The sequence below is a fragment of the Salmo salar genome, chromosome ssa04 (genome assembly GCF_905237065.1).
Source record: "Salmo salar chromosome ssa04, Ssal_v3.1, whole genome shotgun sequence".
NCBI lineage: Eukaryota > Metazoa > Chordata > Actinopteri > Salmoniformes > Salmonidae > Salmo > Salmo salar.
This window is the reverse complement of record NC_059445.1, coordinates 85138664-85282842: the sequence shown is the minus strand read 5'-3', so window position 1 is coordinate 85282842 and position 144179 is coordinate 85138664. Positions and strand designations below refer to the sequence as shown.

At 44.0% G+C, this 144179-nt stretch overlaps 7 protein-coding genes and 4 pseudogenes across 10 annotated transcripts in view; 8 read left to right on the top strand and 3 right to left on the bottom strand.

Annotated features, from left to right (window-relative positions):
- Window positions 1-25346, top strand: part of LOC106604009 (ubiquitin-like protein 3) — a 41927-nt gene extending 16581 nt beyond the window's left edge. The window contains exons 2-5 of the mRNA XM_014198338.2: window positions 14661-14769; window positions 18649-18735; window positions 22328-22405; window positions 23547-25346. Coding sequence (XP_014053813.1) covers window positions 14661-14769; window positions 18649-18735; window positions 22328-22405; window positions 23547-23599 — 327 coding nt within the window. The 3' untranslated portion in view covers window positions 23600-25346. The remainder of the gene's footprint in view (window positions 1-14660; window positions 14770-18648; window positions 18736-22327; window positions 22406-23546) is intronic.
- A 13686-nt stretch (window positions 25347-39032) lies between these two features.
- Window positions 39033-50097, bottom strand: LOC106604014 (olfactory receptor 1500). Its single transcript, XM_014198344.2, has 6 exons — window positions 49875-50097; window positions 47531-47708; window positions 46242-46344; window positions 40410-40613; window positions 39988-40136; window positions 39033-39762 (listed from the first exon to the last, which is right to left on the bottom strand). The coding sequence occupies exons 1-6, from the start codon at window positions 50095-50097 to the stop codon at window positions 39618-39620; spliced, it is 1002 nt and encodes a 333-aa protein (XP_014053819.1). The 3' UTR covers window positions 39033-39617.
- Window positions 50098-56852: 6755 nt separating this feature from the next.
- LOC123742369 (olfactory receptor 6N1-like) lies at window positions 56853-58117 on the bottom strand (annotated as a pseudogene).
- Window positions 58118-73031: 14914 nt separating this feature from the next.
- Window positions 73032-81470, top strand: LOC106604013 (olfactory receptor 1361-like). The gene is made up of 6 exons (XM_014198342.2): window positions 73032-73191; window positions 73685-73737; window positions 73913-74134; window positions 74606-74722; window positions 80562-80759; window positions 81120-81470. Exons 1-6 carry the CDS (start codon window positions 73048-73050, stop codon window positions 81373-81375), a joined length of 990 nt encoding a protein of 329 aa, XP_014053817.1. The 5' UTR covers window positions 73032-73047; the 3' UTR covers window positions 81376-81470.
- LOC123742621 (uncharacterized) lies at window positions 74340-74470 on the top strand (annotated as a pseudogene).
- A 14642-nt stretch (window positions 81471-96112) lies between the features above and the next one.
- LOC123742587 (olfactory receptor 1F1-like) lies at window positions 96113-103511 on the top strand. Its single transcript, XM_045717661.1, has 6 exons — window positions 96113-96282; window positions 96855-96907; window positions 97083-97304; window positions 97776-97892; window positions 102270-102467; window positions 102810-103511. The coding sequence occupies exons 1-6, from the start codon at window positions 96139-96141 to the stop codon at window positions 103063-103065; spliced, it is 990 nt and encodes a 329-aa protein (XP_045573617.1). The 5' UTR covers window positions 96113-96138; the 3' UTR covers window positions 103066-103511.
- Window positions 97510-97640, top strand: LOC123742620 (uncharacterized; annotated as a pseudogene).
- Window positions 103512-109283: 5772 nt separating the features above from the next.
- LOC106604006 (olfactory receptor 145) lies at window positions 109284-112769 on the top strand. Its single transcript, XM_014198332.2, has 6 exons — window positions 109284-109441; window positions 110107-110159; window positions 110335-110556; window positions 111027-111143; window positions 111554-111751; window positions 112064-112769. The coding sequence occupies exons 1-6, from the start codon at window positions 109298-109300 to the stop codon at window positions 112317-112319; spliced, it is 990 nt and encodes a 329-aa protein (XP_014053807.2). The 5' UTR covers window positions 109284-109297; the 3' UTR covers window positions 112320-112769.
- Window positions 110761-110891, top strand: LOC123742619 (uncharacterized; annotated as a pseudogene).
- Window positions 112770-117259: 4490 nt separating the features above from the next.
- Window positions 117260-118741, top strand: or42a4 (odorant receptor, family 42, subfamily A, member 4). Its single transcript, XM_014198331.2, has 3 exons — window positions 117260-117500; window positions 117713-117928; window positions 118135-118741. The coding sequence occupies exons 1-3, from the start codon at window positions 117301-117303 to the stop codon at window positions 118739-118741; spliced, it is 1023 nt and encodes a 340-aa protein (XP_014053806.1). The 5' UTR covers window positions 117260-117300.
- A 294-nt stretch (window positions 118742-119035) lies between these two features.
- Window positions 119036-120867, bottom strand: coa4 (cytochrome c oxidase assembly factor 4 homolog). Of its 4 annotated transcripts, none has more exons than XM_014198324.2 (2): window positions 120310-120867; window positions 119036-119950 (listed from the first exon to the last, which is right to left on the bottom strand). In XM_014198324.2, exon 2 carries the CDS (start codon window positions 119930-119932, stop codon window positions 119678-119680), a length of 255 nt encoding a protein of 84 aa, XP_014053799.1. In that variant the 5' UTR covers window positions 119933-119950; window positions 120310-120867; the 3' UTR covers window positions 119036-119677.
- Between the last annotated feature and the right edge of the window lie 23312 nt (window positions 120868-144179).

Sequence of the window (144179 nt, the reverse complement as noted above, 5' to 3'; positions counted from 1 at the left end):
CACAGCTGTAATAACTCTTAGAGACTTACCCAGAAAGACTCACAGCTGTAATCGCTACCTAAGGCGCTACCTAATTAACTTTTAACAAGGCACACCTGTTAAAATTGAAATGCATTCCATGTGACTACCTCATGAAGCTGGTTGAGAGAATGCCAAGACTGTGCAAAGCTGTCATTAAGGCAAAGGGTGGCTACTTTGAAGCATCTAAAATATAAAATATATTTTGATTTGTTTAACACTTTTTGGGTTACTACATGATTCCATATGTGTTTTTTCATAGTTTTGATGTCTTCACGATGACTGTACAATGTAGAAAATAGTAAAAAGAAAATATAAACCATTGAATGAGTAGGTGTGTCCAAACGTTTGACTGGCACTGTATGTAAATGAGAGATTTCTGTATTTCATTGTCAATGAATTTGCTAAAATTTCAAAAAACGTTTCCACTTTGTCATTTTCCGGGTATTGTGTGTAGATTGGTGAGAAAAAAATAATATAGAATCCATTTTGAATTCAGGCTGTAACACAACAAAATGAGGAACAAGTCAAGGGGTATGAAGACTTTCTGACAGCACTGTATGTAAGGAAGGAAGGAAGGAAGGAAGGAAGGAAGGAAGGAAGGAAGGAAGGAAGGAAGGAAGGAAGGAAGGAAGGAAGGAAGGAAGGAACAGAAAGAAAGGAAAGGGAAACAAGGGAGAACATCTCATCTGTCATCTTCCTTTCTTTAATACACTCCTCCATCCATCTGTCCATTCTCTATCACCTCACACAGGAAAGTCATCCCCTCTCTCCTCTCATCTGCCCATCCCCTCTCTCCTCTCATCTGTCCATCCCCTCTCTCCTCTCATCTGCCCGTCCCCTCTCTCGTCTCATCTGCCCTTCCCCTCTCTCCTCTCCTCTGCCCTTCCCCTCTCTCCTCTCTGACAGAAAGCAGTCATCCATTCTTACACTATTCCTCATCCCCTCTTTAATATGCTCATCTGTCCTATTACTCTTGTCAGCCATCCCTCGTTCCTCTCTCACCAGTCTTCATCTCCATCTGATAGATTCCATCTCTCCTCATCGCTCTTCTCTCACACACGCGGACAGGCACAGAGTGCCATACAGCTAAGCCTCAACCTTGACTGTACCTCACACAGGCTAATAATAACAGGTTAACTAGTCAGGACACAGTGTGCTTTCAGACCAGCCTGCTCTACACAGAAATAATTAGGGGAGGTGAGAAAAGAGAGGGATGAAGAGAGAGGGATGAAGAGAGAGGGGAGAGAGAAGAGAGGGTGATGGAGAGAGAAGAGAGGGTGATGGAGAGAGAAGAGAGAGAGGGATGGAGAGAAGAGAGAGAGGGATGGAGAGAGAAGAGAGAGAGGGATGGAGAGAAGAGAGAGAGGGATGGAGAGAGAAGAGAGAGAGGGATGGAGAGAGAAGAGAGGATGGGAGAGTGAAGAGAGGATGGGAGAGTGAAGAGAGGATGGGAGAGAGAAGAGAGAGGATGGGAGAGAGAAGAGAGAGTGATGGAGAGGTAACCCAGCGCTGGTATAGTGGACAGAACACATGTTGGGTTTATTTTGACCCAGCCAGTTGGATTATTTGGATTATCCAAACATGGGTTAATTTAACTACTGTATAAATTGGTATTTTTTACCTTCATTTGGGTTGACCTAGCAGCTGTTTTTTTTATTTTTTTTTAGGAGGTGTGGCCCATTAGGGGTGTGGCTTTTGGATAGTTATTCTTGGCCATCCGTGAGAGTAAATGTCTTTCCTGTTCATCATGTTAAATTTGTACACCACAAATTAAACATTTCCTTGAATATTTTTACACATTACATACTCTAATATAAATTTCACATTACTATTATTTACATATTCCAACATTGAGATAAATGTTAAGATACTTAACAGGCATTTTACACAAATGACTGATGATTGGCTGAACGGAATTGATAAGAATATTCTAGGATAGGGCTGGCTGATATGGCATAAAAACCATATCTCAATTTTTTTTTTTTAAACTTATTCATGATAAATCTAAATAGATTTTTTTTTAATGTTTTCTCTAAATAAACATTGTTGTACAATTAAAGATCCAACACACTACATTTCCAACAGTAATTGAATGAATTCAGGGATTAAATAGTTATAAGAAGACTAAATATAAGTCTTCCACAACGTTAAGACCCACTAATAATTTCATTATTTTATCAAAATAGTTTTAACTGCTATTTTTGTTTCAATAATCACTAATCTGGCTTTCAAGTCTATCTATGAAAAAGGCCTTTTTTTGTGTCACACATTTACCTAGAACCATGCATAATGCACATTCACTAATAATCACTAATTTCTTGTAGCAGGCATTAGTATATAGAAAACGAACACAGGTCTCATCAACAATCTCTCCAGCCCACGAAGCTAGTGAGTAACCAGCTAATGTTTATATTTCATGTTTAGCCAGCTTGGATCTATTTGCTAGCTAACAAGGTACAATAGAACAGCTGAATTGTTAGGAACACACCATTATGTCCGTCTCCAACTGCTTGAACGCCATGGTTAGCCTGTCCACTTTGTTCAGATGTTGAAATCAAGTGGCCTACCTTATTTTCTCAGAATGAGAACGAGTTGCCAATTCCTTATATAATTGTGTTTCATGCCCAATTGCACATTTAATAAAACACGGACTAGACAGCTAGTATAACAGTCTTTGGCTAAAAAATGCTGCCAATGTCGACACGAACTGAGCATTAATTTTCCATTATCAATGTTTATTGATACTCTCGTTTTAGTAGTGTCTGCTCTGCGTGCAATTTGAGTAGTTGAATAAACTCCGTAATAAAAAGGGTTAGACAAGTTAACTTAACAGTACAATAATGTCTCCATGTGTTTTGGTGTCCGTATGACCCATTTTTTTGGGGACCAAACCTCAAAAGCAAATAGCGAGTTGAAACCGTTAGTCAGAGAGAAAGATGTGATCTCTCAACTTTGTTGGCGTGAGAGGCAGGGGGAGGGGCTTGGTGTGTGTAAACCATAGAGGAAGAGGCGAAGCAAGGGGTTTCACTTCAGCAAAAATCAGTCCAAAATAAAATCAATGCGTTTCTATGGGTTTATTTTGGAACCTAAGCTTGCCGCCGGCCTTCCCGCCATTGGGACAACGACTACCATTGTTAGAGCGGGTGGAGATATGCATCTCGTCATTATATACAGATCTCTGGGTCAAGTAGGCCAAGGTTTTTCTGTCTTGAGGTTCTTATTGTCACTGAGTGTACTGAACATGTAACAGGCATGTTTTCCTACGGGATCTTTGAATTCCCCTAATTTCTCTTTAGAGAATAGTCTTTGCACTGGAATATTTGGTGACATATGTATTGCAAGGTATTGCATACCTCATTTTGTTTCTTTATAGTATGCAAGTGTAATTCACCAGGGGAGAATGTAACAGGGTTGGTTATGTTTCCACTTGCCTCTAAAGGAAGGTGTATTTAATGTTCAAGCATTCTTATTGGTTGGTTCAACTCTGATGACAATAAGGCGTGTTGTGATTGGCCCCGCTTGCAGATAGGGGGAGATCGCGAACGTCAGGTCTTCCCAGTATGAAAATGTGATGCAAGGAGTAGGTCACGTTCTGAATACTGTTTTATATTTTATATTTTACAATGTGTACAAGTTTGCTGTGCGTTACTGATTTATACATGTGTGGGTATATGGTACCTGTTAGGGATTGAGTGGCTTTCTGGGATGTGCTTTGGCATATGATTGCTGTAAATAAGTGTGTTCGCTAGCATACACTGATGTAATGTTCACATAAGCCCACTGCTAACACAATTGTCTTCATGCTACAGATTTTGCCATCGACAGCCATCAATATCGTTAAGCCCTGCACAACTAACGTGCTGTTTCCCATTTAACAACAGAAATAAATACAATAGTACGCACAGCACATAGGAGTGAAGGAGACGAGACCAAAGAGACAACATGAGAACAAGCGGACAAAAACACTCATAAAAACGATACAGTCATTTGGAAAATCGCGCATAAACATAAATTAGAATGAATCAAATTAAATTGTATATCTCCCAGCCCTATTCTGGGAACTGTTTATTAGACTTCAGTCTGGCTTTTGACATTATCGATAATAGTCTGCTGTTTAAAAAAACTTACGTGTTATGGCTTTACACCTTCTGCCATATCATGGATTGAGATTTCCCTGTCTAACAGAACACAGAGTGTGTTCTTTAATGGAAGCCTCTCCAACATAATCCAGGTAGAATCAGGAGTTCCCCAGGGCAGCTGTCTAGGCCCCTTACTTTTTAAAATATTTTCACTAATGACCTGCCACTGGCTTTGAGTAAAGCCTGTGTGTCTGTGTATGCGGATCACTCAACATTAAACACGTCAGCTACAACAGCGAGAGAAATCACTGCTGTCAGTTTTAGAATGGGTGGCAAGTAATAAGCTAGCCCTAAATATTATACAAACTAAAAGCATTGTATTTGGGACAAACCTTAACTAAATCCTAAACCTTAACTAAATATTGTAATGAATAATGTGGAAATTGAGCAAGTTGAGGTGACTAAACAGCTTGGTGTAACCCTGGATTGTACACTGTCATGGTCTAAACATATTGATACAACAGTAGCTAAGATGGAGGGAGGTCTGTCCGTGATAAAGCGCTGCTCTGTTTTCTTAATGAGTTGCCTATATACAGAGCAGTGGTATGACTTCCCTATGTGCATTGTTGATGAGTTGCCTATATAGAGAGCAGTGGTATGACTTCCCTATGTGCATTGTTGATGAGTTGCCTATACAGAGCAGTGGTGTGGTTTCTTAATGTGATGAGATTATAGAGATACAATTGAAGTCGGGAAGTTTACATACACTTAGGTTGGAGTCATTAAAACTCGTTTTTCAACCACTCCACACATTTACATACACTACATACACTAAGTTGACTGTGCCTTTAAACAGCTTGGAAAATTCCATAAAATGATGTCATGGCTTTAGAAGCGTCTGATAGGCTAATTGACATCATTTGAGTCAATTGGAGGTGTACCTGTGGATGTATTTCAAGGCCTACTTTCAAACTCAGTGCCTCTTTGCTTGACATCATGGGAAAACGAAAGAAATCAGCCAAGACCTCAGAAAAAAGATTGTAGACCTCCACAAGTCTGGTTCATCCTTGGGAGCAATTCCCAAACGCCTGAAGGTACCACGTTCATCTGTACAAACAATAGTACGCAAGTATAAACACCATGGGACCACGCAGCCGCCATACCGCTCAGGAAGGAGACGCTTTCTGTCTCCTAGAGATGAACATACTTTGATGCAAAAAGTGCAAATCAATCCCAGAACAAAAGCAAAGGACCTTGTGAAGATGCTGGAGGAAACAGGTACAAATGTATCTATATCCACAATAAAACGAGTCCTATATCGACATAACCTGAAAGGCCGCTCAGCAAGGAAGAAGCATATGCCTAGCTAAGATCCATGCCTCAGTCAATTTCTCTGCAACAGAGGTCATTCTGTCCATCAGCTGTTTACTGTCCGTTCAGCAAAGCAGTACATTCCTGAATTGTATTTTTTTTGTAGGTGGGTATTTCTCACTGTATATGTGTTATTGAAATGGCACCTTTTAAAACAAGCACACATCTTCTTCAAATTAAATGTTTATTTGTCACATGTGCCGAATACAACGGGTGTAGACCTTACAGTGAAATGCTTACTTACAAGCCCTTAACCAACAATGCAGTTTTAAGAAAATAGCAACAACAACAAAAAGTAAGAGATAAGAATAACAAATAGTTAAAGAGCAGCACTAAATAACAATGTGGAGGCTATATACAGGGTGTTACGGTACAGAGTCAATGTGGAGGCTATATACAGGGTGTTACGGTACAGAGTCAATGTGGAGGCTATATACAGGGGGTACCGGTACAGAGTCAATGTGGAGGCTATATACAGGGGGTTACGGTACAGAGTCAATGTGGAGGCTATATACAGGGGGTACCGGTACAGAGTCAATGTGGAAGCTATATACAGGGGGTACCGGTACAGAGTCAATGTGGAGGCTATATACAGGGTGTTACGGTACAGAGTCAATGTGGAGGCTATATACAGGGTGTTACGGTACAGAGTCAATGTGGAGGCTATATACAGGGTGTTACGGTACAGAGTCAATGTGGAGGCTATATACAGGGGGTACCGGTACAGAGACTCCCGCCTACACCTCCCGCCTACACCTCCCGCCTTCACCTCCCGCCTTCACCTCGTGCCTCGTCGCTAAAGCCTCACAGAAGCTCAACATCTATCTTATACTGCCACCTATTGGGGGCGAGTGAAGTTGTTCCAGTTTTGTGTTTGTGGAATTTGACTGCTGGGAAACGATGTGAGATTGTGCTGTATTTGGTCATCTATACATGTAGATAATAGGTAGAATCTACCTATCTATCACCCGAAACTGATTTGTGAAGGTGCTGGAGACGAAAAGGCATAACTAGAGAAACAGGAAAGAGTCTCTGCACACTTACAGTACATGTAAAGTATACTGCTCAAAAAAATAAAGGGAACACTTAAACAACACAATGTAACTCCAAGTCAATCACACTTCTGTGAAATCAAACTGTCCACTTAGGAAGCAACACTGATTGACAATAAATTTCACATGCTGTTGTGCAAATGGAATAGACAACAGGTGGAAATTATAGGCAATTAGCAAGACACCCCCAATAAAGGAGTGGTTCTGCAGGTGGTAACCACAGACCACTTCTCAGTTCCTATGCTTCCTGGCTGATGTTTTGGTCACTTTTGAATGCTGGCGGTGCTTTCACTCTAGTGGTAGCATGAGACGGAGTCTACAACCCACACAAGTGGCTCAGGTAGTGCAGCTCATCCAGGATGGCACATCAATGCGAGCTGTGGCAAGAAGGTTTGCTGTGTCTGTCAGCGTAGTGTCCAGAGCATGGAGGCGCTACCAGGAGAAAGGCCAGTACATCAGGAGACGAGGAGGAGGCTCTAGGAGGGCAACAACCCAGCAGCAGGACCGCTACCTCCGCCTTTATGCAAAGAGGAGCAGGAGGAGCACTGCCAGAGCCCTGCAAAATGACCTCCAGCAGGCCACAAATGTGCATGTGTCTGCTCAAACGGTCAGAAACAGACTCCATGAGGGTGGTATGAGGGCCCGACGTCCACAGGTGGGGGTTGTGCTTACAGCCCAACACCGTGCAGGACGTTTGGCATTTGCCAGAGAACACCAAGATTGGCAAATTCGCCACTGGCGCCCTGTGCTCTTCACAGATGAAAGCAGGTTCACACTGAGCACATGTGACAGACGTGACAGTCTGGAGACGCCGTGGAGAATGTTCTGCTGCCTGCAACATCCTCCAGCATGACCGGTTTGGCGGTGGGTCAGTCATGGTGTGGGGTGGCATTTCTTTGGGGGGCCGCACAACCCTCCATGTGCTGGCCAGAGGTAGCCTGACTGCCATTAGGTACCGAGATGAGATCCTCAGACCCCTTGTGAGACCATATGCTGGTGCGGTTGGCCCTGGGCTCCTCCTAATGCAAGACAATGCTAGACCTCATGTGGCTGGAGTGTGTCAGCAGTTCCTGCAAGAGGAAGGCATTGATGCTATGGACTGGCCTGCCCGTTCCCAGACCTGAATCCAATTGAGCACATCTGGGACATCATGTCTCGCTCCATCCACCAACGCCACGTTGCACCACAGACTGTCCAGGAGTTGGCAGATGCTTTAGTCCAGGTCTGGGAGGAGATCCATTTTAATTTACATCATTTAGCAGACGCTCTTATCCAGAGCGACTAACAGTAGTGAATGCATACATTTCATACAATTTCATACATTTCATACATTTTTTATTTTTTTTCTGTGCTGGCCCCCCGTGGAATCGAACCCACAACCCTGGTGTTGCAAACACCATGCTCTACCAACTGAGCCACAGGGAAGGCGACATCAGGAGACCATCCGCCACCTCATCAGGAGCATGCCCAGGCATTGTAGGGAGGTCATACAGGCACGTGGAGGCCACACACACTACTGAGCCTTATTTTGACTTGTTTTAAGGACATTACATCAAAGTTGGATCAGCCTGTAGTGTGGTTTTCCACTTTAATTTTGAGTGTGACTCCAAATCCAGACCTCCATGGGTTGATAAATTGGATTTCCATTGATTATTTTGTGTGATTTTGTTGTCAGCACATTCAACTATGTAAAGAAAAAAGTATTTAATAAGATTATTTCATTCATTCAGATCTAGGATGTGTTGTTTAAGTGTTCCCTTTATTTTTTTGAGCAGTGTATAAATATTACCAAGCCGCCAATCAGCCAAACAATGACAACAATGCCTTATCATTGATGAGCAGTGCACTGGTCTATGTCCCTTGGCGATTGACATTATTATTCTGGTCCTTCCTCAGTAGAGGGTTGAGAGAGACTGTCTGGCTATGTTCCAGTTCTCCACCGTTCCCCACAAAGTGTACAGCAGTAGAACATCTGCAGATGGACTGTCCAGACTATCCAAATAAAGTGTAGCCTCTCTCGTTCTCTCCCTTATTCTCTCTCTCTCTCTCCCTTATTCTCTCCCTCCCATACTCTCACTCTCTGTCCCTCTCCCACCATCTCCCTGTCTCACTCAGTTTTTCAGTTTTTGTAGGTCAATGCAGGTAAACATGAAAGCTGTTTTTACACAGTCACCTTCCTCTTCATTGTGTTTACTGTTCGAGGAGTATTGCACTGTTTCTCTAATGTACACACACACACACACACACACACACACACACACACACACACACACACACACACACACACACACACACACACACACACACACACACACACACACACACACACACACACACACACACACAGGTGCAGTGAAATGCAGGTGTTCTTAGCTCCAGCAGTGCACCCTTTGCTATGAGACTCGAAATTGAGTTCAGGTGCATCCTGTTTCCATTGATCAGCCTTGAGATGTTTCTACAACTTGATTGGAGTCCACCTGTGGTATATTCAATTGATTGGACATGATTTGGAAAGGCACACACCTGTCTATGTAATGTCCCACAGTTGACAGTGCATGTCAGAGCAAAAACCAAGCCATGAGGTCAAAGGAATTGTCCGTTGAGCTCCGAGACAGGATTTTGTAGAGGCACAGATATGGAGAAGGGTACCAGAACATTTCTGCAGCATCGAAGGTCCCCAAGAACACAGTGGCCTCCATCAGTCTTAAATGGAAGAAGTTTGGAACCACCAAGACTCTTCCTAGAGCTGGCCGCCCGGCCAAACTGAGCAATCGGGGGAGAAGAGGCCTGGTCAGGGAGGTGACCAAGAACCTGATGGTTACTCTGACAGTACTCCAGAGTTCATCTGTGGAGATAGGAGAACCTTCCAGAAGGACAACCATCTCTGCAGCACTCCACCAATCAGGCCTTTATGGTAGAGTGGCCAGATGGAAGCCACTCCAAATGGCACCTAAAGACTCTCAGACCATGAGAAACAATACTCAGCCAATTGTACACTCAGGGAAGGAGAGCGAGCAATGAGGGAGAGAGAGAGAAAAGAAGGAGAAGAGACCTGCCTTCAGGGAAGGAGAGAGATCAGTGAGGGAGGGAGAGAGAGAGAAAAGGAGTGGGAGAAGACTCCTTCAGGAAGGAGAGAATCAGTGAGGGAGGGAGAGAGAGAGAAAAGGAGTGGGAGAAGAGGCCTGCCTTCAGGGAAGGAGAGAATCAGTGAGGGAGGGAGAGAAGAAAATGAGAGGCTGCTTCAGGGAAGGAGAGAGATCAGTGAGGGAGGGAGAGAGAGAGAAAAGGAGTGGGAGAAGAGGCCTGCCTTCAGGGAAGGAGAGAGTCAGTGAGAGAGAGAGAGAAAAGAAGGAGAAGAGGCCTGCCTTCAGGGAAGGAGAGAGATCAGTGAGGGAGGGAGAGAGAGAGAAAAGGAGTGGGAGAAGAGGCCTGCCTTCAGGGAAGGAGAGAGATCAGTGAGGGAGGGAGAGAGAAAAAGGAGTGGGAGAAGAGGCCTGCCTTCAGGGAAGGAGGTAGAGCCGTGAGAGAAAAGCAGGTACACCAGAAAAATGTGAGGGACGGAGAGAAAGAATGAAAAGTAAGGGGGGAGCCTGCGAGGGAGAACAGCAGTCGAGTTTAAGACTAGATGGATGGAGAAAGAGCACGGCGAGAGAAGGAAGAACGAGAGTGAGAGAGAAGCCAAGTGTGAGAGAGGAGGAGAAGGAACGAATGGGTATCCATGTTGCTCTGTGTTGAAGGTGTTACCAGGTCAGCAACTCACCATTGCACCGGCTGTTGTCATGGTGACGTGCCATAGTAACACCGTGGAAACACCATGGTTACCGAAAGAGAGAAGCTGCAATGACTTCAAGAATCTGCAATGACTTCTCCCCCCTCTCTTTTTCCCTCTCTCTCTCCGTCTCTCTCTTCGTCTTTCTTTCTGTCTCTTTTGCTCCCCCCCTTCTCTGTGACTCTCTCTTTATCCGTTTCTTGTTCTCTGTCCCTCTCGCTCACACTCTTATCTTCAATAAAGCTTTATTGGCAGGAAATACATTGTCAAAGCAGAAGAGTATCAGATAACATCAGATGAAATAACACAATCACAAGAGGACATACATGAGAGATAGAGGGAGAGAGGGAGGTAGAGGGAGAGAGGGAGGTGGGAGAGAGGGAGGTAGAGAGAGGGAGAGAGGGAGGTAGAGGGAGTAATAGAGGGGGAGAGGGAGGTAGAGGGAGAGAGAGAGGGAGAGAGGGAGGTAGAGGGAGAGATAGAGAGGGAGGTAGAGGGAGAGAGGGAGGGAGGTAGAGGGAGAGAGGGAGGTAGAGGGAGAGAGAGGGGGAGATAGAGGGGGAGAAGGAGAGATAGAGAGGGAGGTAGAGGGGGAGAGAGAGGGAGGTAGAGGGAGAGAGGGAGGTAGAGAGAGGGAGATAAAGGGAGTAATAGAGGGAGGTAGAGGGAGAGAGAGAGGGAGAGATAGAGGGGGAGAGGGAGAGATAGAGGGGGAGAGGTAGGTAGGGAGAGAGAGGGGGAGAGAGAGGGGGAGAGAGAGGGAGGTAGAGGGAGAGAGAGAGGGAGATAGAGGGGGAGAGAGAGGGAGGTAGAGGGAGAGAGAGGGGGAGATAGAGGGGGAGAGAGAGGGAGGTAGAGGGAGAGAGAGGGGGAGATAGAGGGAGGTAGAGGGGGAGAGAGAGGGAGGTAGAGGGGGAGAGAGAGGGAGGTAGAGGGGGAGGTAGAGGGAGAGAGAGGGGAGATAGAGGGGGAGAGAGAGGGAGGTAGAGGGAGAGAGAGGGGGAGATAGAGGGGGAGAGAGAGGGAGGTAGAGGGAGAGAGAGGGGGAGATAGAGGGGGAGAGAGAGGAGATAGAGGGGGAGATAGAGGGGGAGAGAGAGGGAGGTAGAGGGGAGAGAGAGGGAGGTAGAGGGGGAGAGAGAGGGAGGTAGAGGGAGAGAGAGGGGGAGATAGAGGGGGAGAGAGAGGGAGGTAGAGGGAGAGAGAGGGGGAGATAGAGGGGGAGAGAGAGGGAGGTAGAGGGAGGTAGAGGGAGATAGAGGGGGAGAGAGAGGGAGGTAGAGGGGGAGAGAGAGGGAGGTAGAGGGGGAGAGAGAGGGAGGTAGAGGGGGAGAGAGAGGGAGGTAGAGGGAGAGAGAGGGGGAGATAGAGGGGGAGAGAGAGGGAGGTAGAGGGAGAGAGAGGGGGAGATAGAGGGGGAGAGAGAGGGAGGTAGAGGGAGGTAGAGGGAGAGAGAGGGGGAGATAGAGGGGGAGAGAGAGGGGAGAGAGAGGGAGGTAGAGGGAGAGAGAGGGGAGATAGAGGGGGAGAGAGAGGGAGGTAGAGGGAGGGAGAGAGGGAGGTAGAGGGAGGGAGAGAGGGAGGTAGAGGGAGAGAGAGGGGGAGGTAGAGGGAGAGAGAGGGGAGATAGAGGGGGAGAGAGAGGGAGGTAGAGGGAGGTAGAGGGAGGTAGAGAGAGGGAGATAAAGGGAGGTAGAGGGGGAGATAGAGAGGGGGAGAGAGGGAGATAAAGGGGGAGATAAAGGGAGGTAGAGAGCATATCAGTCAGTCTCTAATGTTCTGTTTTCTTGTTCCAAACCATAATCCCCTAGAATACATCACCACACCACATAGCTTCTAGCTGTTTAGCTCTTTCCATGCATGCCTTGGAGCTCCGGTATCGCTGTCTTAGGAAACAATTCCCAGCATTCCCATCCGCCATCAAACCTGCATAATTCTTACTTGAAACAGTTTTTGTGTGTAATAGACTGAATTACATGGTGTCAACACCTGACTCCAGACTGATCTGTTCTTGCTATTTACCATCTGACCCCAGACTGAGCTGTTCTTGCTATTTACCACCTGACTCCAGACTGATCTGTTCTTGCTATTTACCACCTGACTCCAGACTGATCTGTTCTTGCTATTTACCATCTGACCAGACTGATCTGTTCTTGCAATTAACACCTGACTCCAGACTGATCTGTTCTTAGGGGGAGGAAAAAGTATGTTATTTATCTTTGAGTAGCATAAAGGAACCTACCTGGCTGCAGTAGAGCATCTGTGGAAACATGCTAATAATGCCTAATGCTAATGCTAATGATACAAATGGGCCTTTTTAGGGGTACCACCACAGTGACAAAGCCGTTAGTTCCTTTAATAAGTTGGCAAAAATGTATCGTTGTACCTTATGGCGGGTACAAATACTGCATGTACCTTTCTTCAATACATTGCTTTTACATTGATATTTTAGTCATTTTGCAGACACTCTGATCCAGAGACACTTACAGTAGTTATGAGACTGAACAGAAACATCAAAACAACATGTAAAGTGTTTCATGAGTTGAAATTAAAGATCCCAGAAATGTTCCATAAACACATTAAGCTTATTTCTCTCAAATGTTGTGCACAAATGTGTTTACATCCCTGTTAGTGAGCATTTCTCCTTTACCAAGATAATCCATCCACTTGACAAGTGTGGCATATCAAGAATCTGATTAAACAGCATGATCATTACACAGGTGTACCTTGTGCTGGGGGACAATAACAGGCCACTCTAAAATTTGCAGTTTTGTCACACAACGTAATAAGGAGTCTGTAATAAAGCCCTTTTGTAGGGAAAAACTAATTCTGATTGGCTGGGCCTTGCTCCCCGGCGGGTCCGGCTCCCCGGCGGGTCGGCCCGGCTCCCCAGTGGGTTGACCTATGCCCTACCAAGCCCACCCATGTCTGCGCGAATGAATGTATTTAATTGACTCATTTCCTTATATGAACTGTAACTCAGTAAAATCTTTGAAATTGTAGCATCTTTAATATTTTTTGTTTCAGTATATTTTTAGATCGCAAAAAATGAGAGAGTGCAGTTTGTTTAGCCCATTTTACAGCTAACTAGCTACTTCACATACGAATATTATCTTTGGTATTATTGTGTGTAGCTAGATACCCAGCCAGCCCATAGAGAGAGCATTGCATTGTGGGACTTTGTAGTCGACTTGAGCTGCAACAGATTTTTTGTTACCAACCTTATTATAATGACAAAATGAAGCATTTTTTTTTATTGTAGTGTTATTTTATTAACAGCTACCAGGATGTTGGTGTCACCTTAATTGAGGAGGACGGGCTCGTGGTAATGACTGGAGCGGAATCAGTGGAACGGTATTAAAACGTTCACCTCCGCTCTGGTCATTATTTGGAGCCCGTCCTCCTCTCAGCAGCCTCCTGTGATGAATTAACACTGTAAATTATAGTAATGAGTGGTTTTGGGTGGATTTAAGAAACAATCCGTACATGTGCCCTTCAAGTTAGCGAACATGTACCATGTGAGATTAAATGTGTATCTCTGAAGGTACATTTGCGTATTTTTTTGATATTTTTCTCAATATCATACATTTTATTTAACAAGAGTTTATAAACACCGTCACACAGCCTGGTTACATGTTGATTGGGGTTGTGAGGTTCGCAACGATTGTGTGTGTGTGTGTGTGTGATAGAGATTGTATAGTTGTGTGGCGATATTGAAAGTATTAATTTAATCTTTCAAGATCTGCTTGTTGTGATCATATAGCAGTGTGTACTTGTACTGTGTGTGTGTGTGTGTGTGTGTGTGTGTGTGTACTTGTACTGTGTGTGTGTGTGTACTTGTACTGTGTGTGTGTGTGTACTTGTATTGTGTGTGTGTACTTGTACTGTGTGTGTGTGTGTGTGTGTGTGTGTGTGTGTGTGTGTGTGTGTGTGTGTGTGTGTGTGTGTGTGTGTGTGTGTGTGTGTGTGTGTGTTTTGCAGGGCTCTCTCAGGCTATGAGCTATAAACTGATTTGATAACGTGATTTCTTCTCCAATCTGCCTGGTCTGTTGGTGTGGTTAGCTCCTCATCCCCTCTGTGTGTTTCAGATTAACCTGCTCCTCATCCCCTCTGTGTGTTTCAGATTAACCTACGTCTCATCCCCTCTGTGTGTTTCAGATTAACCTGCTCCTCATCCCCTCTGTGTGTTTCAGATTAACCTGCTCCTCATCCCCTCTGTGTGTTTCAGATTAACCTGCTCCTCATCCCCTCTGTGTGTTTCAGATTAACCTACGTCTCATCCCCTCTGTGTGTTTCAGATTAACCTGCTCCTCATCCCCTCTGTGTGTTTCAGATTAACCTGCTCCTCATCCCCTCTGTGTGTTTCAGATTAACCTACGTCTCATCCTGGTCAGTGGGAAGACGAAAGAGTTCCTGTTCACCCTCAACGACTCGGCCGCGGACATCGCCAAACACGTTTACGACAACTGGCCAATGGGTGAGTGACACCTCACAGACACACATTACAACTGGCCAATGGGTGAGTGACACCTCACAGACACACATTACAACTGGCCAATGGGTGAGTAACACCTCACAGACACACATTACAACTGGCCAATGGGTGAGTGACACCACACAGACACACATTACAACTGGCCAATGGGTGGGGGACACCTCACAGACACACATTACAACTGGCCAATGGGTGAGTGACACCACACAGACACACATTACAACTGGCCAATGGGTGAGTGACACCACACAGACACACATTACAACTGGCCAATGGGTGAGTGACACCACACAGACACACATTACAACTGGCCAATGGGTGAGTGACACCACACAGACACACATTACAACTGGCCAATGGGTGGGGGACACCTCACAGCAGGGCCAGCTCTATCTTTTTGGGGGCCCTAAACAAGATTTGGTTTGGGGGGGGGGCGTCCATCTTGCGGGTGAAATATTTTTGCGGTCCCCCTCTTGGCTGCGGAGAAGAAAATAAATGAAGTTCATTTCCTGCAATTCTACACATTTTGCCATGGGGTGGAGAGAAAATGTAGCAATTTTAAAACAAATTTCATCGGATTCTACACATTTTGCCATGTTCATATGATATCAATTACTTTTATTAAATGCGTTTTATGAAGCCCCTTATGTCGCTTATGCCCAGGGCCGGCCCTGCCTCACAGACACACATTACAACTGGCCAATGGGTGACCCTTACAGAAAAAACACAGGAATTTCACGTGATCACATGTGATCTTAAGTGAATTTAAGGAGGCGGTGTGGTTTATTCATTTGGTTTATTCATTTATTTCACGAGATCATGTTTTCACATGTTGCTTTTACATGTTGTCTAATGTAGAGAACAGCCAATGGAGAGTTGTTTTTACAATACAGAAAACATGATCTCGTGCAATAAATGTGACAAAATGAGGATGCAAAATTTCTACACGTGATACCAGGAAACTACACTTGATACCAGGAGACTACATGTGATACCAGGAAACTACATGTGATACCAGGAAACTACACTTGATACCAGGAAACTACACTTGATACCAGGAAACTACACTTGATACCAGCAAACTACACGTGATACCTGGAAACTACACTTGATACCAGGAAACTACACTTGATACCAGGAAACTACACTTGATACCAGCAAACTACACGTGATACCAGGAAACTACACTTGATACCAGGAAACTACACTTGATACCAGGAAACTACACGTGATACCTGGAAACTACACTTGATACCAGGAAACTACACTTGATACCAGGAAACTACACTTGATACCAGGAAACTACACTTGATACCAGGAAACTACACAGATACCTTGGAACTACATGTGATACTGGAAAACTACACAGATACCTTGAAACTACACGTGCTACCAGGAAACTACACAGATACCTTGAAACTACACATGCTACCAGGAAACCACACGTGATACCAGGAAACCACACGTGCTACCAGGAAACTACATGTGATACCAGGAAACCACACGTGCTACCAGGAAACTACATGTGATACCAGGAAACCACACGTGATACCAGGAAACTACATGTGATACCAGGAAACCACACGTGATACCAGGAAACTACATGTGATACCAGGAAACCACACGTGCTACCAGGAAACCACACGTGATACCAGGAAACCACACGTGATACCAGGAAACTACATGTGATACCAGGAAACCACACGTGATACCAGGAAACTACATGTGATACCAGGAAACCACACGTGATACCAGGAAACTACACGTGATACCAGGAAACTACATGTGATACCAGGAAACTACATGTGATACCAGGAAACTACATGTGATACCAGGAAACCACACGTGATACCAGGAAACTACATGTGATACCAGGAAACCACACGTGATACCAGGAAACTACATGTGATACCAGGAAACCACACGTGATACCAGGAAACTACATGTGATACCAGGAAACCACACGTGATACCAGGAAACCACACGTGATACCAGGAAACCACACGTGATACCAGGAAACTACATGTGATACCAGGAAACCACACGTGATACCAGGAAACTACATGTGATACCAGGAAACCACACGTGATACCAGGAAACTACACGTGATACCAGGAAACTACATGTGATACCAGGAAACTACATGTGATACCAGGAAACTACATGTGATACCAGGAAACCACACGTGATACCAGGAAACTACATGTGATACCAGGAAACCACACGTGCTACCAGGAAACTACATGTGATACCAGGAAACTACATGTGATACCAGGAAACTACATGTGATACCAGGAAACCACACGTGATACCAGGAAACTACATGTGATACCAGGAAACTACATGTGATACCAGGAAACTACATGTGATACCAGGAAACCACACGTGATACCAGGAAACTACATGTGATACCAGGAAACCACACGTGATACCAGGAAACTACATGTGATACCAGGAAACCACACGTGATACCAGGAAACTACATGTGATACCAGGAAACCACACGTGATACCAGGAAACTACATGTGATACCAGGAAACTACATGTGATACCAGGAAACCACACGTGATACCAGGAAACTACATGTGATACCAGGAAACCACACGTGATACCAGGAAACTACATGTGATACCAGGAAACCACACGTGATACCAGGAAACTACATGTGATACCAGGAAACCACACGTGATACCAGGAAACTACATGTGATACCAGGAAACTACATGTGATACCAGGAAACTACATGTGATACCAGGAAACCACACGTGCTACCAGGAAACTACATGTGATACCAGGAAACTACACGTGAAAACATTTTGAGCTAGACAAAAACCTCCCGGGAACCATGACACAACGTTCTGAGAATGTCTTCAAATCGTGTTCGGGGACGTCCCTGGAGCAAAACGGTAACTGGACAAAAAAAATGTAATTTGTGATACCTCACAAAGCTGTAGCCTACATGGTGTAGTATTAAAATGACTATCTACTGGACTAGACCACAGTGTGTGTGTCTGGTGCTACAGCTCTCTGAAGAGGGACTGGTGGGAATCTGACATCTTACACCTTAATGAGCTCAAAGATACTGTAGCTATCACTCAAAGGCCCTGGGCCAGAACTCCTCACGGGCCCTGTATCACATCTGTGTGTGTGTGGGTTAGTTTAGGATTCACATATGGTGTCCAGACTCCCTGCCTCTCTCCCTCTATTCCCTCTCCTCCCTCTCCTCTCTTCCCTCTCCTCTCTTCCCTCTCTTCCCTCCCCTCTCTTCCCTCCCCTCTCTTCCCTCTCCTCTCTTCCCTCTCTTCCCTCCCCTCTCTTCCCTCTCTTCCCTCTCTTCCCTCTCCTCTCTTCCCTCTTTTCCCTCCCCTCTCTTCCCTCCCCTCTCTTCCCTCTCCTCTCTTCCCTCTCTTCCCTCCCCTCTCTTCCCTCTCTTCCCTCTCCTCTCTTCCCTCTCTTCCCTCCCCTCTCTTCCCTCTCCTCTCTTCCCTCTCCTCTCTTCCCTCTCTTCCTCCCCTCTCTTCCCTCCCCTCTCTTCCCTCCCCTCTCTTCCCTCCCTTCCCTCTCCTCTCTTCCCTCTCTTCCCTCCCTTCCCTCCCCTCTCTTCCCTCTCCTCTCTTCCCTCTCTTCCCTCCCCTCTCTTCCCTCCCCTCTCTTCCCTCTCCTCTCTCTCCCTCTTCCCTCTCCTCTCCCCTCTCCTCTCTTCCCTCTCCTCTCTCCCTCTTCTCTATTCCTTCTCTTCCTGTCTCTCTATCTTTCTCTCTCCCATGAGACATAATCACACAGAAAAACTGGGAATACTATAGATGATGGTGACAACGGCGATGATGATGATGATGAGGGTGATCTTCATCTCTCTTTCAGACTGGGAGGAGGAACAGGTTAGCAGTCCTAACATCCTGAGGCTCATCTACCAGGGCCGTTTTCTACATGGAAACGTCACGCTAGGAGGTGAGACCACACACACACACACACACACACACACACACACACACACACACACACACACACACACACACACACACACACACACACACACACACACACACACACACACACACTCACACACTCACACACACAGTCACTCAGCTGGAGCAGTGTTGGGAAGCTGGTGTGTTCCCTCCATGTAAGTCTCTGTTCCCCTAGACTCCTGTCCTGAACAGAGAAACAGAGGACCCTCAGTTCTCAGGACAAGAGAGGAGGGAGGGTAAGAGGGAGAGACAAACTTGCTTTGACTGGACAGGGTGGAGAGGAAAGAGACTGGGCAGGAAAGGGAAGCACTGTGTTTGTGTTTGGGTAGACCTCAGACAGTGTTTACGGGAAGGGAGAGAGAGGGAGGGAGAGGGTTGAAGAGAGGGAGAGGGAGAGTGAAGGAGAGAATGGTCAAACGAGGGAGAGAGGGAAGGAGAGAGTGGTCAAACGAGGGAGAGAGGAAAGGAGAGAGTGGTCAAACGAGGGAGAGAGGGAAGGAGAGAGGGAGGGAGGGAGAGAGGGAAGGAGAGAGTGGTCAAACGAGGGAGAGAGGGAAGGAGAGAGTGGTCAAACGAGGGAGAGAGGGAAGGAGAGAGTGGTCAAACGAGGGAGAGAGGGAAGGAGAGAGTGGTCAAACGGGGGAGAGAGGGAAGGAGAGAGTGGTCAAACGAGGGAGAGAGGGAAGGAGAGAGTGGTCAAACGAGGGAGAGAGGGAAGGAGAGAGTGGTCAAACGAGGGAGAGAGGGAAGGAGAGAGTGGTCAAACGAGGGAGAGAGGGAAGGAGAAAGGGAAGGAGAGAGTGGTCAAATGAGGGAGAGAGGGAAGGAGAGAGAGAGGGAAGGAGAGAGTGGTCAAACGAGGGAGAGAGGGAAGGAGAGAGTGGTCAAACGAGGGAGAGAGGGAAGGAGAGAGGGAGGGAGAGAGGGAAGGAGAGAGGGAGGGAGAGAGAGAGGGAAGGAGAGAGGGAGAGAGGGAAGGAGAGAGTGGTCAATCGAGGGAGAGAGGGAAGGAGAGAGGGAAGGAGAGAGTGGTCAATCGAGGGAGAGAGGGAAGGAGAGAGTGGTCAAACGAGGGAGAGAGGGAAGGAGAGAGGGAAGGAGAGAGGGATGGAGGGAGAGAGGGAGGGAGGGAGGGAGAGAGGGAAGGAGAGAGAGAGGGAAGGAGAGAGGGAGGGAGGGAGAGAGGGAAGGAGAGAGAGAGGGAAGGAGAGAGGGAGGGAGGGAGAGAGGGAAGGAGAGAGTGGTCAAACGGGATGTCTTTTGCTGCGCTATGGGAGATACACAGCACGTCTGGATAAATGGGTGGACGGTGTGTGTGTGTGTGTGTGTGTGTGTGTGTGTGTGTGTGTGTGTGTGTGTGTGTGTGTGTGTGTGTGTGTGTGTGTGTGTGTGTGTGTGTGCACGGACTGTTACTGTACTATGCCCTCAGTCACAGTCATTTAGATCTTTCATAAACCAGAACACCTGGTCTAGACTTGAACATACACTTCCAAGAAGAGGAGGAATGGAGGGAGGGAGGAACGGGGGAGAGAGAGAGTTTGATAAAGAAAAGAGGTGGGGGGGTGGAGAGGAAGGGAGAGGAGACTGAGGTGCAGATTATTCTGTTGAGAGTTAACGGACAGACTAGAAGCATATGAAAGTTAACGGACAGACTAGAAGCATATGAAAGTTAATGTACTGACCTCGTTTTGTGGGCAGTGTACACATAGTCTGTCTTCTCTTGAGAGCCAGGTCTGCCTACGGCGGCCTTTCTCAATAGCAAGGCTATGCTCACTGAGTCTGTACATAGTCAAAGCTTTCCTTAAGTTTGGATCAGTCACAATGGTCAGGTATTCTGCTGCTGTGTACTCTCCGTTTAGGGCCAAATATCATTCTAGTTTGCTCTGTATTTTTGTAAATTCTTTACAATGTGTTGTTTTGTTTTCTCATGATTTGGTTGGGTCTAATTGTGTTGCTGTCCTGGGACTCTGTGGGGTCTGTTTGTGTTTGTGAACAGAGCCCCAGGACCAGCTTGCTTGGGGGGACTCTTCTCCAGGTTCATCTCTCTGTAGGTGATGGCTTTGTTATGGAAGGTTTGGGAATCGCTTCCTTTTAGGTGGTTGTAGAATTTAACGGCTCTTTTCTGGATTTTGATCATTAGCGGGTATCGTCCTAATTCTGCTCTGCATGCATTATTTGGTCTTTTAGGTTGTACACGGAGCCTTACAGAATTCTGCATCCAGAGTCTCAATTTGATGTTTGTCTCATTTAGTGAATTCTTGGTCGGACCCCAGACCTCACAACCATAAAGGGCAATGGGTTCTATAACTGATTCAAGTATTTTTAGCCAGATCCTAATTGGTTTTTTCAAATTTTATGTTTGATGGCATAGAATGCCCTTCTTGCCTTGTCTCTCAGATCGATCACAGGCTTGTGGAAGTTACCTGTGGCGCTGATGTTTAGGCCGAGGTATGTATAGTTTTTTGTGTGCTCTAGGGCACCGATGTCTAGATGGAATTTGTATTTTTGGACCTTTTCTGGAACACCGTTATTTTTGTCTTACTAAGATTTACTGTCAGGGCCCAGGTCTGACAGAATCTGTGCAGAAGATCTAGGTGCTGCTGTAGGCCCTCCTTGGTTGGGGACAGAAGCACCAGATCATCAGCAAACAGTAGACTTCAGATTCTAGAAGGGGGAGGCTGGGTGCTGCAGACTGTTCTAGTGCCAGCACCAATTCGTTGATATATATGTTGAAGAGGGTGGGGCTTATGCTGCATCCCTGTCTCACCCCCCGGCCCTGTGGAAAGAAATGTGTGTGATTTTTGCCAATTTTAACCGCTCACTTGTTGTTTCTCTCTTTCTTTCTTTCTCTCTTTCTTTCTCTCTCTCTCCCTCTCTCTCTCTCTTTCTCTCTCTCTCCCTCTCTCTCTCTCTGTCTCTTTCTCTCTCTCTTTTTCTCTCTGTGTCTTTCTCTCTCTCTCTCGCTCTCTCTCTCTCTCTCTCTCTCTCTCTCTCTCTCTCTCTCTCTCTCTCTTTCTTTCTCTCTCTCTCTCCCTCTCTGTCTGTCTATCTCTCTCTTTCTCTCTCTCTTTTTCTATCTGTCTTTCTCTCTCTCTATCTCTCTCTCTCTGTCTGTCTGTCTGTCTGTCTGTCTGTCTGTCTGTCTGTCTGTCTGTCTGTCTGTCTGTCTGTCTGTCTGTCTGTCTGTCTGTCTGTCTGTCTGTCTGTCTGTCTGTCTGTCTGTCTCTCTCTCTTTTTCTCTCTGTCTCTGTCTCTCTCTCTCTCTCTCTCTCTCTCTTTCTCTCGCTCTTTCTCTCTCTCTCTCTCTCTCTCTCTCTCTCTCTCTCTCGCTCTCTCTCTCTCTCTCTCTCTCTCTCTCTCTCTCTCTCTCTCTGTGTATTCTATAATATATTAGCCAGATAACTATGAGGATATATTTGCTTTGTTTTAAGTATTTGTCTGTTAACTAACCTTTCTCTCTTCCTCTCCTCCTCCCTCTCTTTATCTGTCCCTCTCTATCTCCTCCCTCCTATCCCTCTCTCTTTCTCTCCCCTCCTCCTCCTCCTCCCCTCCTCTCCTCCCCCCTCTCTCAGCTCTCAAATTACCCTTGGGAAAATCCACAGTGATGCATTTAGTTGCCAGAGAGACATTGCCTGAGCCAAACTCCCAAGGTAACAGGCTTTTCATTCATCTCTCCTGCCAGACTTTCATTCATCCCTTGTTCCTTCCCCTCACTGGTCCCTTACGGGGACTTTCACACGCTAAAACATACTCAGTAATTGTGTCTTTACTCTGATTAAATGTAGTACAGTTACTTCCTTTATGAATGGCCAGTGAGTCACACAATGGAATACATTTAGCCTGTGCTTTGCATCACCATTAGTATTGCCTACTATATACTGCATACTAGTTCCTGTAAGGATGTACCAGGAAGACATTACATCACCATTAGTATTGTTTACAATACACTGCATACTAGTTCCTGTTCCTGTAAGGATGTACCAGGAAGACATTACATCACCATTAGTATTGTTTACAATACACTGCATACTAGTTCCTGTTCCTGTAAGGATGTACCAGGAAGACATTACATCACCATTAGTATTGTTTACAATACACTGCATACTAGTTCCTGTTCCTGTACGGATGTTCCAGGAAGACGTTACATTAGTTAATTTAGATAGACGTATGCAATGATATACTTTAGCAAGACGATTCTCTGTCAGTAGCACCCAGTGTTGAGAATGTAAAATGACATGTAATGACATTATTTCTTTGAAATGTGTGTTACTGTGTTACTGTGTTACTGTGTTACTGTTACTGTGTTACTTAGTGTTACTGTCACTGTGTTACTGTGTTACTTTTACTTAGTGTTACTGTGTTACTGTTACTGTGTTACTGTGTTACTGTGTTACTGTGTTACTGTGTTTCTGTTACTGTGTTACTGTGTTACTGTGTTACTGTTACTGTGTTACTGTTACTGTGTTACTGTCACTGTGTTACTGTGTTACTGTTACTGTGTTACTGTGTTACTGTGTTACTGTGTTACTGTTACTTAGTGTTACTGTGTTACTGTTACTGTGTTACTGTGTTACTGTGTTACTGTTACTTAGTGTTACTGTGTTACTGTGTTACTGTTACTTAGTGTTACTGTGTTACTGTTACTGTGTTACTGTGTTACTGTGTTACTGTTACTTAGTATTACTGTGTTACTGTTACTGTGTTACTGTGTTACTGTTACTTAGTGTTAAGTGTTGACTCGATTTGTGTTCCTTCTCTGGTCTGACCGTGTGTTGTTGTGTTCCTCCTCAGGTCAGAGAAACAGAGAGAAGACTGGAGAGAGTAACTGCTGTGTCATCCTGTAAATACCCACCTCCCTCCCTCTTTAATCATCCCCCCATCCATCCACCCCCATCACGCCATCCTGGATCCCAACCAACACACTGGCTGTCCTGTCCTGCAGTCTCTCTATCATGCTGCTACACACACACACACACACACACACACACACACACACACACACACACACACACACACACACACACACACACACAGCCACACACACACACACACACACAGCCACACACACACACACACACAGCCACACACACACACACACACACAGCCCACCCATTTATGCTTTGTATCTCACATAGTGCAGCAAAGCATTGACGTGCCTGATAAAAACACACACGTTCTCCTGTGTGTGGAGAGGTTTCCCCCTCTATCACTTCTGTCCTTAAATCTTCCACTAGTTCATGGATGGATAAACTACTGTTTTTTTTTTTTACCTCACCAAGGTTCCAACCAATGACTGAATAACAAACAAACAACAAACCAACCAACCAACAACCTCGTTGTTGTTTGGCCATAATAACATGTCGTTGACTGTGTTTTGACAGTCAGTCCTTTGCTCCTTCTGTCAGATCGCTCATCCTTCCTGAACTAGGAGGAAGAAAGACAGAATGTCCCTCCTCCATCTTTCCTTTTCTCTCTGAACGAGGGTACTAGGAACAAGGAGGAAGAAAGACAGAATATCCCTCTTCCATCTTTCCTTTTCTCCCTGAACGAGGGTACTAGGAACAAGGAGGAAGAAAGACAGAATATCCCTCTTCCATCTTTCCTTTTCTCTCTGAACGAGGGGAAACAAAGACAGAATATCCATCCCTCCTCTCTTTTCTACGACCAAAGTTTAGGGTGTCAATCAAAAACACCTCTTTTAAACATTGGGTAAAATAATATGTTAATTGTGTTAGATAATCCTCTAAGAAAACCAATAGTCCAAACCTCACGATTCGTTTTAAAAGTTATTTGACTTTTTTTTTACCATAGTAGGATGGTCAGAATTAGGGTGACTAAAATCAACAGAGGCCAGAGAAACAAAAAGGGGTCAGAAATCATGAAAATGCCACAACATGGCGTCAGCTAGGCAAGATGCTGTCTGAGAATGGAAGGCTACCTGACAGGATCACTTTTCCCCTTGAACTCATCTTTTCTTTCCAATCCGCAGGACATAAAACCATATAGAAGCAAGATAGATATCGGTTTTGAGACATGACATGTAGTATTTTCATATTTTAGTGTACGCTTTTCATATTCATTCAAAATTTATCTTTTTTTTTGTTCTTTTTTTTTTTTTAAAGATTTTTGACAAAAATGCAAACGAGTCTCTGAAATGCCAACGGAGCACTTGGACGTATACCAAGCTTTTAAATAAAAAATTAAATATTTTCAAATCTTTTTGACATTTAATTCAGCTCGTGTCACGTCTAATTTCGTTTTTTTTCTCGACCTGTAGAAACAACTTGGTAGACGACAACAACCACAACATTTTAAATCCTCAAAAGTTGTTACCACACTCGGCAGAGTGTTTATTATGGATGGATTAGGCTACGAAATCAGACTTAATAATAATAATAATAATATATATAATGAGCGATTCAGAACATGAATAATCATATTTGTCTTGGTAAAATGTATTTTATAACATAAGGAAGTGAAATTTCATGACCAAAAGCGTGTTAGGACATTCTTCATAGTGTAGTTCTCAGTCTTGAACTCTACGATAAGGTAAAGAAACCAATCTGGAATAAAGTGTTATTTTCTCCTAAATCTCCTTTCTCCCTCCTCTCTTCTTCAGCCATTTTTTTGCACAACACTGAACCCCCTTAACCTCTGACCCCCCTTAACCTCTGACCCCCATCCCCCGGCCCCCTTAACCTCTGACCCCCCATCCCCCCGCCCCCGCCCCCTTAACCTCTGACCCCCCCCACCACCCCCTTAACCTCTGACCCCCATCCCCACCACCCCCTTAACCTCTGACCCCCACCCCCGCCACCTTAACCTCTGACCCCCCCCACCACCTATTCCCCCCACCCACCACATCGAAGACCTGTAAAAAGAAAATGTTATTCTATTTTATATTTTTCCAATGGGAATAATATAAAAAATATATATATATAAAAATAAGTTACCATATGTGTAGAATATATTTAATATGAATGTTATATTGAACAAGTTGAGGCCTATAGATCCAGTATCTTAGAGTCTGTGTGTACACCACGGTTAGCTAGCTAGCTTTCTAGACAGTGGATAAAACCGTTACCTTGGTGACAAGGTCTGCGTCCCGCCCCCCCCCCTCCCCTCCGATTGGCTCCCGTTTTCCATATATAGTGCACTACTTTCGACCGTGGCCCATAGAACCTGTGATAGGCTAGCGTCCTGTCCAATGGGTGTACTTGTACATCAAGCTACCTCACGCTCCTGTCTTATGGGTTTTTCTAGCTCAGACAAGGCTACTTACTGACATAGGGCCGGGGTCCAAAGTAGTGCACTATTTAGGGGAAATAAGGTGCCAATTTAGGACGCAGACAACATATTGTACTTTATTAAGCAGCAGAACAGAACCATCCTCCTAATCATTAACCTACAGAACTATTGTAAAACATGTTATAATTCTCTTTTTACTTTCTGTTTTTTATTTATTTAAAATGTCTTTTTTTTTTTTTCAACTGTTCATATAGTTTAATATAATCCTTATTTTTATTTTTATTGTTGTTGCTTTCTTGCAGCACTAGGTCTGAAAGGATACAATCCCAAACTGTATCATATTTCCCTGCCTAGTGCAAAACTTTTGACCAGGACCCATATGGCTCTGGTCAAAAGTAGTGCACTTTGTAGGTGAATAGGATGCGATTTAGGACGTAGCCCAAAGAGTATAGTACCTCTTGCTCAGTGATCAGGGTTTCAAGCTGTACAGTGATAATATTAAAAAGCATTTTTTTTTTCTCAAACAGATTGTAAATAACAGTCATTTAATGCTTCTTCTCTCTTAACTCTCTTCTTAACTTCACATGGAATACATCCATATTTGAAACAAATAAAGATTATTGAAAGTGCATCCAGTTTGATTGATTGATTTAAAAAAAAATGTATTTTATCATTAAAAGTACAAGGTTTCTCCAGCCGGCGACAACGGTACATCACAGGAGGTTAGTGGACGGGCTCGTGGTAATGGCTGGAGCGGAGTGGGTGGAATGGTATCAAATGCATTAAACACATGGTTTTGATGCCGTTCCATCTGCTCCGTTCCAGACTTTATTATGAGCTGTCCTCCCCTCAGCAGGCTCCACTGCACTACAAAATGATGGAGGTTGAAAACACGATAACATACTCCATTTAAAAACAGCAACAGTTTCCTCATTTAGAAGTATAACAGCAGAACAGAGGTCCCTGTTTAATAAGGGTCACCTCGAGAGAGAGAGAAACTCTAATCACACCGATATGCAATTTCTCTGATATTTTTTACGAGACACCTTAGAGCTGTTCTCTGAAGACAGTTTTCAGGTAGCTTGGTGACCCATTCAGGTATCTTGGTAGCTTGGTAACCCATTCAGGTAGCTTGGTGACCCATTCAGGTAGCTTGGTGACCCATTCAGGTATCTTGGTAGCTTGGTAACCCATTCAGGTAGCTTAGTGACCCATTCAGGTAGCTTGGTGACCCATTCAGGTAGCTTGGTGACCCATTCAGGTAGCTTGGTAACCCATTCAGGTAGCTTAGTGACCCATTCAGGTAGCTTGGTGACCCATTCAGGTAGCTTGGTAACCCATTCAGGTAGCTTGGTGACCCATTCAGGTATCTTGGTAGCTTGGTAACCCATTCAGGTAGCTTGGTGACCCATTCAGGTAGCTTGGTGACCCATTCAGGTATCTTGGTAGCTTGGTAACCCATTCAGGTAGCTTAGTGACCCATTCAGGTAGCTTGGTGACCCATTCAGGTAGCTTGGTGACCCATTCAGGTAGCTTGGTAACCCATTCAGGTAGCTTAGTGACCCATTCAGGTAGCTTGGTGACCCATTCAGGTAGCTTGGTAACCCATTCAGGTAGCTTAGTGACCCATTCAGGTAGCTTGGTGACCCATTCAGGTAGCTTGGTGACCCATTCAGGTAGCTTGGTGACCCATTCAGGTAGCTTGGTAACCCATTCAGGTAGCTTGTACCAAGAGTCACATGTATAACCACATTGACACTACACAAGGGCCCATGCCAGTGTCAGTGACGTTTGTCTATCCAGGAATCTAGACTTCCTAGCCAGAAGGCCTACCTCACATCCCAGGTAGCTGACAGTATCTTTGGCAGTAACCACTGTGTCTCCCACCTTGACATAAAAAAAAAACCAGGGGATCTTCCAAGTTTGATCTTGGATCCAAACAGGATTGATTCAGTTTCACCCAGGTGGAAGGACAGCTTATTTTCCCCCGATAGTCATGTACTAACATTTTAGAAAATCTGCGCACTTTTTCAACCAACTGCATTGTGGGACGCAAAAAGAGCAGAATCATCGGTGTAGACAAACAGGAACATGAACAGGCTGCTTTGAAGTAATCGATGTACAACAGGAAGAGGATGGGGCCCATGTACGCTTCCTTGTGGGGATCTCACAGGTAGAGAAAGCCTGTCCACATCCACCGTTTGATTATAGCTCGTGAGATAGTATTTGACCCACCCCAGATGACTGAGGTGTTAAAACACAGGGCTTGTGGTTTGAACAGAAAGATGTATTACTTTACTGCAAAAGGGGTAGACAATCCGTCTTCCTGGAGTGTCGCAGGTCCTGCAGGATTTCGTTCCAACAAGTCACCACACCTGACTAATTGATCGGATCAGTGTTTGTCTAAATTGAACACAGCTGGTCTTCTAGGTTTGATTAATCAAAAAAACATAAAGTGTTTTTTGATTCGGCACTCCGAGGATCAGGGTTGCCTGGTTACCCTTTAGTCTGCCGTGTCGAAAGCCTTTTGGAGATCTAGAATAGGCATTCCAGAACATTCCCCCACCAGTCCACCTCTTTCCTTATGTGGTCAGTTAGGTGGAGTAGGTGTCTGTGGAGTGGAGGACTTCTGTGATCATTACTCCTTACACAGAAAGTACATTGTGCCTTGTTACTTACACACACACACACATCACAAACACACACACACACACACACACGCACACACACACACACACACACACACACACACACACACACACACACACACACACACACACACACACACACACACACACACAGCCCTCTGTTCTCCTGTAGTGCCACTTGGGGAGCGGACAGACAGAGAGACAGAGAGAAGGGATTGGTCCATAAAGTAACAGTACTAGCACTCAGTACACCAATGTGAGTTTGTGTAGTTTCATTACCCCCAAGCCCAGCACAACAACAAAGGACTGGTTATGATATTACACCACTCACTGACTCACTCAGCCCAAACACTGGCCTCATGTACACTGTTTTAGAGCCCAAACACTGGCCTCATGTACACTGTTTTAGAGCCCAAACACTGGCCTAATTTACTCTCTTTTAGAGCCCAAACTGGCCTCATGTACACTGTCTTAGAGCCCAAACTGGCCTCATGTACACTGTCTTAGAGCCCAAACTGGCCTACTGTACACTGTTTTAGAGCTCAAACTGGCCTAATTTACTCTCTTTTAGAGCTCAAACTGGCCTAATTTACTCTCTTTTAGAGCCCAAACTGGCCTACTGTACTCTGTTTTAGAGCCCAAACACTGGTCTACTGTAGTCTGTTTTAGAGCCCAAACACTGGCCTACTGTACACTGTTTTAGAGCTCAAACTGGCCTAATTTACTCTCTTTTAGAGCCCAAACTGGCCTACTGTAGTCTGTTTTAGAGCCCAAACCTGGCCTACTGTACTCTGTTTTAGACACTGTAGAGGTTAACGGTCAGCTAATGACATGACCTTCAGTGAACATCACCCCATTGTGAGGACCATACTAATGTAATCATTGCGATGACCATAATAATCATTGTGCAGCCGATGTTATCCAAGGCAGTGAATGGACAGTATCGACAAGCTATGACGGCAATCCATGCTTTGGTTTTGTTTTCCTGGCACTGTTTACAAATGCTAACGTTTTTTGTTTTTTTTAGCATTTGTGGCACAAATCCAATGCAGGTCATGCTACCTGTGTTAGCACTTTTGGCACATCATGTCCAAATCATCCATAATAGATTTAGTTTGTGTATACTGGTAACTGGTGGGAACACTCAAAGTTAAACTTTTTCTGTCCTCACAAGCAGCATTCACAGGAGTTGCACTGTAGAAGTAGTTCATGGTATCTGGCGCCATCTTCTGGCTACAATATGGCATGACTCTAAATGAGTTTTATAGAGGTAGAGTGTAGCCTCACCTGTTAATTAGACATTATCCATACTGACAAACTGAAATGGTCCACACACACACAGACAGTGCGGTGAAGAAGGCGCATCAGCGCCTCTTAAACCTCAGGAGGCTAAAGAAATTTCAATTTCATATGTATATACTGTATTGTATTCTATACTACACCACTGACTGTTTAAACAGCCATCTCCAGCACATCAGAGGTTGCTGCCTATAGACGTAGATTAGAAATCACTGGTCACTTTAAAGAAATGAAACACAAGCCACTTTAATAATGTCTCTGTATCTTGCATCACCCATTTCATATGTATATACTGTACTCTATACTATTCTACAGTATCTTAGTCACTTTTAATTCTGTGTAAATATTGCATCACCCATTTCATATGTATAAACTGTACTCTATACTATTCTACAGTATCTTAGTCACTTTAATTGTGTGTAAATATTGCCGCTCTGACAGATATATATACTGTATTCTATAATGTGCCACTGTATCTTAGTCACTTTAATTGTGTGTAAATATTGCATCACCCATTTCATATGTATATACTGTATTCTATACTATGCCACTGTATCTTAGTCCAATGCTGCTCTGACATATATGTGTGTATATAGTCTTAATCCATTCCTTACTTAGATTTACGTTAGATATTACCTGTTAGATATTCCTACACTGTCGGAGCTAGAAGCACATAGGCATTTCACTACACACACAATAACATCTGATAAACACGTGTATGTGACCAATTATTTTTATTTTTTTTGAGATTCAATATGCAGGTAGAGTGTAGATTCCCCTGTTATACATTATCCATACTGGTTAAGAGTCAATATGGAGGTAGAGTGTAGATTCCCCTGTTATACATTATCCATACTGGTTAAGAGTCAATATGGAGGTAGAGTGTAGATTCCCCTGTTAAGTCTACTAACCACTGGTCCTGGCAACCCATTTTTACGCACACCTGCGTCTCATCATCAGTCACACCTGGACTTCATTACTCCCTGATTACTTATACTTTATAAAGCACTCTTCTGTTATCAGTTATCAAATTAAATCAAATCAAATTTTATTAGTGACGTGCGCTGAATACAACAGGCCCCTAACCAACAATGTAGTTAACAAAATACCTATAAGAATAAGAAATAAAAGTAACAAGTAATTAAAGAGCAGCAGTAAAATAACAATAGCGAGACTATATACAGGGGGGTACCGGTACAAGCTGTTTAGAAGCCTCTTGGACCTAGACTTGGTGCTTCGGTACCACTTGCCGTGCGGTAGCAGAGAGAACAGTCTATGACTAGGGTGTCTGGAGTCTTTGACAATTTTTAGGGCCTTCCTCTGACACCGCCTGGTATAGAGGTCCTGGATGGCAGGAAGCTTGTCCCCAGTGATTTACTGGGCCGTACGCACTACCCTCTGTAGTGCCTTGCGGTCAGAGGCCACAGTTGCCATACCAGGCAGTGATGCAACCCGTCAGGATGCTCTCGATGGTGCAGCTGTAGAACCTTTTGAGGATCTGAGGACCCATGCCAAATCTTTTCAGTCTCCTGAGGGGGAATAGGTTTTGTCGTGCCCTCTTCACGACTGTCTTGGTGTGCTTGGACCATGTTTGTTTGTTGGTGATGTGGACACCAAGGAACTTGAAGCTCTCAACCTGCTCCACTGCAGCCCCATCGATGAGAATGGGGGCGTGCTCGGTCATCTTTTCCTGTACTCCACAATCATCTCCTTTGTCTTGATCACGTTGATGGAGAGGTTCTTTTCCTGGCACCACACGGCTAGGTCTCTGACCTCCTCCCTATAGGCTGTCTCGTCGTTGTCGGTGATCAGGCCTACCACTGTTGTGTCGTCAGCAAACTTAATGATGGTGTTGGAGTCATGCCTGGCCATGCAGTTATGAGTGAACAGGGAGTACAGGAGGGGACTGAGCATACACCCCTGAGGGGCCCCCATGTTGAGGATCAGCGTGGCAGATGTGTTGTTACCTACCCTTACCACATGGGGGCGGACCGTTAGGAAGTCCAGGATCCAGTTGCAGAGGGAGGTGTTTAGTCCTAGTGTCCTTAGCTTATTGATGAGCTTTGAGGGCACTATGGTGTTGAACTCTGAGCTGTAGTCAATGAATAGCATTCTCACATAGGTGTTCCTTTTGTCCAGGTGTGAAAGGACAGTGTGGAGTGTCTGTGAGTATAACAGAACTGATATGGCAGGTGAAACCCTGAGGACAAACCATCCCACCCCCCAAAAAAATTCAGCCTACCAGAATTTTCAATGGCTATCACTTTTATTACAAGGCCAAGTCCTCCAAGATTGCAGTTCCTAGGGCTTCCACTAGATGTCAACAGTCTTTAGAAAGAGTTTCAGGCTGGTTTTTGGAGAAATTAGCCTGAAATTGTATTTTTTCTAGGTGGCTCCCATTTTAGATGTAGTGTTTCCAAACGCGTGAAGAGAACGTGTTCTTTGGTATTTTTCTCCGGTAAAGACAATAACGATTCTCCGTCTTAAATTTGATCGTTTATTTATGTATTAGGGTACCTAAGGTTTGATTATAAACGTTGTTTGACTTGTTTGGAAAAGTTTATTAGTAATGTTAGGGATTCATTTTGTATGCATTTTGAAGGAGGGAGACCGGTGGATTATTGACTGAAGCGTGCCAGCTAAATGGAGTTTTTATGGATATAAAGAAGGACATTATCGAACAAAAGGACAATTTGTGATGTAACTGGGACCTTTTGGTGTGCCAACAGAAGAAGATCATCAAAGGTAAGGCATTATTTATATCGCTATTTCTGACTTTCGTGTCGCACCTGCCTGGTTGAAATATGTTTTTCATGTGTTTGTATGCGGGGCGCTGTCCTCAGATAATCGCATGGTTTGCTTTCGCCGTAAAACCTTTTTGAAATCTGACACAGAGGCTGGATTAACAAGAAGTTAACCTCTCTAGGGTAGGGGGCAGTATTTGCACGGCCGGATAAAAAACGTACCCGATTTAATCTGGTTATTACTACTGCCCAGAAACTAGAATATGCATAGAATTGTTTGATTTCGATAGAAAACACCCTAAAGTTTCTAAAACTGTTTGAATGGTGTCTGTGAGTATAATAGAACTCATATGGCAGGCAAAAACTTGAGAAGATTCCAAACAGGAAGTGCCCTCTCTGACCATTCCTTGGCCTTCTACACTCTCTTTATTGAAAACTGAGGATCTCTGCTGTAACGTGACACTTCCTACGGCTCCCATAGGCTCTCAGAAGGCGGCAAAACCTTGAATGATGACTTTGCAGGCCCTGGCTGAAAAACAGTAGCGCATTTGGTAAGTGGTCGATCTGAGAACAATGAGACTGGGGGCGCGTGCACGAGCCGACACCATATTTAAATTTTTTCGTCTTTGAACGAAAACAGGGTTTCCCGGTCGGAATATTATCGCTTTTTTACGAGAAAAATCGCATAAAAATTTATTTTAAACAGCGGTTGACATGCTTCGAAGTACGGTAATGGAATATTTAGAAATCTTTTGTCACGAAAGTCGGCGCGTCCCTTCGTCACCCTTCGGATAGTGTCTTGAACGCACGAACAAAACAGAGGCTATTTGGACATAACTATGGATTATTTTGGACCAAACCAACATTTGTTATTGAAGTAGCAGTCCTGGGAGTGCATTCTGACGAAGAACAGCAAAGGTAATGCAATTTTTCTTATAGTAAATCTGACTTTGGTCAGGGCCAAACTTGGTGGGTGTCAAAATAGCTAGCCCGTGATGGCGAGCTATCTACTCAGAATATTGCAAAATGTGCTTTCGCCGAAAAACTATTTTAAAATCGGACATATCGATTGCATAAAGGAGTTCTGTATTTTTTTTTTGTGAACGTTTATCGTGAGTAATTTAGTAAATTCACCGGAGGTTTGCGGGGGGTATGCTAGTTCTGAACGTCACATGCTAATGTAAAAAAGCTGTTTTTTGATATAAATATGAACTTGATTGAACAAAACATGCATGCATTGTATAACATAATGTCCTAGGGTTGTCATCTGATGAAGATCATTAAAGGTTAGTGCTGCATTTAGCTGTGGTTTGGGTTTATGTGACATTATATGCTAGCTTGAAAAATGGGTAGTCTGATTATTTCTGGCTGGGTACTCTGCTGACATAATCTAATGTTTTGCTTTCGTTGTAAAGCCTTTTTGAAATCGGACAGTGTGGTTAGATTAACGAGAGTCTTTAAAATGGTGTAAAATAGTCATATGTTTGCGAAATTGAAGTAATAGCATTTCTAAGGTATTTGAATAACGCGCCACAGGATTCCACTGGCTGTTACGTAGGTGGGACGTCCCACTGGCCCTAGAGAAGTTAACGTGTCCCCAACCGATTGTGTTTTTTGTTTGTTTATTTGCGTTGTTGATAACTTATTTTTTTTTACTTATTTTGTACATAATGTTGCCGCTCTATGCACTCGCTATGTCCGATTTTAAAATAGCTTTTCGGTGAAAGCACATTTTGCAATATTCTAAGTAGATAGCCCGGCATCACAGGGCTAGCTATTTAGAGACCCAGCAAGTTTAGCCCTCACCAAAGTCAGATTTACTATAAGAAAAATGTTATTACCTTTGCTGTTCTTCGTCAGAATGCCCTCCCAGGACTTCTACTTCATTAACAAATGTTGGTTTGGTCCCAAATAATCCATAGTTATATCCAAATAGCGGCGTTTTGTTCGTGCGTTCAAGACACTATCCGAAAGGGTAAATAAGGTTTACGCGCCCGACGCGTTTCGTGACAAAAAAATTCTAAATATTCCATTACCGTACTTCGAAGCATGCCAACCACTGTTTAAAATCAATTTTTATGCCATTTTTCTCGTAAAAAAACGATAATATTCCAACCGGGAAAGCGTGTTTACGTTCAAAGAGAGAGAAAATAAAAACATGGGATCCCCTCGTGCACACGCCTCAGTCTGACGGTCCTCTGATCGGCCACTTACCAAAGGCGCTAAAGTATTTCAGCCAGCGGCTGGAATTACATCATTCAGCTTTTTCCCGGGTTCTGAGAGCCTATGGGAGCCGTAGGAAGTGTCACGTTACAGCAAAGATCCAAAATTTTCAATAAACAGAGCCAAGAAGCCCAGGGAATGGTCAGAGAGGGTACTTCCTGTACAGAATCTTCTCAGGTTTTTGCCTGCCATATGAGTTCTGTTATACTCAAAGACACCATTCAAACAGTTTTAGAAACTTTAGGGTGTTTTCTATCCAAAGCCAATAACGATATGCATATTCTAGTTTCTGGGCAGTAGTAATAACCAGATTAAATCGGGTATGTTTTTTATCCGGCCGTGTAAATACTGCCCCCTAGCCCTAACAGGTTAAACGTCAGCCTTCTTCTCCGGTGCCATGGTTACCATTGTTATCAGGAAGTATTGGTTATGTTTCCTTGTCAGACGTTCGTTATTATTAAACTCACCTACTGCACCTGCTTCCTGACTTCCTGCATCGACATTACAGAATACTACCTCAACAAATGGAAGCAGCAGTTAATCAGAACATCTCCCAGATGGTCAGCGAACAGGGACACCTACTTCGCCAACACCACGACCAGCTGGCACAACTGGGGATGGATGAGGTCCTCCGCTTTCTTCAACGTCTCGACATTCCACGAGGGGCTTCACCTCCAACAAGCGGAGGATGCTCTACCACAAGTCGAGCCAGTACCCAAGCCCATCCAACAGTCCACCCAGGTCAGCTATTCCCGTTTGTCCCTCCCAGACAAATAGGACAGGTCTCCATCCAAATGCTGTGGCTTCCTCATCCAGTGCTCCCTCTATTTTGCTCATCAGATGTGAGCCCCGACCACGCAGAGGTACAAGGTTACCACGGTTATTTTCCTGCTGACCGGATGGGTGTTGGAGTGGGCTACGGCCGTCTGGGAGAGAGGAGAGGTGGAGCTGTGTTCCTATGAGGTGACCATGGCTCTGTTGGGATCCAAAACATTTACGCAAGTCAAAGCTCCACTCACTCTCACCGCGGGACCCAAGCACCAGGAAAGCCTTCCCTTCCTCATCACCGCCTCACCCGTGCACAAAAGCCTCCCGTGGCTCCAACTCCATAATCCCACCATCTCCTGGTAGAGAGGAGGATTACCACCTGGGGACCAGGATGTCGGCCCTGTGTTTTGGGACATAGATGTGGACATCCGCCAGGCTCTGGAGAGGGAACCCGCTCCTGCCTCCTGCTCTCCAGAATGCATTTACGTCCCCACGTGGGTCAGAGATCGCCGCTGGACACCCAGGCATCCCCTGCTGCACTCAATCCCTTTCTGAGAAATACTGGTGGCCCACTTTGGCGCAGGACGTCGCACACTATGTCAACTCATGCGCAGTATGTACTCAATCTAAATCTCCCCGGCACGCTCAAGCGGGTAAATTTCTTCCCTTTCCTCAGCTTCCCTGGTCTCATCGATCCATTGATTTTGTCTCTGATCTTCCCTCTGATGATTCCACCACCATTATGGTGGTTTTGGACAGATTCTCTAAATCATGACGTTTCATCCCTCTCTCTGGTATCCCTACCTCTCTCCAGGTTGCTGAGCTGGGGAGTTTCCTGAGGACTCACTGCCAGGACCGGCAGGGGGAGTGGGCCCCCAGAATTCACTGCAACACTCCTCCACACTCCTTTATTTGACCCTGTTGGTCATCTATGAACATTTGAACATCTTGGCCATGTTCTATTATAATCTCCACCCGGCACAGCCAGAAGAGGACTGGCCACCCATCATAACCTGGTTCCTCTCTAGGTTTCTTCCTAGGTTCTGGCCTTTCTAGGGAGTTTTTCTTAGCCACCGTGCTTCTACACCTGCATTGCTTGCTGTTTGGGGTTTTAGGCTGGGTTTCTTTACAGCACTTTGAGATATCAGCTGATGTAAGAAGGGCTTTAGAAATACCTTTGATTTGATATGATTCCTCCAGGCTGACTCCCTTCCAGTGACCAAAGCTCCTACAGTGGACGAGTGGATCAGCCGTGCAGAAGATGTATGAAACGATGCCCACATGAGACCCCAACGCACCGTCCGCCATCAGAAAGATCAGGCGTTTCCCATGTTCTATCCTGGTGATCTGTCTGCCTGTAAGAAGCTGAGTCCCTGGCCATTGAAGGTCCTCAGAGAGGTCAATGAGGTAACTTACAGATTACAACTCCCCAATAATTACAGGTTCTCACCCTTTTTTCATGTTTTCCATCAGGCCGGTGGTTCCTGGTCCCTTGGCTGATGCCCTCGCCCCACGACACCATTCCGCCTCACTTGGACATCAAGGGGAGCCCTGCCTATGCCGTAAGATCATCCTGGACTCCCGACGTCGTGGGGGTTGGCTCCTGTACCTGGTGGACGACGTCATCTGAGAATTCCACCTTCGCTGTTCCGGACCGGCCTGCACTTCGCACACCTGCATCTCATCCAGTTGCGACCCGTCATTTTGGGCCCCACATTTGTAGCCCCTGTTTTACATGTTATTTAGGCATGAATATATGTCACATATCAGTTTGCAAACAATGTAAAATTACGTCAAATCACGTTATATCTACAGTAGCTTTGATTGGACTGATCATGTCAATGTCATACTTTCAAAATCTTAGCTATCCGTCATCATGAATCAAGTCGACAATCTACTGGCAAATCTTTTTTTTATCCTTGTCATATGAAGATAAATTATATATAAAACATATCGGTGCTCATTGGACATAAACATTACACAAGTTGGAAATTGCAAATTCAACAATGAGTGGTTTCGAAAGAACCAGTTGCTAACTGCAAGCATTGTAAAGCAATCACTAACCTGCTATCCAGTGGAGTGGGTGTGTGGTCCCAAGTCTGGGTTTAAGGGTCTCTTTTCCAAGCTTAAAATGATAAACATTCAACAATTGCAAAAATAAAAAATAAAAAATCTAGCTCCGACTTGGAAAATGCATTTAGAAATGTGTAATTGTAAGTCAGGAACTCAGGCCTCTTTCTAGAGCTACGACCCGAAGATCTCTGATGTCATCATGATTCAACCTTGTTTTTTCCAGAGTTGCCAGTTGTCTTGAAAGCGCCATAAATCCAGAGAATGACAGAATTTGAAAAAGTTTGATGACAAATTTTGCCCACGAAGGACCACCGCGCCACCTTCCTGTTCAAGTGAGCACAGCACAGCAAGGTGAGTCCAAAAATGTATTCTATGCTGCTGCATAAATAATGTAATATTCCAGGGAGATATGTATACTGTAGCTAAGAAGGTAATATTAAGTGTATGTTGTGTAGTAAGCTGTTAGTAGCCCATGTGCCTCACCCAAATAATTTGGTCTATTTTCCCCCCTTCATTTCGCCTACTATTCTGACTTGGTGGTGCACATGTAGCCTATAACCTGTTCTGGAGAAATGTACTCATTGAATATTGTAAGAGCTTTCATTGTCTGTTTATATGCCCCCTTTATTTATCCAACAGCTCTGACTTGGTGTACAGGGAGAATACTGTAAGAATGGCCCATGTTCTGAATTCTGTCGCTGTACATTTCAAAAGTGCTGAACAAATAGTTATATTGACTACATCCATCTTAGCTAGCTCATCAATGTCTTAATCAAAATTATGGATTGCCTCATATCTGCTCATTGTTCCCTTATGCCATAGTTTGTACATCTCAATTGTCAGTAGAAACCACATTTGTTTAAGCAAGTCAGCCATATCAGCTATGTTTTTTAAAAGGCAGTAAATTAGGTTGAATGAACTGTTTCGCTGCCAGACAAGGCTCCGCTGATAGCCAGGAGTAGCAGTTGTAAGGTGTTGGCACTCCGCTGTTGGGACAGCTTTATGTAGGCTTAACCGTTTGTGGGCACAGTTTGGCACCGTTATAGTGCAATGAATGTTTAGTGTTGTGTCGTGTAGTGGCTTTGCTGGCATGCTTCCACAATTGTTTTGTTTGTTTTTCCCACCAAGACTTACATGCTAAAATCATCATCAATCACACCTGGACTTCATTACTCCCTGATTACTTACCCTTTATAGAGCTTCTGTTATCAGTTATCAGGTAGTATTGGTTCTGTTTCCTTGTCAGACGCTTCTCTTGTTTTGTATCGTTCTATGTTCGTTATTATTAAACTCGTTAACTGCACCTGCTTCCTGATTCCCTACGTCGGCATTACAACTCCCCTGTTTATTACACATTATCCATACTGGTTGAGAGTTAATCAGACAGCACAATTAACTGGCTTGTTTAAAATTAGATTTACTATTTGTTATGATACTATATAAAATACAAATAAATGCTATTTTTTCAGAATGCCAAGTGTCATCTCCGTCATATCCATTGAGAATAGTAATATCTAACAAAGCCGGAGCAATAAGACCAGTCAGAAGCCGATGCCATAAGTCATATTTTAAAGATGAAACAGATATATATTTTTTTTACACTGATACAGAACCACATCTGAGTGAGTCTCATCTAGTGATAACAGCTACAGAGTTGCGTTGTCTGTTCAAAACGTAACATGTTATAACCCTGTATTAACATGTTATAACCCTGAATTAACATGTTATAACCTAACCCCTCATCTAGTGATGACAGGCAGGATGTTGTTCTTCCAGCCCTGTCCCCAGCACCCCAGGATGGCTATCCTACTCATGTTATAACATGTTATATAACCCTATAACCCCCAGTGTGTGGTATCTCATCTAGTGATAACAGCCACAGTGTTGGGTTTACGCGGTTCTGTCCGGCTGTTCCCCCAGCCCTTTCTCCAGCGTCCCAGGATGGTTCTGATTTCCTTGGTCCTGAAACAGTAGATGAACGGGTTGGCCACTGGAGGGAACAGGCTGTAGAATAGAATACCAACTTCAGAACAAGTTGACTTTATCAGTTGTTCACAGAAATACATTTTTCTCCTCTCCCCTTTTATCCACCCCCCCCTGAGAAACACACACACACCCCTGGAACAGGTTTATTGTCCGTTTGATTTGAACGGAAATTGGTATTCTGTCTTTTCCCCAACCCTTTTCCCCAACCCAATGGCGCACCTCTCTAATCTGTGGTCTACCTACCTACAGATGAGGCTGAGTCCGACGCGGAGGTCAGGGGTAATTGTCAGGTTGGGCATGTAGGGCGTGGAGTAAACTATGAAGCGCGGGATGTAGTAGATAATAATCAGACATCCCTGAGTACCACAGGTAGAGAAGGTTTTCCGTCTGCCCTGGGTTAGAGAGGAGAAAGTTGGAGAAAATCACTCAGTGGGTTAGGGTTAGGACAGAGAGATGCAGTGGGTTAGGGTTAGGACAGAGAGATGCAGTGGGTTAGGGTTAGGGGTTATGGTTAGCGGTAGGGCTGGGGTTAGGGTTAGGGGTTAGGGGTTAGGGTTAGGACAGAGTAGTTGGAATTAGGGACACAGGCAAGACAAGACCCCACCCCCTCCCTCCCTCCCCTCCAACCCATCCAGCCCCCACCTTCCACACATCCTGTCTCTGACCTGTGCGTTGGCCATGCGCATCACGGTGACGATGATGCTGACGTAGGAGAAGATGATAAGGGAGAAGGGGACGAGGAGGACAAACATGGCCAGCCCATAGGAGCTATTATTGATCACCACCATGTTGGAACAGGACAGCCTAGTCAGTGCTATAGCATCACAGTAGGCATGAAGGATACGGTTGGGACCACAGAACGCCACTTTCTGGGAGATAAAAACAAACAAAAGTCATTGTCAATGTCAACCCAGCCCAGATCCCAAAGAGCACCGTAGGTTCTAAAGATCAGGTAGGGTTCACACAACACTACTTTCTGGGAGGTGAAGCTTGGAAAAGTTTAAAGGGGATATGAGATATATATCATTCCCAATCAATAAGATTCATTTATAGGCCTTTTTACACCAGCAATGTCCATTAAAAGACTAATATAGATCACAAAGAGCAAACAGAATCAGAGTGTCAAGGAAGTGGGTTAAGTAGTAGTTTCCGGTCACAACTTGTAGACTTGTTTACGTGCCGCTGTGCGGTTTGTTGTTAACTTTGCTACCTGCCAACTTTAACGGTTTTTACCTTTTAATTACCGTTTTATATGAAAAAAAATTCCCTCGCTCAAATTTTTTCATTACACTTTTACACCCCGGACGCTTTATCTGGACGTAGTTCGTCAGGATCTCCACCAGCCGAAACTAAGTAGTAACATTAACGTTATGCCTTCTAATTGCAGTTGCTGTACTCATAATATACAGGAGAACGATCACCTTAGGGTGAGGATAGCTGTGCTGCAAGCCCAGCTTCAGACACAATCGTTAGGCAAAGGTCATTTAAGTGTAGAAAAGGATGAAACAGCGTCTGTGCCACCAATAATTGAAGATAGTAGTATAAATCCCCTTGCACAGTCCCCGCAGCCGGACAACTTTCTCATGGCTTCTGGAAGGAAATGCTGCAGGAATGCTCAACCGGTGTCGCCCATTCAGCTGATAGAAACTTTCAACCGGTTCTCCCCATTAAGAAACGGGTCGGAGTCAGGCCGAGCCTTCTCTGATCACTCCTCCTCCCGTTACGGGGTCTGAGACGCCGATATCTCCCGCCATTGGCTCTGACAAATTGAAAACCCTAGTCATTGGCAACTCCATTACCCGCAGTATTAGACTTAAAACGAATCATCCAGCGATCATACTCTGTTTACCAGGGCGCAGGGCTACCGACGTTAAGGCTAATCTGAAGATGGTGATGGCTAAAGCTAAAACTAGCGAGTGTAGAGAGTATAGAGATATTGTTATCCACGTCAGCACCAACGATGTTAGGATGAAACAGTCAGAGGTCACCCAGCGCAACATAGCTTCAGCGTGTAAATCAGCTAGAAAGATGTGTCGGCATCGAGTAATTGTCTCTGGCCCCCTCCCAGTTAGGGGGAGTGATGAGCTCTACAGCAGAGTCTCACAAATTAATAGCTGGTTGAAAACTGTTTTCTGCCCGTCCCGAAGATAGAATTTGTAGATAATTGGCCCTCTTTCTGGGACTCACAAACAGGACCAAGCTTGGCCTGGTGAGGAATGATGGCCTCCATCCTAGCTAGAGGGGTGCTCTCATCTTATCTATGAACAAAGACAGGGCTCTAACTCCCCTAGCTCCACAATGAGATAGGGTGCAGGCCAGGCAGCAGGCTGACTGAAACATGGCTTAAGCCTGATGAATTTACTGTGTTAAATGAAGCCTCGCCTCCTGGTTACACGAGTGACCATATCCCCCGCGCATCCCGCAAAGGTGGAGGTGTTGCTAACATTTGCGATAGCAAATTTCAAATTACAACAAAAAAGGCTGCGTTTTCGTCTTTTGAGCTTCAAGTCATGAAATCTGTGCAGCCTATTCAATCACTTTTATAGCTACTGTTTACAGGCCTCCTGGGCCATATACAGCGTTCCTCACTGAGCTCCCTGAATTCCTATCGGACCTTGTAGTCATGATAATATTTACATTTTTGGTGACTTTAATATTTTACATGGAAAAGTCCACAGACCCACTCCAAAAGGCTTTCGAAGCCATCATCGACTCAGTGGGTTTTGTCCAGCATGTCTCCGGACCTACTCACTGCCACTGTCATAATCTGGACCTAGTTTTGTCCCGTGGAATAAATGTTGTGGATCTTAATGTTTTTCCTCATAATCCAGGACTATCGGACCACCATTTTATTACATTTGCAATCGCAACAAATAATCTGCTCAGACCCCAACCAAGGATCATCAAAAGCCGTGCTATAAATTCTAGGACAACCCAAAAATTCCCAGATGCCCTTCCAGACTCCCTCCACCTACCCAAGGATGTCAGAGCACAACAATCAGTTAACCACTTAAATGAGTAACTCAATTTAACCTTGCCTAATACCCTATATGCAGTCGCACCCCTAAAAACAAAAAACATTTGTCATAAGAAACTAGCTCCCTGGTATACAGAAAATAACCGCACTCTGAAGCAAGCTTCCAGAAAATTGGAACGGAAATGGCGCTCCACCAAACTGGAAGTCTTCCGACTAGGTTGGAAAGACAGTACCGTGCAGTATCGAAGAGCCCTCACTGCTGCTTGAACCTCCTATTTCTCCAACTTAATTGAGGAAAATAAGAACAATCCAAAATGTTTTTTTGATACTGTGGCAAAGTTAACTAAAAAGCAGCATTCCCCAAGAGAGGATGGCTTTCACTTCAGCAGTAATAAATTCATGAACTTCTTTGAGGAAAAGATAATGATAATTAGAAAGCAAATTACGGACTCCTATTTAAATCTGCGTATTCCTCCAAAGCTCAGTTGTCCTGAGTCTGCACAACACCACCAGGACCTAGGATCAAGGGAGACACTCAAGTGTTTTAGTACTATATTTCTTGACACATTGATGAAAATAATCATGGCCTCTAAATCTTCAAGCTGCATACTGGACCCTATTCTAACTAAACTACTGAAAGAGCTGCTTCCTGTGCTTGGCCCTCCTATGTTGAACATAATAAATGGCTCTCTATCCACCGGATGTGTACCAAACTCACTAAGCCAAACCTTGACCCAGACAATATAAAAAACTATGGCCTATATCAAATCTCCAATTCCTCTCAAAAAATGTTTAAAAGCTGTTGTGCAGCATCTCACTGCCTTCCTGAAGATAAACAATGTAAACAAAACGCTTCAGTCTGGTTTTAGACCCCATCATAGTGCTAAGACTGCATTCGTGAAGGTGGTAAATCACCTTATAATGGGGTCAGACTGAGGCTCTGCATCTGTCCTCGTGCTCCTAGACCTTAGTGCTGCTTTTGATACCATCGATCACCACATTCTTTTGGAGAGATTGGAAACCGAAATTGGTCTACACGGACAAGTTCTGGCCTGGTTTAGATCTTATCTGTCAGAAAGATATCAGTTTGTCTCTGTGAATGGTTTGTCCTCTGACAAATCAATTGTACATTTCGGTGTTCCTCAAGGTTCCGTTTTAGGACCACTATTGTTTTCACTATATATTTTACCTCTTGGTGATGTCATACAGAAACATAATGTTAACTTTCACTGCTATGCGGTTAACACACAGCTGTACATTTCGATGAAACATGGTGAAGCCCCAAAAAATGCCCTCCCTGGAAGCATGTGTTTCAGACATAAGGAAGTGGATGGCGGCAAATTTAGCATTTTTAAACTTGGACAAAACAGAGATGCTAGTTCGAGGTCCCAAGAATCAAAGAGATCTTCTGTTGAATCTGACAATTAATCTTGATGGTTGTACTGTCATCTCAAATAAAACTGTGAAGGACCTCGGCGTTACTCTGGACCCTGATCTGTCTTTTAACCTGTTTGGGATAGGGGGTAGTATTTTCATGGCCGGATAAAAAACTTGTCTTTAAAATTGTGTAAAATAGTCATATGTTTGAGAAATTGAACTTATAGCATTTTTAAGGTATTTGTATTTTGCGCCACGCTCTACCATTGGATATTGGTGAGGCTTACAGGTACAAACATATCAAGACTGTTTTCCATCTTCGTAACAAAAATCAGGAACTTTCTGTCCAAAAATGAAGCAGAAAAATTAATCGATGCTTTTGTCAGGGATTAGACTACTGCAATGCTCTACTTTCTGGCTACCCAGATAAAGCACTTAATCAATTTCAGTTAGTGCTAAACATGGCTGCAAGAATCTTGCCTAGAACCAAAAATGTGATCATATTACTCCAGTGCTAGCCTCTCTACACTGGCTTCCTGTTAAGGCAAGGGCTGCTTTCAAGGTTTTACTGCTAATCTACAAAGCATTACATGGTCTTGCTCCTACCTAACTTTCGGATTTGGTCCTGCCGTACATACCTACACATATGCTACGTTCACAAGACGCAGGCCTCCTTATTGTCCCTAGAATTTCTAAGCTAACAGCTAGTGTCAGGGCTTTCTCCTATAGTGCTCCAATTATATGGAAAGGTCTGCCTACCCATGTGAGAGATGCAGACTCGGTCTTGGTCTCGACCTTTAAGTCTTTATTGAAGACTCATCTCTTCAGTAGGTCCTAAGATTGAGTGTAGTCTGGCCCAGGAGTATGAAGGTGAACGGAAAGGCACCATATGTTGGCGGTTGAAGATATCACTCTAGTGGTGTGGGGGCTGTGCCTTGGCAAAGTGTGGGGGTTATATCCTGCCTGTTTGGCCCTGTCCGGGGGTATCGTCGGACGGGGCCACAGTGTCTCCCGACCCCTCCTGTCTCAGCCTCCAGTTTTTATGCTGCAATAGTTTATGTGTCGGGAGGCTATGGTCAGTCTGTTATATCTGGAGTATTTCTCCTGTCTTATCTGGTGTCCTGTGTGAATTTAAGTATGCTCTCTCTATTTATCTCTCTCTCTCTCTTTTTCTCTCTCTTTTTCTCTCTCTCTCTCTCTCTCGGAGGAGGACCTGAGCCCTAGGGCCATGCCTCAGGACTATCTGGCCTGATGACTCCTTGCTGTCATCATTCCACCTGGTCGTGCTGCTACTCCAGTTTCAACTGTTCTGCCTGCGGCTATGGAACCCTGACCTGTTCACTGGACATGCTACCTTGTCCCAGACCTGCTGTTTTCAACTCTCTAGAGACAGCAGGAGTGGTAGAAATACTCTGAATGATTGGCTATAAATAGCCAACTGACATTTACTCCTGAGGTGCTGAACTGTTGCACCCTCTACAACCACTGTGATTATTATTATTTGACCCTGCTGGACATCTATGAAGATTTGAACATCTTGGCCATGTTATGTTATAATCTCCACCCGGCACAGCCAGAAGAGGACTGACCTGGTTCCTCTCTAGCTTTCTTCCTAGGTTCCCCGGCCTTTCTTGGGAGTTTTTCCTTGCCACCGTGCTTCTACACCTGCATTGCTTGTTGTCTGGGGTTTTAGGCTGAGTTTCTGTACACTTTGTGACATCAGCTGATGTAAGAAGGGCATTATAAATACATTGATTGATTGATTGATTGATTGATTGATTGATTGATTGAAGGAACAACTCCCTAGGAGGAGGACAATTTGAGAGGAACCCGACTTAAAGGCTCATAAGCCCATCCCCTCCTGGGATGCATCGATGAGGCAGAGTCCATTTGGTGTTATGATTCTGAACAGTCAGAGATTTAGCAACAATAATACTAGGTCTTGTTTTGAGGTGTTTTGACTGATGTTACGTCCATGCTAACGTGGCTGAAATTCACTACCTAGCTATCCAAACAACTGTAGTGATGTATTTGAGTGACAACAATTGTTCATTTTATGTGCAATTCATTTGGAGACTAAATTTACTTTCCCCAATTGTGGCACACATGCTAAACAACCAAAACATCTACATCATGACAGTACCCTGCTGAAGTCTACGGTGACGATGGCAGGTGCCACTTGGGCTGATATCCAGGAGAAGACTGTCAGACCACTCATAGTCCGGTTGGTCATCAACATAGGATATCTGGAGAGGAGAGAGCAGGGGATGGAGGGAGAGAGATGGGGAAGAGGAAGGTATGGGGGAGAGAAGAAGAGGGAGAGGGAGAGGGGGGAGAGAAGAAGAGAGAGAGATGGGGAAGAGGAAGGTATGGGGTAGAGAAGAAGAGGGAGGGAGAGAGAGAGAGAGAGCGAGAGGGATGGGGAGAGGGGGAGAGAGAAAGAGGGATGAGGGAGAGAAGAAGAGAGAGAGATGGGGAAGAGGAAGGTATGGGGGAGAGAAGAGAGAGAGAGCGAGGGATGGGGAGAGGGAAAAGAGGAAGGTAAAAAAGACGAGGATGGGGAGAGGGGGAGAGAAGAAGAGAGAGAGATGGGGAAGATGAAGGTATGTGGGAGAGAAGAAGAGGGAGAGAGAGAGAGAGAGAGAGCGAGGGATGGGGAGAGGGGGAGAGAAGAAGAGGGAGAGAGAGAGAGAGAGAGCGAGGGATGGGGAGAGGGGGAGAGAAGAAGAGGGAGAAAAGAGAGAGAGAGCGAGAGGGATTGGGAGAGGGGGAGAGAAGAAGAGGGAGAAAAGAGAGAGAGAGCGAGAGGGATTGGGAGAGGGGGAGAGAAGAAGAGGGAGAAAAGAGAGAGAGAGCGAGGGATGGGAAGAGGACCAAAAAAATAACAAATTCTCCCAACACACTTGTATGTATTTTTCATCAATGACATCATAATTCATATTAATGAGATATTGTTGTTGTTGGTACCTGATAGCCAGGTACCGGTTCATAGCCAAGGTTATCATGATGAGAGGGTTAAGGTTAGGGGTAGGGGGAATAGGCGACACCTGGTCAGTTGTACAACTGAAAGCCTTCAACTGAAATGTGTCTTCCGCATTTAACCCAACCCCTCTGAATCAGAGAGGTGAGGGGTGCTGAATTTATATAGATCTATGTTACCTGAGAGGGTGACAGATAGCCAGGTACCGGTCCATAGCCATGGTCATCATAATGAGAGAGTTAGGGTTAGGTTTAGATAGATCTATGTTACCTGAGAGGGTGACAGATAGCCAGGTACCGGTCCATAGCCATGGTCATCATAATGAGAGAGTTAGGGTTAGGTTTAGATAGATCTATGTTACCTGAGAGGGTGACAGATAGCCAGGTACCGGTCCATAGCCATGGTCATCATAATGAGAGAGTTAGGGTTAGGTTTATATAGATCTATGTTACCTGAGAGGGTGACAGATAGCCAGGTACCGGTCCATAGCCATGGTCATCATAATGAGAGAGTTGAGCGTTCCGAAATAGTGGATCATTTGTTCCTGGAACATACAGGTATGGAATGAGATCCTCCCGTCGTCCCACCACCACCGAGCTATCAGATTGGGAAGGGCCACTGTGGCAAAACCTGGAGAGGTGGGAAGGGGAGAGGAGGGGGGAGGAGAGGTGGGAAGGGGAGGAGAGGTGGGAAGGGGAGAGGAGGGGGAGGAGAGGCGGGATGGGGAGAGGAGGGGGAGGAGAGGCGGGAAGGGGAGAGGAGGGGGGAGGAGAGGAGGGAAGGGGAGAGGAGGGGGAGGAGAGGCGAGGAGGGGGGAGGAGAGGCGGGAAGGGGAGAGGAGGGGGAGGAGAGGCGGGAAGGGGAGAGTAGGGTGAGGAGAGGCGGAGGAAGGGTTGGGAGGGTGAAGGAGGGTGAAGGAGTCCACGTTAGACTACTGAGACACAGACAGGTAGGGAAGGAGATCATCCCGTTGTCCCACCAGTATCGGGGCAATCAATGTGCAAACACTCCTCCTGTGAAAACACTCTGGACCTCTAGTTGTAGCCACTGACTCAGCAACGCTGCTAAAATTCTCATGACCTTTCTTAGATGGAAATAATCACTGACTGATAAGAGATTTTTGTACATGACTGTGATATCAGAGAGGGACTCTCCACGTGATTAAAGGAGGGAGGTATTGGGACACATTTTAAACAGCACACTCTTTCTCTCATCAGCTCTCCTCTCTCTCATTGATGTCTGCGCTCAGCGAGACACGTTTAAACTCCCTCGGCAGTCACATTGGGGAAGGAAGGAGCAAGAGAGAGTCCACATTTAAAAAGAACAGACGTTCTAACATGACTCCATTTTCTGACAGAACCAGGCTGAGTATATTACCTTAATCTGACAGAACCAGGCTGAGCATATTACCTTAATCTGACAGAACCAGGCTGAGTATATTACCTTAATCTGACAGAACCAGGCTGAGTATATTACCTTAATCTGACAGAACCAGGCTGAGTATATTACCTTAATCTGACAGAACCAGGCTGAGTATATTACCTTAATCTGACAGAACCAGGCTGAGTATATTACCTTAATCTGACAGAACCAGGCTGAGCATATTACCTTAATCTGACAGAACCAGGCTGAGTATATTACCTTAATCTGACAGAACCAGGCTGAGTATATTACCTTAATCTGACAGAACCAGGCTGAGTATATTACCTTAATCTGACAGAACCAGGCTGAGTATATTACCTATATCTGACAGAACCAGGCTGAGCATATTACCTTAATCTGACAGAACCAGGCTGAGTATATTACCTTAATCTGACAGAACCAGGCTGAGTATATTACCTTAATCTGACAGAACCAGGCTGAGTATATTACCTTAATCTGACAGAACCAGGCTGAGTATATTACCTTAATCTGACAGAACCAGGCTGAGTATATTACCTTAATCTGACAGAACCAGGCTGAGTATATTACCTTAATCTGACAGAACCAGGCTGAGTATATTACCTTAATCTGACAGAACCAGGCTGAGTATATTACCTTAATCTGACAGAAACAGGCTGAGTATATTACCTTAATCTGACAGAACCAGGCTGAGTATATTACCTTAATCTGACAGAACCAGGCTGAGTATATTACCTTAATCTGACAGAACCAGGCTGAGTATATTACCTTAATCTGACAGAACCAGGCTGAGTATATTACCTATATCTGACAGAACCAGGCTGAGTATATTACCTTAATCTGACAGAACCAGGCTGAGTATATTACCTTAATCTGACAGAACCAGGCTGAGTATATTACCTTAATCTGACAGAACCAGGCTGAGTATATTACCTTAATCTGACAGAACCAGGCTGAGTATATTACCTTAATCTGACAGAACCAGGCTGAGTATATTACCTTAATCTGACAGAACCAGGCTGAGTATATTACCTTAATCTGACAGAACCAGGCTGAGTATATTACCTTAATCTGACAGAACCAGGCTGAGTATATTACCTTAATCTGACAGAACCAGGCTGAGCATATTACCTATATCTGACAGAACCAGGCTGAGTATATTACCTTAATCTGACAGAACCAGGCTGAGCATATTACCTATATCTGACAGAACCAGGCTGAGTATATTACCTTAATCTGACAGAACCAGGCTGAGTATATTACCTTTATCTGACAGAACCAGGCTGAGCATATTACCTATATCTGACAGAACCAGGCTGAGCATATTACCTAAATCTGACAGAACCAGGCTGAGCATATTACCTAAATCTGACAGAACCAGGCTGAGCATATTACCTATATCTGACAGAGCCAGGCTGAGCATGATGATGTACATGGGTTTCTGCAGGCTGCGCTCCAGGGCAAACAGCACCACCAGCAGGAAGTTCCCCACCACCGTGGTCACATAGACGAAGAAGAAGAACCAAGCCACCAGGTGGAAGAAGGATGGATGGAGCCCCGGGAAGCCAACGATCACAAACTCTGACACACGTGTGTAGTTGTCATCTACCTCAAACATACTGTATTGGGGAAGGTAGGGGGAGGGAGGGATGGGGAGAGACAGAATCAGAGAGAAAGCCTCTCATACATGAAGATAGATAGAGCCACTAAAGCCACGTCCTGAAATGGTTAACTACTCAGTTAAAATTGTTTCAGCTGCAGGAGAGAGGGAGGGAGAGAGGGAGGGAGAGAGAGAGATGTTGAAGACCTTGTATGATCTCTCTCCATCCTTACCTCCCACGTAACATACATGAAGTGACACAAATATTAAAAGACAGCCTACATCTCTCCATCCTTACCTCCCTCCCAACAAGAGCCCCCCAGAGGTGTGTGGCGTGTCCCGCTCTGTACCTCCCAGCCTTATACCCAGCATGCCCTTTTGACAAGACAGCCAACAGCCAATAAAAAACCTGCCCTCTGCTGATGTCACTGTTGTCACTCCACTCATGTCCGTCATAGAAATTTTCATCCCCGGCCACCCCTCTCTAGGGCTGTGCAAGTCTTCTCTATCTAAACAGATATGGTGTAATGTGAACACGGTGTAATGTGAACATGGTGTAATGTGTAATGTGAACATGGTGTAATGTGAACATGGTGTAATGTGAACACGGTGTAATGTGAACATGGTGTAATGTGTAATGTGAACATGGTGTAATGTGTAATGTGAACACGGTGTAATGTGAACATGGTGTAATGTGTAATGTGAACATGGTGTAATGTGAACATGGTGTAATGTGTAATGTGAACACGGTGTAATGTGTAATGTGAACACGGTGTAATGTGAACACGGTGTAATGTGAACACGGTGTAATGTGTAATGTGAACACGGTGTAATTTGAACACGGTGTAATGTGTAATGTGAACACGGTGTAATGTGTAATGTGAACACGGTGTAATGTGAACACGGTGTAATGTGTAATGTGAGCACATTGTAATGTGAACATTAGATGTACTGGAGAAATAGAACCATTCTCAAATACCTAGACAGAGTTCCGGATGCATGTAAGGACTGACTGATCACACTGTGATGGAAAACTGCAATTTATACAGTAATTTTGGGGTATTATCACCAGTAAAATAATGTGGGAAAAAAAAACGTTTTACTGCAGCGTACGGTAAATTATAATGTATTGTGGGAAGGTTTTGTGGGCTGGGAAAAAAAATGGCTGTATTTTGAATGGTACTGTAATTCCATCCCACAGAATACAGTACCATACCGTATTTTTGGAGCACCCAAAACCTTTTGACCACTAGTGGGTGCATGATATTGTTGTTTCTGGCTCATTAGTATATATTGAGTCATGCCTTGTAAGAGGCTATATTTGTTGCACACAAAATATAGCAAGAGCTTCCTGGATGAACTTAACTGGTATGTGGTAGTAATACACCCTCATGCTAATCGCGTTAGCCTATGTTAGCTCAACCGTCCCGTGGAAGGGACACCTATCCCGAAGAAGTTTTAAACCTTAAATGGTAGAGCGTTTTGTTCCGTTTTTCCATGTATTCACTGCCAGTTTGGAAGTTCAAGTGATATAAAACACGAAATATTCATTAATATGTTGTATGTGTGATAAACATTACCTATCAGCCAACGTGCCTGCACCAATGCCATGTCGTCAATGAATAGCATTCTCACATAGGTGTTCCTTTTGTCCAGGTGTGAAAGGGCAGTGTGGAGTGCAATAGAGATTACATTAAAATACTGTGTAATACAAACCACACCTCTCAAGACATTCCATTTATTCATTCACTGTATAGTATACCTACCATTGACACATCACTTCATGTCAGGTAGAAGGAAGCATGAATTTGAAAAATAAGCAGTGGGGGGGGGCCAAGCTTCCGGTCTAGAAAGCTGGTCATGGCTCACATCAACACCATTATCACAGAAACCCTAGACCCACTCCAATTTGCATACCGCCCAAACAGATCCACAGATGATGCAATCTCTATTGCACTCCACACTGCCCTTTCCCACCTGGACAAAAGGATCACTTATGTGAGAATGCTATTCATTGACTACAGTTCAGCGTTCAACATCACAGTGTCCTCAAAGCTCATCAATAAGCTAAGGACCCTGGGACTAAACACCTCCCTCTGCAACTGGATCCTGGACTTTCCGACGGGCCGCCCCCAGGTGGTAAGGGTAGGTCTCTATATATGTGTCATATGAAATATGTCTATATATATGTAATATGTCTCTATGTAATGTCTCTATACACACTTGAAGTCGGAAGTTTACATACACTTAGGTTGGAGTCATTAAAACTCGTTTTTCAACCACTCCACAAATGTCTTGTTAACAAACTATAGTTTTGGCAAGTCGGTTAGGACATCTACTTTGTGCATGACACAAGTAATGCTTCCAACAATTGTTTACAGACAGATTATTTCACTTATAACTCACTGTATCACAATTCCAGTGGGTCAGAAGTTTACATACACTAAGTTGACTGTGCCTTTAAACAGCTTGGAAAATTCCAGAAAATGATGTCATGGCTTTAGAAGCTTCTGATAGGCTAATTGACATCATTTGAGTCAATTGGAGGTGTACCTGTACATATATTTCAAGGCCTACCTTCAAACTCAGTGCCTCTTTGCTTGACATCATTGGAAAATCAAAAGAAATCAGCCAAGACCTCAGAAAAAAATTGTAGACATCCACAAGTCTGGTTTATCCTTGGAAGCAATTTCCAAACACCTGAAGGTACCACGTTCATCTGTACAAACAATTGTACGCAAGTATAAACACCATGGGACCACGCAACCATCATTCTGCTCAGGAAGGAGACGCATTCTGTGGTGCGAAAAGTGCAAATCAATCCCAGAACCTTGTGAAGATGCTAGAGGAAACAGGTACAAAAGTATCTATATCCACAGTAAAACGAGTCCTATATCGACATAACCTGAAAGGCCATTCAGCAAGGAAGAAGCCACTGCTCCAAAACCGCCATAAAAAAAAGCCAGACTACGGTTTGCAACTGCACATGGGGACAAAGATCGTACTTTTTGGAGAAATGTCCTCTGGTCTGATGAAACAAAAAAATAACTATTTGGCCATAATGACCATCGTTATGTTTGGAGGAAAAAGGGGGTGGCTTACAAGCCGAAGAACAACATCCCAACCGTGAAGCACGGGGGTGGCAGCATCATGTTGTGGGGGTGCTTTGCTGCAGGAGGCACTGGTGCACTTCACAAAATAGATGGCATCATGAGAAAGGAAAATTATGTGGATATATTGAAGCAACATGTCAAGACATCAGTCAGGAAGTTAACTTCTTTGGGATATGGGCGGTATTTTGACGTCTGGATGAAAAGCGTGCCCAAAGTAAACTGCCTGCTACTTAGGCCCAGATCTAGGATATGCATAGAAAATTTTAGAAACTCTAAAACTCTAAAGTTTCTAAAACTGTTCAAATAATGTCTGTGAGTATAACAGAACTGAAATGGCAAGCAAAACCCCGAGGACAAACCATCCCCCCAAAAATAAAATTCAACCTACCACTGATTTCAATGGCTGGCACTTTTATAATAGGGCGAAATCGTGCCCGATTGCAGTTCCAAGCGCGTAAATGAGAGCGTGTTCTTTGGTATTTTTTTCCGGTAAAGATTATAACGATTCTCCGTCTTAAATTTTATCGTTTATTTGCGTATTAGGGTACCTATTGTTTGATTTTAAACGTTGATTGACTTGTTTGGATAAGTTTATTGGTAACATTTCGGATTAATTTTGTATGCATTTTTAAGGAGGCAAACCGAGTGGATTATTGACTGAAGTGCGCCAGCTAAATGGAGTTTTTATGGATATAAAGAATGACATAATCGAACAAAATTACCATTTGTAATTTAACTGGGACCTTTTGGAGTGCCAACAGAAGAAGATCTTCAAAGGTAACGCATATATTATATCGCTATTTCTGACTTTCGTGTCGCAACTCCCTAGTTGAAAATGATTTGTTATGCATTTGTGTGCTGGGCGCTGTCCTCAGATAATCGCATGGTTTGCTTTCGCCGTAAAACCTTTTTGGCAAGGTTAACAACAAGTTAAGCTTTATTTTGATGTATTGCACTTGTGATTTCATGAAAGTTTAATATTTATAGTAATTTAATTTGAATTTGGCGCTCTGCAATTTCACCGGAAATTGTCAAAATGGGACGGTAGCGTCCCACTAATCCGCAACAAGTTAAAGCTTGGTCGCAAATGGGTCTTCCAAATGGACAATGACCTCAAGCATACTTACAAAGTTGTGGTAAAATGGCTTAAGGACAACAAAATCAAGGTATTAGAGTGGCCTTCACAAAGCCCTGACCTCAATCCTATAGAAAATTTGTGGGCGTAACTGAAAAAGTGTGTGCGAGCATGGAGGCCTACAAACCTGATTCAGTTACACCAGCTCTGTCAGGAGGAATGGGCCAAAATTCACCCAACTTATTGTGGGAAGCTTGTGGAAGGCTAACCAAAACGTTTGACCCAAGTTAAACAATTTAAAGGCAATGCTACCAAATACTAATTGAGTGTATGTAAACTTCTGACCCACTGGGAATGTGATGAAAGAAATAAAAGCTGAAATAAATAATTCTCTCTACTATGATTCTGACATTTCACATTCTTAAAATAAAGTGGTGATCCTAAATGACCTAAGACAAGGAATTTTTACTAGGATTAAATGTCAGGTATTGTGATAAACGGAGTTTAAATGTATTTGGCTAAGGTGTATGTAAACTTCCGACTTCAACTGTATGTAATATGTCTCTATATACATGTAGATCCAAATAAATGTTTTAGTACCAGGGCTGTGGAAAACAAGAAAGTGCTGATAAGCCAGCTCCAACTTTTTGTTGATAAAAATCTCACAAATATATTTAAAATATATATTATTAATATAATATACAATATATATTATTAATATAATATACAATATATATTATTAATATAATATACAATATATATTATTAATATAATATATAAATATATATTATATCCCTAACCTTTTTTCTTTACCCTTTATAATTGATCAATAATTCTGATTCGGATGATTAGTGATTCGTTTATTTTTATTTAACTGGCACTGTTATTAGTTTGGGAAGCATGAATCACGGTGTGAGTCATGGGTCTAAGGGGGGAATGGTAAGGGCTTGTAGAAAATAATGGTAGCACCCAAATTGACTACAATCGCCGCAGAAATCTGTGCCCAACATCTAAGTTTGTAAATATGTAAATTATTTTTGTTCACATGCCTGCCTGTAAAATAAAATAAAATATATGTTGGTAATGGTTGACAGATACTCCAAATGTATTAAAGCCTTCCACCGGGGGAAGCCCAGAAGTAGATGACCCCGCCGACCTGAACATGGACTCTGATGACCCCGCCGACCTGAACCTGGACTCTGATGACCCCACCAACCTGAACATGGACTCTGATGACCCCACCAACCTGAACATGGACTCTGATGACCCTGCCGACCTGAACCTGGACTCTGATGACCCCACCGACCTGAACCTGGACTCTGATGACCCCACCGACCTGAACCTGGACTCTGATGACCCCACCGACCTGAACCTGGACTCTGATGACCCCACCAACCTGAACTTGGACTCTGATGACCCCACCAACCTGAACCTGGACTCTGATGACCCCACCGACCTGAACCTGGACTCTGATGACCCCACCAACCTGAACATGGACTCTGATGACCCTGCCGACCTGAACCTGGACTCTGTTGACCCCACCGACCTGAACCTGGACTCTGATGACCCCACAGACCTGAACATGGACTCTGATGACCCCGCCGACCTGAACCTGGACTCTGATGACCCCGTCGACCTGAAGAGAAGAAGAAGAGGACATTAAATGTATGGGGTTTTCCCCAGGTCAAACACTTTCTTACAATTGAGGAGTGTGAAAACATACCCTGGTCCGACGAATCCCATTTCCTGTTGCATCATGCTGATGGCAGAGTCAGTGTTTGGCTTAAGCAGCATGAATCCATGGACCCATCCTGCCTGGTGTCAACGGTACAGGTTGGAGGCGATGCTGTACGACCGTCCAATCTGCAATAACTGCATATTGCCATTGCTTCAGTATGGACCAACATCCCTGTGGAGCATTTCCGACTTGTAGAATCCATGCCTCGAAGAATTCAGGCTGTTCTGGAGGCAAAGGGGGTCCGACCCGGTATTAGATGGGTGTACCTAATAAACTGTCCAGTGAGTGTGTATATCCACTCCATATTGTACATCATCTACTGTAAATGTGTTTATGCATCCTTTTCACTATGCATAATTGTTCTGTTTTTGCTGCATATACTGAATGTGGATCAGGTGTCAACTCTTCGTCTTTCTATTCTGTCTGTGTATTGTGTTTATTGTTGTCGCACCATTTCACCATGTCAAATTCCTGGTACATGTTAAATACATGTACTTTCTGGAAAAAGATGTTTCTTATTTTGAGACTCCAAGACTATCACACAGCTGCCGCTAGTGTAGCGAGTGAAGATTAACAACTGGAGATCTGGACGGAGGTCACTGTGTTTCAACAGCTGGAGATCTGGACGGAGGTCACTGTGCTTCAACAGCTGGAGATCTGGACGGAGGTCACTGTGTTTCAACAGCTGGAGATCTGGACGGAGGTCACTGTGTTTCAACAGCTGCAGATCTGGACGGAGGTCACTGTGTTTCAACAGCTGGAGATCTGGACGGAGGTCACGGTGCTTCTGTTTGCTCTCTGTAGTCAGGGTCAGGGTCTAGGTCAGTGTCTAGGTCAGGGTCAGGGTCTAGGTCAGGGTCCAGGTCAGGGTCAGGGTCAGGGTCAGGTCAGGGTCCAGGTCAGGGTCTGGGTCAGGGTCAGGGTCAGGGTCTAGGTCAGGGTCACGGTCAGGGTCAGGGTCTAGGTCAGGGTCAGGGTCAGGGTCTAGGTTAGGGTCAGGGTCTAGGTCAGGGTCCAGGTCAGGGTTAGGGTCCAGGTCAGGGTCAGGGTCAGGTCAGGGTCCAGGTCAGGGTCTAGGTCAGGGTCCAGGTCAGGGTCAGGGTCAGGGTCTATGTCAGGGTCAGGGTCCAGGTCAGGGTCAGGGTCCAGGTCAGGGTCAGGGTCAGGGTCAGGTCAGGGTCCAGGTCAGGGTCTAGGTCAGGGTCAGGGTCAGGGTCAGGGTCTATGTCAGGGTCAGGGTCTATGTCAGGTTACTGGAAAGCATCAAAAGGTTGCTACCTTATTAGATTATTGTAGCGATCCTCACTAATGAGACACGTTACAATCTCCCCCAAGTGTGATACCCATATTGGACCGTGTGTAGCATGTTTGCATTTCCCAAGAGTGACCCAGGATCAATGCTCGCCCCCTCCCATTCCCTGTATTATTTTAATGCTGTGACTCTGTTTCTAGAGAGTATCACAACCAGTCTCTCTAATCTCTTGTCTTCAGGACAGTAGACTGTAAGGTTGATCAGAGAAGGTAACAACGGGGCTATAACCAGTAAGGTATTACGCTCCGTCAGACTCAGCCTCGGGTCTGTCCTGGTCAACAACCCAGAGTCTAACTTTAGAGCGTAGTAACTTGACACCACAATGATGTGACACCACAATGATGTACAGCAGTCTCAGTAATGGGTAAATTATTTTGACGTACGTCACTAGAATTAAGGGAAACTTCTCAGTGATGAGCCATAGAGCCAGAATGGTAGGCATCAGGAAGTAAGGTTCAGGGTTGACATAGGCAGCCCTGATTAAGGCTAGGGATTCACAGAACCTGTATTGAATGATTGGCTGCCAGTATGGAAGGCTGTCAAAGTCTGCCCAAGCAAGCTCAATTCCTGAGAACACTATGAACCAGGAAGCTATTGCTAACACAATTGGTCAGGATGCTGTGGTACCTAAGAGGGGTGCTGATGGAGATGGTTTGGTCCAAAGTCATCAGGGACAGGGACAGACACTCTGTGATGTCACCCAGGTGGTAGATGTACATGCTTGATATGCAAGAGTCGTAGGAGATGGTTTTGACCTCGGCCAGCAGGACTGAGATCATGCTGGTGCTGGTAGTGGACATGATGGTGGGCCAGCAGGACTGAGATCATGCTGGTGCTGGTAGTGGACATGATGGTGGGCCAGCAGGACTGAGATCATGGTGGTGCTGGTAGTGGACATGATGGTGGGCCAGCAGGACAGAGATCATGCTGGTGCTGGTAGTGGACATGATGGTGGGCCAGCAGGACAGAGATCATGCTGGTGCTGGTGGTGGACATGATGGTGGGCCAGCAGGACAGAGATCATGGTGGTGCTGGTGGTGGACATGATGGTGGGCCAGCAGGACAGAGATCATGGTGGTGCTGGTAGTGGACATGATGGTGGGCCAGCAGGACTGAGATCATGCTGGTGCTGGTAGTGGACATGATGGTGGGCCAGCAGGACTGAGATCATGCTGGTGCTGGTAGTGGACATGATGGTGGGCCAGCAGGACTGAGATCATGCTGGTGCTGGTAGTGGACATGATGGTGGGCCAGCAGGACTGAGATCATGCTGGTGCTGGTAGTGGACATGATGGTGGGCCAGCAGGACAGAGATCATGGTGGTGCTGGTAGTGGACATGATGGTGGGCCAGCAGGACAGAGATCATGGTGGTGCTGGTAGTGGACATGATGGTGGGCCAGCAGGACAGAGATCATGGTGGTGCTGGTGCTGGACATGATGGTGGGCCAGCAGGACAGAGATCATGGTGGTGCTGGTGGTGGACATGATGGTGGGCCAGCAGGACTGAGATCATGCTGGTGCTGGTAGTGGACATGATGGTGGGCCAGCAGGACAGAGATCATGGTGGTGCTGGTGCTGGACATGATGGTGGGCCAGCAGGAAACACCAGCACACAGCTTGTGAACAGCAACGCAACAACGGAGGATGTGTGATCAGATCTAGTCACCTTAAATAGACCACCATGCTAAGGTAGGAGTGGCGAATACGATTGGTGCAAACTCAGCTGATGGGTTGGCTGTCTGAACTGGCTTCTCAAAATACATTTTCATTGGGGAATATTGGGCCTGTCTTATAACTTGTAGGGATGCAGTACAAGTCTCTAACAGCTGAGAAGCTGACCTTCTACACAGGTGTCTATGTTTTGAGCCTGTATAGGAACACTATTTTTCTAAAAGTGACCAAGGGTCAGGACTTTCTGGTCCCTGTTCTCATTGGCTTGTCTTCCTGTTTCACAGCCCTCATGTTCTCATTGGCTTGTCTTCCTGTTTCACAGCCCTCATGTTCTCATTGGCCTGTCTTCCCATTTCACTGTCCTCATGTTCTCATTGGCCTGTCTTCCCGGTTCACTGCCCTCATGTTCTCATTGGCCTGTCTTCCCATTTCACTGCCCTCATGTTCTCATTGGCCTGTCTTCCCGTTTCACTGCCCTCATGTTCTCATTGGCCTGTCTTCCCGTTTCACTGCCCTCATGTTCTCATTGGCCTGTCTTCCCGTTTCACTGCCCTCATGCTCTCATTGGCCTGTCTTCCCGTTTCACAGCCCTCATGTTCTCATTGGCCTGTCTTCCCATTTCACTGTCCTCATGTTCTCATCAATAAATCAAATTAAATCAAATTTTATTGGTCACATACACATATTTAGCAGGTTATTGTTAGCGTAGCGAAATGCTTGTGTTCCTAGCTCCAACAGTGCAGTAGTAATTAATAAAATGGGGGAGAAGGGACAGCCTTGTCTAGTCCCACAATTTCAGTAGTTTATTTAAAGAGCTTTGCAGTAAACTGCAAGTTGGAACAAACTGGCTGACTTGCATTGGCCTTGGTGTTTAACACTTTGACATTAAAACGTTCTAACTTCTCTCTCCTTCTCTCTCTCATCTCTTCTATCTCCGTCTCTCTGTCTCTCTCTCTCTTTCTCTCTTTCTCTCGCTCTCTCTCTCTCTCTCTCTCTCTCGCTCTCTCTGTCCTAACAAGCGCTCAGTAACAAGCAGAGCGGTATTCCCACCTGGTCTAGTGTTCCTGTCATATTCCTCAGATTCATCGTCAACAAACAGGTGGTCATCAGAGACCTAATTAGAGTGTTGGTACACCTGGGATGGCTGAGTCATCACCTCACTTGTTTACATGTAGCCATGCAGGTGATGATGGAACTGTTGTTGGCTACATCATGCTGTGTTGTAGATTAACTTTAGGCCACAAATTTGGCCCCAACACTTTATGTTTTCACTTCCAATAAATAAAATACAATTGTATTTGTCACATGCTTTTTGAAAAACAGGTGTAGACTAACAGTGAAATGTTTACTCCTCAACAATGCAGAGTATTTGTCACATGCTTTGTGAAAAACAGGTGTAGACTAACAGTGAAATGTTTACTTCCCAACAATGCCGAGAGAAAAATGTAGAAAAAATTATAACACAAGGAATAAATACAGAATGAGTAACGATAAATTGGCTATATACACACGGGTACCAGTTTTCGGTCATTGGAAATGATGGCGGAAACATGTATATAAAAAAAACATGAGCTGGCGTACGCCCAGAATAGTAGTTTGTGTGGAAGGTGCTGACTAACGGCGAATAAACTATCAACTATCAAAATAAAGAAAGTCGCACACTCCATGTATAAACTACCAGCAATTTAATGGGTATTTACCAACGTTTCTGCATCCAACAATATGTACAAAAAAAGTTAAGATCAGAGTAAAAAAAACAAACACAAAATAGCTAAATTTGGTCCGGAGCTCGTAAGACTGCAGCTATCCACTGCAACGCCATCATCTTCTACCGTTACAATCTGATAGTCACAGTTCCTTCTTGCAGTAGGAAGCGGGTGGGACCGTCAAAGTTGTGCCTTCTTGTTGGAATTGCCTGGGTATATCTAGAGATAGCTTATACCTTGCAAATCATCAACTGTATGGAGCCAACTGGTTGACCACTCTACGAGTGGATCTAAGAGGATCAGTGGGGACTATCAATTCAATGAGAAAGCACTAATCCTGGTCCCTGATGACGTTTATTAACCTTAATAAGAGAGGTGGGGGATTCAGGGAAAACCATTAGTCTAATAAATAGACATCTGAACCTGGGGACTGTAGGTGTTGAGCCCAGGAAAAAACATAGCTCCATAGCATTGCATAGCACTGCACAGCACAGCATAGCATAGCATAGCATAGCATAGCATGAATAAACCAGTGGACTACATTTGTTTTCCTCCTATAGATACACACTGTGTGATATTGAAATCCAGACATCTCAGTCTACAGTACTGCTGTTCTTCTATTCTCTTTCCTAGTTAGTTGATGGGTTATCAGGGGATGGTTAGAGGGGACGGATGAAGCCAGCAGTCCGTGGTCTTATTGGCTCATGACTTTTGAAACTGGTTTTGTTCAAGCTTTCTTATATGACTTTAGAGGAAAAAATACAATAAAAATGTTTTAAAGCCAGAACCAAAACAATTAGCTGTGACCTCCAAGTGGGTCCTGACCCATCATTTCTAGCCATTGTTTGGTATGCAGAAATATATGTTTAGTAATCAGAACTACTGTATGTAATGTAAATTACACCCACTGTTCCTAGGCCGTTAAAGAAAATTACAATGACAAGGAACAAATCTGTCGTTCTGCCCCCTGAACAAGGCATTTAACCCACTCATTGAAAATAAGAATTTGTTCTTAACTGATTTGCCTAGTTAAATAAAGGTAAAATAAAATTACAAAAATTGAGACTTTTGTTATGACATCGCCATTTACAATTCATGTTCGGGCTCTTATTCTGAAAACACCCTTCCCATACTCACCTGCGCATGACAAGAGATTCACGTGAGAGATGTGTGAGTGACAAAAGAAGTGAAGTGAGGAGATAACGTGCCGTTGTGTCACTAAAGTTTGTGCTGCTGCTACTTGGATGGATTAAAATCCATAGAAAATAATTTGATCGTAACATGATTCTTTACCATCGAACCCACAAGTGCTTTTGGAGAAGGTGATAGATGATTAAGTCAAGAAGTTAGGGCTATGCTAGAATAGCTATACTATTCTACACACAGCTTTGGAAGGTCACAATCTCCACCAGTATAGTATATTGTAAGTCATTTAGCAGACGCTCTTAATCAGAGTGACTCTCAGGAACTATAAGAGACGAATGTCTTCCTCATGGGGCACATTAATAGATTTTTCACCTAGTCGGCTCAGGGATTTGAACCAGCAACCTTCCGGTTACTGGCCCAATTTTCATAACCGCTAGGCTACCTGCCGTTGTAGTCAATAACCTCAAGCTATGTGTATTCCCAGAGCATCATCATTCGTCACTATAACGACCCTTATTTAATGACTGGATGTTTTCATTTAATTAAGACCTGGTTCTTGATTAGGACCTGGTTCTGACCTGGTTCTTGATTAGGACCTGGTTCTTAATTAGGACCTGGTTCTTGATTAGGACCTGGTTCTTAATTAGGACCTGGTTCTTGATTAGGACCTGGTTCTTAATTAGGACCTGGTTCTTCATTAGGACCTGGTTCTGACCTGGTTCTTGATTAGGACCTGGTTCTGACCTGGTTCTTGATTAGGACCTGGTTCTTCATTAGGACCTGGTTCTGACCTGGTTCTTGATTAGGACCTGGTTCTGACCTGGTTCTTGATTAGGACCTGGTTCTTCATTAGGACCTGGTTCTGACCTGGTTCTTGATTAGGACCTGGTTCTGACCTGGTTCTTGATTAGGACCTGGTTCTTCATTAGCTGCTGTCTTGATTAGGACCTGGTTCTGACCTGGTTCTTGATTAGGACCTGGTTCTTCATTAGGACCTGGTTCTTGATTAGGACCTGGTTCTTAATTAGGACCTGGTTCTTGATTAGGACCTGGTTCTTAATTAGGACCTGGTTTTTCATTAGGACCTGGTTCTTCATTAGGACCTGGTTCTGACCTGGTTCTTGATTAGGACCTGGTTCTTAATTAGGACCTGGTTTTTCATTAGGACCTGGTTCTTAATTAGGACCTGGTTCTTCATTAGGACCTGGTTCTTCATTAGGACCTGGTTCTTGATTAGGACCTGGTTCTTAATTAGGACCTGGTTCTTCATTAGGACCTGGTTCTTCATTAGGACCTGGTTCTTCATTAGGACCTGGTTCTTCATTAGGACCTGGTTTTTCATTAGGACCTGGTTCTTCATTAGGACCTGTTTCTTGATTAGGACCTGGTTCTGACCTGGTTCTTCATTAGGACCTGGTTCTGACCTGGTTCTTGATTAGGACCTGGTTCTTCATTAGGACCTGGTTCTGACCTGGTTCTTCATTAGGACCTGGTTCTTCATTAGGACCTGGTTCTGACCTGGTTCTTCATTAGGACCTGGTTCTTCATTAGGACCTGGTTCTTGATTAGGACCTGGTTCTTGAGGCCTATAGGGATGAAGTGGAGTGGCTGGAAGACATCCCCAATGGCACCCTATACACCCTATATTATGCACTACTGTTGACCAGGGTCCATAGAAAGCAGTGCACTATATATAGGGAATAGGGTGCCATAGGGCTCTGGTCAAAAGTAGTGGACTATATAGGGAATAGGGTGCCATTTTGGGATGTCTGTCTAAGCCACACAGGACCGAAGAGCTTGGTTTAATTTAAAAGGATCTCTTTACTAACAAAATATATTTTAGTATTTTGTTCATCAGTCCACTGTTGATACCCCCCCCCCCCACCCATGTCAGCAGTGACGTTTTCAAGATGGAGCTGAACGTGTAACGATGATGAATGGTCCCAACTTCAAACTAGGACTTTAGATGAGACAAGATGACAATGTTACCGTATATTGCTGTTATTGACAGCTATATATTTTGGAATACTTTAAGTGTTGTCAGTCCCAGTGTCATAGTGTCATTAGTGTCACCAGTCATCCTCAGCTGACTGCTGTGTGTGTGTGTGTGTGTGTGTGTGTCTGTCCCCAGCTGTCTACTTGTAAACACTCTCTTCAGGTGTGTCAACATATTTTAATTGGCTCTCGGATGACCACCTGTTTGTTAACTCTGGAAACAGTGACATCAGATCCTGTGATTTTTAAATATTTTTTTACAATGCCAAAGCAAGTGAAAATAAACAGTGAACAAAAGTGAGAGGACACAAAACAACATCAACAACAACACATTGCGCGAAGGTTTGAAAAAGATCAAGACATATCAAGTGTTATATTATCAGCTGTGTACAGTGTTTTTTTTAGCAATGTGCCAATGGCTGTAGTACGAATAGTAGGGGAAGATAAATACACAGATACATGGTATTTACAATGTTATTTGTGTTCCACTGGTTGCCCGTATCGCATTGCAACGGTCCACGCATCTTGCTGATGTGATGGCACACTGTGGTATTTTACCTGACGGACATGGTAGTTTGTCAATGTTTGATTTGGTTTCAAATTCTTTGTGGATGTGTGTAATCTGAGGGAAATATGTGTCTCTAATATGGTCATATATTTGGCAGGAGGTTAGGAAGTGTAGCTCAGTTTTCCACCTCATTTTGTGGGCAGTGTGCACATAGCCTGTCTTTTCTTGAGAGCCAGGTCTGCCTACGGCGGCCTTTCTCAATAGCAAGGCTATGCTCACTGAGTCTGTACATAGTCAAAGCTTTCCTTAATTTGGGGTCAGTCACAGTGGTCAGGTATTCTGCCACTTTGTACTCTCTGTTTAGGGCAAGACAGCATTCCAGTTTGCTCAGTTTTTGTGGTTGATTCTTTCCAGTGTGTCAAATAGTACATTTTTGCTTTTCATAATTTGGTTGGGTCTAATTGTGTTGCTGTCCTGGGGCTCTGTGGGGGTCTGTTTGTGTTTGTGAACAGAGCCCCAGGACCAGCTTGCTGTGGGGGACTCTTCTCCAGGTTCATCTCTCTGTAGGTGAGGGCTCTGTGGGGTCTGTTTGTGTTTGTGAACAGAGCCCCAGAACCAGCTGGCTGAGGGGACTCTTCTCCAGGTTCATCTCTCTGTAGGTGAGGGTTCTGTGGGGTCTGTTTGTGTTTTGTGAACAGAGCCCCAGAACCAGCTGGCTGAGGGGACTCTTCTCCAGGTTCATCTCTCTGTAGGTGAGGGTTCTGTGGGGTCTGTTTGTGTTTGTGAACAGAGCCCCAGAACCAGCTGGCTGAGGGGACTCTTCTCCAGGTTCATCTCTCTGTAGGTGAGGGTTCTGTGATGGAATGTTTGGGCATCAGCTGGTTCTAGAATTTTAGAATCTCTTTTCTGGAGTTTGATAATTAGCAGGTATGGTATTTCATTGTTTGGACTTTTGCGTTACACGCAAAGTATATATTTTTTTACAGAATTCTGCAATGCAGAGTCTCAATTGGTTGTTTGTCCCATTTTGTGAATTCTTGGTTGGTGAGTGGACCCCAGACCTCACAACCATATAGGGCAATGGGTTCTATAACGAACTGAATTATTTTTAGCCAGATCCTAATTGGGATGTTGAGTTTTAGGTTCCTTTTGATGGCATAGAAGCCCCTTCTTGCCTTGTCTCTCAGATCGTTCACAGCCTTGTAGAAGTTACCTGTGGTGTTGATGTTTAGGCTGAGGTAGGTATAATTCTTTGTGTTCTCCAGGGCAACAGTGTTTAGATAAAATTTGTATTCGTTGTTTTGGCTACTGGACCTTTTTTGGAACACCATTATTTTTGTCTTAACTGATTTTCACTTTCAGGACCCAAGTCTGACAGAGTCTGTGCAGAAGATCTAGGTGCTGCTGTAGGCCCTCCTTGGTTCTGGACAGAAGCACCAGATCATCTGAAAACAGCAGACATTTGATTTCTGAGTCCAGTAGTGTGAGGCTGGGTGCTGCAGACTGTTCCAGTGACCTTGCCAATTCATTGATATAAAGAGGGTGGGGCTGGATCTCTATCTCTCTCCACTGCCCTGAGGATAGAAATCGGTGTGTTTTTTGCCAATTTTAACTGCACACTTGTTGTTTGTGTACATTGATCTCCTTCCTTCCTTCCTTCCTTCCTTCCTTCCTTCCTTCCTTCCTTCCTTCCTTCCTTCCTTCCTTCCTTCCTTCCTTCCTTCCTTCCTTCCTTCCTTCCTTCCTTCCTTCCTTCCTTCCCTCCCTCCACTTCTGTTTACACCACTGAACTAATGAGATATGTAGACGTTAGTATTCTGTAGAGAAAGCGGTATTCTCACAGGTCAGCTTTACTGTAACTGTCATCCTCTGCAGACTAGAGACACAGTGTCAACAAACACCCCTCCCTGCCTTCTTCCCGGCCTCCCCCCTCCCTCCCTCCCTCCCTCCCTCCCTCCCTGTGTCATCCTCTGCAGACTAGAGACACAGTGTCAACAAACACCCCTCCCACCCTCCCCATCCCTGCCTCCCTCCCTCCCTCCCTCCATCCCTGTGTCATCATCTGCAGAGAGCGTTTCTAAGCAGTATGGATTAACAGGTCCTCATTAGATATCTCGTTAGACTGACTGTGTTCTCAGTAGGAGACTCACGTGTTGACATATTGACAGAGGTCTAGTAGTCATCCTCTATGATACTATAGATAGAGGTCTAGTAGTCATCCTCTATGATACTATAGATAGAGGTCTAGTAGTCATCCTCTATGATACTATAGATAGAGGTCTAGTAGTCATCCTCTATGATACTATAGATAGAGGTCTAGTAGTCATCCTCTATGATACTATAGATAGAGGTCTAGTAGTCATCCTCTATGATAACACTGAGTAACACAAAGAGTCAAATCTAGGCCCGTTCTCTAAAATGATCCAATCTAGGCCCAGTCTCCACAATGATCCAATCTAGGCCCAGTCTCTAAAATGATCCGATCTAGGCCCACTCTCCACAATGATCCGATCTTGGCCCACTCTCCATAATGATCGGATCTAGGCCCACTCTCCACAATGAACTTTTCTAGGCCCACTCTTCACAATGATCCGATCTAGGCCCACTCTCCACAATGATCCGATCTAAGCCCACTCGCCACAATGATCCGATCTAGGCCCACTCTCTACAATGATCCGATCTAGGCACAATCCTTACAATGATTAGATCTAGGCCCAATCACTACAATGATTCGATCTAGGCCCGACCTCTAGAATGATCTGATCTAGGCCCTGACCTCTACAATGATCTGATCTAGGCCCGATCTCCCCAACGATCCGATCTAGACTCAATCACCACAGTGATCCGTTCTAGGCCCACTCTCTACAATGATCCGATCTAGGCCTGATCTCTACAACGATCCAATCTAGGCCTGATCTCTACAACGATCCGATCTAGGCCTGATCTCTACAACGATCCAATCTAGGCCCGTTCTCTTCAGTGATCCGTTCTAGGCACGATCTTTACAATGATTAGATCTAGGCCCGTTCTCTACAATGATCCGATCTAGGCCTGATCTCTACAACGATCCGATCTAGGCCCGTTCTCTACAATGATCCGATCTAGGCACAATCTTTTCTCCAAAATAATTTCATTAGCAGACGATAGTACAGTGATCGCATACATTTTTAGCATGTGTATCCGCTGTCGGGATCAAGGTCCTGATGATCAGCCAATTAGTAGTATCTGGTGTGTTAGAGCAGGGTTGGAGAGAAAGCCTGAAGACCCAGCAGCAGATCATGTCATGGAGCAGCTAGCATTGACCTGAGCAGACATTCATTACCTCAGTTCTTTCTCTCTCCTACCTCCTCTCTTTCTCTCTCCTACCTCCTGTCTTTCTCTCTCCTACCTCCTCTCTTTCTCTCTCCTACCTCCTCTTTTCTCTCTCCTACCTCCTCTCTTTCTCTCTCCTACCTCCTCTCTTTCTCTCTCCTACCTCCTCTCTTTCCTACTCCTTGCTCTTCTCTTTTCCCTCTCCTTCCTCTTCTCTTTCTCTCTCCTACCTCCTCGCTTCTCTCTCCTACCTCCTCTCTTTCCCTCTCCCACCTCCTCTCTTTCTCTCTCCTACCTCCTCTCTTTCTCTCTCCTACCTCCTCTCTTTCTCTCTCCTACCTCCTCTCTTTCTCTCGTTCTCTCTCCTACCTCCACTCTTTCTCTCTCCTACCTTCTCTCTTTCTCTCTTTCTCCTACCTCCTCTCTTTCTCGCTCCTACCTCCTTTTTTCTCTCTCCTACTTCCTCTCTTTGCCTCTCCTTTCACCTCTCTTTCTCTCTCCTACCTCCTATCTTTCCCTCTCCTTCCACCTCTCATTCTCTCTCCTACCTCCTCTCTTTCCTACTCCTTGCTCTTCTCTTTTCCCTCTCCTTCCTCTTCTCTTTCTCTCTCCTACCTCCTCGCTTCTCTCTCCTACCTCCTCTCTTTCCCTCTCCCACCTCCTCTCTTTCTCTCTCCTACCTTCTCTCTTTCTCTCTTTCTCCCACCTCCTCTCTTTCTCTCTCCTACCTCCTTTTTCTCTCTCCTACTTCCTCTCTTTCCCTCTCCTTCCTCCTCTCTTTCTCTCTCCTTCCTCCTCTCTCCTTCCTCCTCTCTTTCTCTCTCCTACCTCCTCTCTTTCTCACTCCTTCCTCCTGTCTCAGCTAAGTATAAATTGTAGCCTATTCAGCCTATGGGGCTGGTACAATGTAGTTCTGAAAGGGCTCTGCAGTGTGTCCTATGACAACAACAGCAACATCAAGGGCAGTCAGCTCTGACATGTTGGTTGTGTTCCCCTGCTCAGACGTTGCTGACGCATGCCAGATCTTACAACTCCTGCAAAGGTAGCTGAATTGGGAACACACTGGTTGAATTAACGTTGTTTCTATGCCATTTCAATGAATTGACATTGAACCAACGTGGAATAGATGTTGAATTGACATCTGTGGGATTTTACGCATCAGTTAACCACATCACATGTTTGAGGAAAAGATCATGATCATTAGAAAGCAAATTACGGACTCCTCTTTAAATCGGCATATACCTCCAAAGCTCAGTTGTCCTGAGTCTGCACAACTCTGCCAGGACCTAGGATCTAGGGAGACAGTCAAGTGTTTTAGTACTATATCTCTTGACACAATGATGAAAATAATCATGGCCTCTAAACCTTCAAGCTGCATACTGGACCTTATTCCAACTGAACTACTGTCACGCCCTGACCTTAGAGAGCCTTTTTTACTCTCTATTTGGTTAGGTCAGGGTGTGACTTGGTGGGCATATATATGTTTCTATTCTTTGTTGGCCTAGTATGGTTCCCAATCAGAGGCAGCTGTTTATCGTTGTCTCTGATTGGGGATCATACTTAGGCAGCCCTTTTTCCCACCTGTGATTGTGGGATCTTGATTTTGTATAGCTGCTTTGTAGCCTGCAGAACTTTACGTTCATTTGTATTTTGTTGTTTTGTCGGTGTTCATTTTAATAAAGTAAAATGTTCGCCTACCACGCTGCACCTTGGTCTCATTCCAACAACGGACGTGACAACTACTGAAAGAACTGCTTCCTGTGCTTGGCCCTCCTATGTTGAACATAATAAACGGCTCTCTATCCATCAGATGTGTACCAAACTCACTAAAAATGGCAGTAATAAAGCCTCTCTTGAAAAAGCCAAACCTTGACCCAGAAAATATAAAAAACTATCGGCCTATATCGAATCTCCCATTCCTCTCAAAATTTTAGAACAGCTGTTTGCGCAGCAACTCACTGCCTTCCTGAAGACAAACAATGTATACGAAACGCTTCAGTCTGGTTTTAGACCCCATCATAGCACTAAGACTGCACTTGTGAAGGTGGTAAATTACCTTTTAATGATGTCAGACCGAGGCTCTGCATCTGTCCTCGTGCTCCTAGACCTTAGTGCTGCTTTTGTTACCATCGATCACCACATTCTTTTGGAGAGATTGGATACCCAAATTGGTCTACACGGACAAGTTCTGGCCCGGTTTAGATCTTATCTGTCGGAAAGATATCAGTTTGTCTCCGTGGATGGTTAGTCCTCTGACAAATCAACTGTACATTTCGGTGTTCCTCAAGGTTCTGTTTTGGGACCACTATTGTTTTCACTATATATTTTACCTTTTGGTGATGTCATTCGGAAACATAATGTTAACTTTCACTGCTATGCAGATGACACACAGCTGTACATTTCGATGAAACATGGTGAAGCCCCAAAATTGCCCTCGCTGGAAGCCTGTGTTTAAGACATAATGAAGTGGATGGCTGCAAATGTTCTACTTTTAAACTCGGACAAAACAGAGATGCTTGTTCTAGGTCCCAAGAAACAAAGAGATCTTCTGTTGAATCTGACAATTCATCTTGATGGTTGTACAGTTGTCTCAAATAAAACTGTGAAGGACCTCGGCGTTACTCTGGACACTGATCTCTCTTTTGACGACCATATCAAGACTGTTTCAAGGACAGCTTTTTTCCATCTTCGTTACATTGCAAAAATCAGAAACTTTCTGTCAAGAAATGATGCAGAAAAATGTATCCATGCTTTTGTCAGGGGTTAGACTACCGCAATGCTCTACTTTCTGGCTACCCGGATAAAGCACTAAATAAAATTCAGTTACTGCTAAACACGGCTGCTAGAATCTTGACTAGAACCAAAAAATTTGATCATATTACTCCAGTGCTAGCCTCTCTACACTGGCTTCTTGTTAAGGCAAGGGCTGATTTCAAGGTTTTACTGCTAACCTACAAAGCATTACATGGGCTTGCTCCTACCTATCTTTCCGATTTGGTCCTGCCGTACATCCCTACACGTACGCTATGGTCACAAAACACAGGCCTCCTAACTGTCCCTAGAATTTCTAAGCAAACAGCTGGAAGCAGGGTTTTCTCCTATAGAGCTCCATTTATATGGAATGGTCTGCCTACCCATGTGAGAGACGCAGACTCGGTCTCAACCTTTAAGTCTTTATTGAAGACTGATCTCTTCGGTAGGTCCTATGATTGAGTGTAGTCTGGCCCAGGAGTGTGAAGGAGAACAGAAAGGCACTAGAGCAATGAATCGCCCTTGCTGTCTTTGCCTAGCCGGTTCCCCTCTCTCCACTGGGATTCTCTGCCTCTAACCCTATTACAGGGGCTGAGTCACTGGCGTACGCTATGGTGCTCTTCCATGCCGTCCCTAGGAGGGATGCGTCACTTGAGTGGGGTGAGTCACTGACGTGATCTTTCTGTCTGGGTAGGCGACCCCCCCTTGGGTTGTGCCGTGGCGGAGATCTTTGTGGGCTATACTCGGCCTTGTCTTAGGATGGTAGGTTGGTGGTTGAAGATATCCCTCTAGTGGTGTGGGGGCTGTGCTTTGGCAAAGTGGGTGGGGTTATATCCTGCCTGTTTGGCCCTGTCCGGGGGTATTGTCGGATGGGGCCACAGTGACTCCCGACCCCTCCTGTCTCAGCCTCCAGTATTTATGCTGCAGTAGTTTATGTGTCGGGGGGCTAGGGTCAGACTGTTATATCTGGAGTTTTTCTCCTGTCTTATCTGGTGTCCTGTGTGAATTTAAGTATGCTCTCTCTTTCTTTCTTTCTTTCTTTCTTTCTTTCTTTCTTTCTTTCTTTCTTTCTTTCTTTCTTTCTTTCTTTCTTTCTTTCTTTCTTTCTTTCTTTCTTTCTCTCTCTTGGAGGAGGATATGAGCCCTAGGACCATGCCTCAGGACTACCTGGCATGATGACTCCTTGCTGTCCCCAGTACACCTGGCCACACTGCTGCTCCAGTTTCAACTGTTCTGCCTGCGGCTATGGAACCCTGACCTGTTCACTGGACTTGCAACCTGTCCCAGACCTGCTGTTTTCAACTCTCTAGAGACAGCAGGAGTGGTAGAGATACTCCGAATGATCGGCTATGAAAAGTCAACTGACATTTACTCCTGAGGTGCTGAACTGTTGCAACCTCGACAACCACTGTGATTATTATTATTTGACCCTGCTGGTCATCTATGAATGTTTGAACATCTTCGCCATGTTCTGTTATAATCTCCACCCGGCACAGCCAGAACAGGACTGGCCACCCCTCATAGCCTGGTTCCTCTCTAGGTTTCTTCCTAGGTTCCTGCCTTTCTACTGAGTTTTTCCTAGCCACTGTGCTTCTACACCTGCATTGCTTGCTGTTTGGGGTTTTAGGCTGGGTTTCTGTACAGCACTTTGAGATATCAGCTGATGTAAGAAGGGCTTTATAAATACATTTGATTTTATTTGATAGCAATCTAGTGACCGACAACACAGTCCGATGTGGAAGGCAAACCTTAGTTGATTCATGCTACGTCTGAGCTGGGGAATACAACCGTTTTACTTCACTCAATCTAAGTCAAGTATCATTTCACATTTTACAAAACTAACATAATGTAGCCTATTGTAAAACTAACAATGTATGCTATTGTAAAACCAACATAATGTAGGCTATTGTAAAACTAACATAACGTAGCCTATTGTAGACCGAACAATATACATTATTATACGTGTCATTCCGTGTTTCAGTGCTTCCCAAAGGGTCAACAACATTTACGTTTTTGTCCTGATTCATCTAATCAAAGGCTTGATGATGAGTTGATTAGCTGAATCAGGTGTGTTAGTGCAGTAACTAAAATGTGCATCCCTTTGGGTCCCCAGGACCAGGATTGGGAACCAGTGATGTAACTCTATGTGTTCTACTAATGACCAGCAGGTAAAGATGAGACAGTATATAAGCCTGTTGTCTCTGCCCAGGTACTCACACTAGACCTGGGCTGTCAGGTTCAGCATATCACCTGAGGAGGTGGGTTCAACTTTACATTTACATGATAAAAAGTGGCTTTAGTAGTTGATGGAGATGTTGACATTCTGGTATTTAGTTTGACGTCTGAAGTGAGTTGTTTAACTCTTTTTTTAGCAACTGGTATCGAATGCGGTAACATTGAATACATAAAAACAATTGAAATATAATATTAATTTATACATTTTTGTAAATTATTTGTAATGAACCTTTTTGATGAGCTTGACCATTCCTTTTGCACTAACGATGCTTCAATTGTATTTTTGTCAACAGGTGAATTAATGTACAGTTTTGAATATATCTTTATTTGTAATAATGTATTCATGGTTATGTATTCCCACAGATTATCATCAGCCAGAGGGAGACTTTAACACCTCCAGTCAGGATGAGTTCCCTGACCTCTGACCCTAACCAGACAGACATCAACACCATCATCCGACCCACTTACTTCTTAATCAGTGGTTTCATAGACATCCCCTACATGAAATACTACTACTTTTTCCTCTGTTTTGTTTACATCATCTCTCTGGTAAGGCCGTAGCTCAGGTCCAGGGTGTTACTGGCTTGCTCTGGCCCAGGGTGTTACTGACTAGTTCTGGTCCAGGGTGTTACTTGCTAGCTCTGGTCCAGGTGTTACTGGCTAGTTCTGGTCCAGGGTGTTACTTGCTAGCTCTGGCACAGAGTGTTACTGACTAGCTCTGGTCCAGGGTGTTACTGGCTAGCTCTGGTCCACGGTGTTACTAACTAGCTCTGGTCCTGGGTGTTACATGCGGTTAGCGTCAGCTTGTTGGTCCAGGTGATAAACTTTCCTATAGAACAGAAATCCTATTACTTTGGTGTTATTTCAGCTCAACTATGTGGGGACATAGAGCACCACCCATAGTCAATGGCCTGATGAATGTACCTGTTTATCCATGTTGGATCATTTTTGCTCTGTGTGTGTGTGTGTGTGTGTGTGTGTGTGTGTGTGTGTGTGTGTGTGTGTGTGTGTGTGTGTGTGTGTGTGTGCGCGGTGGGTCTAGGTGGGCAACACCTTCGTCATGACTGGTATCTACTTGGACCGCAGTCTCCACAGGTAATCTGCCCTCTTTAATCTCATTAACACAATACAGTGTAAAACTTCCTTTGTTGGACATTCTATCGTTTTGAAGTCTCAGTTCCCCTGGACTTCACAGACACGTGTGGGAGCCTGCCCTGCTCCCCGATCTCCGTTACATGACTTAAAATATATTTATGTTCTAACCTTACAGCCCCAAGTACATTGCTGTGTTCAACCTGGCCTTCACAGACGTGTGTGAAAGCACGGCCCTGGTTCCCAAGCTGCTGGACATGTTCCTGTTCAGCAGACAGCTCATCTCCTACGACCAGTGTCTCACTAGCCTCTTCTTCGTCTTCCTCTTCATCACCATGCAGTCCTTCAACCTCACCATCCTCTCCTATGACAGACTGGTGGCCATCTGCTGCCCGCTCAGGTCTCAGATAATACATCAAATGATTAACTAAATTAAAATAACATTCAGAAAGATTATGTTATTTGACCCTTCTGGGATGATTTTTTTTTTTTAATTGAATAATTTGATTTATTTGACAATTTATTCAAATGTATTTATTAAATGTATTATATAAAAAATTACGATTTAACATGGTTACACTGCAGCTAAAATCATATATAAGGATATAGTTACCTGGCAGGGGAGACACCTTGATCACAAAGGAGGTTTACCCAGGGTGAGGCTCGGCAAATGCACTCTGGTCGTGCTGACCCCTGCAAGTTCCCCAAAATGTGGGAATCCCGACTGAATAATTATAAAATAATAATAATCAACCATTGACGATAATAACAAGATAAAGTTGAACATATTTTTCCCCACAGAGATCCTATTAAATGACCAGAGGGGCTTGTGTCATCAACTCACACAGTTCCATTGTAATGTTCTTTCCAGGTACCACATGATGGTCACTCACAGGTCCATGCTCCAGCTGACGGGCGCCGCCTGGACGTTTGCTGTGTTGATGCTGTTGATCTCTGTGTGTCTCATCACCCGGCTCTCTTTCTGTAGGTTAGTATGTATTGTGTTGTAGTGCAACGACTCCACTACAAAAGCATAGCTTCTGTGAATTATAGCTTTATCTGTTAAATCACATAAAACTATTGGTTGCAGACGTAGTGTCCAATGACTTGCTGGTCCCCAAAAAAATCTATTCATGATAAAATATAATTCTCCTTACGTTGATGAATGCTCCCGCTGTTTTATTGTCGGACTTGATAAAGACGTTCTGGTCAACATCTGTTCTTTTCATGACGTAGACTGACCAGGTGAATCCAGGTTAAACCTATGATCCCTTATTGAAGTCATGTAAGGGCAGACGCCGGACAGGAGAAGCAGCTACGGGTCGTCGGACATTTATTTGGGAACAGACAAGGAAAGTCGCCCAGGTGGGACACCACCCAGCGTCCCACCTGGGCAAGCCGGCTGGGAGTCAACTTCCCATCAAACTGCAGGGGCGTAGGAGCCTGACTATCCAGCTGAGGCATGAACGCCTGTTAATCCTGCTGCAGCATGGAAGCCCGATGATCCGGCGGACACGTAACAGTCTGACGAGCCGGCTGGGCGAACAAGACCTGGTGATCCAGCTGAGGCCCGACGTGGGATGGGCTCCTTCCGTGCCAACCGGGGCAGGAAACCCGAGCAGACGAGCTGGCTAGGCACCCCGGTTCCATCGGCGGTGACCCAGGACCGATGTCACCACCAACCGGAATGCCAGTACTCCCCAATGCTTCGTGTGATGGCTTCAGGATTCTATAAAGACCCTCGTCAGACAGGAGAGGAGTCAGACATTTATTCGGGATCAGACAAGGAAACAAGACAAGGAAACAGCATCGGAACACGGGTAACACAACACGGACATGAGACAATTACTCCCGAAGCAGGGAACATAGCTTGGGAACAGACAGGTATAGGAAAGGCAATGACACAAGTAATTGTGTCCACGTGAGTCCAATGATCACTGATGCGCGTGACAGTGGGTAGGCAGGTGTGGTTACTGATGGGGGCTTGAGTGCGTAATGCTGGGGATCCTGGCGCCTTCGAGCGCCAGGGGTAGGCAGACCGGGAGCAGGCGTGACAGTACCCCACTCTCCTGGGGCGCCACCCAGCGTCCCACCTGGGCGAGCCGGCCGAGATATGGGCCCTGGGCAAGCCGGCTGGGGGTCAACTCCCCACGGACCGGCAGGGGCTTGGGAGCCTGGCAAGCCGGCTGAGGCTCGAAGTGGGATGGGCTCCTTCCGAGCCAACCGGGTCAAGGAAACTTCTCGAGCCAGCTAGGGAGTGGAAGCCAGACGAGCTGGCTAGGCACCCCCAGTTCCATCGGCGGTGACCCAGGACCGCCGTCACCACCAACCGAACGCCAGTACTCCCCGATGCTTCGTGTGATGGCTTCAGGATTCTATAAAGACCGACGTGGGACAGGAGAAGCAGGTACGGGTCGTCAGACATTTATTTGGGAACAGACAAGGAAACAAGACAGGAACAGCGTCAGAACACGGGTAACACGAACATGAGACAATTACACCCGAAGCAGGAAACAGAGCTTGGAAACAGACAGATATAAGGAAGGTAATGACACAAGTAATTGAGTCTACGTGAGACCAATAATCGCTGATGCGCGTGACGGGGGAAGGCTGGTGTGGGTACTGATGGGGGCTTGAGTGCGTAATGCTGGGGATCCTGGCGCCCTCGAGCTCCAGGGGGAGGCAGAGCGGGCGTGACAAGTCACTTGTTAAATCCACTTAAATCATTGTAGATGAATGGGAGGAGACATGTTAATTTAAATAATGTTTTTTAAGCCTTGAGACATGCAAGAAATGGATTGTGTATGTCTGCCATTCAGTGGGGGAATGGGCAAGACAAAAGATTTAAGTGCCTTTGAACAGGGTATGGTAGTAGGTGCCAGGCGCACCGGTTTGTGTCAAGAACTGCAACGCTGCTGTGTTTTTCACGCTCAACAGTTTCCCGTTTGTATCAAGAATGGTCCACCACCCAAAGGACATTGAGCCAACTTGACACAACTGTGGATAGCATTGGAGTCAACATGGGCCAGTATCCCTGTGGAACGCTTTTGACACCTTGTAGAGTCCATGCCCCCAACAAATTGAGGCTGTTCTGAAGGCAAAAGGGGGTTTAACTCAATATTAGGAAGGTGTCGCTAATGTTTTGTACATTCAGTGCATACCACTTAACCTCTATGGGCTAGGTGGGACGCACCTACTCAACAGCCAGTGTAATCCCGTGGCGCGATATTCATATACCTCAAAAATGCAAAAACTTCAATTTTTCAAACATATGACTATTTTACACCATTTTAAAGACAAGACTCTCGTTAATCTAACCACACTGTCCGATTTCAAAAAGGCTTTACAACGAAAGCAAAACATTAGATTATGTCAGCAGAGTACCCAGGCAGAAATAATCAGACACCCATTTTTCAAGCTAGCCTCTCTGGGCTAGGCGGGACGAATTCGTCCCACCTACGTAACAGCCACTTTAAGCCTGTGGCGCGATTTTCAAAACCTTCAAAATCCTATTACTTCAATTTCTCAAACATATGACTATTTTACAGCTATTTAAAGACAAGACTCTCGTTAATCTAACCACACTGTCCGATTTCAAAAAGGCTTTACAACGAAAGCAAAACATTAGATTATGTCAGCAGAGTACCAAGCCAGAAATAATCAGACACCCATTTTTCAAGCTAGCATATAATGTCACATAAACCCAGAAGACAGCTAAATGCAGCACTAACCTTTTACAAACTTCATCAGATGACACACCTAGGACATCATGTTACACACAGCATGCATTCTTTTGTTCAATAAAGGTCATATTTATATATAAAAACAGCATTTGACATTGACTAACCATTTTCCCCTCAAATGCGTCCCAGGAAACAGTGCATACATCCTTTTATTACTATTCGAAACCAATTTTTTTAATTTATATTGTCAATCTAACATTTATAGATGAATATCTCTTGAGAACACCTGTCATACCAGATTTTAAATTAACTTTACTGGGTAATCACACTTTGCGATAAAAGGAGATGCGATACTCAGAAAATGAGCCTGGAAAACTAGCGCCGCGCCATCTTGGAACAATCGCAAGTCACATCTGATCTTGTATAATATTGTCAATAATCGCCTACCTTTAGTTGTCTTCATCAGAAAGCACTTCCAGGAATCCCAGGTCCACAACAGATGTATTTTCGGTCGAAAAAGTCCATAATTCATGTTCCATTAGCCTGCTGTTGGTAGCGTGTCCTAGGGCTATCTCCAAATCATCCGACGTGCGCGGGACAGTAGTTTCAGAAAATGTACTTTTTACTTCCTCTAGGTTCGTTCAAACATGTCAAACGTTGTAAAACATTCATCTTCAGGGCCTGTAACACCAAGAGAGCCAATAAGATTCGACGGGGACGATTGCAGAGTGTTTTGAAACATTTCCAAAGGTGGGGGTAGACTGGGCCGCCGACGTCATAATGGTGATGGCCCATCCCCTGTGACCAATTTCCAATGCGTCTCATTCACTGAGTTTCGACTGTATAAGGCTCAAACCACTGTGAAAAGACTGGGGACATCTAGTGGAAGCAATAGGAAGTGCTCAGTGAACCATTGCTCACGGTGTGATTAATAGGCAAAGTGATGAAGTCGAGTCCACAATTCAGAACTCCACTTCCTGTTTCAATCGGTCTCGGGGTTTTGACTGCCATATGAATTCTGTTATACTCACAGACACCATTCAAACAGTTTTAGAAACTTTAGGGTGTTTTCTATCCATATATAATAAGTATATGCATGTCCTAGCTTCTGAGTTTGATTAGTAGGCCGTTGAAAATGGGAACGAATTTTTTTCAAAATGCGCTGTGGCGCCCCCTATCCTAGGGTATCGTTAAGAGGCTAGCATATAATGTCACATAAACCCAAACCACAGCTAAATGCAGCACTAACCTTTGATGATCTTCATCAGATGACAACCCTAGGACATTATGTTATACAATACATGCATGTTTTGTTCAATCAAGTTCATATTTATATCAAAAACCAGCTTTTTACATTAGCATGTGACTAGCATGTGACTAGCATTCCCACAGAACACTGCCGGTGAATTTACTAAATTACTCACGATAAACGTTCACAAAAAACATAACAATTATTTTAAGAATTATAGATACAGAACTCCTCTATGCACTCGCTATGTCCGATTTTAAAATAGCTTTTCGGTGAAAGCACATTTTGCAATATTCTCAGTAGATAGCCCGGCATCACAGGGCTAGCTATTTAGACACCCAGCAAGTTTAGCATTCACCAAAGTCAGATTTACTATAAGAAAAATGTTATTACCTTTGCTGTCTTCGTCAGAATGCACTCCCAGGACTTCTACTTCAATAACAAATGTTGGTTTGGTCCCAAATAATCCATTGTTATATCCAAATAGCGGCGTTTTGTTCGTGCGTTCAAGACACTATCCGAAAGGGTAAATAAGGGTGACGAGCATGGCGCATTTCGTGACAAAAAAATTCGAAATATTCCATTACCGTACTTCGAAGCATGTCAACCGCTGTTTAAAATCAATTTTTATGCCATTTTTCTCGTAAAAAAGCGATAATATTCCGACCGGGATATCGTTTTTTTTTACAAGAGAGTGAAAGTAAAAGCATGCTATCCCCTCATGCACGAGCCTCAGTCTAATGGCCCTCTGATAGAGCACTTGCCAAACACGCTAATGTGTTTCAGCCTGGGGATGGAATTACATCGTTCAGCTTTTTCCCGCCTTCTGAGAGCCCATGGGAGCCGTAGGAAGTGTCACGTCATGCCAGAGATCCCATGTATTTGTTAGAGATGATCAAGGAGGGCAAGAAATGGTCAGACAGGACACTTCCTGTAAGGAATCTTCTCAGGTTTTGGCCTGCCAAATGAGTTCTGTTATACTCACAGACACCAGTCAAACAGTTTTAGAAACTTTAGGGTGTTTTCTATCCAAAGCCAATAATTATATGCATATTCTAGTTACTGGGCAGGAGTAGTAACCAGATTAAATCGGGTACGTTTTTTATCCGGCCGTGCAAATACTGCCCCCTAGCCCCAACAGGTTAACTTATTCCACATATTGATGTGTTACTGCCTGAATTCAAAATTGATTCATTTAATTTCTCACCCATCTATACAATCAGGGATTAAAATCTAAATTATTTTCCAATCGTTTCATTCTGAACAGAACAACTATTTTTGTTCCAACCAGAAAAATACATTTCTAAACCTGTTCGAACCCCCAAAAAGTTCTGGTATTGTTCCTTTCCATTCCTTTTTTAACCTGTGAAATCAACAGTTTTTTTTTTACATTTAGCTCATTAAATGTGACCCAGCACCTCGATTCTGTCTTATGGAGCAACAATTAGAAATGGCTAAGAACTAGAAAATGGTATATCATACAGTTGTGGAACAATGGGAAAGTAATTCTGCTTTGAAAGTTGATAAACTTGTAACCTGACTTTTGAGAAAATGGCCCGTGAATGTTTTGGTACACATACAGGAGAGCTCTTCTTTGTTCAGCATCAACACCTTGTAGAGATAAATCAAATCAAACTTTATTGAAAGTTAAAATCTCAAAACACTTTACAGTAAACTAATAAAATAAAGGAGATAAAAAATATATATATTATGTGGTTGTTGTCATCTGTCAGGTTGTCTGTAAAAGTTGATTGTTTAATGTTGTCTTTACCTCAGTTCATCTTGAATGTCAGAGAAATTCCAGTGGGTAAGGAGGTGAACCTGCTAAAGACACATTTCTGTTGTTTGCTCTAATATCTGGGTAATAAAATGTTGTATATTTTATTGTATTGTAGGTCTCTGGTGATCAACAGCTACTTCTGTGACCACGGTCCCCTGTTCCGTCTGGCGGCCCCCTGTTCTGATGTGGTCCCTAACATAGTGATGAGCGAAATCAACACCTGTATAGTTCTCTATCTCCCAATGATCTTCATCATATCATCCTACATCTGTATAACACACGCCCTGTTTACCATCACACTGCCCCAGGACAGGTGAGAAGTAATACTGACTGGAATAAGTAAGTCAAGTCAAGTCAGTAAGTAGACTTGTCCAAGTCAGAACGGCCCATATGCTGATTGGTGTGAGGCCTCAGAAATATGTTTTTAGAGTGATGGACTTGTTACAAGAATGATACATGCTGGGAAATATTGAGAATGCAATTAAACTGTATAGATAATCACATACTATATTGGCACACATTCTCTCTCTCCCTCTACCTCTCTCTCTCACTCCCTCTCTTCGACCACCTCCTTCTCTCTCTCTCTCTCTTTCTCTCTCTCTCTGTCTCTCTCTCTCTCTCTCTCTCTCTCTCTCTCTCTGTCTCTCTGTCTCTCTGTCTCTCTGTCTCTCAGACTCAGAGCCATAAAGACATGTACCTCACACCTAATACTGGTGTCCATATTCTACCTGCCTGTTATTTTAACATACGTCCTCCACCCCATCATACCAACCAACGCCCGGATCATCAACCTCTCCCTGACCTCGGTACTGCCACCAATGCTCAACCCCATCATATACGTTCTGAAGACGGAGGAGTTTAAGGTATCGGTTAAGAAGCTGCTCAGAAGAGGGGCCCAAAGTGCTGTGACGCAGGTCAAACCAACATGAAGTACCTGGATTATTTCTCTTAAAATTAATATATTTACAGTGCCTTCAGAAAATATTCATACCTAAACAGCCATTTTCAAGTCTTGCCATAGATTTTCAAGCCGATTTAAGTCAAAACTGTAACTAAGCCATTCAGGAACATTCAATGTCATCTTGGTAAGCAACGCCAGTGTATATTTGATCTTATGCTTTACGGTTTTGTCCTATTGAAAGGTGAATTTGTCTCCCAGTGTCTTTTGGAAATCAGACTGAATCAGGATTTCCTTTAGGATTTAGCTTGTGCTTTACTTTCTTTTTATCCTAAAAAAATTCTCTAGTCCTTGCCGATGACAAGTTTTTATTTTTTCAGTTTTACTTTAGTGCCTTATTGCAAACAGGATGCTGTCTTGGAATATCTTTAGTCTGCACAGGTTTCCTTCTTTTCACGCTGTCATTTAGGTTAGTTAGTATTGTGGAGTAACTACAAAGGTGTTGATCCATCCTCCGTTTTCTTCTATCACTGCCATTAAACTCTGTAACTGTTTTAAAGTCACCATTGGTCTCATGGTGAAATCCCTGAGCGGTTTCCTTCCTCTACGGCAACTGAGTTAGGAAGGACGTCTCTATCTTCGTAATGACTGGGTTTATTGATACACCGTCCATAATGAATAACTTCACCATGCTCGAAGGGATACTCAATGTCTGCCTTTTTGTTGTTGTTGATTTTTACCCATCAGCCAATAGGTGCCCTTCTTTGCATTGGAAAACCTCCATGGTCTTCGTGATTGAATCTGTGCTTGAAATTCACTGCTCGACAAAGTGACCTTTCAGATAATTGTATGTGTGTTGGTACAAAGGTTAGGTAGGCATTCACAAATCATGTTAAACATTATTATTGCACACAGAGGGAGTCCATGCAACTTATTATGTGAGTTGTTAAACACATTTTTACTCCTGAACTTATTTGGACATGCCATAACAAATTGGTTCATGACTCAAGAAATTTCAGCTTTTAATTTTGAATTCATTTGTAAACATTTCTAAAAACATAATTCCACTTTGACATTATGGGTTATTGTGTGTGTAGGACAGTGACCAAAAAAAATCTGAATTTAATCCATTTTAAATTCAGGCTTTAACACAACAAAATTTGGACTAATTCAAGAGGTGTGACTACTATCTGAAGGCACTGTATATTATGTCTACGAGCCTTTATAGACATTCAAAAAATAACAAATATCAGCGTGATATCATGATTTAATGTATTTAATGTATATTTAGATATACTTATATTTAGAAGTACTTGAAGTGTCTTGTTTATTTATATCTCTCTTTCGCTATCTCGGTTGCTACCTCTATATGTTTTGTTTTTTGATTGGAAGAAAGCTACGTGTATCTGGCATAGTGAATGATTTTTTTCCTTCTTCACTCAATGAAGTGAAGTGGTATGAACAAAATAAGTAAAATATTTACATTACAGTGCACTCTTCTCTTCAGACTCCTTGATGTTTTCCACAATTTGTTAAGTTACAGCCTCATTCTAAAATGGATTAAATCGTTTTTTTTCCCCATCATCAATCTACACACAATATCCCATAATGACAAAGCAAAAGCTACTTTTTAGATTTTTTTGCAAACTGAGATATCAAATTTACATACTTATTCAGACCCGTATACTTAGTACTTTGTTGAAGCACCTTTGGCAGTGATTACAGACTCGAATCTTCTTGGGTATGACGCTACAAGCTTGGCAGACCTGTATTTGGGGAGTTTCTCCAATTATTTTCTGCAGATCCTCTCAAGCTCTGTCAGGTTGGATGGGGAGCATCGCTGCACAGCAATTTTCAGGTCTCTCCAGAGATGTTCGATAGCGTTCAAGTCCGGGCTCTGGCTGGGCCACTCAAGGACATTCAGAGACTTGTCCCAAAACCCCTGCTGCATTGTCTTGGCTGTGTGCTTAGGGTTGTTGTCCTGTTGGAAGGTGAACCTTCGCCCCAGTCTGAGGTTCTGAGTGCTCTAGAGCAGGTATTCATCAAGGATCTCGCTGTACTTTGCTTCGTTCATCTTTCCCTCGATCCTGACTAGTCTCCTAGTCCCTGCTGCTGACAAACATCCCCACAGCATGATGCTGCCACCACCATGCTTCCCCGTAGGGATGGTGCCAGGTTTCCTACAGGTTTGACACTTGGCATTCATGTCAAAGAGTTCAATCTTGGTTTCATCAGAACAGAGAATCATGTTTCTCATGGTCTGAGTCCTTTAGGTGCCTTTTGGCAAACTCCAATTGGGATGTCTTGCGCCTTTTATTGAGGAGTGGCTTCCGTCTTGCCACTCCACCAAAATGCCTGATGGGTGGAGTGCTGCAGAGATGGTTGATCTTCTGGAAGGTTCTCCCATCTCCACAGAGGATCTCTGGAACTCTGTCAGAGTGACCATCGGGTTCTTGGTCACCTCCCTGACCAAGGCCCTTCTCCCCCGATTGCGCAGTTTGGCCGGGCAGCCAGCTCTAGGAAGAGTCTTGGTGGATCAGAACTTCTTGCATTTAATAATGATGGAGACAACAGTGTTCTTGGGGACCTTCAATGCTGCAGAAATGTTTTGTTAGCCTTCCCCAGATCTGGGCCTCAACACAATCCTGTCTCGGAGTTCTACGGACACTTCCTTCAACCTCATGGCTTGGTTTTTTGTCGGGCGGTCAGACCACACTCATCTCAGGATTTCATTTGGAGAGGGAGGGGAGAAAGAGGTCAAGGCGTAGGATAGTTCTTGTCCGCAGAGAGCGAGGGGGTGGAGGATTAAGGAGAGAGGAGTTGGAAAATAGTTTCCTAGTGTTAGAGAAAGAAGCTTGAAAATTAGAGTAATAGAAAGAGGCTTTAGCAGTGGATACAGAGGAAGAGAAGGTAAAGAAGGGAATGAAAGGATGATAGGTCCTCCGGAAACTTTCACTCAGCTTCCGCCAGTCCTGTTCTTTAAACTCACAATGAGTCACTCAGCCACAGAGCAGGAAGGGAGGGTCGAGACGGGAGGAAAGGGGACAGAAAAAGAAACAAAGTAGAGATCAGAGACCTGGAGGGGGGTTACAGTGAGATTAGTAGGAGAACAGAGACTTGGAGGGGGTTACAGTGAGATTAGCAGGAGAACAGAGACCTGATTTCTTCCAGTTTGTATACATCATCATGTGCTGTACTGCACCGCTGTAACTCAAATCAAATCAAATCAAATTGATTTATATAGCCCTTCTTACATCAGTTGATATATCAAAGTGCTGTACAGAAACCCAGCCTAAAACCCCAAACAGCAAGGAATGCAGGTTTAGAAGCACTCTGCGTTGTGTGTTGTTGTTTGAGACTATAGACGTGGACTTTGGAGATCACCTCTTACATCTAGATGTTCCGCTAGCGGAACGCCTCACCAATATCCAATGATAGAGCGTGGCGCGAATTACAAACACCTCAAAAATGCAAAAACTTCCATTTTTGAAACATATTACTATTTTACACCATTTTTACGACAAGACTCTCCTTTATCTAACCACACTGTCCGATTTCAAAAAGGGTTTACAATGAAAGCAAAACATTAGATTATGTCAGGAGAGTACCCAGCCAGAAATAATCAGACACCCATTTTTCAAGCTAGCATATAATGTCACAAAAACCAAAACCACAGCTAAATGCAACCTAACCTTTGATGATCTTCATCAGATGACACTCCTAGGACACTATGTTATACAATACATGCATGTTTTGTTCAATCAAGTACATATTTATATCAAAAACCAGCTTTTTACATTAGCATGTGACGTTCAGAACTAGCATTCCCACCGAACACTTCCGGTGAATTTACTAAATTACTCAAGATAAACGTTCACAAAAAACATAACAATTATTTTAAGAATTATAGATACAGAACTCCTTTATGCAATCGCAGTGTCCGATTTTAAAATAGCTTTTCGGTGAAAGCACATTTTGCAATATTCTGAGTAGATAGCCCGGCCATCACAGGCTAGCTATTTTGACACCCACCAAGTTTGGTACTCACCAAACTCAGATTTACTATAAGAAAAATTGGATTACCTTTGCTGTTCTTCGTCAGAATGCACTCCCAGGACTTCTACTTCAACAACAAATGTTGGTTTGGTTCCAAATAATCCATAGTTATATCCAAATAGCGGCGTTTTGTTCGTGCGTTCAAGACACTATCCGAAGGGTAACGAAGGGTGACGCGCGGACGCGTATCGTGACAAAAAAATGTCAAAATATTCCATTACCGTACTTCGAAGCATGTCAAACGCTGTTTAAAATCAATTTTTATGCGATTTTTCTCGTAAAATAGCGATAATATTCCAACCGGGAGTCATTGTTTTCGTTTAAAGACTGAAAATGTAAAATGGCCTCTTCACGTGCATGCGCGCACCCATCTCATTGTTCTCAGATCGACCACTATCCAAATGCGCTACTGTTTTTCAGCCAGAGACTGCAGAGTCATCATTCAACGTTCTGGCGCCTTCTGAGAGCCTATGGGAGCCTTAGAAAGTGTCACGTTACAGCAGAGATCCTCTGTTTTGGATAGAGATGACAAAGAAGTCCAAGAAATGGTCAGACAGGGTACTTCCTGTACAGAATCTTCTCAGGTTTTGGCCTGCCATTTGAGTTCTGTTATACTCACAGACACCATTCAAACAGTTTTAGAAACTTTAGAGTGTTTTCTATCCATAGCTAATAAGTGTATGCATATTCTAGTTACTGGGCAGGAGTAGTAACCAGATTAAATCGGGTACGTTTTTTATCCAGCCTTGAAAATACTGCCCCCTAGCCCCAACAGGTTAAGTCATTTAGCAGACGCTCTTATCCAGAGCGACTTACAAATTGGTGCATTCACCTTATGATATCCAGTGGAACAACCACTTTACAATAGTGCATCTAAATCTTTTTAGGGGGGGGGTTAGAAGGATTACTTTATCCTATCCCAGGTATTTCTTAAAGAGGTGGGGTTTCAGGTGTCTCCGGAAGGTGGTGATTGACTCCGCTGTCCTGGCGTCGTGAGGGAGCTTGTTCCACCATAGGGGTGCCAGAGCAGCGAACAGTTTTGACTGGGCTGAGTGGGAACTGTGCTTCCTCAGAGGTAGGGGGGCCAGCAGGCCAGAGGTGGATGAGCGCAGTGCCCTCGTTTGGGAGCAGATAACCGTTCCATGAATTTGATGCCCTGATGCTGACCATACTATTATCTGTTCCCCATTACTTTTTATCCCTTTGGGAGCCTCGTCTGCACAGATTGCTGTGCGACACGCCCCAGTATCACACAGAAATTTGATTCTCGTCATTCCACTTTCTGGCACCTTCTGAGAGCCAATGGAAGCCTTAGAAAATGTCACGTTACAGCAGAGATGGCCGATGCTTATGGTGAGACCTGATAACGTAAAAAAGGGTCAACAGACTATAAGGGGATAGTCAGATCTTTAAGGGGGAGTCCATTTAGGTCTGATATCCATGGGAGAAGGGAAACCTAATATGGCGGAGTGAGATAAGAGATATTATGGTTACAAGGGAGCAATAGATAAATAGGCCATTAACTACAGCTTTACGACCCCTGGAAAGTAGCTTATAATTGCATACCTATGCGACCTAACGTCCGATCAAACAATTCTATAGAAAAAGTTTAGAGAGAGATAGAATGATTATGCTGGGATGATTGGTCGTGTGTGAGGTGAACATATTGTTCAATCAAATGGGAAAGACAGGTTCGTCTATGCGTGAGATATAAACAGTGTGTCAGGGTCCATACGAATGATCATTCTAAAAACAAAATTCTATATTGTGAGAAGGAAATACATCGGGTAATGATACACATAGAAGTTTTAAATTGACTTAACCTGTTGGGGCTAGGGGCAGTATTTTCACGGCCGGATAAAAAACGTACCCGATTTAATCTGGTTACTACTCCTGCCCAGAAACTAGAATATGCATATAATTAGTGGATTTGGATGGAAAACACTCTAAAGTTTCTAAAACTCTTTGAATGGTGTCTGTGAGTATAACAGAACTCATATGGCAGGCCAAAACCTGAGAAGATTCCATACAGGAAGTGCCCTGTCTGAGAATTTGTTCTCCTTCTAGGGCATCTCTATCAAAAATACAGCATCTCTGCTGTAACGTGACATTTTCTGAGGCTTCCATTGGCTCTCAGAAGGCGACAGAAAGCGGAATGACGTCTCTGCTGTCTCTGGGCGATAAAAAGCAGGAGTTTTTGTGAGTGGTCAAGTAGGGAACAATGACAATGGAGTGCGCGTGCACGAGACGACTCCATGTTTTTCTTTCAGTCTATGAATGAATATAACGTCGCCCGGTTGGAATATTATCGCTATTTTACCAGAAAAATAGCATAAAAATTGATTTTAAACAGCGTTTGACATATTTCGAAGTACGGTAATGGAATATTTTGAAACGGAGCTATTTGGATATAACTATGGATTATTTCAAACCAAAACAACATTTGTTGTTGAAGTAGAAGTCCTGGGAGTGCATTCTGACGAGGAAAAGCAAAGGTAATCCAATTTTTCTTATAGTAAATCTGAGTTTGGTGACCACCAAACTTGGTGGGTGTCAAATTAGCCAGCCTGTGATGGCCGAGCTATCTACTCAGAATATTGCAAAATGTGATTTCACCGAAAAGCTATTTTAAAATCTGACACCGCGATTGCATAAAGGAGTTCTGTATCTATAATTCTTAAAATAATTATGTTTTTTGTAAACGTTTATCGTGAGTAATTTAGTAAATTCACCGGAAGTTTGCGGTGGGTATGCTAGTTCTGAACATCACATGCTTATGTAAAAAGCTGTTTTTTGATATAAATATGGACTTGATTGAACAAAACATGCATGTATTGTATAACATAATGTCCTAGGAGTGTCATCTGATGAAGATCATCAAAGGTTAGTGCTGCATTTAGCTGTGGTTTTGGTTTTTGTGACATATATGCTTGCTTTGAAAATGGCTGTGTGATTTATTTTTGGCAGGGTACTCTCCTGACTTAATCTAATGTTTTGCTTTCGCTGTAAAGCCTTTTTGAAATCGGACAATGTGGTTAGAGTAACGAGAGTCTTGTCTTTGTTCAGAAAATGTATTGCCTCCCAAAACTTCCAGTGAATGAGCACATCAATTTACAAAAATACTCATCATAAACGTTGATAAACTTTACCACAGTTATTGAAAGAATTATAGATACACTTCTCCTTAATGCAACCGCTGTGTCAGATTTCAAAAGAGCTTTACGGCAAAAGCAAATTTTTCAATATTCTGAGTACAGAGCTCAGCCATCAAAGCAAGCTATACAGTTACCCGCCAAGTTCTGGAGTCAACTAAACTCAGAAAAGGTATTACAAATCTTCACTTACCTTTGCTGACCTTCGTCGGAATACAAGGTTCGAAAGACTGTTGACATCTAGTGGAAGCCTTAGGAAGTGCAATATGACCCCACAGACACAGTAGTTTGAATAGGGATTACAAGGAAAAAGTACAACCATCAGATTTCCCACTTCCTGGTTGGATTTTTCTCAGGTTTTTGCCTTCCATATGAGTTCTGTTATACTCACAGGCATCATTCAAACAGTTTTAGAAACTTCAGAGTGTTTTCTATCCACATCTACTAATAATATGCACATATTTGACTCTGGGCCCGAGTAGCAGGCAGATTACTCTGGGCACGCTTTACATCTGAACGTGAAAATACTGCGCCCTATCCTGAACAGGATTTATTAAGGCTAATATGAAGACGGTGCTGGCTAAGGCTAAAACAGGCAAGATTAGAGAGTATAGGGATATTGTTCTCCACGTCGGCACCAACGATGTTAGGATGAAACAGTCAGAGGTCACCAAGCGCAACATAGCTTCAGTGTGTAAATCAGCTAGAAATATGTGTCGGCATCAAGTAATTGTCTCTGGCCCCCTCCCAGTTAGGGGGAGTGATGAGCTCTACAGCAGAGTCTCACAACTCAATCACTGGTTGAAAACTGTTTTCTGACCCTCCCAAAAGATAGAATTTGTAGATAATTGGCCCTCTCTCTGGGACTCACCCACAAACAGGACCAAGTCTGGCCTGTTGAGGAGTGACGGACTCCATCCTAGCTGGAGGGGTGCTCTCACCTTATCTACGAACATAGACAGGGTTCTAACTCCCCTAGCTCCACAATGAGATAGCCAGCCTGCCAGCTTAGATGAGTCTGCCACTAGCACAGTCAGTGTAGTCAGCTCAGCTATCCCCATTAAGACCGTGTCTGTGCCTCGACCTAGGTCGGGCAAAACTAAACATGGCGGTGTTCGCCTTACCAATCTCACTGGAATAAAGACCTCCTCCATTCCTGCCATTATTGAAAGAGATTGTGATGCCTCACATCTCAAAATGGGGCTACTTAATGTTAGATCCTTCACTTCCATAGCAGTTATAGTCAATGAACTAATCACTGATCACAATCTTGATGTGATTGGCCTGACTGAAACATGGCTTAAGCCTGATGAATTTACTGTGTTAAATGAGGCCTCGCCTCCTGGTTACACTAGTGACCATATCCCCTGCGCATCCCGCAAAGGTGGAGGTGTTGCTAACATTTACGATAGCAAATTTCAATTTACAAAAAAAAACAACTGTGTTTCCGTCTTTTGAGCTTCAAGTCATGAAATCTGTGCAGCCTATTCAATCACTTTTATAGCTACTGTTTACAGGCCTCCTGGGCCATATACAGCATTCCTCACTGACTTCCCTGAATTCCTATCGCCACCCCAAACTGGAAGTCTTCCGACTAGCTTGGAAAGACAGTACCTTGCAGTATCGAAGAGCCTTTACTGCTGCTCGATCATCCTATTTTTCCAACTTAATTGAGGAAAATAAGAACAATCCAAAATGTATTTTTGATACTGTCGCAAAGCAAACTAAAAAGCAGCATTCCCCAAGAGAGGATGGCTTTCACTTCAGCAGTGATAAATTCATGAGCAAATTACGGACTCCTCTTTAAATCTGTGTATTCCTCCAAAGCTCCGTTGTCCTGAGTCTGCACAACTCTGCCAGGACCTAGGATCAAGGGAGACACTCAAGATTTTTAGTACTATATCTCTTGACACATTGATGAAAATAATCATGGCCTTTAAACCTTCAAGCTGCATACTGGACCCTATTCCAACTAAACTACTGAAAGAGCTGCTTCAATAATAAAGCCTCTCTTGAAAAAACCAAACCTTGACCCAGAAAATATAAAAAACTATCGGTCTATATCGAATCTCCCATTCCTCTCAAAAATGTAGAAAAGCTGTTGCGCAGCAACTCACTGCCTTCTTGAAGACAAACAATGTATACAAAACGCTTCAGTCTGGTTTTAGACCCCATCATTGCACTGAGACTGCACTTGTGAAGCTGGTAAATGACCTTTTAATGGCGTCAGACCGAGGCTCTGCATCTGTCCTCGTGCTCCAAGACCTTAGTGCTGCTTTTGATACCATCGATCACCACATTCTTTGGAGAGATTGGAAACCCAAATCGGTCTACAACGACAAATTCTGGCCCGCTTTAGATCTTATCCTCTTACATCTAGACGTTCCGCTAGCAGAACACCTGCTCCAATATCCAATGATAGGCGTGGCGTGAATGACAAATTCCTCAAAAATACAAAAACTTCAATTTTTCAAACATATGACTATTTCACAGCATTTTAAAGACAAGACTCTCCTTTATCTAACCACACTGTCCGATTTCAAAAAGGCTTTACATCGAAAGCAAAACATTAGATTATGTCAGCAGAGTACCAAGCCAGAAATAATCAGACACCCATTTTTCAAGCTAGCATATAATGTCACAAAAACCCAGAAGACAGCTAAATGCAGCACTAACCTTTGATGATCTTCATCAGATGACACACCTAGGACATTATGTTATACAATACATGCATGTTTTGTTCAATCAAGTTCATATTTATATCAAAAAACAGCTTTTTACATTAGCATGTGACGTTCAGAACTAGCATACCCCCCGCAAACTTCCGGGGAATTTGCTAACAATTTACTAAATTTCTCACGATAAACATTTACAAAAAGCATGACAATTATTTTAAGAATTATAGATACAGAACTCCTCTATGCACTCGATATGTCCGATTTTAAAATAGCTTTTTGGTGAAAGCACATTTTGCAATATTCTAAGTACATAGCCCAGCCATCACGGGCTAGCTATTTAGACACCCGGCAAGTTTAGCACTCACCAATATCAGATTTACTATTATAAAAGTTTGATTACCTTTTGTTGTCTTCGTCAGAATGCACTCCCAGGACTGCTACTTCAATAACAAATGTTGGTTTGGTCCAAAATAATCCATCGTTATGTCCGAATAGCGGCGTTTTGTTCGTGCGTCCCAGACACAATCCCGAAATGGTAAATCAGGGTCGTGCGCATGGCGCAATTCGTGACAAAAAAAATCTAAATATTCCATTACCGTACTTCGAAGCATGTCAACCGCTGTTTAAAATCCATTTTTATGCCATTTTTCTCATAAAAAAGCGATAATATTCCGACCGGGAATGTCCATTTAGCTAAACAGAGGAAAGAAAACAAAGCTTTCGGTCGACGCGGGCACGAGCCTGAGTCTCACAGTACTGTACCCAGCCACTACCCAAACGTGCTACTTTGTTTCAGCCAGAGCCTGCAAAGCCACGATTCAGCGTTTTGTCGCCTTCTGAGAGCCTATGGCAGCCGTAGGAAGTGTCACGGGACAGCTAAGATCCTCACTCTTCAATAAACAGAGACAAGAAGAACGACACCTTGTCAGACAGGCCACTTCCTGCCTGAAATCTTCTCAGGTTTTTGCCTGCCATATGAGTTCTGTTATACTCACAGACACCATTCAAACAATTTTAGAAACTTTAGGGTGTTTTCTATCCAAAGCCAATAATTATATGCATATTCTCGTTACTGGGCAGGAGTAGTAACCAGATTAAATCGGGTACGTTTTTTATCCAGCCGTGAAAATACTGCCCCCTAGCCATAACAGGTTATCTGTCAGAGAGATATCATTTTGTCTCTGTGGATGGTTTGTCCTCTGACAAATCAACTGTAAATTTCGGTGTTCCTCAAGTTTCCGTTTTAGGACCACTATTGTTTTCACTATATATTTTACCTCTTGGTGATGTCATTCGGAAACATAATGTTAACTTTCACTGCTATGCAGATGACACACAGCTGTACATTTCAATGAAACACAGTGAAGCCCCAAAATTGCCCTACCCGGAAGCCTGTGTTTCAGACATAAGGAAGTGGATGGCTGCAAATGTTCTACCTTTAAACTCGGACAAAACAGAGATGCTAGTTCTAGGTCCCAAGAAACAAAGAGATCTTCTGTTGAATCTGACAATTAATCTTGATGGTTGTACAGTCGTCTCAAATAAAACTGAAGGACCTCTGTGTCACGGTTGTCAAAAGGAGGAGCGGACCAAAGTGCAGCATGTGTGTCGTTCCACATTTTATTTATACTGGGAAACTATGCAATACATAAATAAACTGAATGACAAAAAACAACAAACCGTGACGCAGAGGTGAAACATACCCAACTCAAAATTAATCTCCCACAAACCCAGGTGGGACAAACACCAACTTAAATATGACCTCCAATTAAGAGACAATGATGACCAGCTGCCTCTAATTGGAGATCATCCCAAACACAGCCCAACATAGAAATACAATACTAGAACAACCAACATAGAAATACAAAACTAGAACATAAGAACATAGAAAAACTAAACTAGAAAACCCCCTGTCATGCCCTGACCTACTCTACCATAGAAAATAACAGCTTACTATGGTCAGGACGTGACAGTATCCCCCCCCAAAGGTGCAGACTCCGAATGCAACTAAACAACAACAAAAAAAACAACAAAAAGGGAGGGTGACAAGTGTCTATGGCGGCTCTGGTGCAGTACACAGAACCTTATCATCCAGCGGATCCTCCAACAGAGGAGGCGGCTCTGGTTCGGGATGTAACCCCGCTCCGCCCGCTGATCCCTCCGCTTCTGTGCCACCGGACCGTGGATCATCGGAGGAGGAACCGGACTGTAGATCATCGCTGGCGGCTCTGTGCTGCAGGCCGCCGCTGGAGGTTCTGGGCTGCAGGCCGCCGCTGAAGACTCGGGGCTGCAGGCCGTCTCAGGAGGTTCCGGGCTGCAGGCCGTCTCAAGAGGTTCCGGGCTGCAGGCCATCTCAGGAGGTTCCAGGCTGCAGGCCGTCTCAGGAGGTTCCAGACTGGGAACTGTCGCCGGAAGCTCCGCACTGGGAACTGTCGCCGGAAGCTCCGGACTGGTAATGACCACTGGAGGCCTGATGCGTGGGGCTGGCACAGGTGGCGCCAGACTGGTAACACACACCTCAGGGCAAGTGCGAGGGGCGTACCAGGCTGGATAGACTCACTGGAGGCCGGGTACGTGGGACAGGTACAGGATATACTGGGCCGTGGAGGATCACCGGAGGTCTCGAGCATATAGCTGGCACAACCCGTCCTGGCTGGATGCTTACTTTCGCCCGGCAAATGCGCGGAGCTGGCACAGGACAAATTGGGCTGTGAACACGCAGTGGCGTCACATTGCGCAGCGCATAACACGGTGCTTGCTTCGTCACTCGCTCCCCACTGTAAACACGGGGAGTTTGCTCAGGTCTCCACCCTGACTCTGCCAATCTCCCCGTGTGCCCCCCGCAATTTTTTGGGGGGCTGCCTCTCGGGCTTCTGTCGTTGCCGTGACTCCCTCGCTGCCTCCACCTGCTTCCCGGGCAGGCTGTTGTATCTCTCCAACACCTGCTCCCAAGTCCAGTCTATCCTTTCCTCCAACTCCTCCAGCGGCCAGGATGCCATCTCCTCCCGGGCACGCTGCTTAATCCAGTCCTCCTGACCACGCTGCTTGGTCCTTTGGTGGTGGGAGATTCTGTCACGGTTGTCGTAGGAATGAGCGGACCAAAGTGCAGCGTGTGTGTTGTTCCACATTTTATTTATATTGGGAAACTATGCAATACATAAATAAACTGAATGACAAAAAACAACAAACCGTGACGCAGAGGTGAAACATACACAACTCAAAATTAATCTCCCACAAACCCAGGTGGGACAAACACCAACTTAAATATGACCTTCAATTAGAGACAACGATGACCAGCTGCCTCTAATTGGAGATTATCCCAAACACAGCCCAACATAGAAATACAATACTAGAACAACCCAACATAGAAATACAAAACTAGAACATAACAACATGACCTATTCTACCATAGAAAATAACAGCTTACTATGGTCAGGACGTGACACTCTGCGTTACTCTGGACCCTGATCTCTCTTTAGACGAACATATCAAGACTGTTTCAAGGACAGCTTTTTTCCCTCTATGTAACATTGCAAAAATCTGAAACTTTCTTTCCAAAAATGCTGCAAAAAATTTTTGCCATGCTTTTGTCACTTCTAGGTGAGTGTTTGACTCAGCTGAGTCTTTGTCCCAGGTGAGTGTTTGACCCAGGTGAGTGTTTGACCCAGGTGAGTGTTTGACCCAGGTGACTCTTTGTCCCAGGTGAGTGTTTGACCCAGGTGAGTGTTTGACTCAGGTGACTCTTTGTCCCAGGTGAGTGTTTGACCCAGGTGAGTGTTTGACTCAGGTGACTCTTTGTCCCAGGTGAGTGTTTGACCCAGGCGAGTGTTTGACCCAGGTGAGTGTTTGACCCAGGTGAGTGTTTGACCCAGGTGGGTCTTTGTCTCAGGTGAGTGTTTGTCCCAGGTGTGTCCATCCCTGTGGGGGGTGAAATGCTACTACAGATGTAGGATATTAATTTAATCCAGTCTCCTACAACAGGGAAATAATCCTCCAGCAGAAGGAAATGTGAATTATTAGACGGATGATTTGATCAAATGAAGATCCTAAATCTGGACATGGACAGCTGTATGTTAACCCACCCCTCCATAATGACTTCACCATAGAGATCCTATTATTCGATTCTATAGTTATACGTTATTATTCGTGTCGTTAACAAATATAATGTAGGCTATTGTAAAACTAACATAATGTAGCCTATTGTAGACCGAACATTATACATTATTATACGTGTCGTTAGCTGTTTCAGTGCTTCCCAAAGGGTCAACAACATTTAGGTTTTTGTCCTGATTCATCTAATCAAAGGCTTGATGATGAGTTGATTAGCTGAATCAGGTGTGTTAGTGCAGTAACTAAAATGTGCATCCCTTTGGGTCCCCAGGACCAGGATTGGGAACCAGTGATGTAACTCTATGTGTTCTACTAATGACCAGCAGGTAAAGATGAGACAGTATATAAGCCTGTTGTCTCTGCCCAGGTACTCACACTAGACCTGGGCTGTCAGGTTCAGCATATCACCTGAGGAGGTGGGTTCAACTTTACATTTACATGATAAAAAGTGGCTTTAGTAGTTGATGGAGATGTTGACATTCTGGTATTTAGTTTGACGTCTGAAGTGAGTGGTTTAACTCTTTTTGAGCAACTGGTATCGAATGCGGTAACATTGAATACATAAAAACAATTGAAATATAATATTAATTTATACATTTTTGTAAATTATTTGTAATGAACCTTTTTGATGAGCTTGGACCATTCCTTTTGCACTAACGATGCTTCAATTGTATTTTTGTCAACAGGTGAATTAATGTACAGTTTTGAATATATCTTTATTTGTAATAATGTATTCATGGTTATGTATTCCCACAGATTATCACCAGCCAGAGGGAGACTTTAACACCTCCAGTCAGGATGAGTTCCCTGACCTCTGACCCTAACCAGACAGACATCAACACCATCATCCGACCCCCTTACTTCTTCATCAGTGGTTTCATAGACATCCCCTACATGAAGTACTACTACTTCTTCCTCTGCTTTGTTTACATCAATTCTCTGGTAAGGCCGTAGCTCTGGTCCAAGGTGTTACTAACTAGCTCTGGTCCAGGGTGTTACTAACTAGCTCAGGTCCAGGGTGTTACTAACGAGTTATGGTCCGAGGTGTTACAACTAGCTCTGGTCCAGTGTGTTACTAACTAGCTCTGGTCCCGGGTGTTACTATCTAGCTCTGGTCCGAGGTGTTACTAACTAGCTCTGGTCCAGGGTGTTACTAACTAGCTCTGGTCCATGGGGCTTACTACCTAGCTCTGGTCCGGGGTGTTGCAAACTAGCTCTGGTCCAGGGTGTTACATGCGGTTAGCGTCAGCCAGTTGGTCCAGGTGATAAACTATAAAGTTGTTCACTTTCCTATAGAACACAAAACCTAATACTGAACTATGTGGTGACATAGAGCACCACCCATAGTCAATGGCCTGATGAATGTACCTGTATATCCATGTTGGGTCATTTCTGCTCTCTCTCTCTCTCTGTGTGTGTGTGTGTGTGTGTGTGTGTGTGTGTGTGTGTGTGTGTGTGTGTGTGTGTGTGTGTGTGTGTGTGTGTGTGTGTGTGTGTATGTGCGTTGGGTCTAGGTGGCCAACACCTTCGTCATGACTGGTATCTACGTGGACCGCAGTCTCCACAGGTAATCTGCCCTCTTTAATCTCATTAACACAATACAGTGTAAAACTTCCTTTGTTGGACATTCTATCGTTTTGAAGTCCCAGTTCCCCTGGACTTCACAGACACGTGTGGGAGCCTGCCCTGCTCCCCGATCTCCGTTACATGACTTAAAATATATTTATGTTCTAACCTTACAGCCCCAAGTACATTGCTGTGTTCAACCTGGCCTTCACAGACGTGTGTGAAAGCACGGCCCTGGTTCCCAAGCTGCTGGACATGTTCCTGTTCAGCAGACAGCTCATCTCCTACGACCAGTGTCTCACTAGCCTCTTCTTCGTCTTCCTCTTCATCACCATGCAGTCCTTCAACCTCACCATCCTCTCCTATGACAGACTGGTGGCCATCTGCTGCCCGCTCAGGTCTCAGATAATACATCAAATGATTAACTAAATTAAAATAACATTCAGAAAGATTATGTTATTTGACCCTTCTGGGATGATTTTTTTTTTTTTATTGAATAATTTGATTTATTTGACAATTTATTCAAATGTATTTATTAAATGTATTATATAAAAAATTACGATTTAACATGGTTACACTGCAGCTAAAATCATATATAAGGATATAGTTACCTGGCAGGGGAGACACCTTGATCACAAAGGAGGTTTACCCAGGGTGAGGCTCGGCAAATGCACTCTGGTCGTGCTGACCCCTGCAAGTTCCCCAAAATGTGGGAATCCCGACTGAATAATTATAAAATAATAATAATCAACCATTGACGATAATAACAAGATAAAGTTGAACATATTTTTCCCCACAGAGATCCTATTAAATGACCAGAGGGGCTTGTGTCATCAACTCACACAGTTCCATTGTAATGTTCTTTCCAGGTACCACATGATGGTCACTCACAAGTCCATGCTCCAGCTGACGGGCGCCGCCTGGACGTTTGCTGTGTTGATGCTGTTGATCTCTGTGTGTCTCATCACCCGGCTCTCTTTCTGTAGGTTAGTATGTATTGTGTTGTAGTGCAACGACTCCACTACAAAAGCATAGCTTCTGTGAATTATAGCTTTATCTGTTAAATCCCATAAAACTATTGGTTGCAGACGTAGTGTCCAATGACTTGCTGGTCCCCAAAAAAATCTATTCATGATAAAATATAATTCTCCTTACGTTGATGAATGCTCCCGCTGTTTTATTGTCGGACTTGATAAAGACGTTCTGGTCAACATCTGCTCTTTTCATGACGTAGACTGACCAGGTGAATCCAGGTTAAACCTATGATCCCTTATTGAAGTCATGTAAGGGCAGACGCCGGACAGGAGAAGCAGCTACGGGTCGTCGGACATTTATTTGGGAACAGACAAGGAAAGTCGCCCAGGTGGGACACCACCCAGCGTCCCACCTGGGCAAGCCGGCTGGGAGTCAACTTCCCATCAACCTGCAGGGGCGTAGGAGCCTGACGATCCAGCTGAGGCATGAACGCCTGTTAATCCTGCTGCAGCATGGAAGTCCGATGATCCGGCGGACACGTAACAGTCTGACGAGCCGGCTGGGCGAACAAGACCTGGTGATCCAGCTGAGGCCCGACGTGGGATGGGCTCCTTCCGTGCCAACCGGGCAGGAAACCCGAGCAGACGAGCTGGCTAGGCACCCCGGTTCCATCGGCGGTGACCCAGGACCGATGTCACCACCAACCGGAATGCCAGTACTCCCCGATGCTTCGTGTGATGGCTTCAGGATTCTATAAAGACCCTCGTCAGACAGGAGAGGAGTCAGACATTTATTCGGGATCAGACAAGGAAACAAGACAAGGAAACAGCATCGGAACACGGGTAACACAACACGGACATGAGACAATTACTCCCGAAGCAGGGAACATAGCTTGGGAACAGACAGGTATAGGAAAGGCAATGACACAAGTAATTGTGTCCACGTGAGTCCAATGATCACTGATGCGCGTGACAGTGGGTAGGCAGGTGTGGTTACTGATGGGGGCTTGAGTGCGTAATGCTGGGGATCCTGGCGCCTTCGAGCGCCAGGGGTAGGCAGACCGGGAGCAGGCGTGACAGTACCCCACTCTCCTGGGGCGCCACCCAGCGTCCCACCTGGGCGAGCCGGCCGAGATATGGGCCCTGGGCAAGCCGGCTGGGGGTCAACTCCCCACGGACCGGCAGGGGCTTGGGAGCCTGGCAAGCCGGCTGAGGCTCGAAGTGGGATGGGCTCCTTCCGAGCCAACCGGGTCAAGGAAACTTCTCGAGCCAGCTAGGGAGTGGAAGCCAGACGAGCTGGCTAGGCACCCCCAGTTCCATCGGCGGTGACCCAGGACCGCCGTCACCACCAACCGGAACGCCAGTACTCCCCGATGCTTCGTGTGATGGCTTCAGGATTCTATAAAGACCGACGTGGGACAGGAGAAGCAGGTACGGGTCGTCAGACATTTATTTGGGAACAGACAAGGAAACAAGACAGGAACAGCGTCAGAACACGGGTAACACGAACATGAGACAATTACACCCGAAGCAGGAAACAGAGCTTGGAAACAGACAGATATAAGGAAGGTAATGACACAAGTAATTGAGTCTACGTGAGACCAATAATCGCTGATGCGCGTGACGGGGGAAGGCTGGTGTGGGTACTGATGGGGGCTTGAGTGCGTAATGCTGGGGATCCTGGCGCCCTCGAGCTCCAGGGGGAGGCAGAGCGGGCGTGACAAGTCACTTGTTAAATCCACTTAAATCATTGTAGATGAATGGGAGGAGACATGTTAATTTAAATAATGTTTTTTAAGCCTTGAGACATGCAAGAAATGGATTGTGTATGTCTGCCATTCAGTGGGGGAATGGGCAAGACAAAAGATTTAAGTGCCTTTGAACAGGGTATGGTAGTAGGTGCCAGGCGCACCGGTTTGTGTCAAGAACTGCAACGCTGCTGTGTTTTTCACGCTCAACAGTTTCCCGTTTGTATCAAGAATGGTTCACCACCCAAAGTACATCGAGCCAACTTGACACAACTGTGTATAGCATTGGAGTCAACATGGGCCAGTATCCCTGTGGAACGCTTTTGACACCTTGTAGAGTCCATGCCCCCAACAAATTGAGGCTGTTCTGAAGGCAAAAGGGGGTTTACCTCAATATTAGGAAGGTGTCGCTAATGTTTTGTACATTCAGTGCATACCCCTTAACCTCTATGGGCTAGGTGGGATGCTTGCATCCCACCTACTCAACAGCCAGTGTAATCCCGTGGCGCGATATTCAAATACCTCAAAAATGCAAAAACCTCAATTTTTCAAACATATGACTATTTTACACCATTTTAAAGACAAGACTCTCGTTAATCTAACCACACTGTCCGATTTCAAAAAGGCTTTACAACGAAAGCAAAACATTAGATTATGTCAGCAGAGTACCCAGCCAGAAATAATCAGACACCCATTTTTCAAGCTAGCATATAATGTCACATAAACCCAAACCACAGCTAAATGCAGCACTAACCTTTGATGATCTTCATCAGATGACAACCCTAGGACATTATGTTATACAATACATGCATGTTTTGTTCAATCAAGTTCATATTTATATCAAAAACCAGCTTTTTACATTAGCATGTGACTAGCATGTGACTAGCATTCCCACCGAACACTGCCGGTGAATTTACTAAATTACTCACGATAAACGTTAACAAAAAACATAACAATTATTTTAAGAATTATAGATACAGAACTCCTCTATGCACTCGCTATGTCCGATTTTAAAATAGCTTTTCGGTGAAAGCACATTTTGCAATATTCTCAGTAGATAGCCCGGCATCACAGGGCTAGCTATTTAGACACCCAGCAAGTTTAGCATTCACCAAAGTCAGATTTACTATAAGAAAAATGTTATTACCTTTGCTGTCTTTGTCAGAATGCACTCCCAGGACTTCTACTTCAGTAACAAATGTTGGTTTGGTCCCAAATAATCCATTGTTATATCCAAATAGCGGCGTTCTGTTCGTGCGTTCAAGACACTATCCGAAAGGGTAAATAAGGGTGACGAGTATGGCGCATTTCGTGACAAAAAATGTCTAAATATTCCATTACCGTACTTCGAAGCATGTCAACCGCTGTTTAAAATCAATTTTTATGCCATTTTTCTCGGAAAAAAGCAATAATATTCCGACCGGGAAATCGTTTTTTTATTACAATGAGAGTGAAAGTAAAAGCATGCTATCCCTTCATGCACGAGCCTCAGTCTAATGGCCCTCTGATAGAGCACTTGCCAAACACGCTAATGTGTTTCAGCCTGGGGATGGAATTACATCGTTCAGCTTTTTCCCGCCTTCTGAGAGCCCATGGGAGCCGTAGGAAGTGTCACGTCATGCCAGAGATCCCATGTATTTGTTAGAGATGATCAAGGAGGGCAAGAAATGGTCAGACAGGACACTTCCTGTAAGGAATCTTCTCAGGTTTTGGCCTGCCAAATGAGTTCTGTTATACTCACAGACACCATTCAAACAGTTTTAGAAACTTTAGGGTGTTTTCTATCCAAAGCCAATAATTATATGCATATTCTAGTTACTGGGCAGGAGTAGTAACCAGATTAAATCGGGTACGTTTTTTTATCCGGCCGTGCAAATACTGCCCCCTAGCCCCAACAGGTTAACTTATTCTACATATTGATGTGTTACAGCCTGAATTCAAAATTGATTCATTTAATTTCTCACCCATCTATACAATCAGGGATTAAAACCTAAATTATTTTCCAATCGTTTCATTCTGAACAGAACAACTATTTTTGTTCCAACCAGCAAAAGACATTTCTTAACCAGTTCGAACCCCCAAAAAGTTCTGGTATTGTTCCTTTCCATTCCTTTTTTAACCTGTGAAATCAACCGTTTTTTTTTTACATTTAGCTCATTAAATGTGACCCAGCACCTCGATTCTGTCTTATGGAGCAACAATTAGAAATGGCTAAGAACTAGAAAATGGTATATCATACAGTTGTGGAACAATGGGAAAGTAATTCTGCTTTGAAAGTTGATAAACTTGTAACCTGACTTTTGAGAAAATGGCCCGTGAATGTTTTGGTACACATACAGGAGAGCTCTTCTTTGTTCAGCATCAACACCTTGTAGAGATAAATCAAATCAAACTTTATTGAAAGTTAAAATCTCAAAACACTTTACAGTAAACTAATAAAATAAAGGAGATAAAAAATATATATATTATGTGGTTGTTGTCATCTGTCAGGTTGTTGATTGTTTAATGTTGTCTTTACCTCAGTTCATCTTGAATGTCAGAGAAATTCCAGTGGGTAAGGAGGTGAACCTGCTAAAGACACATTTCTGTTGTTCGCTCTAATATCTGGGTAATAAAATTTGTATAATTTATTGTATTGTAGGTCTCTGGTGATCAACAGCTACTTCTGTGACCACGGTCCCCTGTTCCGTCTGGCGGCCCCCTGTTCTGATGTGGTCCCTAACATAGTGATGAGCAAAATCAACACCTGTATAGTTCTCTATCTCCCAATGATCTTCATCATATCATCCTACATCTGTATAACACACGCCCTGTTTACCATCACACTGCCCCAGGACAGGTGAGAAGTAATACTGACTGGAATAAGTAAGTCAAGTCAAGTCAGTAAGTAGACTTGTCCAAGCCAGAACGGCCCATATGCTGATTGGTGTGAGGCCTCAGAAATATGTTTTTAGAGTGATGGACTTGTTACAAGAATGATACATGCTGGGAAATATTGAGAATGCAATTAAACTGTATAGATAATCACATACTATATTGGCACACATTCTCTCTCTCCCTCTACCTCTCTCTCTCACTCGCTCTCTTCGACCACCTCCTTCTCTCTCTCTCTCTCTTTCTCTCTCTCTGTCTCTCTCTCTCTCTCTCTCTCTCTCTGTCTCTCTGTCTCTCTGTCTCTCAGACTCAGAGCCATAAAGACATGTACCTCACACCTAATACTGGTGTCCATATTCTACCTGCCTGTTATTTTAACATACGTCCTCCACCCCATCATACCAACCAACGCCCGGATCATCAACCTCTCCCTGACCTCGGTACTGCCACCAATGCTCAACCCCATCATATACGTTCTGAAGACGGAGGAGTTTAAGGTATCGGTTAAGAAGCTGCTCAGAAGAGGGGCCCAAAGTGCTGTGACGCAGGTCAAACCAACATGAAGTACCTGGATTATTTCTCTTAAAATTAATATATTTACAGTGCCTTCAGAAAATATTCATACCTAAACAGCCATTTTCAAGTCTTGCCATAGATTTTCAAGCCGATTTAAGTCAAAACTGTAACTAAGCCATTCAGGAACATTCAATGTCATCTTGGTAAGCAACGCCAGTGTATATTTGATCTTATGCTTTAGGGTTTTGTCCTATTGAAAGGTGAATTTGTCTCCCAGTGTCTTTTGGAAATCAGACTGAATCAGGATTTCCTTTAGGATTTAGCTTGTGCTTTACTTTCTTTTTATCCTAAAAAAATTCTCTAGTCCTTGCCGATGACAAGTTTTTATTTTTTCAGTTTTACTTTAGTGCCTTATTGCAAACAGGATGCTGTCTTGGAATATCTTTAGTCTGCACAGGTTTCCTTCTTTTCACGCTGTCATTTAGGTTAGTTAGTATTGTGGAGTAACTACAAAGGTGTTGATCCATCCTCCGTTTTCTTCTATCACTGCCATTAAACTCTGTAACTGTTTTAAAGTCACCATTGGTCTCATGGTGAAATCCCTGAGCGGTTTCCTTCCTCTACGGCAACTGAGTTAGGAAGGACGTCTCTATCTTTGTAATGACTGGGTTTATTGATACACCGTCCATAATGAATAACTTCACCATGCTCGAAGGGATACTCAATGTCTGCCTTTTTGTTGTTGTTGATTTTTACCCATCAGCCAATAGGTGCCCTTCTTTGCATTGGAAAACCTCCATGGTCTTCGTGATTGAATCTGTGCTTGAAATTCACTGCTCGACAAAGTGACCTTTCAGATAATTGTATGTGTGTTGGTACAAAGGTTAGGTAGGCATTCACAAATCATGTTAAACATTATTATTGCACACAGAGGGAGTCCATGCAACTTATTATGTGAGTTGTTAACCTCTATGGGCTAGGCGGGACGAATTCGTCCCACCTACGTAACAGCCACCTGTATCCAGTGGCGCGATTTTTGAATCGTTTGAAATACTATTACTTCAATTTCTCAAACATATGACTATTTTACAGCTATTTAACCTCTATGGGCTAGGTGGGACGCTTGTGTCCCACCTACGTAACAGCCACTTGCAGCCTGTGGCGCGATTTTCAAAACCTTAAAAATCCTATTACTTCAATTTCTCAAACATATGACTATTTTACAGCTATTTAAAGACAAGACTCTCGTTAATCTAACCACACTGTCCGATTTCAAAAAGGCTTTACAACGAAAGCAAAACATTAGATTATGTCAGCAGAGTACCAAGCCAGAAATAATCAGACACTCATTTTTCAAGCCAGCATATAATGTCACCAAAACCCAGAAGACAGCTAAATGCAGCACTCACCTTTGATGAACTTCATCAGATGACACACCTAGGACATTATGTTATACAATACATGCATGTTTTGTTCAATCAAGTTCATATTTATATCAAAACCCAGCTTTTTACATTAGCATGTGACGTTCAGAACTAGCATACCCCTCCGCAAACTTCCTGGGAATTCGCTAACATTTTACTAAATTACTCACGATAAACGTTCACAAAAAGCATAACAATTATTTTAAGAATTATAGATACAGACCTCCTCTATGCACTCGATATGTCCGATTTTAAAATAGCTTTTTGGTGAAAGCACATTTTTTTGCAATATTCTAAGTACATAGCCCAGGCATCACGGGCTCGCTATTTAGACACCCGGCAAGTTTAGCACTCACCATAATCATATTTACTATTATAAAAGTTTGATTACCTTTTGTTGTCTTCGTCAGAATGCACACCCAGGACTGCTACTTCAATAACAAATGTTGGTTTGGTCCAAAATAATCCATCGTTATATCCGAATAGCGGCGTTTTGTTCGTACGTCCCAGACACAATCCCGAAATGGTAAATCAGGGTCGCGCGCATTGCGCAATTCGTGACAAAAAAAATCAAAATATTCCATTACCGTACTTCGAAGCATGTCAACCGCTGTTTAAAATCCATTTTTATGCCATTTTTCTCATAAAAAAGCGATAATATTCCGACAGGGAATGTCCATTTAGCTAAACAGAGGAAAGAAAACAAAGCTTTCGGTCGACGCGGGCACGAGCCTGAGTCTCACAGTACTGTAACCAGCCACTACCCAAACGTGCTACTTTGTTTCAGCCAGAGCCTGCAAAGCCACGATTCAGCGTTTTGTCGCCTTCTGAGAGCCTATGGCAGCCGTAGGAAGTGTCACGGGACAGCTAAGATCCTCACTCTTCAATAAACAGAGACAAGAAGAACGACACCTTGTCAGACAGGCCACTTCCTGCATGAAATCTTCTCAGGTTTTTGCCTGCCATATGAGTTCTGTTATACTCACAGACACCATTCAAACAGTTTTAGAAACTTTAGGGTGTTTTCTATCCAAAGCCAATAATTATATGCATATTCTCGTTACTGGGCAGGAGTAGTAACCAGATTTAATCGGGTACGTTTTTTATCCAGCCGTGAAAATACTGCCCCCTAGCCATAACAGGTTATCTGTCAGAGAGATATCATTTTGTCTCTGTGGATGGTTTGTCCTCTGACAAATCAACTGTAAATTTCGGTGTTCCTCAAGTTTCCGTTTTAGGACCACTATTGTTTTCACTATATATTTTACCTCTTGGTGATGTCATTCGGAAACATAATGTTAACTTTCACTGCTATGCAGATGACACACAGCTGTACATTTCAATGAAACACAGTGAAGCCCCAAAATTGCCCTACCCGGAAGCCTGTGTTTCAGACATAAGGAAGTGGATGGCTGCAAATGTTCTACCTTTAAACTCGGACAAAACAGAGATGCTAGTTCTAGGTCCCAAGAAACAAAGAGATCTTCTGTTGAATCTGACAATTAATCTTGATGGTTGTACAGTCGTCTCAAATAAAACTGAAGGACCTCTGTGTCACGGTTGTCAAAAGGAGGAGCGGACCAAAGTGCAGCATGTGTGTCGTTCCAGATTTTATTTATACTGGGAAACTATGCAATACATAAATAAACTGAATGACAAAAAACAACAAACCGTGACGCAGAGGTGAAACATACCCAACTCAAAATTAATCTCCCACAAACCCAGGTGGGACAAACACCAACTTAAATATGACCTCCAATTAAGAGACAACGATGACCAGCTGCCTCTAATTGGAGATCATCCCAAACACAGCCCAACATAGAAATACAATACTAGAACAACCAACATAGAAATACAAAACTAGAACATAAGAACATAGAAAAACTAAACTAGAAAACCCCCTGTCATGCCCTGACCTACTCTACCATAGAAAATAACAGCTTACTATGGTCAGGACGTGACAGTATCCCCCCCCAAAGGTGCAGACTCCGAATGCAACTAAACAACAACAAACAAAAAACAACAAAAAGGGAGGGTGACAAGTGTCTATGGCGGCTCTGGTGCAGTACACAGAACCTTATCATCCAGCGGATCCTCCAACAGAGGAGGCGGCTCTGGTTCGGGATGTAACCCCCGCTCCGCCCGCTGATCCCTCCGCTTCTGTGCCACCGGACCGTGGATCATCGGAGGAGGAACCGGACTGTAGATCATCGCTGGCGGCTCTGTGCTGCAGGCCGCCGCTGGAGGTTCTGGGCTGCAGGCCGCCGCTGAAGACTCGGGGCTGCAGGCCGTCTCAGGAGGTTCCGGGCTGCAGGCCGTCTCAAGAGGTTCCGGGCTGCAGGCCATCTCAGGAGGTTCCAGGCTGCAGGCCGTCTCAGGAGGTTCCAGACTGGGAACTGTCGCCGGAAGCTCCGCACTGGGAACTGTCGCCGGAAGCTCCGGACTGGTAATGACCACTGGAGGCCTGATGCGTGGGGCTGGCACAGGTGGCGCCAGACTGGTAACACACACCTCAGGGCAAGTGCGAGGGCGTACCAGGCTGGATAGACTCACTGGAGGCCGGGTACGTGGGACAGGTACAGGATATACTGGGCCGTGGAGGATCACCGGAGGTCTCGAGCATATAGCTGGCACAACCCGTCCTGGCTGGATGCTTACTTTCGCCCGGCAAATGCGCGGAGCTGGCACAGGACAAATTGGGCTGTGAACACGCAGTGGCGTCACATTGCGCAGCGCATAACACGGTGCTTGCTTCGTCACTCGCTCCCCACTGTAAACACGGGGAGTTTGCTCAGGTCTCCACCCTGACTCTGCCAATCTCCCCGTGTGCCCCCCGCAATTTTTTTGGGGGGGGCTGCCTCTCGGGCTTCTGTCGTTGCCGTGACTCCCTCGCTGCCTCCACCTGCTTCCCGGGCAGGCTGTTGTATCTCTCCAACACCTGCTCCCAAGTCCAGTCTATCCTTTCCTCCAACTCCTCCAGCGGCCAGGATGCCATCTCCTCCCGGGCACGCTGCTTAATCCAGTCCTCCTGACCACGCTGCTTGGTCCTTTGGTGGTGGGAGATTCTGTCACGGTTGTCGTAGGAATGAGCGGACCAAAGTGCAGCGTGTGTGTTGTTCCACATTTTATTTATATTGGGAAACTATGCAATACATAAATAAACTGAATGACAAAAAACAACAAACCGTGACGCAGAGGTGAAACATACACAACTCAAAATTAATCTCCCACAAACCCAGGTGGGACAAACACCAACTTAAATATGACCTTCAATTAGAGACAACGATGACCAGCTGCCTCTAATTGGAGATTATCCCAAACACAGCCCAACATAGAAATACAATACTAGAACAACCCAACATAGAAATACAAAACTAGAACATAACAACATGACCTATTCTACCATAGAAAATAACAGCTTACTATGGTCAGGACGTGACACTCTGCGTTACTCTGGACCCTGATCTCTCTTTAGACGAACATATCAAGACTGTTTCAAGGACAGCTTTTTTCCCTCAATGTAACATTGCAAAAATCTGAAACTTTCTTTCCAAAAATGCTGCAAATTTTTTTTGCCATGCTTTTGTCACTTCTAGGTGAGTGTTTGACTCAGCTGAGTCTTTGTCCCAGGTGAGTGTTTGACCCAGGTGAGTGTTTGACCCAGGTGAGTGTTTGACCCAGGTGACTCTTTGTCCCAGGTGAGTGTTTGACCCAGGTGAGTGTTTGACTCAGGTGACTCTTTGTCCCAGGTGAGTGTTTGACCCAGGCGAGTGTTTGACCCAGGTGAGTGTTTGACCCAGGTGAGTGTTTGACCCAGGTGGGTCTTTGTCTCAGGTGGGTGTTTGTCCCAGGTGTGTCCATCCCTGTGGGGGGTGAAATGCTACTACAGATGTAGGATATTAATTTAATCCAGTCTCCTACAACAGGGAAATAATCCTCCAGCAGAAGGAAATGTGAATTATTAGACGGATGATTTGATCAAATGAAGATCCTAAATCTGGACATGGACAGCTGTATGTTAACCCACCCCTCCATAATGACTTCACCATAGAGATCCTATTATTCGATTCTATAGTTATACGTTATTATTCGTGTCGTTAACTAATATAATGTAGGCTATTATAAAACTAACATAATGTAGCCTATTGTAGACCGAACATTATACATTATTATACGTGTCGTTAGCTGTTTCAGTGCTTCCCAAAGGGTCAACAACATTTAGGTTTTTGTCCTGATTCATCTAATCAAAAGGCTTGATGATGAGTTGATTAGCTGAATCAGGTGTGTTAGTGCAGTAACTAAAATGTGCATCCCTTTGGGTCCCCAGGACCAGGATTGGGAACCAGTGATGTAACTCTATGTGTTCTACTAATGACCAGCAGGTAAAGATGATACAGTATATAAGCCTGTTGTCTCTGCCCAGGTACTCACACTAGACCTGGGCTGTCAGGTTCAGCATATCACCTGAGGAGGTGGGTTCAACTTTACATTTACATGATAAAAAGTGGCTTTAGTAGTTGATGGAGATGTTGACATTCTGGTATTTAGTTTGACGTCTGAAGTGAATTCTTTAACTCTTTTTTTAGCAACTGGTATCGAATGCGGTAACATTGAATACATAAAAACAATTGAAATATAATATTAATTTATACATTTTTGTAAATTATTTGTAATGAACCTTTTTGATGAGCTTGGACCATTCCTTTTGCACTAACGATGCTTCAATTGTATTTTTGTCAACAGGTGAATTAATGTACAGTTTTGAATATATCTTTATTTGTAATAATGTATTCATGGTTATGTATTCCCACAGATTATCACCAGCCAGAGGGAGACGTTAACACCTCCAGTCAGGATGAGTTCCCTGACCTCTGACCCTAACCAGACAGACATCAACACCATCATCCGACCCCCTTACTTCTTCATCAGTGGTTTCATAGACATCCCCTACATGAAGTACTACTACTTCTTCCTCTGCTTTGTTTACATCATCTCTCTGGTAAGGCCGTAGCTCTGGTCCAAGGTGTTACTAACTAGCTCTGGTCCAGGGTGTTACTAACTAGCTCAGGTCCAGGGTGTTACTAACGAGTTATGGTCCGAGGTGTTACAACTAGCTCTGGTCCAGTGTGTTACTAACTAGCTCTGGTCCCGGGTGTTACTATCTAGCTCTGGTCCGAGGTGTTACTAACTAGCTCTGGTCCAGGGTGTTACTAACTAGCTCTGGTCCAGGGGCTTACTACCTAGCTCTGGTCCACGGTGTTACTAACTAGCTCTGGTCCAGGGTGTTACTAACTAGCTCTGGTCCAGGGGCTTACTACCTAGCTCTGGTCCGGGGTGTTGCAAACTAGCTCTGGTCCAGGGTGTTACATGCGGTTAGCGTCAGCCAGTTGGTCCAGGTGATAAACTATAAAGTTGTTCACTTTCCTATAGAACACAAAACCTAATACTGAACTATGTGGTGACATAGAGCACCACCCATAGTCAATAGCCTGATGAATGTACCTGTATATCCATGTTGGGTCATTTCTGCTCTCTCTCTCTCTCTGTGTGTGTGTGTGTGTGTGTGTGTGTGTGTGTGTGTGTGTGTGTGTGTGTGTGTGTGTGTGTGTGTGTGTGTGTGTGTGTGTGTGTGTGTGTGTGTGTGTGTATGTGCGTTGGGTCTAGGTGGCCAACACCTTCGTCATGACTGGTATCTACTTGGACCGCAGTCTCCACAGGTAATCTGCCCTCTTTAATCTCATTAACACAATACAGTGTAAAACTTCCTTTGTTGGACATTCTATCGTTTTGAAGTCCCAGTTCCCCTGGACTTCACAGACACGTGTTGGAGCCTGCCCTGCTCCCCGATCTCCGTTACATGACTTAAAATATATTTATGTTCTAACCTTACAGCCCCAAGTACATTGCTGTGTTCAACCTGGCCTTCACAGACGTGTGTGAAAGCACGGCCCTGGTTCCCAAGCTGCTGGACATGTTCCTGTTCAGCAGACAGCTCATCTCCTACGACCAGTGTCTCACTAGCCTCTTCTTCGTCTTCCTCTTCATCACCATGCAGTCCTTCAACCTCACCATCCTCTCCTATGACAGACTGGTGGCCATCTGCTGCCCGCTCAGGTCTCAGATAATACATCAAATGATTAACTAAATTAAAATAACATTCAGAAAGATTATGTTATTTGACCCTTCTGGGATACATTTTTTTTTTAATTGAATAATTTGATTCATTTGACAATTTATTCAAATGTATTTATTAAATGTATTATATAAAAAATTACGATTTAACATGGTTGCACTGCAGCTAAAATCATATATAAGGATATAGTTACCTGGCAGGGGAGACACCTTGATCACAAAGGAGGTTTACCCAGGGTGAGGCTCGGCAAATGCACTCTGGTCGTGCTGACCCCTGCAAGTTCCCCAAAATGTGGGAATCCCGACTGAATAATTATAAAATAATAATAATCAACCATTGACGATAATAACAAGATAAAGTTGAACAGCTTTTTCCCCACAGAGATCCTATTAAATGACCAGAGGGGCTTGTGTCATCAACTCACACAGTTCCATTGTAATGTTCTTTCCAGGTACCACATGATGGTCACTCACAAGTCCATGCTCCAGCTGACGGGCGCCGCCTGGACGTTTGCTGTGTTGATGCTGTTGATCTCTGTGTGTCTCATCACCCGGCTCTCTTTCTGTAGGTTAGTATGTATTGTGTTGTAGTGCAACGACTCCACTACAAAAGCATAGCTTCTGTGAATTATATCTTTATCTGTAAAATCACATCAAACTATTGGTTTAAGTGCATTTCAAATTTTACTTTTACAGTAAACCAATAAAAAAAAAGGAGATAAACAAACAGAATGTTATGTTGTCGTTGTCATCAGTCAGGTTGTTGTAAAAGTTGATGGCTCAATGTTGTCATGAACTCAGTTCCTCTTGAATGAGATTCTAATTCCAACAGATAAGGCGGTGAACCTGTAGCCGAAAACATTACGGGTTCGAAGCCCTGGCCAGGCGATGGAGAAAAAAATGAACAGAAGATATATTTCTGTTGTTCGCTCTAATATCTGGGTAATAATAAAATGTTGTATAATTTATTGTATTGTAGGTCTCTGGTGATCGACAGCTACCTCTGTGACCACGGTCCCCTGTTCCGTCTGGCGGCCCCCTGTTCTAATGTGGTCCCTAATCAGATGATGGCGTATCTCAACCCCTGTATAGTTCTCTATCTCCCCATGGTCTTCATCATATCCTCTTACATCTGTATAACACACGCCCTGTTCACCATCACACTGCCCCAGGACAGGTGAGAAGTAATACTGACTGGATTAAGTAAGTCAAGTCAAGTCAGTAAGTAGACTTGTCCAAAGCCAGAACGGCCCATATGCTGATTGGTGTGAGGCCTCAGAAATATGTTTTTAGAGTGATGGACTTGTTACAAGAATGATACATGCTGGGAAATATTGACAATGCAGTTCAACTGGATAGATAATCACATACTGTACTGACACATGTTCTCTCTCTCTCTCTCTCTCTCTCTCTCTCTCCTCTCTCTCTCTCTCTCTCTCTCTCTCTCTCTCTCTCTCTCTCTCTCTCTCTCTCTCTCTCTCTCTCTCAGACTCAGAGCCATAAAGACATGTACCTCACACCTAATACTGGTGTCCATATTCTACCTGCCTGTTATTTTAACATACGTCCTCCAATCCCTCATACCAACCAACGCCCGGATCATCAACCTCTCCCTGACCTCGATACTGCCACCAATGCTCAACCCCATCATATACGTTCTGAAGACGGAGGAGTTTAAGGTATCGGTTAAGAAGCTGCTCAGAAGAGGGACCGTGAGAGCTGTGTCGCGGGTCAAACCAACATGAAGTACTTTAATTATTTCTCTTAAAATGTATATATTTACAGTGCCTTCAGAAAGTATTCATTCCTAAACAGCCATTTTTCAAGTCTTGCCATAGATTTTCAAGCCGATTTAAGTCAAAACTGTAACTAAGCCACTCAGGAACATTCAATGTCATCTTGGTGAGCAACGCCAGTGTATATTTGATCTTATGCTTTAGGGTTTTGTCCTATTGAAAGGTGAATTTGTCTCCCAGTGTCTGTTGGAAATCCGATAGTTTTACTTTAGTGCCTTATTGAAAACAGGATGTATGTTTGGGTATATTTGTATTCTGTACAGGCTTCCTTCTTTTCACTGTCATTTAGATTAGTATTGCGGAGTAATTAGACAGGTGTTGAGCCATCCTCCGTTTTCTCCTATTACAGCCATTAAAATCTGCAACTGTTTTAAAGTCACCATTGGTTTAATGGTGAAATTCCTGAGCGGTTTCCTTCCTCTCCAGCAACTGAGTTAGGAAGGACACCTGTATCTTTGTAGTGACTGGGTGTATTGATACACCATCCAAAGTGAAATTAATTACTTCACTATGCTCAAAGGGATATTCAATGTCTGCTTTTAAAAAAAATATATATATATTTTACCCATCAACTAATAGGTGGCCTTTTTGCGAGGCATTGGAAAACCTCCTTGGCCTTAGTGGTTGAATCTGTGTTTGAAATGCACTGCTCGACTGAGGGACCTTACAGCGTGGGTACAGAGATTTGGTATTACTATCATTCCAATTTGACATTATGGGGTCTTGTGTGTGAAGGCCAGTGACACAAAATCTGAATGTAATCCATTTTAAATTCAGGCTTTAACACAACAAAATGTGGACTAATTCAAGAGGTGTGAACACTATCTGAAGGCACTGTATATTATGTCTACGAGCCTTTATAGACATTCCAAAAAATAACAAATATCAGCGTGATATCATGATTTAATGTATTTAATGTATATTTAGATATACTTATATTTAGAAGTACTTGAAGTGTCTTGTTTATTTATATATGTCTCTTTCGCTATCTCGGTTGCTACCTCTATATGTTTTGTTTTTTGATTGGAAGAAAACTACGTGTAACTACAGTGTATCTGGCATAGTGAATGATTGTATTGTTGCTTCACTCAATGAAGCGAAGTGGTACGAACAAACAAATAAAGTACAATATTTACACGATGTGTTTAAGAGCTGCTGAACTCATCGATTCTACATATGTTTTTCTGCTGCTCCTTAAGAACGGTAGCAACAACATAGTCACTCTCTTCAATCTTTAATTTATTTTCAATTAATTAAATATTGAGGAAGTGGTTTGCCAAGGAGGTCTTTGTCGCTCTTAATTTTACATCTACATCATCAACAAAGCTGTCAAACTATCGTAAATAAATCACAAGCTGCTACACACTAGCTAGCTAAGTTCCATCTCTGTGTTTGTCAATAATGCTAGCTAGTACTAGTAGCTAGCGTGCACATTGAGCCGGCAAGCCACGTTAGCTAAATTGGCTTATCAAATCACTGGTGCTTTGGTAGCGTTTTGTTTTTACAACTTTCTCACTATCTATTACCAGAGTCTGTCAGTGTTTCATGGGGACTAATGTTACTAAACAGTGTAGCAGCAGGAACAAAGACCCATCGTCTCAAGTCTCATTTTGACCCAAAACATGCAGACTGGAGTGATCCCTAACAAACACATCGGCAAGTGGCCACTCCATGTACGGCCTAGGGGCCAAGTGTTCTTTCATCATAACATTGGTGTTATGTTGTCTTATGTTAACAAGTCCGAGGCGCAGTGTGATGGGCAGGTCCGTCTCACTGTCTGAAGGTTCCCTGCTATGATTGGATAGAGCGCAATCAGCGCAGCTGTTTCTCCGTGCATGACAATTCTCCCTAGGCATTATAATCCTGTGGTAATGGGCATGATTGTAATCTAAACCCAACCCTCATGTAAATCGCCACGACCTCAGTTAAACAAATCTTTAAAATCTCTGTTTCGGGAATTAACTGACAATTTTAACAAAAATTATCCTACTTAAAAGTTTTTTGTCAATTTTAGCACTGGAATGATTTTCTTACTCCCTTTTAAGCGTTTACAGAAAATGTCATAGTTAAAAAAATCCTTCATAAAACCCATTTATTTATAATCAGCAGTTGTCAAAAACTACTTTTACAGTAACCCGGCCTAGACCCCAAAGAACAAGCAGAAACAGGAACACAGTGGCCCGTAACAACTCCCTAGGCCTAGAACTAAAAAACCTATAGAGATATCAGGCTCTGAATGGAGGCCCAGGGTGGTTGTTTGGCAGTGTATCATACTATAATAACATTAAACATATTCTTTACGTCCGTACAGCCACATGCTACCAATAAACTACTCTATTAGTTGTTGGGGGTGGCAGGTAGCCTAGTGGTTAGAGCGTTGGACTAGTAACCGAAAGGTTGCTGGATCGAATCCCTGAGCTGACAAGGTAAAAAAATCGGTCATTCTGCCTCTAAACAAGGCAGTTAACCCACTGTTCCCCAGTAGGCTTTTGTTGAAAATAAGAATTTGTTCTTAACTGATTTGCCTTGTAAAATCAAAAATATATTCTCCTTCTGGTCCATCTCCCTTCAACAGACTACAGACAGAAATTAGTTGCTAGTTAAATCTGGTACAACACATCTGTTTTTGTTGTACATTGTCCCTGCTGAAATAAACCTAATAATCAGGAAAAACTAAAAACTCTTTCAAATACTGTCGATGGTGCAAAATGTCTGTCCTCATTTTAAAGAGATTTTGCCGGTACTTTTGTGTAATTTTTATACAGTAGTTCAGAAAGTAGTGCTCATGAGCCAAAAGTGGTCCCCTAAAATTGCGCACTATGTCACATATGTGCAGATATATGCACCACGTCATTGGTCTTTCTCTCTCTGCTCTGCTGTGGGTGTATCATGTACCTTTTGTAAGCTGTCACTCATATGGAGAGTAGATGAAGCTCATTGGTTGAACTCCAATTGCTAGGGGGCTGGCCCAAGTGGGGGGAAATATAGACAAAATGGAACAGCACAGCTTCAAGAAAACATTTGCTTTCAAACTAGGGCCTGGGTGGCTAACTGAGGTAAGACAGTAATTCTGCCCATATATTATGCATGTATGAACTACACATTGACACATCCAGCCCAAAATGTGAGATTAAAAAAATACTTAGTAATCGCCAAAGTTCCGGAGCATGTCTTTAAGGACCAGCTCAAGGCTGTTGTTCAGAAAAGGAGCTCTATTAATTCAGTACTCATATCCTCCTGATCTGACGACACCTGTACATAGCTTTGTTTGTCCTCTGTGTCCTATGTTCTCTGTGTTTTGGATTGCTTTCATTATTATTACTATGAGTTATCTTGATGATTCCATAAACTGAACAATGACGTCATTCTAAGCACATTCCTTACAGTTCTAGGGCTTACCCGTGTTATTCATGTGAGTGGTTGGCCCAGGTTTTGTGTTTGGCCCAGGTGAGTTTCTGACTCAGGTGAGTCTTTGGTCCAGGTTTTGTTTTTGGTCCAGGTGAGTCTTTGGGCCAGGTGAGTCTTTGGCACAAGTGAACCCTTGGCTAAGGTGAGTCTTGGCCCAGGTGTTTCCATCCCTGTGGGGGAGAGATGCCACTACAGATGTAGGATTCTAATTTGAGCTAGTCTCCTACAGCAGGAAAATCATTTTGTGAATTATAATATAACTAATGGATTTTTTTTTGATGCAGTTGATACATTTTTTTCAGGGAAAATCAAGTATGAAATATGAATTTGAAAATGTCAAACTTAAGAAGCCTTTTTTTAAAAACTCAAATACACTACAAGTTTTACATTTCCTGCGTTGCAGGTAAGGTCTCCTCCAACAGGGTGAACAAATGAAGATCCTAAATCTGGACATGGACAGCTGTATGTTAACCCACCCCTCCATGATGACTTCACCATAGAGATCCTATTATTAGGTTCTATAGTTATACATTATTATTCATGTCATTCAGTGTTTCAGTGCTTCCCAAAGGGTCAACAACATTTAGGTTTTTGTCCTGATTCATCTAATCAAAAGGCTTGATGATGAGTTGATTAGCTGAATCAGGTGTGTTAGTGCAGTAACTAAAATGTGCATCCCTTTGGGTCCCCAGGACCAGGATTGGGAACCAGTGATGTAACTCTATGTGTTCTACTAATGACCAGCAGGTAAAGATGATACAGTATATAAGCCTGTTGTCTCTGCCCAGGTACTCACACTAGACCTGGTCGGTCAGGTTCAGCATATCACCTGAGGAGGTGGGTTCAACTTTACATTTACATGATAAACAGTAGCTTTAGTAGTTGATGGAGATGTTGACATTCTGGTATTTAGTTTGATGTCTGACGTTGGGGAGTATTTATTCTAGCCGTGTATAAAATGCATGAATTTAGTCTAATGTATTTTGTTTTACGCTTCTTCTCCCACTTCTTTATCTTGAAAATGATGCTTTGAATAATTAGTTAGGTTCCATTTATTTTACTATTTGAATAATGACAAGTAACTTGTTGATGATGAAGATGATGCTACTGTCTTCCTCGGTGTTGTCAGTTGTGTCAGCAGCAGACACAGCCAGCAGCATCACAGTATGAAGAGGAATCACAAGGGATTTTTTTGGCTTGTTGATTCAAGATCTTGCTGGCTGAAGCTTACTATTGTATCAAAAGTGTTATGCTACGTTTTGTAAAATGAAAAATGCCTTAAAATAAATTTGCGTTTATTAATTTACTTGTCTTTTGTAGTCATAACTTGTTAAGTTGTTGTATTCTTTTATTTACACTCGTTCATCTCTCTCAGGATCTTGTTATAGGGAGTTATTTTACTACGACACCATCTGCACATTCTTCTTTCATTGTTCTCTCTGCATGTTCCTGCAAACAGACCAAGTTAAGACAGCAGACCAGGAGTGTATCTTAACCATTCATCCATCCTGATTCCTGCAGCATGGCTCACGAGCAGTCAGCCCTCGTCTCTTCCAATGCCACATTCGTCCGTCCGTCATATTTCTACATTAATGGTTTCGAGAACATCCCTCACATCAAATACTACTATGTGTTCTTGTGTCTGGTCTATGCCGTGACAGTCCTGGCTAACTCCTTCATCATGGCAGTTATCTACCTGGCCAGGAACCTCCACACGGCCAAGTATGTTGTTAGCTCCAACAACAAGGTTTGGTCAAGAGTATTCTAATATCACATACATCTTTGCATGAATGTGGTAGATTTTCTAAACAAAGGGACCAGTGATGCTATCTTAGCAACGCTGTTGGTCCCATCAATCTGTTTACTTTCGAAAGCTTGAGCATCGCACATGAATATGACATTTTCCTAACCCCCCCCTCCCATCTTTAACCTAGGTACGTCGTAGTCTTCAACCTGGCTGTGACAGACCTGTGTGGGAGCACGGCTCTCATCCCTAAGCTCATAGAGACCTTTCTGTTTGAGAAGCAGTACATCTCCTACGAGGCCTGTCTCAGCAGCATGTTCTTTGTCTATGTCTTTATGACTATGCAGTCTCTCTCTCTCCTCACCCTGGCCTACGACAGGTTCGTTGCCATCGTCTTTCCTCTCAGGTAAGCATAAATGTAAAATGTTCAAAAAGATGTAAAGCTTTCTTAATTTTTTAAAATTATTTCTTAAATATTATTTTTATCATTGGCGCTAGCAATGACAGGGTTGTGAGTTCGATTCCCGCTGGGGCCACCCATCACTGTCACAAGTTGCTTCGGCTAAAAGCTTCTGCCAAATCACATATATTATTTAATTTTTCTTCTCTCAGGTACCATGTTATTGTGACCAAAACGGCCATGGTGGTGATCATAGCAGTACTGTGGCTGTTCACGCTGGCTTTGATATCTTTCACTGTTAGCCTCATAACTCACCTCTCCTTCTGTGGCTCTCTGGTGATAAAGAGCTTCTTCTGCGACCACGGACCCACCTATGCACTGTCCTGCAACAACAACTCTCTCAACAACATCATGGCTTGGGTATGTTTCCTGGTGGTATTATGTATCCCCATCATACTGATAGTCCTCACGTATGTCTGCATTGCAATCGCGTTGATCAGGATTGCCACAGGGGCGGAGAGGGTTAAAGCCATGAGAACATGCACCTCTCACCTAATTCTGGTGGCCATCTTCTATCTGCCCATGGTGGGTAATAACATAGCTGCAGTAGTCAGCTACATACATCCTAACGCCAGGATCATCAACAACTCATTGACCCAGACCATGCCTGCTATGTTGAACCCTATCATATACTCACTGAGGACAGAGGAGGTCGTGGACTCAGTCAGAAAGCTTTACAAAAGGAGCAAGGGGAACTCAACACAGAATAAGAAGTTGACTTGTCACAAAACAAACCAAATAAATGACTTAAGTGTGTAAATAGTTTCTAGTCTGAAAATATATCTCATTTACATTTACATTTTTTTCCCCTCCTTTCAATCCTAGTCTCATTTTAATGTGGCTGTGATTGATGAGTTTCCATCAACTTACTCAGAGGAAAACTAGGGTTATACTCCTGTGGCTAAGGGTTATACTACCACCTTGTGGCTAAAGTCTAACATGTGGTACTGTAAACAAAAGGCCCAGTGTTGAACTACACAAGGTTGAATGTGATGCAAGTAAAAAAGTGTAAAAAAATAAAACGAAGAAAACCAATGATGGTGATATATATATATATATATATAGTTTAATAATGTCAAAATGAATACAAGCACATTTAAATGTGCCCGTTAACTCTGCCACTACAGGAACTGAACTCTCTCTCTCTCTAGGGCAAGCACACACCCATTCACCCTTTAACCAATGAATTACAAGCTGTGAATGAAATGTGAATGTTGTAGCGTTTCAACACACACACACACACACACACACACACACACACAGCCCTAAACCACATGACTGATTTAGAGAAGAGATTCCTCAGTTATTAATCTTGATGCATCAGGAGAGGGAAAACAGTCTGAGAGAGAAGGTTCTGCTGTCATACCAAATACTGTGACAAGCAGAGTGATGGTATGGTGTTTTAATGTTGTCTTTTCCAACAACTTGTTGAGTTGAGACACATCTATAGCTTTATGTGTAATCTTGTGACCCACCAGTTACACAAAACCAGTGATCCAGCATGTACCCAGTCAGCATGTACCCAGTCTTGGGCTGTGGCCCAAAAACGATCAGTTGCGATCCACCATTTGGGAAGGACTGTTTTAGACACACGCATAACCAATTATAATGTCAGTGGCAAAACTAAACCGTTGATATCTCAGTTATCAGTCCAGATACGTAATGAAAACACCACCAAACCACTCTCTCTCTCTTCTAAGTCGATTCTGTAGACGGCCTCTGCTTCATCAGCTGTTCCTTCCGGCTTTTCTGGAAGGTCATCATGCAGTCTTTGAAGGTCTGGACCTGGCTCTGGCACTTCCTCCAGTCCTGGTGCTCGGCCATGCACTCCTGGACTGCGTAGTGCAGCTCCCCACATCCTGTCCTGCTGATCATCTGCTCTACTGGGTCCTCCTCGTCCTGGTCCTCGCTGGGGCGACCACTCCGGTCGTGGGGGGAAGGGGAGGCCATTACCTAAGGCAGCTCTGTCTGAGAGGGAGGAGGGGATAGAGCATAGAGGGGAAAAGGGATTTAGAGACAAAGGCTGTCTTGAAAGAGATCAGGGGTGTATTTACTAGGAACCAAAGTCAAATCGTATTTGTCACATACACGTGTTTATCAGATGGAACGAACAGGGGATGGACCTAACTGAATTTGCGCAATAGACAGTAGTGAAAACACACCAGCACATCATGACAGATCTAGCGCAAAAATAATACTTCAATATTACCAAAACAATACAATATATAATCAAAAACAATATCACGATAATTAACAATTGATTCCCCCCCCCCAGCTTCACTGGTAAACAAGCGCTGTAACATGGAATTATGTGTGGGAACACTAACCCTGTGCCTGTAAAGACGTGTAGTAATTGATTTGTATTATTTCTCACTGATATGAAAGACAAGTTCCTTATGTTTCCAAACCCCCGGTCAGAAGAGATCGTGAAAATAGGCGCTGAAGAAGTTTGCGTCTGTGATTGGGGTAACGTTACGTCATGGCTAGCTTTTGGTCTGTACCCCTCTGTTAAATACGCATTTCGTAGTCAAAAAAATACTCAAAAGTCGTCGTTTCTCCAAAATACGAAAGACAGGACAGTTTACACAACCAGAGAAAAGTTCGTCATCACACGAGTCACATCTATACTTTGGTGAGTAACGAAAGTATATTGAAGCAAATCACTAAACAAATCGGAAATCTAATGTTAGCTTAAAAAAAGATCACAAGCAACAGCCAATATTAGCATCAAGTTAAACGTTCAGATATCATTCATTCAGACATATTATAATCGTCGTCTCTCTTGAAAGCAGTAGCTGGAATGTATATCCTAGAGTTGAATACTTTCACATTACCCCCCCGTGGATTTCATAACATGGAGGACGTCTTTACAGAATGGAACGGAAGGGGTTACATTTAAATGTGCACGGCCTACTTAGGACGAGCATAATTTATGTTCCGCGTAGTAGGCCTACCTCCTGCTCACTAGACCTACACTGTGTTTCGTTTGTGGAAATAAATAAATTAACTTTGCTAAATATAAATGATATATTTTATTTCCCAGTGTGAAAAAAACATGCATTTGTCATATTCTGAGGTATTTCTCAAGTACAGTGTGAAATATAGGCCTATAAGCACTTGAGGGCAGTGAAGTACAATCTAAAATGTTCTTCTCAACTAAAATCCATTAACACAATGTAAAGCAAAGTAGTTCAATAAGAATTATTCTGTTCCAGTCCCTGTACTCAGAAACACAAGTTTAAAAACATAATGTTGTTACATGCAAGAAGCTAAATAAATGTGTTGTTTAAAAAAAATATAGGATTGTCTGCCAGGAAGAACTGACAATATTATTAGCTCTATTCGGCAGGTAGCCTAGTGGTTAGAGTGTAGAGGCGGCAGGTAGCCTAGTGGTTAGAGTGTAGGGGAGGCAGGTAGTCTAGTGGTTAGAGTGTAGAGGGGGCAGGGGGCAGGTAGCCTAGTGGTTAGAGTGTAGAGGCGGCAGGTACCCTCCACAGCCACGTGTACGGGAAACCAGCAAAAGCTTACCACCACTCCCATCCTCTCCAATACCATTAGTAGCGCCATCATCTCCACAAACAAGTCTCCCCTATCCGACCTGCCCGTCTTCACACTACTCAACACTGCAGCCGAATCAGAACAGATCACCGCTCTGAGTGGTTTCACCTCCTTCACCCATCTCAAACCTATAATCATGGCCATCAACTCGGCCGCATACATAATCAGTTAACCACATACTCTAACATTGAAATCTGGGATATACACCCCTGCCCCCACCCTACCACTGACTGGATCCTTTCAACCTCTATATATCCTTAAAAACAAATAAAATATATATACAGTTGAATTCGGAAGTTATATATTATATATATATATATATATATATATATATATATATATATATATATATATATATACAGTTGAATTCGGAAGTTTACATGCACCTTAGCTAAATACATTTAAACTCAGTTTTTCACAATTCCTGACATTTAATCCTAGTAAAAATTCCCTGTTTTAGGTCAGCTAGGATCACCACTTTATTTTAAGAATGTGAAATGTATAGTAGAAATAATTATTTATTTCAGCTTTTATTTCTTTCATCACATTCCCAGTAGGTCAGAAGTTTACATACACTCAATTAGTATTTGGTAGCATTGCCTTTAAATTGTTTAACTTTGGTTCCACAAGCTTCCCACAATAAGTTGGGTACATTTTGGCCCATTCCTCCTGACAGAGCTGGTGTAACTGAGTCAGATTTATAGGCCTCCTTGCTCGCACACACTTTTCCAGTTCTGCCCACAAATCTTCTATAGGATTGAGGTCAGGTATTTGTAATAGCCACTCCAATATCTTGACTTTGTTGTCCTTAAGTCGTTTTGCCACAACTTTGGTAGTATGCTTGGGGTCATTGTGTCACATTCTTCTTCGTCAGACGATGAAGAAAAATCATTGTCGGACCAAAACGCAGCGGGATCATGTGTACTCATCTTCTTTATTTAGGAAAAGAAGGGAAACCAAAATAAACACGTACACAAAACACATAACAGGCTGGTAAGACAACTAAGCTATACCTAGCACAATCTCCCACAAACTCCAAACACATACCTAATTATAGGACTCTCAATCAGAGGCAACAAGGAAACACCTGCCTCCAATTGAGAGTCCAACACCCAATACCTAAACATAGAAATACTAAACTAGAAAGAACATAGAAATACAAAAACATAGAACATAACCCAAAACCCGGAAATAATAAATCAAACACCCTTCTAAACAAACCACCACCCCGAACCACATAAAACAAATACCCTCTGCCACGTCCTGACCAAACTACAATACAAATAACCCCTATTACTGGTCAGGACGTGGCACATTGTTCATATGGAAGACCCATTTGTGACCAAGCTTTAACTTCCTGACTGATGTCTTGAGATGTTGCTTCAATATATCTACATAGTTTGATGATGCCATCTATTTTGTGAAATGCACCAGTCCCTCCTGCAGCAAAGCACCCCCACAACATGATGCTGCCACCCCCGTGCTTCACAGTTGGGATGGTGTTCTTCGGCTTGTAAGACTCCCCATTTTTACTTCAAGCATAACGATGGTCATTATGGCCAAACAGTTCTATTTTTGTTCCATCAGACCAGAGGACATTTCTCCAAAAAGTACGATCTTTGTCCCCATGTGCAGTTGCAAACCTGGCTTTTTTATGGCGGTTTTGGAGCAGTGGCTTCTTCCATGCTGAGCGGCCTTTCAGCTTATGTCGATATAGGACTCGTTATACTGTGGATATAGACACTTTTGTACCTGTTTCCTCCAGCACCTTCGCAAGGTCCTTTGCTGTTGTTCTGGGTTTGATTTGCACTTTATGCACCAAAGTACGTTCATCTCTAGGAGACAGAACGCGTCTCCTTCCTGAGCGGTATGACGGCTGAGCGGTCCCATGGTGTTTATACTTGCGCACTATTGTTTGTACAGATAAATGTGGTACCTTCAGGCATTTGGAAATTGCTCCCAAGGATGAACAAGACTTGTGGAGGTCTACAATTTTTTTCTGAGGTCTTGGCTGATTTCTTTTGATTTTCCCATGATGTCAAGCAAAGAGACACTGAGTTTGAAGGTCGACCTTGAAATACATCCACAGGTACACCTCCAATTGACTCAGGCTAATTGACATCATCTATCAGAAGCTTCTAAAGCCATGACATCATTTTCTGGAATTTTCCAAGCTGTTTAAAGGCACAGTCAATTTAGTGTATGTAAACTTCTGACGCACTGGAATTGTGATACAGTGAATTATAAGTGAAATAATCTGTCTGTAAACAATTGTTGGAAGCATTACTTCTGTCTGTAAACAGATAGCGATGTCATGCACAAAGTAGATGTCCTAACCGACTTGCCAAGACTAAAGTTTGTTAGCATGAAATTTGTGCAGTGGTTGAAAAATGAGTTTTAATGACTCCAACCTAAGTGGAAGTAAACTTCCGACTTCAACTGTGTGTATTATATATACTGTATGTATCTCCACACACCGTCTCGCGTCACCACCCCATTCTCTTCTGCCCATCGGTCATGTCCACATGGTTTTGGAAACAGCCACGGAGGAACGTTCCCCAAAATGCCGAGCTTATATCTCTCTCTCTCTCTCTCTCTCTCTCTCTCTCTCTCTCTCTCTCTCTCTCTCTCTCTCTCTCTCTCTCCCAGTCCATATTCCAGGGGCGGTTTTAGAAGTGGGGGGACATAACCTGGCAGGTGGTCTGGGGGAGGTCTGGGGGTGGTCTGCGGCTGGTGGTCTGCGGTTGGTGGTCTGCGGGTGGTGGTCTGGGGGTGGTCTGTGGGTGGTGGTCTGGGGATGGTCTGCAGGTGGTCTGGGGGTGATCTGCGGATGGTCTGGTGGTGTTCTGTGGGTGGTCTGCGGTGGGTGGTCTGGGGGTGGTCTGCGGGTGGTCTGGGGGTGGTGGTCTGGGGTGGTGACTGGGGGTGGTCTGCGGGTGGTCTTGGGGTGGTCTGCGGGGGGTGATCTGCGGGTGGTCTGGGGGTGGTCTGCAGGTGGTCTGCAGGTGGTGGTCTGCGGGTGGTCTGCGGGTGGTGGCCTGGGGGCATCTAAAGATAATTTCCTCAATTTCTACACAATCTAATATGACCCATTGCCCTTCTAGTCATCTCTATTTAGAACAACAAAAAGTAAGCAAAAATGCCCACAGTCATCAAGCTAAGTAACAGATCATTATTAAATATGTTTGTGATTGATAAGACTGAAGTAGATCAAAGGTCATTCCAAAATCACTATTGTTTTGCACCTTTAACCAATAGGCGAACAAATGAACTCTTAAAAATATTAAACACAAAGACTTTTGATTGTCTTCATTAAGATTATTTGTATTATTTCCTCTATATCAAATTTCAGCCCGACCGACCAGCCAGCCTGAGCCGCCTGCACGCCCGAACAGTCTAGTCAATAACTCCACTTTTTCCAAACACAATTTCCTTCCCACCTTCTTTTTTTAAAGTAAAAAACAAAAAAAACATACACCTACACATATTTAACACACAGAAACAGCACATCTTCCATATATAGTGTATTCTGAAAGTATTCAAATCCCTTGACTTTTCCCACATTTTGTTGCGTTACAGCATTATTTTTCCTAATCAATCTACACAGAATACCTCATAATTACAAAGCAAAAACAGGCTTTTAGAAAATTTTGCAAATGTATTTCAAATAAAGAAACCTTATTTACATAAATATTCAGACCCTGTGCTATAAGACTCGAAACTGAGCTCATGTGAATCCTGTTTTCATTGATCATCATTGAGATGTTTCTACAACTATGATTGGAGTCCACCTGTGGTAAATTCAATTGTTTGGACATGATTTGGAAAGAAACACACCGGTCTGTATAAGGTCCCACAGTTAACAGTCCATTTCAGATCAAAAACCAAGCAATGAGGTCGAAGGAATTGTCCGAAGAGCTCCGAGACAGGATAGTGTCGAGGCACAGATCTGGGGGAAGGGTACCGAAACAGGGAGGTCAGGGAGGTGACCAAGAACCCGATGGTCACTCTGAAAGAGCTCTAGAGTTCCTCTGTGGAGATGGGAGAACCTTCCAGAAGGACAACCATCTCTGCAGCACATCACCAATCAGGGCTTTATGGTAGAGTGGCCAGAAGTTGCTCCCCTGCCATATTCTACCACCTTCTGCTCAATTGTCCATCCGTATGCCCTCTGCTTACCCACTCCTCGTTCCCAGCATTCCCCAGTTGCTGTGACCGCTGTGGATGTCCTTCTAAACTCCCTTTCAACCTCGCCCAGTATGCTAGTGCAAGTTTCTCCCCTAGGGCTTCCAAGGAGAGATCTTTTCATTTAAGTATGCTAATCATGTAGCCTCGTAGCACAGCAGTCATGAGGCTACTAATCATTTCCTATTGTTAAACACATCCTCTTGAGGATTTTAGCCCCCTTGGAAAAGCTCAAACCTCACGGGACACACTGTGCTGCTCTGGTTCCTTGCTGTTTAATTACTGCCTGACTGAGACAGTAAACAAACAACAGATTAATAATGTTATTCCAGAACTAATAGAAGACAAATATGTCATTCCAGAACTCAATGAAGGCAACATTATATTTCCATTCCAGAACTGTGTGAAGGCCATGATATACCAGAAGTCTCTTAACAAGAATTTAAGCTTTCTGCCAATATCTGATAGGTCTATGTCCTGGGAAATGCTCTTGTTATTTACATCCTCATGCTAATCACATTAGCCTACATTAGCTCAACCATCCCACGGGGGACCCACTGATCCTGTAGAGGTTATTAAACCTCTTTCAGACAGATTATTTTATAGTCTAGAGTAGACGCATGACTTTGTTAAAGTAATGAAGTTAATATCACTGTTTACAGTAAAAGTAGCAGAATCATCAATACAAAGATTCAAAATATTTGTTGTTCAAAGTAAACAGAGAATCAGAACATTCTGGTAAAATGCACAGTATCAACTACTGCATAAAATTGCTAGCCTGGGTCGTCAGTCTCTTTGTGCTCTATTGCCAACTACTTATGGAATTGTCATGCTAAACATGTTTTGGTTTGACAAGGATAGTAATAGAGCTGGCAAGAGCAGAAACAGATCTGGCACCAGACTATGAAAACTAATAAAAAGTTGTTTGTTTTTCAATGACTGTCTGAATTTTTATCTCCAGACCAGAGGCATATATTAACAAATATATCCTGACAGGTTTAGACAGTTCTAAAATGTTGATGTTGTTTAACCTTTAATCTTTCTCTGGCTACTTGGTATACAATTATTTTGAAAGACAACCTTGCTAATCAAGAGCAGAACAGTAGAAAAAACAACAGTTAGTTAAAGTAATCTTTCACGATAACTTCCATAAATTGGAGAGTAATATTTGCCATTTTAATTACGTCACTTTGGGTACAGTCGGGGGCTTATATAGATATATATATATAGATACAGCTGTTGGTGCTTATATAGATATATATATAGATACAGCTGTTGGTGTTACTGCAGGGTTCACGGACAGAGACAGAGAGATAGAGAGACCATCTCTGACACAACCTCAAACTGCCGTGCGCGGTGGAACACAGCCAACAGACAGACCAGGACCATCAACACTAAGGTCGACTCGTCTGCAATTCATATCAGTAAGTAGGACTAGACTATAGAGTAGAATTGGACTATTCCACAGTAAGTAGACCAAGACTATAGATTAGAATAGGACTATTCCACAGTAAAGTAGGACTAGAGCATAGAGTAGATTAGGACTATTCCGCAGTAAGTAGACTTAGACTATAGAGTAGACTAGGACTTTTCCAAAGTAAAGTAGGACTATCGATTAGAATAGGACTATTCCACAGTAAGTAGTCATAGACTACAGATTTGTCACAGGCGTCGAAATGAGTAGACCAAGGTGCAGCGTGGAATATATTCATCTTGTAGTTTAATGTAAAAAATTAACACTTTACAAATTAAACAAAAATGACAGCCGACAGTTCCGTCAGGTACTTACAACAAAACAGAAAGCAACTACCCACAAAACCCAAAGGAAAAACAGGCTGCCTAAGTATGGTTCCTAATCAGAGACAACGATAGACAGCTGCCTCTGGTTAGGAACCATACTCGGCCCAACACAAAGAAATACAAAACATAGAATGCCCACCCCACACCCTGACCTAACCACATAGAGAAACAAACCCTCTCTCTCAGGTCAGGGTGTGACAAGATTAGAATAGGACTATTCCACAGTAAGTAGCCCTATAGAGTAGAATAGGACTATTCCACAGTAAGTAGACCTAGACTATAGAGTAGAATATGACTATTCACTATAATATTTTTAAGTGTTGGAATTGAATTAAGATTGAAAGATACTGGCGATATGTGTTTGCTTTGTTTTTCATTGGGTGCACATTTAGCAAAACATGGGAAAGCTTAGCACAACAATGCTGATTAAGTTGGTGGTTGAAGATATCCCTCTAGTGGTGTGGAGGCTATACTCGGCCTTGTCTCAGGATAGTAAGTTGGTGGTTGAAGATATCCCTCTAGTGGTGTGGGGGCTGTGCCTGTTTGGTCCTGTCCGGGGGTATCGTCAGATGGGGCCACAGTGGCTCCCGACCCCTTCTGTCTCAGCCTCCAGTATTTATGCTGCAATAGTTTGTGTCAGGGGCTAGGGTCAGTCTGTTATATATGGAGTATTTCTCCTGTCTTATCCGGTGTCCTGTGTGAATTTAAGTATGCCCCCTCTAATTCTCTCTCTCTCCCTCTCCCTCCCCTCCCGGAGGACCTGAGCCCTGGGACCATGCCTCAGGACTACCTGGCCTGATGACTCCTTGCTGTCCCCTGTTCACCGGATGTGCTGCTGCTCCAGTTTCAACTGTTCTACCTGCGGCTACGGAACCCTGACCTGTTCACCGGACGTGCTACCTTGTCCCGGACCTGCTGTTTTCGACTCTCTCTACCGCACCTGCTGTCTCTAACTCTGAATGATCGGCTATGAAAAGCCAACTGACATTTACTCCTGAGGCGCTGACCTGCTGCACCCTATACAACCACTGTGATTATTATTATTATTTGACCCTGCTGGTCATCTATGAATGTTTGAACATCTTGGCCATGTTCTGTTATAATCTCAACCCGGCACAGCCAGAAGAGGACTGGCCACCCCTCATAGCCCCTCATAGCCTGGTTCCTCTCCACCCAGCACAGCCAGAAGAGGACTGGCCACCCCTTATAGCCTGGTTCCTCTCTACCCGGCACAGCCAGAAGAGGACTGGCCACCCCTCAGAGCCTGGTTCCTCTCTAGCCAGCACAGCCAGAAGAGGACTGGCCACCCCTCAGAGCCTGGTTCCTCTCTAGCCAGCACAGCCAGAAGAGGACTGGCCACCCCTCAGAGCCTGGTTCCTCTCCACCCGGCACAGCCAGAAGAGGACTGGCCACCCCTCAGAGCCTGGTTCCTCTCTACCCAGCACAGCCAGAAGAGGACTGGCCACCCCTCAGAGCCTGGTTCCTCTCCACCCGGCACAGCCAGAAGAGGACTGGCCACCCCTCAGAGCCTGGTTCCTCACTAGGTTTCTTCCTAGGTCCTGCCTTTCTAGGGAGTGTTTCCTAGCCACTGTGTTTCTACATCTGCATTGCTTGCTGTTTGGGGTTTTAGGCTGAGTTTCTGTATAGCACTTTGTGACATCGGCTGATGTAAAAAGGGCTTCACAAATACATTTGAGTGATTGATTGACTGCGTGAATCAGGACTTCATCGTCGAATTGCTGCAAAGAAACCACTACTAAAGGACACAAATAATAAGAAGAGACTTGCTTGGGCCAAAAAACATGAGCAATGGACATTAGACTGGTGGAAATTCCTCCTTTGGTCTGATGAGTCCAAACGTGACATTTTTTGGTTCCAACCACTGTGTCTTTGTGAGATGCAGAATAGGTGAACGGATGATCTCTGCATGTGTGGTTCCCACTGTGAAGCATGGAGGAGGAGGTGTGATGGTGCTTTGCTGGTGACACTGTCAGTGATTTATTTAGAATTCAAGGCACGCATAACCAGCATGGCTACCACAGCATTCTGCAGCGATACGCCATCCCATCTGGTTTGCGCTTAGTGGGACTATCATTTGTTTTTCAACAGGACAATGACCCAAAGCACACCTCCAGGCTGTGTAAGGGCTATTTGACCAAGAAGGTGAGTGATGGAGTGCTGCATGAGATGACCTGGCCTCCACAATCACACAACCTCAACCCAATTGAGATGGTTTGGGATGAGTTGGACTGCAGAGAGAAGGAAAAGCAGCCAACAAGTGCTCAGCATATGTGGGAACTCCTTCAAGACTGTTGCAAAAGCATTCCTCATGAAGATTGTTGAGAGAATGTCTTGTATGAGTTGGCAGTACGCTGGGGGAAGATAAAGACTCTCCCGGTAAGATCTGGGAATACAAACCAGGAACACTCAAAGCAGAAACACTCAAAGCAGAAACACTCAAAGCAGAAACACTCATACCAGGAACACTCAAACCAGAAATACTACAACACTTTGTAAAGTAAATTATAGAGCCTGTGAAGGTGACAGAATACCCATAAAAACCTAGTGGTCAAACAAGGAAAGGGTTCCAATTGTTTTTCCACCATTGGTGACTTTTATCAATATATTCAGCTCTATTTACTCTCAGATTCAAAAAATGCTAATTAGCATAAAAGCACAACTGCAAATCCCTGCAAGCACATCTCTAGCGGACACCTTTGCTAACAGGTATTGTGTCCATGTAAAACTTGCACAAGACAGTTCATAGAATTGTCCATTTAAAGAAATGTAGCCAATTTATGAATTACTACATTTAGCTAACATTAGATAGTTATCCAGAGATTCTTAGCTTTGCCCTGATTCGTCCGTCTGGTCCAGATCATCATGGTATTTGTAGTTTTTTATGATAGCCACATTAGCAGCTAATTAGAAATTAATTTGGGGGGGGGTAAATACAGGCGAATTTATTGATCAAATGAAATGTGTATCACAATGCAGAAGTATACAGCATTACCAGTTTGGTAAATAGTATGGTAAGGTCAGCATTAGTATCTGAAAAGTGGTGAGAACGATAATTACCTTGTGGTATGGCATAGCCAAACACCACCAGAGACAGTAGGTATGCTAAGCTCTTCATTTCTGTCTTCCAGCAAGATAGTTGAAGTCAAGGTAGAATGCAGGAACAATGCCTCTTAAGCATCAGCCACTTTCTTTCAATTTTTTTCTAGATTTTTGCCTAAAATGACATATCCAAGTCTAACTGCCTGTAACTCAGGACCTGAAGCAAGGATATGCATATTCTTGATACCATTTGAAAGGAAACACTTTTGTGGAAATATTAAATTAATGTAGGAGAATATAACACATTAGATCTGGTAGAAGATAATACAAAGAAAGAACATGTGTTTTTTGGGCTTTTTTTTGTTCCATAATATTTGAAATGCAAGAGAAAGGCCACAATGTTATTATTCCTGCACAGGCGCAATTTTGATTTTGGCCACTAGATGTCAGCAGTGTATGCACAAAGATTTAGACCGATACAATGAACAATTGCTTTTCTGTTCAACATTTTGTATCAAGATGTGCACTCTCCTCAAACAATAGCATGGTATTCTTTCACTGTAATAGCTACTTTACATTGGACAGTGCAGATAGATTAAAGGTGAAATAAATAAATTCCAATTATATTTATGACTTTATAAACCAACAGCAAATAGAGCTACAGAGCGCTGCGGCCCTGCTTATCAAACCCTCATGGTGTGTTTTCTAGAAGCGCTGAGACATTTTATGACATTGAACACATAAAAGAACTGTCACGCCCTGACCTTAGAGATCCCTTTTATTCTCTATTTTGGTTAGGTCAGGGTGTGTCTAGGGTGGGCATATCTATGTTTTCTATTTCTTTGTTGGCCTAGCATGGTTCCCAATCAGAGGCAGCTGTTTGTCGTTGTCTCTGATTGGGGATCATACTTAGGCAGCCCTTTTCCCCCACCTGTGATTGTGGGATCTTGATTTTGTATAGCTGCTTTGTAGCCTGCAGAACTTTACGTTTGTTTTTGTTGTTTTGTCGGTGTTCATTTTAATAAAAGCAAAATGTTCGCCTACCACGCTGCACCTTGGTCCGATCATTACGACGAGCGTAACAAAAACAGACAAAAATTGATTTGATTGGTAGAAAGATAAGCCCTTTTTATAGTGTAATTAATTTTTGTTGTTTTTGTAAGTTAGAACAGTGTTGTGTTTGAGATGACGACTTGTCAGAAAGAAGAGCACAGCGGAGATTTGCTATACTGCTGTCTGCCATGGAGTGTATGACGCCAAGTGTTTCGGTAACTAACTGCAGCCTTTTTCCAAGGTTGCACTTCCAGTTCTCCTGGGTGACACAAATAAACAAACAGAATGGTCGATGCGATAGATAGGTCATTTGACTGATAGATTTTCTATACGTTTAAATTCATTTGATATAGACCTACTGCACAGGCTGCAGAGGGTATGGAGGGAGTGTATGTGTGTTTGGTAACTGGCTGTTAGAGCCTTTCTGCCGTAGCTACACTGCCACAGACACTTTAATAAGTTGAATTATAACTTAACTGACACCTGGGGCCGGTGTGTGTGTGTGTGTGTGTGTGTGTGTGTGTGTGTGTGTGTGTGTGTGTGTGTGTGTGTGTGTGTGTGTGTGTGTGTGTGTGTGTGTGTGTGTGTGTGTGTGTGTGTGTGTGTGTGTGACATCTAGCTAGCCAAATGCACTTCGTAAAGTCCACTATAATCCTCATTACTGCGTTTGTCTTGTAAAGGGGGCGTTTGCCATATTCTTAATGTCCAACCAGGCAGACCGAGAGTCTCCCTGTAACATTATCTGTTGCACCTTTATCGTTGTACTGGCATCTCGCCTTTTTTATCTCTTTGTTCATCTCTCTCTGTACCTCTTTTCTTTCGAGTGGATTCCCGGAGGCAAACACTTGTTTCTTCTTGTTAAGCACCACTTTCAATTCTTTGGTCACCCATGGTTTGTTGTTAGGAAATAACTTACATGTTTTTTTTACATTATTTTTGGGGGTGGGGGGGGGTCACCAAATCAACACAGAATTCAATATAGCCGGATATTACGTCAGTCAACTCGTTCAAGTCAGCTGATGATTCTTCAAATACATTCCAGGAGGTACAATAATCAAGCATCCTTGCAATTTATCAATACTGTCATTGTCCCACACCTGTATTTGTTTTTTTCCACCACGCCCTGATCTGTTTCACCTGTCTTTGTGATTGTCTCCACCCTCCTCCACGTGTCGTCCTTCATCCCCATTATCCCCATTATCCCCTGTGTATTTATACCTGTGTTCTCTATTTGTCTATTGCCAGTTCGTTTTGGTCCTCAAACCTACCAGCGTTTTTCCCCTTGCTCCTGTCTTGTCTATATTCCTGTTTTCTAGTTTTCCCGGTTTTGTCCTTTCTGCCTGCACTGACGCTGAGACGTCCATGTACCTCTAACCTGCCAGTGTTCGAATAAATACACTTTTGTTAGTTCGACATTGTCTGTACCTGGGTCTTACCTTCAAACATGATAGTACGAACTGGCCATGACTGACCCAGCACACTTGGACCAGCTGCGCAATGCCATCGCCTCCCAAGGAGCTGTTATTGGAAGGCACGAGGAGTTGATTCGTGGTCTGATGGAAGGGTTTCAGGCTGTGGCCGAACATCACGACCAAGCATTGGACACATTGCTGGAGCAAGTCCGTGGGTTGTCTACAAGGCAGCCTACCATGACGGTAGCTTCCCACCCCCTCAGTAACCCGGCTGGTAGCACCGCCGTCACTCTGGTTTCCCGGGAACCCCGCTTACCTCCCCCGGAGCGCTTCGATGGAGAGTTGGGCACCTGTCGGGCGTTTCTCGCTCAGTGTTCCCTCATCATGGAGATGCAGCTTTCCTCTTTTTTCTCTCAGACTGCTCTGAGATAGCGTACCTCATCACGCTGATGTCCGGGAAGGCCCTCGCTTGGGCTACGGCCGTTTTGGAACAAGTCGGCCGTATGCTTCAGTCTGGAGGGATTCGTGGCGGATGTGACTTTTTTTTTGAGGCTCTGTGGTCCTGGAGAGAGGCTGCCTGGAAGTTACTCCAGCTTCGGGCAGGACTCCCTCATTGTGTCAGACTGTGCGGTGGAGTTCCGCACGCTAGCAGCGGAGGGTACCTGGAACCCGGAAGCGCTGTTCGACACGTTCCTGCACAGATTATCGGAGGAGGCAAAGGATGAGCTTGCAGACTGAGAACTACAAACGGATCTCGACTCACTCACTCACATCCAGATGGATGGTCGGCTACAGGAACGTAGGGGTTCGATTGCGGTCCCAATCGCTCACTTAAGGATCCCACCTTGCATCTGATGAAATCCGGAAGTCCCTGGCGTCTACGTCCCCGAGAGGATCCGAGCTTACCCGAGTTCCTCCAAGAGCCTCCGGAGACAGCTGATTCACTTCTTCCTCAGCCGAACGCGTACGCAGACTTGAGTTATTGTGGTACTGCCGGTCATTATGTGTCTACCTGTCCCTTCAAGAGACCTAGCTCATTCGGAGTGAGTACTCTGGTGGGTCTTAAAGAAAACATTTTGTCTCCCCTTGCTCGCCACCCTCTCCGTGCCATCCTGCGGTGGGGCGACAGGTCAAAGTCTCTCCAGGTACTCATCGACTCGGGGGCCAATGTGAGTCTCATGGACGTTACTCTGGCGTCCGAGCTGGGCATCCCCACTCAACCCCTCTCCATTCCCATGGGGGTGTTAGAGCGTATTCCCGGGGGCTTGGAATTTGCCCCGGACCTCTCCGCCAGCCCCGCGGAGTACCAGGACCACCGGGAGGGGTTCAGTAAGGCCCGGGCCACTTCACTTCCACAGCAACGACCGGTGTCTAAGATGGTCAAGCCAGATGCACTGGCAAGCCGCTATAACCCCTCGGCAAACACCCCCGGAAGTCGAGACCTTTCCGCCCTGCTCCAAGATCATTAGCCCCTCTGCTGTTTGTCCTCTGTTGCGCCGTGCCCTCCGTATACTTCCTACCTTTCCTGTGTCTAGAATTAAACTCATGTCTCACAGCCTTTTGTCTCAAGTTCTTGAGTGAGGTTAAAAATGAGGATCAGCTGCATTGACCCTGTTTGCTCTTGGATGGATATAAACAACTGTCACAAAATGCTGGGGGAATTCACAGGGGGAGGTAGAAGGAGCGTAGTAACACAGTAGCTCTATATCAGGAGTGCATATTTTTATTCCTGACAATCGTAGTTTTTACACCATCTATCATTTATCAGAACACGGACTCCACCTCCATGCTCCATACCGGTAGCTTCACTGTGTCCCGGGTGTCGTAGGGATTGGACCAAAACGCAGCGGGAACGTGTAAACTCATCTTCTTATTTTATTAGAAGGAAAACGAAAGAAACACGTATACAAAAACAACAAATGACACTAAACAGTCCCGTCAGGTGCACGAACACAAAACAGGAAATAACTACCCACAAAACCCATAGAAAAACACCCCTACTAAATAGCACCTTCAATTAGAGGTAACGAGGAACAGCTGCCTCCAATTGAAGGTCAAAACAATAAACTAGACATAGAAATAGAAAAACTAGAAAATAGAACATAGAAATACAAAACATAAAAGACAACCCAAAAACCCCGACAACACAAAACAAACACACCCTCTGCCACGTCCTGACCAAACTACAATAACAAACAACCTGTTTTACTGGTCAGGACGTGACACACTGTCTCTGTCCATACGAGTGATAGTGAAGCCATCAGGGGTGACTTCAGAGTCGGGTGTTGAAAGTGTTCCACAGGGATGCTGGCCCATGTTGACTCCAATGCTTCCCACAGTTGTGTCAAGTTGACTGGATGTCATTTGGGTGGTGGACCATTCTTGAAACTCACAGGAAACTGTTGAGCGTGACAAACCCCAGCAGATTACCCCTATAATGGGTGTGTAGCTCAGGCCTGTATTAAAAAAAGCTTCTCAGAGTAGGAGTTCCTTCTGATTGGCTCCAGGAGTTCATTACCACCCAGAGTTCCTCGCTGTCAGGTCAGGGGTCGTTCGACCGCACAGTCCTCTTTATACTCACTGAAGAGCGAATCAAAGCACGGCTTACGACCGCCCTCGGTAGAGCCCTTCGACTTCATTGATGGCACCTTAGGCCTGTGTGTGTGTGTGTGTGAGAGAGAGAGAGATACTCAAGTAGATTAGCAGAGCCAGTATTCAAAGCACAGTCGGGTCGTACGACCGTCCCATTCAAGGCCTTTGCCTGCAAGGCAGCCCTGGGTTTAACTCTAGTCTGGTTCCCAGTGGTTAAACCACACAGGGTCACACCACCCACCGTGGGAATATTGATTAGATGAAAACGCATTGATTACTTTACCTCAGGGGAAGAGAGAGATATAGGGGGGGGGACAGAGAAAGAAAGAGAGATGGGATGAGTGACAACTTGCAAGAGACAGATACTTGAGGGCACACAGTAAAGTCTGTTAAAAAGTTGCAATTGTCTATTCAAAGAGCAACAGCCTTTTAAAAAGCAACGAAACGCTTTGAAAATGTGGCATCGATATGAATCAGAAACATTTATTCTAGTGTCAAAATTGACTACAAAGTGTAAATAGGATAGTTTGGGTAATAAAGTCAGATGATTTACATTTTAGTCATTTAGCAGACGCTCTTATCCAGAGCGACTTACAGTAGTGAATGCATACATTTCATAAATTTTTTCTCCGTACTGGTCCCCCGTGGGAATTGAATCCACAACCCTGGCATTGCAAACACCATGCTCTACCAACTGAGCCACACGGGACCACAGATCTGTGGTCACAACTGGTAAATTAAGGTTGGGTTTTGATTGGATGATGTACATTTGCCCTGTGAGACTGGGTGAGAGAGTGATGTTAAGGGTGAGAGACTGGGTGAGAGGTAGTGAGAGACTGGGTGAGAGGTAGAGATGAGAGACTGGGTGAGAGAGAGATGTTAAGGGTGAGAGACTGGGTGAGAGAGAGATGTTAAGGGTGAGAGACTGGGTGAGAGAGATGTTAAGGGTGAGAGACTGGGTAAGAGAGATGTTAAGGATGAGAGACTGGGTGAGAGATAGTGAGAGACTGGGTGAGAGGTAGAGATGTTAAGAGTGAGTGACTGGGTGAGAGGTAGAGATGAGAGACTGGGTGAGAGGTAGATATGTTAAGGGTGAGAGACTGGGTGAGAGGTAGAGATGAGAGACTGGGTGAGAGGTAGATATGTTAAGGGTGAGAGACTGGGTGAGAGAGATGTTAAGGGTGAGAGACTGGGTAAGAGAGATGTTAAGGATGAGAGACTGGGTGAGAGATAGTGAGAGACTGGGTGAGAGGTAGAGATGTTAAGAGTGAGTGACTGGGTGAGAGGTAGAGATGAGAGACTGGGTGAGAGGTAGATATGTTAAGGGTGAGAGACTGGGTGAGAGGTAGAGATGAGAGACTGGGTGAGAGAGAGATGTTAAGGGTGAGAGACTGGGTGAGAGAGATGTTAAGGGTGAGAGACTGGGTAAGAGAGATGTTAAGGATGAGAGACTGGGTGAGAGATAGTGAGAGACTGGGTGAGAGGTAGAGATGTTAAGAGTGAGTGACTGGGTGAGAGGTAGAGATGAGAGACTGGGTGAGAGGTAGATATGTTAAGGGTGAGAGACTGGGTGAGAGGTAGAGATGAGAGACTGGGTGAGAGGTAGAGATGAGAGACTAGGTCAGAGAGATGTTAAGAGATGTTAAGGGTGAGAGACTGGGTGAGAGAGAGATGTTAAGGGTGAGAGACTGGGTGAGAGAGATGTTAAGGGTGAGAGACTGGGTAAGAGAGATGTTAAGGATGAGAGACTGGGTGAGAGATAGTGAGAGACTGGGTGAGAGGTAGAGATGTTAAGAGTGAGTGACTGGGTGAGAGGTAGAGATGAGAGACTGGGTGAGAGGTAGATATGTTAAGGGTGAGAGACTGGGTGAGAGGTAGAGATGAGAGACTGGGTGAGAGGTAGAGATGTTAAGGGTGAGAGACTGGGTGAGAGGTAGAGATGAGAGACTGGGTGAGAGAGAGATGTTAAGGGTGAGAGACTGGGTGAGAGAGAGATGTTAAGGGTGAGAGACTGGGTGAGAGAGATGTTAAGGGTGAGAAACTGGGTGAGAGGTAGAGATGAGAGACTGGGTGAGAGATAGAGATGAGAAACTGGGTGAGAGGTAGAGATGTTAAGGGTGAGAGACTGGGTGAGAGGTAGAGATGAGAGACTGGGTGAGAGGTAGATATGTTAAGAGTGAGTGACTGGGTGAGAGGTAGAGATGAGAGACTGAGTGAGAGGTAGAGATGTTAAGGGTGAGTGACTGGGTGAGAGGTAGAGAAGTTAAGGGTGAGAGACTGGGTGAGAGGCGGAGATGTTAAGGGTGAGAGACTGGGTGAGAGATGGTGAGAGACTGGGTGAGAGGTAGAGATGTAAAGAGTGAGTGACTGGGTGAGAGGTAGAGATGAGAAACTGGGTGAGAGGTAGATATGTTAAGGGTGAGAGACTGGGTGAGAGGTAGAGATGAGAGACTGGGTGAGAGGTAGAGATGTTAAGGGTGAGTGACTGGGTGAGAGGTAGAGAAGTTAAGGGTGAGAGACTGGGTGAGAGGTAGAGATGAGAGACTGGGTGAGAGGCGGAGATGTTAAGGGTGAGAGACTGGGTGAGAGATAGTGAGAGACTGGGTGAGAGGTAGAGATGTAAAGAGTGAGTGACTGGGTGAGAGGTAGAGATGAGAAACTGGGTGAGAGGTAGATATGTTAAGGGTGAGAGACTGGGTGAGAGATAGTGAGAGACTGGGTGAGAGAGAGATGTTAAGGGTGAGAGACTGGGTGAGAGAGAGCTGTTAAGGGTGAGAGACTGGGTGAGAGAGATGTTAAGGGTGAGAGACTGGGTGAGAGAGATGTTAAGGGTGAGAAACTGGGTGAGAGGTAGAGATGAGAGACTGGGTGAGAGATAGAGATGAGAAACTGGTTGAGAGGTAGAGATGTTAAGGGTGAGAGACTGGGTGAGAGGTAGAGATGAGAGACTGGGTGAGAGGTAGAGATGAGAGACTGGGTGAGAGGTAGATATGTTAAGGGTGAGTGACTGGGTGAGAGGTAGAGATGAGAGACTGGGTGAGAGGCGGAGATGTTAAGGGTGAGTGACTGGGTGAGAGGTAGAGATGAGAGACTGGGTGAGAGGTAGAGATGTTAAGAGTGAGAGAGAGAGATGAAGGTAGAGAAAAGATGAGTCAGGGGTTTACATAAGGCAAGGACAGCCTCCGCCTGGCAGAGTGGACAGTAATTCATATTTTCTTTGTGTCCCTTCTTTTCTTCATATTCCCCTTCCTCTGTTATTTTTTTCTGCTGGCCTCAGCCTAAATCCTGCCCCTGTGGCCTTAGATAGCCACTCAGCTGGAGAAAACCATTTACCTGGAGAGGGAGATAGGGAGAGAGAGAGAGAGAGAGAGAGGGAAAGAGACGGAGAGAGAGATGCAGAGAGAGAGAGATGCAGAGAGAGAGAGAGAGAGAGAGAGAGAGAGAGAGAGAGAGAGAGGTAAAGCGTAAAGGGATATGAGGAGGAGGAGGTGGAGGAGGGGAGGAGAAGTAGGAGGAGGGGTGGAGAGGAGGAGAGGAGAGGAGGAGGGGAGAAGAGAAGTAGGAGAGGAGGTGGAGAGGAGAAGAGGAGTGGAGGAGGAGGAGATAAGTATATGTCTGTCTGAGAGAGAGGAGAAGAGGATGTGTCATCAATCAGACACCACTAGACACAGTGCTGTAAGAGGGTTTTGAAATGTGTGTGTGTGACACATGTATTGAAGGTAAGCACATCTAGTTACTGAGTGTAAGGAGGCAATTACTTTTTCACACAGGGGCATTGGGTGTTACATAACTTTGTTAATGAAATAAATAAAATAAGTATCCATTTTTATGTGTTATTTGTAAAGTCAGGTTTCCTTTATTAAATATTATGTTTTGCTTTGAAGATCTGATAACATTCCGTATCAAAAATATGCAAAAAATTGAGAAAATCTGAAAAGGGGGCAAATTCTTTTTCACAGGACTGTAAGTGAATTTGGCTCAATACTTTGGGTCCCCTAAAATGGGGGGGACGACTATATAAAGAAAGTGCAGTAATTTGTAGAGATATGGATGAAAATAATCTCAAATTAAAGCTGACAGTCTGCACTTTAACCTCATAGTCATTGTATCTTTTAAAATCCAAAGTGCTGGAGTACAGAGTCAAAACAACAACAAAATGGGACACTATCCCAATTTTTATTGGCCAGTCTGTGATATGGCTTTTTCTTTGCTACTCTGCCTAGAAGGCCAGCATCCCGGAGTCACCACTTCACTGTTGATGTTGAGACTGGTGTTTTGCGGGTACTATTTAATAAAGCTGCCAGTTGAGGACTTGTGAGGTGTCTGCTTCTCAAACTAGACACTCTAATGTACTTGCCCTCTTGCTCAGTTGTGCACCGGGGCCTCCAACTCCTGCGCTGTTCTGTAAAGGGAATAGTACACAGCGTTGTACGAGATCTTCAGTTTCTTGGCAATTTCTCAAATGGAATAACCTTAATTTCTCAGAACAAGAATAGACTGGCCATTTTGAGCCTGTAATCAAACACACAAATGCTGATGCTCCAGATACTCAACTAGTCTAAAGAAGGCCAGTTTTATTGCTTCTTTAATCAGGACAACAGTTTTCAGCTGTGCTAACATAATTGTAAAAGGTTTTTCTAATGATCAATTTGCCTTTTAAAATGATAAACTTGGATTAGCTAACACAACGTGCCATTGGAACACAAGAGTGATGGTTGCTGATAATGGGCCTCTGTACGCCTATGTAGATATTCCATAAAAAAATCAGCCGTTTCCAGCTACAATAGTCATTTACAACATTAACAATGTCTACACTGTATTTCTGATCTATTTGATGTTATTTTAATGGACAATTTTTTTTTTTTTTCTTTAAAAAAAACAAAAAATGACCCAGGACGATAGAAATGTCTTTAAAACTCTGGGTTGGAGCTTATGGCTGTTCTGCCTCCTTGTCAAATCAGTTTGATATGCATCCAACAGAACTACAATCCCTATCGAGTGTTAGGGGGGCAGTCAAAGCTGTCGGAGATATGCCCCTTCCACAAATGATATTCTATGATGCGTACTACCACCTCGAAGCTTCAAATGAGAAACACCTTCATGGAGACGAGATAAGAGATGGCCAACGACTCGTAGTGTCTGTGTCTCTATAATATTCAGACTTAATGTAAATCTCCAGTCTGTTAATTAATTAACGAGGGTCAGACCTTGCTAAGCGCCTGCAGATCAGAGCCAGATGCAACACTCAGAGATCGTCTCAGTTACCTAATAGACGGAATTACCTGATTAATTGATTAGTGGAGTGCATGTATTATGGCTTGAGAGAAACAGAAACCGAGACTGTCTGTCTGTCTGTCTGTCTCTCTCGCTCACTCTCTCTGTCTGTCTGTCTGTCTGTCTGTCTGTCTGTCTGTCTGTCTGTCTGTCTGTCTGTCTGAGACAGAGCGAGAGAGAGTGAGAGAGACAGACAGAAAGAGAGAGTGAGTGAGCGAGACAGACAGACAGACAGACAGACAGACAGACAGACAGACAGACAGACAGACAGACAGACAGACAGACAGACAGACAGACAGACAGACAGACAGACAGACAGACAGAAAGAGAGAGCGAGAGAGAGAGAGACAGACAGGCTATATATCTTTATTTTTTCATGATTATGCTTTCACTTATTTTTTCAGTTTCTCAACATTTTCAGTAAGCAGGCAATGGCTTGAGGCAGAAGGAACATGAGCGTTGTGGTAATTGTCTCCTATTTGCCACTTTGGCAAGCTACATTTCTCTTCACATTTAGCTGTGATGTTACTGTGACACTTTCAGACACAATGTATAGCTGTAGAGAAGAAGGAAGGAGGAAGAAACAGAAGAAGAAAAGTAGGAGAAGGAAAAGCGCATTACCAGGTGAAAGGGAATATGGCTGATGAGAGAGAGAATCAAAAGCGTAAGTGAAACCAAGACAGTTTCATATTGTTAGGTGGAATTGCGTATTGCACTGAGGGTAGTACTGTATGACCGCTGTCCACGGTGCTGATCTCTCCCTCGTCGACCGCTGGTGCTGAAACGGACAGCTGCGTGTGTTTGTGTGTGTGTGTGTGTGTGTGTGTGTGTGTGTGTGTGAGAGAGAGAGAATTATCTGAGGTCAAACTGATGTTACCCAGTCACAGTGACCTTCCTTATCACTCAGACCCCACCTCTCCACACACACACCCCCCCCATCCCCGGGAGACCGGTCTTACCGAATCCCGTTTGACCTTGTCGTTTAAAAAAAAAAAGCAAAGAGCTGAGGTCATCTGTCTGCTGAGACTGTTCATTAACTGTGGCGCTCGGTTCAGTCAACGGGTTTATGGTCTATGATCATTCTCCCGGCCTTAGTCACGGCTCTGATGAGATTTAACCACAGGAGGTTGGTGGAACCTTAATTGGGGAGGACGGGCTCGTGGTAACGCCTGGAGTGGAATCAGTGGAACGGTATCAAAGGCGTGGTTTCCATGTGTTTTGATGCCGTTCCATTTGCTCCTTTCCAGCCATTTATTATGAGCCGTCCTCTCCTCAGCAGCCTCCGCTGGATTAAACTATATTCCGTTCTGCCATAATCATATCAGCAATACCTCTCCCGTCCCGCCACCCGCCGACGGACTGGAGGGCACGTGTTGAAATGTTCTCCTCTGCCGCAACCAACAGCCCTGTTCTTAAACTCGGTTGGTAATATGACAGAGATGTTTCTCCACCAAAGTGATTCAGCGTTTCTCAAACTTTTCAAATTGTCCCTCATAAATGCCCTAACGACCGTAGAATTTGTTCCATAGATTATTCATCGTGAAGATTTTTTTTTTTACTCAGTTCTTTGGGGAATAGGCCCGCTGTTAGTTATGATTGTTCTCCTTAAGAACTGCAGAGTAGCCACTAGTCCTATAGGCTCTGTTTCCTGGCATATACCGGTGAGTTATGTTGTTGAGGGATCTCTCTCTCTGTCGCATATAATATGTTCAACAGAAAGAGACATCACAGTCACAGGCCTCTACTGATCTACACAAGGCTCACTGCTCAACAGAAAGAGACATCACAGTCACAGGCCTCTACTGACCTACACAAGACTCACTGCTCAACAGAAAGAGACATCACAGTCACAGTCACAGATCTACACAAGGCTCACTGCTCAACAGAAAGAGACATCACAGTCACAGGCCTCTACTGACCTACACAAGACTCACTGCTCAACAGAAAGAGACATCGCAGTCACAGGCCTCTACTGATCTACACAAGACTCACTGCTCAACAGAAAGAGACATCGCAGTCACAGGCCTCTACTGATCTACACAAGGCTCACTGCTCAACAGAAAGAGACATCACAGTCACAGGCCTCTACTGACCTACACAAGACTCACTGCTCAACAGAAAGAGACATCGCAGTCACAGGCCTCTACTGATCTACACAAGACTCACTGCTCAACAGAAAGAGACATCGCAGTCACAGGCCTCTACTGATCTACACAAGGCTCACTGCTCAACAGAAAGAGACATCGCAGTCACAGGCCTCTACTGATCTACACAAGGCTCACTGCTCAACAGAAAGAGACATCACAGTCACAGGCCTCTACTGATCTACACAAGGCTCACTGCTCAACAGAAAGAGACATCGCAGTCACAGGCCTCTACTGATCTACACAAGGCTCACTGCTCAACAGAAAGAGACATCGCAGTCACAGGCCTCTACTGATCTACACAAGGCTCACTGCTCAACAGAAAGAGACATCGCAGTCACAGGCCTCTACTGATCTACACAAGGCTCACTGCTCAACAGAAAGAGACATCGCAGTCACAGGCCTCTACTGACCTACACAAGGCTCACTGCTCAACAGAAAGAGACATCGCAGTCACAGGCCTCTACTGATCTACACAAGGCTCACTGCTCAACAGAAAGAGACATCGCAGTCACAGGCCTCTACTGATCTACACAAGGCTCACTGCTCAACAGAAAGAGACATCGCAGTCACAGGCCTCTACTGACCTACACAAGGCTCACTGCTCAACAGAAAGAGACATCGCAGTCACAGGCCTCTACTGGACTCAGCTGCTTAATTCTTTATTCGACTGGACTGGATCGTTTAGTTTTTATATACTTTATAGCTCCTTCAAACCTCATATTTGCTCTCATTTCTAATAGCATGTGAAATGTCACAAATGAATAAAGTAGAGCAGGCCTATATGCAATTTATGAAACAGATTATGTTAGTTTTACAATAGTCTACATTATGTTAGTTTTATAATAGGCTTCATTATCTTAGTTTTACACTAGGCTACATTATGTTAGTTTTACAATAGGCTACATTATGTTAGTTTTACAATAGCCTGCATTATGTTAGTTTTACAATAGGCTACATTATGTTAGTTTTACAATAGCCTGCATTATGTTAGTTTTACAATAGGCTACATTATGTTAGTTTTACAATAGCCTGCATTATGTTAGTTTTACAATAGGCTACATTATGTTAGTTTTACAATAGCCTGCATTATGTTAGTTTTACAATAGGCTACATTAT

Excerpts from the sequence above, each read along its gene's own strand:
- LOC123742587 (XM_045717661.1), top strand. The coding sequence starts at position 96,139 with ATGAGTTCCCTGACCTCTGACCCTAACCAGACAGACATCAACACCATC. Across the intron at positions 96,283-96,854 it reads TTGTTTACATCAATTCTCTG|GTGGCCAACACCTTCGTCAT; the intron begins GTAAGGCCGTAG and ends CGTTGGGTCTAG. Across the intron at positions 97,893-102,269 it reads ACCCGGCTCTCTTTCTGTAG|GTCTCTGGTGATCAACAGCT; the intron begins GTTAGTATGTAT and ends ATTGTATTGTAG.
- coa4 (XM_014198324.2), bottom strand. The coding sequence starts at position 119,932 with ATGGCCTCCCCTTCCCCCCACGACCGGAGTGGTCGCCCCAGCGAGGAC.
- LOC106604006 (XM_014198332.2), top strand. The coding sequence starts at position 109,298 with ATGAGTTCCCTGACCTCTGACCCTAACCAGACAGACATCAACACCATC. Across the intron at positions 111,144-111,553 it reads ACCCGGCTCTCTTTCTGTAG|GTCTCTGGTGATCGACAGCT; the intron begins GTTAGTATGTAT and ends ATTGTATTGTAG. Across the intron at positions 111,752-112,063 it reads ATCACACTGCCCCAGGACAG|ACTCAGAGCCATAAAGACAT; the intron begins GTGAGAAGTAAT and ends TCTCTCTCTCAG.
- LOC106604013 (XM_014198342.2), top strand. The coding sequence starts at position 73,048 with ATGAGTTCCCTGACCTCTGACCCTAACCAGACAGACATCAACACCATC. Across the intron at positions 74,723-80,561 it reads ACCCGGCTCTCTTTCTGTAG|GTCTCTGGTGATCAACAGCT; the intron begins GTTAGTATGTAT and ends ATTGTATTGTAG. Across the intron at positions 80,760-81,119 it reads ATCACACTGCCCCAGGACAG|ACTCAGAGCCATAAAGACAT; the intron begins GTGAGAAGTAAT and ends TCTGTCTCTCAG.
- or42a4 (XM_014198331.2), top strand. The coding sequence starts at position 117,301 with ATGGCTCACGAGCAGTCAGCCCTCGTCTCTTCCAATGCCACATTCGTC. Across the intron at positions 117,501-117,712 it reads AGGAACCTCCACACGGCCAA|GTACGTCGTAGTCTTCAACC; the intron begins GTATGTTGTTAG and ends TCTTTAACCTAG. Across the intron at positions 117,929-118,134 it reads GCCATCGTCTTTCCTCTCAG|GTACCATGTTATTGTGACCA; the intron begins GTAAGCATAAAT and ends TTCTTCTCTCAG.
- LOC106604014 (XM_014198344.2), bottom strand. The coding sequence starts at position 50,097 with ATGTTTGAGGTAGATGACAACTACACACGTGTGTCAGAGTTTGTGATC. Across the intron at positions 40,614-46,241 it reads TCACCGTAGACTTCAGCAGG|AAAGTGGCGTTCTGTGGTCC; the intron begins GTACTGTCATGA and ends TTTATCTCCCAG. Across the intron at positions 39,763-39,987 it reads GGACTCAGCCTCATCTGTAG|CCTGTTCCCTCCAGTGGCCA; the intron begins GTAGGTAGACCA and ends TCTATTCTACAG.